At 39.0% G+C, this 144,179-nt stretch overlaps 3 protein-coding genes and 1 long non-coding RNA gene across 7 annotated transcripts in view; 2 read left to right on the forward strand and 2 right to left on the reverse strand.

Annotated features, from left to right (window-relative positions):
- The window catches only part of LOC306875724 (uncharacterized protein), a 5,302-nt gene extending 3,699 nt beyond the window's left edge, over positions 1 to 1,603 (forward strand). The window contains exon 5 of the mRNA XM_079426433.1: positions 1,351 to 1,603. Coding sequence (XP_079282559.1) covers positions 1,351 to 1,399 — 49 coding nt within the window. The 3' untranslated portion in view covers positions 1,400 to 1,603. The remainder of the gene's footprint in view (positions 1 to 1,350) is intronic.
- Positions 1,604 to 8,666: 7,063 nt separating this feature from the next.
- On the reverse strand, positions 8,667 to 9,610 carry LOC306875902. Its single transcript, XR_013784775.1, has 3 exons — positions 9,501 to 9,610; positions 9,312 to 9,402; positions 8,667 to 8,781 (listed from the first exon to the last, which is right to left on the reverse strand). It is a non-coding gene; the product is annotated as an uncharacterized lncRNA (long non-coding RNA).
- Positions 9,611 to 29,647: 20,037 nt separating this feature from the next.
- On the reverse strand, positions 29,648 to 32,844 carry LOC306876328 (uncharacterized protein C3orf38-like). Its single transcript, XM_079427412.1, has 3 exons — positions 32,614 to 32,844; positions 32,261 to 32,436; positions 29,648 to 30,664 (listed from the first exon to the last, which is right to left on the reverse strand). The coding sequence occupies exons 1-3, from the start codon at positions 32,738 to 32,740 to the stop codon at positions 30,110 to 30,112; spliced, it is 858 nt and encodes a 285-aa protein (XP_079283538.1). The 5' UTR covers positions 32,741 to 32,844; the 3' UTR covers positions 29,648 to 30,109.
- A 6,554-nt stretch (positions 32,845 to 39,398) lies between these two features.
- On the forward strand, positions 39,399 to 114,906 carry LOC306876108 (unconventional myosin-Ib-like). Of its 4 annotated transcripts, XM_079427033.1 has the most exons (32): positions 39,419 to 39,590; positions 49,087 to 49,227; positions 54,730 to 54,845; positions 73,001 to 73,095; positions 74,944 to 75,048; positions 76,991 to 77,037; positions 80,007 to 80,070; positions 85,383 to 85,481; positions 86,185 to 86,288; positions 89,635 to 89,782; positions 91,063 to 91,181; positions 92,151 to 92,237; positions 92,443 to 92,508; positions 96,318 to 96,422; positions 97,830 to 97,892; positions 98,105 to 98,305; positions 98,798 to 99,024; positions 99,335 to 99,535; positions 100,371 to 100,464; positions 102,260 to 102,409; positions 102,515 to 102,583; positions 102,662 to 102,748; positions 102,973 to 103,059; positions 104,245 to 104,331; positions 107,283 to 107,369; positions 110,244 to 110,318; positions 111,405 to 111,539; positions 111,648 to 111,754; positions 111,846 to 111,978; positions 112,402 to 112,554; positions 112,630 to 112,763; positions 112,840 to 114,902. In XM_079427033.1, exons 2-32 carry the CDS (start codon positions 49,102 to 49,104, stop codon positions 112,967 to 112,969), a joined length of 3,501 nt encoding a protein of 1,166 aa, XP_079283159.1. In that variant the 5' UTR covers positions 39,419 to 39,590; positions 49,087 to 49,101; the 3' UTR covers positions 112,970 to 114,902. The 4 variants fall into 4 exon arrangements, with proteins under 4 accessions (XP_079283162.1, XP_079283159.1, XP_079283160.1 ...); XM_079427034.1 differs by lacking the exon at positions 104,245 to 104,331; XM_079427035.1 differs by lacking the exon at positions 102,973 to 103,059.
- The last annotated feature ends 29,273 nt before the right edge of the window (positions 114,907 to 144,179 follow it).

The following is a 144,179-nucleotide window of genomic DNA, read 5'->3' on the forward strand; positions in this document are numbered from 1 at the left end:
AAAATCTGAAGCTGTTATGTTGGATCTTGGTGGCCCAACACCTTACTAAGACTTGTTGTTTTTTCCCTTAATTTGTCAGTCTGCAGTGTATCTTATTTGCCACTAACACCTACTACAATTGCATGCACACCGAAAATACAGTTATGGACAATAATGATTAAGTTATAATTGCCAAACTACATAGCCTGCATTATGTGAAAGCCATAGGTCTGATTTTACAGATTTAAAATGGTCTTCATTGCAAAACCCCTGAGCTTTCAAAGGCAACAAGATAGAAAACCTCTAGGTATTTATAAATAAATAAGTGTGGCTGTGTGTGTGTGTGTACATATGGAGCTTACCCTGTTGAAAAAACCAGCATATGCTGGTTAGGTATGTTTTGAAGTATGGCTGCTGGTTTAAGCTGGTCCTTAGCTGGTCATGTGCTGGTCCTAAGCAACTAGCTCCTGCTCAGGACCAGCACATGACCATCTTAAAAGAGCTAAGGACCAGCTCAAACCAGCTGCCATGCTTCAAAACATACCTAACCAGCATGTGCTGGTTTTTTCAACACAGTAAACAGAGACATAACAAGAAGAGGGAAGCAGAGGAGACATGACCTGTTGCCTTGAGGCTAATGCACTTCAAGGCTCAATTCTTTGAATTCACTGTTACCTTTCAGATGCCTTACATGCCCCATGTAGTTAAATTGGAGCTCTTTTTAATTGAGTTTCTCAAAACTAATGTAATCTGTGACATTTTTTTATTTTATTTTTGGACACCATTGTTATAAATCTAGACTTGCTTCAAAAATACAGAAACGGTCTGTTACTGCAGTACTGCCTTCCTTTCTTAACAACTGGATCAGTATATTTATTGTCAGCTTGTGATCTTCTTTTATGACAGATGTTGTCTCAAAGTGAAATATGACTTCACATTCCTCATTTTTGAGTTGCTAGAACAAAATGCAGTCAATTGATGAATGCTTTAAAATAAAATTGTCTCAAAGAAATGACAGACTGAGTAGCTGGCTTAACAGAAAGGAAGATAAACCTACCAAAAATGTAAAACACTTTGAAGTATTGTGCATACCAAATAGTGATTCATGTAAGAAACATAACGGATTATAGTACACAATAACAACACAAGACATCCACCTTGTGTTCTTCTCTATTTTTCTTGACTTAAACAATTAAGGATTTTCTTCTTCTGCATTGTTGACTAACATTAGCCTACTGTGATGTAATGAAACCCCTCTAAAACATAGCTATTGGAAAACAGTTACAGGAGTCTTAATATGTACATTAATGTGTCTACAGTTTGTCTGCATAAACAAAACATCTAATTGCATCCTTCCTTTTTGTGTTACAGTGGAAAGAAGTGGCCATTGGAGTGGGTGGCAGATATAGACACCGTTTAGTTTCCAATTTCTACAGGTGCCCAATGTGCTGGATTCCTCTTTATTTAATTTATTTTTGGCATTCATTCTTTCTTCTATTGTAATAATAAATAATATATTTGTTTGTTTGTTTCGCACATCAATTGTTAACACTTTTGAGTGAGTTTATTTATGAGTTGTCATTATACTTTTTCTGTACTTTCTTCAATAAAAAACTGAGGAATTAATTTGTTTTTTCTTTATTTTCAGACACACATTTATTTTATAGGCTACTTCATTCTATGAGCATCCAAGACAACATAAAATGTATCTGGGTGTTTGTTCAGAGAATAGTGGCATTAAAAAAAATAAAAATAAATAACATATTCATGGTTGATCCTTAACTTGTCTTTATTTATCACATATTTTGCATACACATTTAATCTGTATCAGGAAATGCCTTGGCATATAGCTCCTTCATTTCTAAATGGCAACCTGTTAGACAACTTTATGCAAAGCTTTTTTGCATGGGAAATAATCAAGTAAATGTTTTAAATATATATAAAACTATTGTACAGTGTCAAATAATCACACCATCATTTAAAATAATTTGATTGACCAATAAAAATGTTTTTAAAAGCTGTTGTAAGTGACCTCATAAAATATTGTACATATGTGTCTTGTGTCATTATGACATACAGTTTGTGACTTTACTTTGTCCTGGATGGAGCTGTCCCTGGATCCCCATTCCTTTTCAGATGGCACTGTTATTACCAACAGTGTGTAGATTACTTTTACTAAGATTACTGCAAACAGATGTCTTTCCATTAACAAGGTAATGTACTTGATTATATTTATATTCTTAGCACTCACATTACAGGTACACTGCCTACATTTAGCAGATGCTTTTATCCAAAGCGACTTAAAAATTATAATGGCATCTGTAAAGTAAATTATATGATTGTGCATATAGCCAATTAGCCAGATGACCACAGCATATATAGTAATCTGGCATATATAACTGTTGCTGCTTTGAGGGCACCTCATATCTGTAATGATACTGTGATTTATTTTTAATGCAATTTACCCCCGTACTTAAAGCCATAAATACCATTCATTTGAGAAAACTCTAAAACTTTTTTCTGGAGATACAAGTCGTGAAAGTCGTGACGTATTGTCAAGTATGGTGACCCATACTCGAAATTGGTGCTCTGCGTTTAACCCATCCAAGTGCACACACACAGCAGTGAGTAGTGAACAAATGCACACACACACACACACACACACCCGGAGCAGTGGCGCCCGGGGAGCAATTGGGGGTTCGGTGCCTTGCTCAAGGGCACCTCAGTCGTGGTATTGAGGGTGGAGAGAGCGCTGGACATTCACTCCCCCCACCTACAATTCCTGCCGGCCGGGGACTCGAACCCACAACCTTTGGATTACGAGTCCGACTCTCCAACCATTAGGCCACGACTTCCCCACAGTGCAACCGATTACAATTTTTATTGGGTTAGGGCAGGGGTGTCCAAGCCTGCTCCTGGAGGGCCACTGTCCTACAGAGTTTAGCTCCAACCCCATTTAATCACACTTGAACCAGTTAAACAAGGTCTGATTAGGCATGCTAGAAACTTCTGGGCAGGTCTGTTGAGGCAACTTGGAACTAAACTCCAGCGGACATCTGCCCTTCAGGCTAGAGTTTGGAGACCCCTGGGTCAGGGTTTGTGAAAAAGAATAAACAAACAACAACAACAAAAAAACACGCTGACATCTGTGATTCTGATAATTCAAAATAAATTTGTCATTAAAGAATTTTTCTTTTATGTCCAATAATAACATTTTAATGCATGTCTCGTTGAAATGTATGCATGACACAAGGGCTGAGTGGACAGAGTGAAAATTAAAATTTTGTCATAGGACTAAACCAAATGCATCATTGGAAAGGTCTTGATCAGCAGAGTAACGGCATGCCAATCTGAAGGCTATACATGGCTCCTACTTTGAAATATTGACCTCTGAACTTTGACATTGATGCATGTTGTGAGTCTTATAATTCAGCAACTGAAGAGGCTACAATGATGAGACCAACTGTTATACAAAGCTCTTGAACTGTTCCATTATGAGGGCTACCTTTTGGTGTGATCATCAATAAGGGCCATCACCAAAAATGGTCAAATTTGAATTTCACCTAGTTATCATTTACAATTTCAAATTCTGTACAGACTAATGTGTTTCACATCCACCCATACCCCTGAGTGCACTCTCAGTTTTATATTCCAGACATCCAGTTATGAGAAACAAACAAACAAACCAAAAAAACTACAATTCCCAGTTGCAGCAGATTACAAAGCGATAGACAGCCCGTTAATTATGTAGTTCTTCCGGTTTGCAAACTAGGGTTGTAAGGAAGTAGGGTTTCAAAAATAACTATAGTATAAAATAACTTTCTAACAGACTTTGCTAAAAAAAAAAATGAATAAAACGTGTTGTATGAATTCATACCCAAAAAAAAAAAACATCGTCATTATTAGGTAAAAATGCTTTTCTTTGCGAGGTTCATGTTCGTTGCTAGGTAACCGTGTTAAAGACTCCCATTCACACCTTGGGCAATTTTAGAGTCTCCAATTAAATTGTTATATTCGTTTTCTTTAGGTTAAATATGATAACTTATAGGTTTTTATACAAAAAAACACAAAAAAATAACTTTATTTACTTATCACTTTTCAATGTAAAAAACAAAGTGGCATGCATTAAAACGTAGACGACAAGGACATTCATACATAAAATGGTAGACATAACTTAAAGCAAACAGCCTATGATTGTCAGCTGATATTTACAATAGCAGTTGTCTAGTATTAATTATTGTATCCAGAGAAAAGTTATGCAGCAGGATAATGAAGAGCTTGTCTTATTTATGGCTATAATTTACTAATTAATTAATACAACACATAACTGTATACCTACTTGACAATTAACATGTAAAAATGTTATTTTGTGTGATTACATTTATTTATATACCCTGTATACAACTGGCATACGTTAAGATAAAAATGAAAAATCAGTAATTTCATGTTTTATTATTTTATTTTATGAAGACAGAAAAACTAAACAACACCTCAGCATGAAGTAGTCTGCATACATGTACAACATAGTTTTATAGTTACCTGAAGTAAAAGGCATGGTAATATAGCAAGGAAAAAGCAGTAATAACTAGGAAACACTACAAACAAAACTCAACTATGGGAAATGTTCAGTCATTTCTGGAAAGTATTTCATGTAGTGACATGTACAGTAAATGGTTCACTCCAAAAGTAACCACAATACCTGTGAATAACATTATACAGGAGTGTACAGTATAAAACAATCTAACAGTATTACATTAGTGAAAGAGTAATGTATGTAATGTAGGCAGAATGGATTTTGAACATTAAAGGTGATTATGTTGACAAGATGGCTGCAGTGACGCCTCCAGGATTTTTTTTATGGGGTGGCCGAAAGGGGCCAGTAAAAATGTTAGGGTGGCACTGGCACAATAATCCAATGGCAGACAATATTTTTTTGGCGTTGGTTGGGGGGGCCAATGGGGTGGCCAGTGTCATTTTAGGGGTAGCCGTGGCCCCCCCTGGCGGTGCCACTGGATGGCTGGTGTCATTTGCAAGCTGTAGCACCACAGTGGACTGTAGAAATAGTCTGTGAAACACTGGAGGTGGAGGGGAACTTAACCGACCTGCTGTTTGTAAGCTGACTTTTGGAGAATCAAAAAATCATAAAAAAAAAAAAGAAAAACCACTGTATCAGACATCCATTACAATTCAAAATAAAAAAAAATATTTTTCTTGAAACACACCTGCAATCCACTCACAACAGACACGCAGTCTAAACACATCCCACCAGTTAAGAACCACTAATTTCCAATGCTTCAAAGTCACTGTCATCTGAACTCTCAAATTCTTCATGGTCCTCCAGTATCTCCTCGGGCCCATCCTCCAGCAGAGAAGCAGCATTTGGTCCTAAAGCCTGGCTGTAACTTGAGCATACGACTTGGAACTCCTCCTCCACATCTGCAAGCCTTTTCTGAAGATGACACAGTAGTCCGCGATGACCCTCTTCACTTAAACTACCTGGAAGGAAAAATGAAAGCGAGGCATGTCAATACTTTCATTGAGTTAGTATTGTTGAGCTATTCATTAACTGACTTTAATGAAAAACTACAGACCATTTTAAGATCCAGCCACAAGGAATCCACAGTGTAAAAAGTGGATCCGCAGTGGATCTCAAAGTGAGTGTGGTTTTATTGTCATATTTGCTATTCAATACGTCTGATCATTCGGATGATCCATGACTTTTAATCACCAAAGGAAACTAATATGGAGACTTTTGTAGCCCTAATTATAGAAACCAATTCCAAGTCTCTATGCCCAGCCATTTTGCTGTTTTCCACAATTTTTTCTCTCTTTGTCAAATTCTGACCCAGAATGTAGCTCAACCCATCCCTCCCCAAAAAGTACAAAACCAGTAAAAAGCAAAAAAAAAAAAATATATATATATACACGTTATTACTACGTTCATAAAAAGGATATGTAACAGTGGTTGGGTACGAACCCAGTATCCCCAAAAGCTTCACACAACAAGGTAACAAAAGTTAGTTTCTTACCACAGTTTCTGCCAGAAGACATTTCTGATTTCATTGTCCTGATGTTCCCAGCCAGCTTTCTAAGGTAGGTGCAGTGCTGTCTCATCTCCCTCATCACAATTATCCTTTCCTCTTGAAGCCGCACTTTTGACATGTACGCATCATAAATCTTCTTCTTGGTGAGGATGTTGCTGGATTCTGAAATCACATAAATAACATCTCTTCAATACAAATTTGACCTGTACATTCTAAACAGCAGGCAAAACAGAAGTAGTGTATGTACCTCCCAAAACCTAGTGTTGGGTGCAAAAATTGAGATTCAGAAAGTCGGCTTATGAAGGTACAGTATAAGATGTTAGGAAGACACCCACACACAAAAGATTGTCTCCCTTGTTCTTTATTTCAAGAACTCCTACTCAGCTGCTTAAGAGCCTTTAAATACATCACCCTGTCTCACAAGTGGTGTAGGCTTGATGAAGACCTAAAGGTCAAAATGACTTGTCCTAATAAAGAATAAGGGAGTAAATCCTCAGTGTAGCAGTCAGCAAGAGAAATTGAGAAATTAAAATAAACATTGTATTTTTTTATAATTTGATTATTTGAAAGTGCAGACCCAAACAGCAACAGATATGGGACAATTTTTATATTTTCTCTCAAAAGAATCATCGCTGCACAAAAATTGTAGAATAAACAGTAAAATGATTCTGATAAATTGTGTGACGTGTTTACAGCAGCATATACAACATATTAGTTTGCTTAATCATGCTCGCACATGCACACACATAACAGCCTTAGAGAGAAACTGTTGCATACCACTGCTGTGCACTTCCCACGGCCATATTACACTGTCTGCCCCACTGTCTCCTCCCTCCACAGAGAGTCCGCTCACCACCTTCTCCTCAGCAATGCGCTCCTCATCTGGCACCTGTTCATTGTAAAGCTTGATTGCTTCCAAAAGTTTTCTCTTCTCTTCCCACAATTTCCTTCGACGCAAATGTCGAATTTTGTTGCTGTCTATAAGAATTACAAACCACAGAAAACACGATGCACAAGCATGTGTATGCAGATATCAGAAAGTAATATGAAATAGTGATACTTATAACTAACTTAGGAATTAATATATCAAAATGTAAAACAACTGAATAACTTAAAAGGCATAATAGGCTTAATATCTGTCAAATTAAGAGGAAGAAAATATGTTAATTCCAAAACAATCCAGATAATACATCTGCAAGTCATACAAATTACAAATATATTAGATTAGTTATTAACATACCAGTCTGATTATAAAGGTTGGCTTTTTTTTGATGAACACCAAGAAACATTTGTTCAATTGATTTCTGAAGGTTATGTTGGTCATCATATCTGGTACCTGCAGAATCTTACAGCAACAATAATACAAGTAAATTATTATGATGTCTTTTAGGCTGTACATTAAAAGAGTTTCAATATCAATTTTAAAATAATTTATAGCCCCAAATTAGTGTTTACAGTCTCAAAGGAGTTTACAAGCCAACAAGTTAATAGCAAACAAAACAGGATGACATGTCCTTACTTAATTCTCATGCATGGCAAAGATTCTCACTTATACACGATTACCACACTGCAATATTAAGCTACTTAGATGACCGTCCATAAAATACTGTACCCTCAGTAGCCCATTGTCTGACATCATGTACCCACTGAAGCACAATGTTCTGAGGACACCCTAGTTCACTGCTCAAATCCTCCAGTCTCTGAGACTCAGCCTCAGCCTTTTTGAAAGTCTGGTGTAAAAAATATAAAATAAAAGTTGAACAAGGTTTTTGCCTTTGTAATCTTAAAAACTGAGGAAAAATCATGAAAAACCTTGTATTCATAACTTAAGGCATAGCATCATACCTTGATGTATCTGCTGGATAATGCAAGATGAAGGCCTTCCTGCTTCCGTCGGTTCCACCCAATAGCATGGACAGTCAGCATGTCATTCCTGGCTTTTAACAACAAAATTATGTGATGGAGGATAGTATTAATTAAAGCTCATGGTATTTCAGTTCATCCACACATTGACCATTGAGTTTTAATTTAAGAGAGATGTAATGCATTTTTATTAATGTACTGTCATATAAGAATATTTACAGCTTTCTCTTATGCGATCTCAGACAAAGTTTTTGACAGAAAGAATAACAATAATAAAAAGATGAATAAAGGAAAGGTTTTCAAAAATAATATTAATAACCAACAATTACCAGATTTTGTCATGTACTTGGTTGTGAGGGCACAACGAGACAGGTAGCTGTTTACCATTTCAACCTCCTCCCCTGCAGTTGTGCCAGCACCTTCCTGATTTTTGCCACTCCAGATTATCTAATAAATCAGTGAGGCACTTATATTTTAATCTTATACAGTGCATTATATAAGTAATAAAAATACAATTTCAAACGGTATGATTAAGAATATGAAGTACCTCACACTTGGTTGAATGAGCCTTGGCATGCATGACAGAAAGGAATGGTCTCATCTGCAGTAAAGGTCTGAGTTCCAACATGGAGACTGCCAACTTCTCTAGGTAGGGCCAATACTTGCATGCAATATCCGTGCAATAGAACTGTCCATTTGTGGCTGCTTGGAGCTCCTTCTGCAGGTACAGTGGATAGGCGAATATTTCCCCCCTGTACATGTTAAGAGCCTTGAGTAGTAGTCCGTGTCTGCAGACAACCACCTCAAGACCCTCTTCATCCAGTTTGCTTGCTCTTCTGGCAGTTTCACGTGCAGCAGACCACTGACTGGCTCCACAGATCCCTCTGCCAGCAGTCTGCATGACAAAACAATTCTGGTTAAAACTAAAAGTTGTGATTTTTTTCTAACTAGTTAGTTCATCTATCATCTATCACACCAATACACACCATCACTGTAATTATTTGAAACAATGAAGGTTTACTTTCAAACTACTACTAAAGGTTATTATATTCAGTCAGTGCTCAGGGAGCTTCAGAAAATGCATCTTCCCCTTTCTCTACTCCATCTACACAAGCTAGATGAAAGGCAAGGTAACAAACTGCATGCACAGTCACTATCTATTAGAGATCTGCTATTATAAGATGAATGACCAAGTTACTAAACTAATTGCTTTGAGTGCCACCACACATACCATGTATCTAATTTCAAACCTCAACACAAGATTGGTCGGAAGACTGCAACATATTGCTCAGAATTTTCGTAACAAACTAAGATGCTATTCTGTATTATATAAGCTTACACCAACTGGTCTTGAAGGATACATTAACTATTTAATAAAGCAACAATCATACTTTTATCAAAATCAAAATTATATATTTTACTAACACTTTTCATTTTACTCCTGATCTCATCAACAAAATGGTGTACATCAGTGTCCTTGGCAATGAAGGTACCATCAAAATATAGTTCTTCTGACCTTAATAGAATAAGAAAAAGATTATGTTGAGTGTCAGACATTATTTGTTCTGTTAATTTTACATTAAGTAAAATAATTACAAGTGTAAAACTACTAACCCTTTTGACTGACGAAATCGGTATAGTTTTCTGTTGCCATCTGCACAAAGAGCAAGGGTGTTGGGTGTACATGCTGGGCAGGTGAAGTGCTCTACACTGGCCATTTTCTCACACTGGTACTGGCAGAATGTATATTCCATAAAGCTTCTTTGGAATACATCTCCATGTATTTTCCCAGCCTGTACATTAGATTAGTGAAGAGTAAAATGAAATAGCTACACTAATATTCTTCCATCTCTACTTAAGGCAACTTTGATCCACACTGATCTTACCCTTCCAAAGTGACAAGTCCTTCTCTCCAACATCTTCAAAAAACCTTGTCTTGATAAACTGGGTGCAATAGTTTTCATTTCTTCAAATGTACTGAAGACATCCACTGAAAACAGCGTGTCAGCATTCACAGATGCTGGCCAATACCCACTTCTTATTAGGTCACTCATGTCAGGTGTCCACTGTGCCAGACATACTTTGCACAACAAATTTGGCAAATGCAAATCATACCGACCTAAAATTAAAATATAGAACAATATTCGGTTATTTTTTAACAAACAATGGAACAAGAATTAATTAAAATATAAAACCATAGGTTCCTACCATTTATGCAAACCGAAATGATTGCTCTGCCAGCTGATTCAGTGATGTTTACAGGGTCACAAGTACATATATGGACAGGTCTCACTGTAGGTAATAAACGCACTGAAAAGAAAAGTTCAATAATTGAAAATATGTCCAATTATGATTGTAATTTAAATAAAAGTAAAAAAAAACAACAACATACATTTATCCACCAAAAAGGTTCAAAACACTACCTTGATTGACCAGTGTATATTTGCCATCTTTTTTTACACAGCACACTGTTGGCTCAATGGGCTTGTAAACTCCCTCAATGCAGGACTCCCTGTTATGAAGGGTGAGTTTTTTGTGTATGTGTATGTCACAATCCATACACAGCCACTCTTCTGGCATGCAGTCTTTGCAGCGAATGATGGCAGGAGATGTGCAGTGGCTGCAGTTCTGTTCTGGAACCACATTGCAGGACAGCAAGCAGTTTATGTGATAGGACCTTGCTTTCCGCCACTCCTCTTGGGCTACAGATTGGCGCAAGCACCATGATTTGGATGTTGAAGGATACTTGTTTGTGCCTTGAACATTTGCTGAGGTCAGAATGTCCTGCAATTTCTGCATCTCACTGTCTGCAAGACAGAAACAAACAAATAAAATAATTCCTTTCAGGCTTATTGCTAATTTGCTTAATTACAGTAAGCTGACACTTTACCAAATAAGTGTTCAGAGCAGTTTGATTGGGTAACTGTGGGAACCTCCGTAGCTGACTCAAAAGGAGTAACGTCCTCACTGCCAACTACAGATACTGCGACAAAATTAGTTAGAAAAGAAAGAGATAACACTTTTTGTCTTATTAACATATAATACAGCAGGGGTTCTCAACTCTGGCCCTTGAGATCCACTTTACTGCAGAGTTTAGCTCCAACCTTGATCAAATTCACCTCCATATAACTCTCTAGTAATCCTGAAAACCTTGATTATCTTATTCAGGTGTGTTTGATCATGTTTGGAGCTAAAGTGCCAGAGATGCGGAACCCAGTAATACAGTGTTTGTATAGTGATTTAAGGCTATAATAGGCATGACTATTTAGCATGTCTGACAATTCCATTGCTCTCTAAAAGTTTTTTTTCCCCCTCATAGTCTGCACATAATCTGGAATTGTTAGCAGCATTTAACTTACTACCACAAAAGTGAGAGAAAACTTACAGTACTGGAATATTCTTAATGCGTGTTTAATGGATCAACAAAGTGAAATGGAGGTTATTCTTCAATCCACTTAACAGAAGAACAGGAAAACATTGGGGAACAAAATTCCTGCTTCAAATTCTGTATAAACCTGACACTGATTGTTTCACTTCCATTTGATATCTTTGGATTTGCTTAGCATTACAGTAGTTGCGCTGAAGTTAACATCTCAGGATGTGTTTCCAGTCGTAGTTTGATAACAAATACACATTTAAAAATAGATGAAGCCAATAACATAAGTAACAGATCCACCATGTCATGTTTCTGATGGCACAGTTTAACATGCAGTATTTAAATGACAAATTTATTAAAAAGAACACCCTATTGAGTTAACAAGCTTCAATCTATATACAATAGGCACAGTTAAACTCTGTTAAGAAAGATAGTTTGGTGGGTAATCATAAATAATCTTGGAAGACATGGACTACCTGTAGCCGACGCTCGTTTCCGTGTCTCTCCACTTCTGCTTCTTTTAAGCAGTGGACGTCCTTCAGCATCTTTCTCCACCCATCGGACATTAAATTTATTACAAGCGGACGTTGCTTTGCCCTTGGCTTCCTTTGCCTTGCATGACAGAAAGTGAGCATTGTATGATAACACTGAAATATGGCCAACTCTTGAGCAGTTCATACAAATTTTGTGCTCTAATTCCCACAATTTAGTATTACCACCAAAACTGCAAGATCACTGTCTCAATAAATATACTCACTTTATTTTGAGCAAGAAGCATGTCTGCGATGAAAATAGCATCCTCTGCTCTCCCTCTGTCTTGCTGAGCAGCCATTTCAACAATACTATATTGCAAAGGAAGATAAAAACATGTTTAGACAAAAAGAAGGATTGAGGACGGGGTGTAGGGAGGCTATAGGGAGAGTCAGGAAAAACAAAAAGGCCGGCTAAGTGTTTTGGACAGTGAGAGAGAGTAAGGTGAAAGAAAAATAAAGAATAAAAAAGTGCTTACTTGAAGACAGTGAAGCTTTAGAAGAAGCTCTTAAAAGAGCTGTTGTTTTTCATACAAATACACTAGGTGGAGGTAGGTAACACTAACAGGGAAGGGTGGTGTGTAAGAACAGGAGCTGTTGGACAAAGGAAAACCAAATCAGTTAACTCTCTTGCAGCAAGGCTTGCTGGATTAGTCATATTATGCAACCCGGTTGTATTATACATGCAGAACTGCAACAAAATAAAGAAGGTAATTGCGATGCTGTTATTGCACAATGCATATTCAGCATGTAAACTGCATGAATGAACTACTGTGCTACTGTTCCAATGTATCTTACATGTTAAGGTAAATTGGGACAGTAAGAAAACTTGACATTGAAAAAACAAATAGAACTGAGAAAAAACAAAAACAATACTTACTTGAAGACACTGGGGCTTCTGGAAGAGAGAGAAGGGGGGGGGGGGGGGGGGGGTGCAGTAAGGTAGTTGATCAGAATTCATAGAAATGAGTGACATATATTGTTTAGCCTATAGAATAATTCTCTAGTTACTGCAAGTTTATGACAATTTTAAGCAGGACTGCATAACAGAACAGAAAGTACACTGGACGCAGAGACAAAGGATGTAACTTTAATGCAAGTGCGCATAATATCAACAAGCAGGGGGGTTTACAAAATAAATAAAAAAATGCGCTGGGCATATAAATAACTGTAATACTGTATAAGATTTCGATTATAGGGCAAAACATAAAAAAAAAAACTGACAATTCATTCACTGACGCTCGAAGAAAAAATATGGCTTAAAATATGACCGGGCCGTGGCCGGCTGGTGTTACGTCCAGGCACTGACCTGTCTGTGGCCTAATATGGTGATGTTATATTGCTAAAGTTACAATAAAGACCTAATATCAACACAGAATTCATAAGCTTACCTTGCGCGGGGATTTTGGAGAATGCACTAAATCGCTTCTATTTGGACCGTAGGGAGTTGTTGGCCTTGAGAAAATTATCGCCCCTGGTGGTACTCTATTAGTAACTTCACCTTCATGCATGCGTGTGATTTTCACGCCTAGAGGAGGCAAAGCGTGACACTTACACGCATCCTCGTGTGGACCAGCGTGTCTTCCACACGCTTTGGCGTGATACCGGGTTGTGGCATAAGATGCATTAAAGGACACAAATACACAGCATATTTCATATTTACATATTTCCATAATAGTACTCTATTTAAATGTATTCTTCTCACTTTGCTAAAGTGTCATCTTGAGGTGTGGATTTTTCCCCCCTTTCCATTTCTTCCAGAACAATTCCTTGATCTCTGAACATGACATGCAGGCTGGCTGAACATGGACAAATGACTGTCAGACATACATGACACATTACCGTTGATCACAAATAACACAGAGGGATAAACAGACAGAGAGTAATACAGAGTGAACACGAGAGCACACAATAACAAGCAATTTCATCATAAATTTACAGAAGAACCCATCGAAGCAAACCGGGTATGAACAGCAGTTACTGATAATAATAATAGAGAGAAGCCTCAAGCTCAAATTTAAAAATGAACAACTAAAGCAAATGCACAGTTTTTAGTACTAAATCTGAACATGGTGTTTTACAAGAATAATTCCCTTGAGAATGGCTGCAGCCAATAGCTACTCTGATAAATGATAGAACTAGTGAACCCACCTGTTACAGATATAACAGTATAACCATCTGTTCTACTGAAGAGAGATAAATTGGAACAAAATCAGCACATGAATAGGCATAACACAAACAAAAATCTTTTTTTTTCCTCTTATTCTCCTGACTACCAGCTATGGAGTTTTGTCCTCTGTAGAGGACATTATGTTTTAGCGATTTATCTGAGATGTTACAAATCACAGTTTTAAAGCTGCATTCACGTGCTATCGGAATGATCATAAATACGAGTTTCCTAGTTGGAAATTGGGCCTATAAGGCCTCTCTAGGCCATTCATGTCCAATTTCCGACTAGGAAGCTCGTATTTACGATAATTCTGATAGCACGTGAATGAGGCATAAGTCTGGATGTCCTGTACAGAGCACATTCAGGGCTTTTCAGAGATACCAAATGATTGGCTGTTTCACCATGACCACTCCCTCTACTTGGTCTTTAAAAATGGATGACATTAATTTAGTGATCCAGTGTAAAAAGTTACAATGACTGTATGATTTTGAGATTCATCTTTCCACACTGAGGACAACTGAGGGACTCATTTGCAACTATTACAGAAAGTTCAAACGCTCACTGATGCTCCAGAAGGAAAAACCATGCATTAAGAGCCGGGGCATGAAAACTTTTTGAATTTGAAGATCAAGGCAAATTTAACTTAATTTGTCTTCTGGAAAATAAAATTAATTTATCTTCCGTAAGCAGGATTACTAAATGAAAAAATATGATATTTAGGCAAAACAAGAAAAATGTACTCATCTTCATTCTTTTCAAAAGTTTTCACGCCCTTAATGCATGGCTTTTCCTTCTGGAGCATCCTTCTGAACTTTCTGTAATAGTTGCAAATGAGTCCCTCAGTTGTCCTCAGTGTAAAAAGATGGATCTCGAAATTATACAGTCATTGTTGGAAAGTTCAAACACACAAAAATGCTGGAAAACCAAAGAATTTGTGGGACCTGAAGAATTTTTCTGAAGAACAGCAGGCAGTTTAACTGTTCACGACAAACAAGGGACTCATGAACAACTATCACTAAACAAAAAAAAAAAAAACACAGCTTTGGATCGTTCAGGTAACAACACAGTATTAAGAATCAAGTGTATGTAAACTTTTGAATGAGGTCATTTTTTATAAATTCAACTATTATTTTCTCTTGTGGACTATATGTAAACATCTTTTATGTGAAATATCTTATTCAGGTCAGTACTAAATAAACAATAACATGCATTTTGTATGATCCCTCTTATTTTGGTAAAATAATTCACATTTTGCAGATTCTGAAAGGTGTATGTAAGCTTTTGACTTCAACTATATATATTACTTGTTTTAGAATGTTCAGTTCAAAACTAACATTCCCATGTTTACAAAAATGATAAAGGGAATATTCCATTAACATACAGTACACATAACCAAGAAAAAAAAAACATTGGATGTTATGAACATTTATAGAACATTCATAGCAAATTAATTACTCAATTGGAACACTAGCAAAACATTCTCAGAACGTATTTTTGTTAGCTGAGTCACTTTTGTTTTAGAACAAAGGCACCAAGTCATCTCAGATTCAAAATAAATGTTGCTGAACCCACTAACAGGTCACATCCATCTTGACTGCTATCAGAAAAAAATCAAAAAGATATCATGTGAGAATATGGCATGAATAATTGAATCCATATAGATGAGCACCTCAGCTGAGACCTTGTGGAAAACAATCTTTTTATTTATTCCAGCTGGTTCATTTTCAGAACGAAGGCAGAAAAAGCAGTAGGAGAGCATACACCCGGAGGGTGAACTTGAAAGAGATTAGACTAATTTCAAGCAAACAGAGCGACGAGGGAGCGCGGGTGTTATCTGGCTCTGAAGAGAGAACTTAAAACAGTCTGTGATACGGGGCAGAATTAAAGCATTATTAATTGCATAGGCGTATTAAACAGTCCCCAGCAAGTGACCTCTTCTAATATGAGGGAAGCATGAGAACAAAATATGTCTTAATCTGCTCAGCAGTGCTTAGATAAATGTCAAGAGTATCTATCACCTCAATTAACCAAGCAGAGAAAGTTGTCAGAGTCTAATTCTCCTTGTGACAAGAGCCTGGCGTTAAGAGGCTCCCACTTCACTGAGCTTCACCGTTCCTGCTGTAGATTAATGCCCCTTCAGACAGCACAGCCAATAGCGTTTAGCATCTCTGCCCGAGTGTACAGCTCACTCCCAAACACATATTCCACCTCCACCGTCCAATACCTGCCTCTCTCCAGCTGTCTCTTTCTCTTAATTTCCAAGTGCAGAGGCAATATGCTTGTAACGATTGTTGGTTTTAACCAGTTACAGGAGCACCTGGAGAAAGCTGTCTGTTAGCTTTACATCTGGCGCATTTAGCCCTGGAAGTGTGCAGTCTGTAAAATGTACTTCATGGGTGCATGGGTAAATTATTGAACGGAGTAATGATTTGGATGTAACTGTTTTGTAATCTGGTATGCTTTTTTGTTTTTATCATAAAATATGCATTTTATCAGTAATATTTCTAATTAGCTATTAGCTATCTTAGTATTACAAGGTTAGAATTAAAAATTTAAAAAATAAAAAATTTAAAAAGGAGATATGCTTATTTATTATGTATCAACACTTGTATTTTAGTTACTGTACCATAAAAACAATTAAAACAAATGTATTTTAAAAAACTTGTTTCAGAGAATACATCTTTTAAAATCATTCTGCTTACTACACAGACCAATAATTAGTTTGTTTGTTTAGGCATAAACCTTTATGCTGAAACGGATAGTTCACCCAAAACTGAAAATTCTGTCATTAATTACTGACCCCTCCTTCCGACAAGCACAGTCTGCTCTGATTGGCCAATTGACCCAGTGCATTGTGATTGGCCGAACACCACAAGCATGCATCGGAAATGTAATGCACCTTACAATAATCGCAAGCTTCAGCTTTCAAAGTAAATATAAAGACAGTTAATAATGTCCTTAGTTTTACCATCAGTTCAAGCTCGAAAGGGGAACAGAGTCTCGTGACAGACACAGTGATGATGCTCGTATGTGTTTGCACACAAGCCACGATTAAGACAGCCGACTCCACTGTGATGTGACCCTGTCTCCCTCTCTCAAACATGCGCGCACACACACACACGACATGCAAAACTCCGCATTTGAACAGTCAACAGCAAATACTTGAACTAATAACAAAACATACTTACAGTCGCTGATTCAGAAGTGCCATATTGTCATAGCAATGTCAGAATTACCTCCTCTCCTAGGTTCACGAAACGGTCATCCATAAATTGCGTAGCACAAATTCGAACATCTGGGTTGTGCTGTTCTGTTGCAAGTAATCTTTATGATTCCTAAATGCATCTACTTGCGGAAGGCCAAAGAAAGTGCTTTTGCTTTCGCCTAGAAACACACAGCGTCTCTCTGACATGGCTGCATCAACGCTACTGCCGTTACTTCTTTGCTTGGGCATTATGCAAATATTGCCACATCGTGACGTAGACATGTGGTGGCGTGTTTGAATGAGCCGTTTTAGGGGCGTGGCAGTGTCTTAACTTTTATAAAGAATATCTCTTTGGTTTTGAGACTTTAGTCTTTGCAACTTCAGGGATCTTAGCATGAACAGCTTGTAACACTCCAAAGAGAAAGGAAAACTTGAAATCGCATCAAATGACCCCTTTAAGAAAATAATTATTTTTAAAGGATCGTGTGACACTGAAGACTGGAGTAATGATGCTGAAAATTTAGCTTTGCATCACATGAATAAATGTTTTTACATAATTTTATATAGTTTTAAATATTTAAAAATATATTCAAATATAAAACAGTTATTGTAATATTTCACAATATTACCATTTGTATTGTATTGTTAATTAAATAAATGCAGCCTTTCGAGCATAAAAAAACGAATTGTACAAACTTTCTTATAGTAGTATATTTAATTACTTTTGCAACAAGCCAATAATTTTTCTTTTTTTTTGAAGCCCCTGGTTTATTTATTTATTTATTGGCAATATATTCCATGCTCTGCCTTTCCTTTGTAGATGAATATGTTATGCACAGCCTCACCCATGAAGGCTTTCGCTCAGCTCTCCGTGGCCAGCATGTGCACCATATGCATTTCTATTCCCCCATTTAAGTACACACAAACAGATGGCAACCTTCTTTTACTAGAACCAGCATCGCCATGTGTGGCCGACAGTCTAGACCGTGCAGAGTTTGATAATGCCACCTGCACGGTTGCCCTCAGCCAGGCAAAAAAAAAAATGGCATAGTCAGGTCCAGATTTACTTCAAACGCAGCTGCCAATCTCATGCCAGAGGGGCCGGACACTGTCACCAAGCCATCATTTTCCAGAATAGCACAGCAAAACCCAAAAGAAGGTCAAAGCTGTTTTAAAAAAAACCCACTGTACTCACCGCCTGGTAAGAGCGGTCTCAAGCGTAAAAAAAGAAAGTACTAATTCATTTCCATCTCAAAATTGCAATTAAAACTCAATTTGGTCACTTTGTAATGAGCACAAAAGTGGGGGGAAGAAACAGGAAGTGCAGTTAATACAATTTAGCTGCACATAAAGAGGCCATACAAGTGGCCTAGTTTTTAAGAGAGAGGATAGATTAATAAATCATGCTTTGTAATGGATTTGACTCCCACAGCATTGTCATAACAACACTGTTTTGCATCCGAGGAGCCGCCTATCCATGCCCTCGACCGCTGACCCACCTGCATGCAATTTCTGCCCCGGCTGACCGCAGCAAATTGAAGCGGCTGCGACATGACACTGCAAACAGTGACTGACACCAAGGCCGGCCTGATTTATCAGACTCTTGTAACAATACCAGATACAACCTTCGTTTCTCCGCCCGATGGCATGTGAAGATTTATAACCAGGGGAGAGAAACGTGGAAAAGTGTGTCTGAGAAAAAAAGTCAATATGATTCTTTGGGGCATGAATAACGATTTGTACAACACTGATCTGGCTGCAATGGATCAGTGTCTGGATATCATTCTCCACCTTAAAGGAAGCATCACCTGAGGCGTATTGGAAAATTTCCCCGTCGTTTTGAACCACTCACCTCATTTATAATCAGATTACGAGCTCTGGGAGTGGAAACGTAGAGTGAGGCGCTTACAGAAAATCTCTTGTATCACTTGCGTTCTTTAAAAGCACTTAGGAGACGTCAGGTAGCTGTCACGTCTTTAGTTTGTTTTCAAATTAAAACGTCTTTTTGCAGTGTCTTCACTAAATGCCCTGAAGGTTTGATTCGAGCATAAAGCCAATATTGTATTTACTCTCACTTCGTTAATGTCTCTAGATTTATAGTCCTACTAACAGTCGCCTTTATATCACAATGATTTAAAGCAGCTACAAATTACATTGTCAACCGAGGCAGTAAATTTAAACGCTACATCCTTATTTGTAAGTTAGGCTATCTATTTTTGTAACATCACCTGGATGAGTCCCAGATTCATCCGGTGTCCACCTTGAAGCTCCTTGAAAGATCGGCCCACCGTTTGACAGCTCACTTTGACTTGTTAGTATTTCCTGAAATAAAATCAATGTTATTTTTGAACCTAAATGAAGCTGATAGAACTCTGTCTGGAATTGACAGTAATGGTGTTTGAACACCCGGAAACCTCATAGATGATTGAGTGCATGATTGATAGACAACATTTCTAGAATCGCTCAAGTTCACAAAGTTAACAAAATACTCCAAGCTATTTGAAATGGAATTACAGAAAAATGAAGATAAATTAGCTTCATCTGAGGAAAGAAGTTCCATAACAAAAAGGATCATTTAAATGACAGCTACGATTATACTGTAATCCACCCTGATGCACAACCCTCACTCACAGATGAATGCAGTGCTTTCAGTCTTCAGATTCACTCGTACAGTAGCTAACATCCAAAGTCAGCGTTAATTGCTATCATCTGATTTGCTTAATGTAAACCGTTTTGCCTGTGAATTATCATTCAGTTCCAATCATGGAGTCTGCATGACATTAAAAGGACCCAAACCCATTCTGAACTATCTGAAATCACTCTTGGGCGAGTCGCAGTGTAAACCTTGAAAACATTTTCTTAATTATGATATAGTAATATCTAATTTCCTTAATCGCCTTGCTCCTTTATCATTGTCTTTACGCAGCTTAATTTACTGGTTTCTCCATTAAAAGTGCATTGCCACACATTAAGTCTGGCAACATGTGTTTCTTCATCTGGGTTCCCTCTTAAGTGCACAGTGTAATTCAGGAGTATGGTAGCTAAGTTACAATTTCCTGTAATTTAAGAGAAATGGCCTTTTCATTTTATCAGATCTTTATTTCCTGAGCAGGCAGGTCTTTTCTCTAAAACTAAGAAAGACATTTGGTGGCAGGGGGAGAAGAAAAAAAGAGCTACACCGAAAACAGCTCAGTAGCAACTCATCTTACTTCGCATATATTCTTAGTTTTAATTAATTTTTATTTCAGTAATTTTAGTATTTTTAGTACTTCATCTTTAACTTATTTTATTTCAATTAGTTGCCAAGTTTAGTTAGCTAGGGTTAGTTTCTTTAAGTTAAAGTTTTTCATCTAATATTTAATAAAAACAATTCTTTAATTATTCAATTAACAATTACGTTTGATAGCATAAGGTTACAATTATACAACACTGACTCTAATATCAGACTGAGCTTTGTACACCTGTCTTTTGTTAAATTCTGTATGCTGTATTGTCAGTTTTATGTTTAAATGAAGTAATATCGCATTGAATATCAGAAGGGCTATGACTCAAGCACAAGTATTCACAGCCGGTCTGATATTCAAACCAAAAGCATGATTGCAATATATTGTGTTTATAAAACAATTTGAATGGGAAGTTAATGTTGAGTAAATTACTTACGACAAGCTTTTACTCTAGCTTCACTCATCTACTTTTATTTTAATATTTATGCTGTTTTACAACCCAAAGCATGATACTTTTGTCTTTTTTCGGTGGAGACAAAACATAAAAACTTACAAGAAAAATGTATTTGCATGAATGTAAGAAATTTACTAACTTTGTCTTGTTAATGGAAACTTTTGAATAAAAGCCTACAATTAATGATCAACATTAGTGGTTAAAGAGTGGTTCCTGTAATAGCACTGCTTTTGATCATGTTGTTGCTTCTCATGCCTTATTGCTTTATATCGCAAGAACATTTTTTATGCATACGTTGATACTTGCATTTTGAAATATTTAAAAATTATGAGATTTTTCTATTTTCTCTTCTCTCTCTTTTTTAAAAATTATTTGGGTTTTACATTTAATAAAGAGTTCTAATCCCGTTGGTGGCTTTTTATTTATTTTTCAGCACACAATAATAATGCTATAGCAGTTTCAGAGTCTTTTCAGGTAATACACAACTGCTGTGTCAACAAAACTAAACAGGGATAATAACTCAATATCACAAAATAACTACTACATCTGAGGGGGAAAAAAAGGTTTACTCTTGAGTTATTTTTCTTTGTTCGGTACGTGGCATAACAGTTTATGAAGGCATTGGGGTGAACCCTAGACTGAATCAGGAGGAAAAAACAAACATGCTGACACTCACTTGCTGATCTGTGCTGTGTGTGCTGCCAACTGGCTCTCATGATGATGTATTGACAGATGCAGTTCTCTCCAATGCTTCTCTGGGCCTGAGAATTTGGTTTACAGCAGCACCATGGGAAATAAAAAAGGGGGATGCCCAAGGGCCTGGCTAGATGAGGATGAATGGAGACATTCCTGAATGTCAGCAACGAAACTATCGGGCCAAGCTGAGACACGCACCTTACAGCTGGAGCTAAACAAACTGAGCTTGGTTTCCATAACTTTCCTCTGCATTCCTTTCAAATGATCAAAGGCGGCAGAGCACATTTTACTAACTAACCTCAGCATGAGAAAATTACTTCCATCAAAAACACAAAGGAACCTGCAGCACAGAAAGATAAATGAAGTGACACAAAACAAGCTAAATGATGGCTTAACTTCAACAAAAGTGGCCAGAGTTTCAGTTTCTATGAAGCCCCTTTCAGTATATCAAAGGGGCCAAGATTGGTCATATAATTTTATTATATTAAAGGAGTTTTTTTTTATTTTTTATAAATAAATAAAAAATAAAGAAGTTATTTTCACAAACATTGTTACAATAAATAAATAAATAAATAAAATAAAATAAACTATTTCAAATGTTGTTGCTGTTCATTTGAAGGGTTAAGACTTTATTATTATTATTTTTAAATTAAATAATATGTGCACAATATTAAATTTTATGTCTGCAGCAGAATGTTTTCTAAAGGATCATGTGACACTGAAGACTGGAGTAATGATGCTGAAAATTCTGCTTTACCATCAATGGAATAAATTACATTTAAAAATATATTAAAATAGAAAACTTCACAATATATTTTTTTGTTGTTGTATTTTTGACCAAATTATTGCAGCGTTAGTGAGCATAAGACTCTTCTTTCTTATATTTTCAATCAACAAATGAGTAAACAAACAAACAAATAAATAAATCTTACTAACCTCAAATATTAGAATGCTATTACATCTATTTTTCCCTGTCTGGTGCAGTTTTGGGGCTGTGGTGTCATGGTGCAGCCAATCAGTGTTGTCATGATGTCATTTCCTGTGACTCCAGAGTGATTAGTCACATGGCATTTATAGCTCAGGTGGATGTCTAAAGAAACGTGCTTGAAACTCAGGTTGTATAATTCTGGCCGGAGGTACCACCTGAGAAACTGCCATGGAGATGAATGGGAATGCCATCGGATACTTTCTCCAGGAATTACAGACCTCCATGGGTAAATAAACTACTACAGGACATCATAGCGAAACTTCCTTCTCTGAGAAAAAGGTTGTTCTGCAGTAAAACGGACCTCAGTTGGCAAATTAACTTTTGACATTTTCATTCCTCCGTAAAAATACTGTTCTCTAATTGGATTAGGTCTTTGATCGGAAGTGGAGCTTCAGCGGGTGGGAGTGTTTTTCTCTACCGAGAGCCAAAAAAGCACTGACCCCAGAAGTGTCACCCTCATGAGGCCGGTAACAGTACTGCTGTAAAATGAATCATTCCTTACACTCACTTTCCCAGAATGGCCATGGACTGAGGTGACAAACACGGAGCAGGAGTTTGCCGTGTAAAGCCTGCAAGAAAAACAATGAGCGAGAATAAAATATGAATTTAAACAGTGTTTTATGAGTTCTGACTTAATGATGACCACCTCAGAGAGAGTTATATAAGCTGACCTCCACGACCACATCATCGAAATTAACACCGGATGAATATGAAATATCACAGATTTCAAAGATTTGTTTAACCCTGGAAGTAAATGTGTATCAAAATATTATGAAAATCAATACTAAATTGGTAATACTTTACAATAATGGGGCATTCAAAACCTCCTGGGAAGTTTGTACACTGTAAAAAAAAAAAATTGTTTCAACTTAAAATAATTGGTTACCCCGCTGACTTAAAAGTTTTAGTTTAGTCAACTAAAATATTCCAGTTGTCCCTTAAATTAACATTGAGTAACTTAAAATTTCAAGTTGACTAAACTAAAAAATTTAAGTCAGCGGGGGGTAACAAATTATTTTAAATTGAAACAACTTATTTTCTTTTTTTACAGTGTATATACCAGTTTAAATGTACACTCAAAAAAAATGCTGGGTTAAATACAACCCAGTGCTGGGTAAATATTGGACAGAACACATGCTGGGTTGTTTTCAACCAACAGCTGGGTTAAATGTTTAATCCAACCTTCTGGGCAGTAACCCAACCGCTGGGTAAAAACAACCCAATCGCTGGATTCATCCATATTTTACCCAGCATTTTTAGAGTGTAGTAATTCCAAATTAGGTGTGTTCCAGTCATTTGGTCAGAGCAATAATAATGAATAATAATAAATACTTAAACAAAATGATGAATAAAAATGTCCATCAGAGTGTTTTACTTTTTGTATGTCTTTTTTAATTTATGAAGGTGCTGTAAATTGAACCGTACAATTGTATATTAATATTGTAATTTGTGCATTCAACAGCTGAATATTGAAATAGTTTTACTGTAATAATAATGAAACTTTCATTCGTTATCCTCAATACAGTAGCATCCATTGCATCCAATGTCTTTTCTCACTGAAACTCTGTCTCTCAGTTGCTTTAACTGAGATTAACAAATGCTGTGGAAGAATGTTGATGTTAACAAATGAAACATTATAAAGTGTTACCACTAAATCCTTTGTATTATGAAAACAGGAATTTTTAGACACATGAACGCTGTCTCCATTAACAGCCACTAACTGCATCCAAATGTCTGTCTGCTGATGTCATGGAGAGGGGGGGGGGGGGTCATGGGGAATTGAAATTAATGAGAGTAATCAGTGGCAAACAGCGAAGGAGGCAAGGGCAATTAATATAAACAGGCTACCAGCAGGCCGGAGATCAGTATTGAGATGCAGCATGGCCGCACCGCGCAGCAGATGTCCTGGAAGAGCCAGAGGAAAGCAGCACAGACAGACAGCCAGCCAAAGCCAACCTGACAGTCTGCTGGCACTCCCAGATAACATGATCATTTCCCCATCAGCAGCCACGCTCTCAAGCCTCTTTAACACCCGCTGCTTGCTCCCCGTCCGCATATTCCAGAGCCGCGAGGAGTTTGTCCACAAATTCTCTTCCAAAAGGACGGTCTAACAGAGCACCTTCAGCTGTTAGAGGACTGTTTTGCTGTGCTGTAAACGTTTAAGTTGAATGTAAATGTCATGGATTTCTTTTTATTCCGTTAAACTTGTGTGTCAATATTTTTACTTGAACAGCTCTGTGCACTGCATTGCACTCATTCATTGTTTAAGTGAAATGCACAATGTGTTTACAGCATAAAATGAATGGTGCAGTGCTGCCTCATCTGTAGAGAGCTCTCTGGAAAAGCTCCACAATGAAATGAAGTGTTAATCTACAGCACGCTCCATGAATAGACAACACAGTGTTTAGTGCTTTAAAAAAGTGAAAAAAATGAGGCACAAATCCAATGTCCCCCTTTTTTTTTTTTTACTTGTATTTGTTAGGAAATCATGTTAGGAACTATGGTACAAAATTTGAAATAACATACATAAATAGATCATATAAAAATAGTTACCACCTTCCATCAACTATACAACAATATCATTACATATAATCCATTGCTAATTGTATTAAAACTTTTAATGTAAGTAAGGTCCGTTAGTTAACATTAATTAATGCATTAACTAATATTAACGGACAATAATGAGCAACACATTTATTGCAGTATTTATTAATCTTTGTTAACATTTATAAAGGTACAACTGTTTATTTTTAGTTCATGTTAGCACAGGTCCATTAAATAATATTAACAGATGCAACAATGAACTGAAATTAATAAAATGCTTTATAATAATTTTTCATTGTTAGGTAATGTTGATTAATATTAACAGATGGAACCATATTGTAGTGTTAGGTTTAATTATTATTGACTCTTTTTCCCTCACAAAATTACATTTAGCCAGGTTCTAAATTTCTTACACAACCCTACTACTGCATAATTCCCCTCTATTACAGAAAATGTTAAATTTAAACATTTACAACCATGACATCTAGTAAATATTAATGTGACCCTTTCTACAGTACAGCATGGCAAGAAACTAAATCTTATTTTTTCTACATTTATGAGAGTTATAGTGTTCACTACATTTGATAAACTTAATTCAATCTTGTTTTCAAAGTGAGAAGTCCCCCCCCCCCCCCACCCACACTCATTTTGAGAAAAAAACTAATATTTTGCTTAATTTATGGGAAGATTATATTAGTTTATGATAAATTTTAAATGTAGTTTATCAATAAATGTACTGTAATAAAGTCATCTTATTGCGAGAAAATTTAATCCCACAAATCTAAATGTTGTTAAAGTATAATATACGGTGGCATGCGAAAGTTTGGGAACCCCTTGCAGAATCTGTGAAAATGTGGATAATTTTACCAAAATAAGAGAGATCATACAAAATGCATGTTATTTTTTATTTAGTACTGTCCTGAGTAAGATGTTTTCCATAAAAGATGTTTACATATAGTCCACAAGACAAAAAAATAGCTGAAATTATTAAAATAACCACATTCAAAAGTTTGGGAACCCTTGGTTCTTAATACTGTGTGTGGTTACCTGGATGATCTACGACTGTTTTTTTGTTTTGTGATGGTTGTTCATGAGTCCCTTGTTTGTTCTGAACAGTTCAACTGAGCACTGTTCTTCAGAAAAATCCTCCAGGTCCTGCAGATTCTTCAGTTTTCCAGCATCTTTTGCATATTTGAACCCTTTCCAGCAGTAACTGTATGATTTTGAGATCCACCTTTTCACGCTGAGGATGATTGAGGGACTCAAACACAACAATTAAAAAAGGTTCAAACATTCACTGATGCTCCTGAAGAAAACACGATGCATTAAGAGCCGGGGGGTGAAAACTTTTTGAATTTGAAGATCAAGGTAAATTGTACTTCATTTGTCTTCCAGGAAACATGCAAGTATCTTCTGTCGCGTCAGAAGGGCAGTACTAAATGGAAAAATATGATATTTCAACAAAATAAGAAAAATTTGGACATCTTCATCCTGTTCAAAAGTTTTCACCCCCCGGCTCTTAATGCATCGTGTTTCCTTCAGGAGCATCAGTGAATGTTTGAACCTTTTTTAATTGTTGTGTTTGAGTCCCTCAATCATCCTCAGCGTGAAAAGGTGGATCTCAAAATCATACAGTTACTGCTGGAAAGGGTTCAAATATGCAAAAGATGCTGGAAAACTGAAGAATCTGCAGGACCTGGAGGATTTTTCTGAAGAACAGTGCTCAGTTGAACTGTTCAGAACAAACAAGGGACTCATAAACAACCATCACAAAACAAAAAAAAAAAACAGTCGTAGATCATCCAGGTAACCACACACAGTATTAAGAACCAAGGGTTCCCAAACTTTTGAATGTGGTTATTTTAATAATTTCAGCTATTTTTTTGTCTTGTGGACTATATGTAAACATCTTTTATGGAAAATATCTTACTCAGGACAGTACTAAATAAAAACTAACATGCATTTTGTATGATCTCTCTTATTTTGGTAAAATTATCCACATTTTCACAGATTCTGCAAGGGGTTCCCAAACTTTCGATCCCCACTGTATAATAATATAATATAATAACAAGTGTGAAAACATTATATAGGACATTTAAGTCTACCTCCTCAAATGAACCACTTACTGAGAAAGTTTGAGGTCCTATATTTGTTTAAAGCGTACACTGAGAAAATTTAATTTTGAAAGAACAACTTTTTTGGAAAACAATGAAAAGAAATGTTTAAAACTGTCAATGATGGCAAAAGCAAAATAAGCTCATTCACATTTACATCAATCAGCCTGTACTTCACACGAGGGAGTTTGTTTTGATCACTGCTGCTGTAGAGGGCAACATTCCACAGACTAATGTACGAGCGTGCTCAGATGTTACAGGGTGAACAGAGGTCAGATGAGAAATGGTGATCACGTCTTTAGGTTCTGTCCTTCCCACATGCATAAACACAGCACAGTACACTGATGCACTACGGCGTACCGTCTGTTTGCTTTGCAGCTCTAATTCTTATGGATGAGGGTCTTTCAGACTTCAGACAATAACTCATTTAATTAAGCAATTGATTTGTCTGGGCTGTCAAAGGTTTAATAGATGGATTACTTGGCTCAAGGAGTTTTTTTTCTCTTTCTTTTTGTTTTACTAAAGACATTGTCACATCACATCAATAAATAACGTTCACTTTTAATATACTTTATCATAGTTTCCAAAAGCAATAATTTAGGTATTTGCAATACACTCAGGAAGAGATAGATTTAAAGCCAAGCAATCAGCAATAAAGTAAAAAAAAAATTACACTTTGGTACATGAACAGCTCTATAAAACATTGGGGTTGCATAAAACAAATTGATTTTCTAAAATAATTGGTTTTCATTTTGATTTTGACACAAATAATGGGTCAATTGTGCCCCCATGTGGACATTTCATTGATTTTTTTTGACAAATGCGCATTATGGGCCAGCAAGTGTAGCAAGTTGATATACTATAGAATATAGATTATATGAAATACCACAGGAATTAAAAAAAAAAAAAGCTATATAGTTTGTTTAAATTGGTTTCTATGCAGCAAAACTCTTTTTAGTTCCACAATGAAACAGAATCATATGTAGACGAAAAGACTTATGTGCTATTAAGACTAGCCAATTAAAAAAAGTTCATTGTTCACCCCTCCAAAACATATCTGAGAGATTTACCATCAAAATGTTAACATGGGCTTTATGAGAAACACACGTCGCCATTAAAGACAATCTGAAGGCGCAATGATCCGCAGACGCCAGTGAACTGTATTTTTGAACCTGGACGTCATAACTGTGAGCTCGGCCAAACCACTTATTAAAAAGAAAGAGGCCACGGCTATAAAGACAGAAGGCGAGGAGCTTGTTATTTTTCTTTCGGGGAGGTGAACAGGAAAAAGATCAATGGTTGTGGTGTCTTTTGCCACAACTATGGCACTCTGTGGCATTAAAAAAACTGCTCGAGAAAAGATATTATCGAAGCGTCAGCCTTTGAAGCGAACGCCAAGAATAATTTCCCACATATAACATTCCCCACTGAAACCACACATTGCTGTGGTACTAAACACCCCTCCCTGTCCGGCTCACACTCGCTGCATATTCCTCCAGAGAGAAGTGCTGCTTCATCTACTGCCCAATTAGAGACTGATGAGTCAAAGAACTTGCTTCTGGCCTCTCAAGAACCACAAAAGGTACTTTATTCCCGTAAGGCGTGAATACTGTAAAACATTCCTTCCGCAATAAAGCTAGAGCTGATGAGCATGAACCATAATTATGGGAATGAGGGAATATGACACCGCTGCTGAACAAAAGTGTTATGTGGAAATAATTTGGAGGTAACTTCACCACGGCGATGAAAAAATTAATAATAATAATGAAAAAGCTTAGAGGTTCTTGCCAAGATCCCTAAATGTCGGCAACACTTTACAGTAAAGTTCCATTAGTTAACACTGGTTAATGCACTAACAATGAGAATTACATTTGTTACAGTCTTTATTAATGTTTGTTAATAAAAATACAACTGATCATTGTAAGTTCATGTTAACTCAGGTTCATTAAATAATATGTTTAATAATGTATTAGTAGGCTAAATTAAATTACCATTGTCTAATTTTAATAAATGCTTTTTAGATGTATTTTTCATCATTAGTTCATGTTAACTAATGCATTTACTTATTGTTAACAACTGGAACCTTATGGTGTTACCAATATGTGTTTGAACAAAATAAGACAAAATGAAACAAAAAAATTTAATTAAAATAAATAAATACATCAATTCATGAGGCACAGAGATGTTAACAGATATTTTACTGTAAAATGAGCCAAGTATTGATAAAAGTACTTACAAATAACCAGAAGGAATAAACAGATTTGAGATATTTTAAGGAAGAGCTACGGAGCTAAATATGACTTTAATTTTCCAGAGAGTTTGAATTCTAGCCAACCCCCAAAAAATAAAAAATAAAAATCAATTCAAGTACTCAAAACAAATCAGTTAAATCTTGGAAGTGAAAAAAAAAAAAAAAAAAAAATTATATATATATATATATATTCAACCAATTAGATTTTTGTAAACAAAAATAAAACAAGAAATAAAGGTATAACTGCCACCTTACAGTGATAATATGGTTTTGTGTATTTCACATATAAACTAAAAAAAAACTACATTTGTATATGTATATATATATAAAAACCTTTTGTTAGGCCAATTTTCAGAAAACTACTTTATAAATGCAACTTTCAATCCATATCAATAAACATTCATTTAGATTTTCTATTTAAAACAACAATAATAATAATACTAATAGCGATAATAAATCAATAAAATACATTTTAAAGAAAGAATTTTGCTAGGGTTCAAACTGACTGGAAACTGTTCCTTCAAGTCAAAAACCCCACAAACTAAGATCTTACAAATGAATATCTATCCCTCAATAAACATGTTTACACAATAGTACATCATCCGTGTTAAGACATTGCGTGCACCTCTTCACTGCTGAGTCCAAACAAACCTGGTGTAGATCTCTGACTCTCAGTCGCAAAGGCTCAGCAACTCTTTTGTGTCATATGTAATAACTGGTAACTGTCTGTCTGTGATGGCACTTTGTGCTTCCACTTTCATATTCACAAACTTTACTTTCCAGCGATTATGGTCCATTGGTGAGCGAATGAGGCCAAACACTTTCTCAAAAATCCCAAGGCAGGCATTGTCACGGTGGATGGTCCCAGCTATGGCCACTAACACCAGTCCATGAGCTGAAGATATACACTTTAACCCTTGACCCTCCAAGTTCGGGCAGAACAACAGATGCTCTTGTCCTGCAAAAGCATGAAGCCGCTGGCTGACCACCTCTGCCCCGTTGAACTCATCTACACGCCGCTCTCCAGAACATAAGAGAAGCCGAAGTCTCACATCCTGCCAGAAATGCTGAGGACCCCAATCTTGAGCCGGTTGCCCTTGAGCGGGGTTTTGAGAGTTCAGAAGAGTGAAGAACCACTGGCAAAACTGTTTTCCCAAAGCTGGAAGGTCTGACAGACCATCTCCAACATCTTCTGAAACCACTGTGTTCTTCTCACGCTTTGAGATCTGTTAGAAATATCGACCAGGTCAAAATACAACCCATAAAACCTTAACTTTATAAGTGATACTCAGTGCAAGGTCCATGTTTTTTTCAGGGTTCAGTTTTTAAATAATTAAATTTAGGCACTTTTTAACATGTTTGAACAGTGCATTACAGAATTGGGAAAGCTTTTTTTCTTTTTTAAGTGAAGTTACACAATTGCCATGATATTTACTACAGTTCAAATGTTTTGGGGTTGAGGGTAAGATTTAAAAAAAATTTATTCTTGAAGAAATTGTTACTTTTATTCAGCAAGGTAAAAATAAATAGAATATTAGATATGAGCATATAAGAATAATTTCTTTAGGATCATGTGACACATGTGAAACAGGGTAATGGCTGATGAAAATTCAGCTCTGCCATCAGGAATAAATTACATTTTAAAACATATTAATATAGAAAAGTTATTTTCATCTGTAAAAATTTTTTACATTACTACGGTTTATACAGAATTTTCATCAAGTAAATGAAGCCTTGCTGAACATAAGACGTCTTTTATAAACATCAAAAAGGCTTACCGACCCTAAACTTTTGAAGGCTCCTGTACTTTTAATACCTCTGTGTCTCCTTCCAAGCATTTAGAACACACTATATACAGCAATCTTTTAAAACTACAAGTTCTGTCAATCATATATATCGTGGTTTCATTTTATTGGTCATTCGTTCCAAAGTCCTGCCTATTTAACAGCTCATGCAATGCACAAACAGATCAGCTGGGTATCCAGGCAGGGTAAAATACAGTACGTTACATCAGTGTTTAATATATTATCAGATTCAACCTATATGCAAATGTATTTAAATGGACAGAAGCAAAAATGTCTTTGCCCCATTGAAATCAAGAGTTTAGAGGGTCAGGTAGTGTAGAACACGATGGGTGGGGTGTAAAAAATGTATAAATGAAATTTAAAATAGAAATTCTATAATAAGAAGCAGAAAAGAAATCAACGATTTAACTAACTCCCATAAACCTCTACTGAAGCTCAGATTTAGTGGCGCTCTATAAGATGTGATATTATTTAGCCTAACCTTCATTCATTAAAAAAATTAAAATGCACAAAGAGTGATACATTATACTTGCAAAAGGACTTCAATAGCATATTTGTAACCTAAAGCCTTAAGGTTCAAATTTATAATCATAACATATACATAAAAAGACAAATTATTTAAATGTTTAATAATCTTTTAGTTTTTCGTCAGAATTTGGATTTTTCATTTTTAATCACTTTCACCTTCTTGCCTTCACTGGTTTCTTCACTTTAATGTCAACACATTATTATATTATAACAAACAAACAAATTAAATTAAATCTGTAATATAATTAAACTTGTTTTAATTGCTACTGTGACACAAAGTAATATATCATTTTTATTAAAGTAACTTAAATTAAATTGTTGTACATTAACAATGGGGGAGAAATATGCTTAACTGCCATGAAAATATGAAAATAATTCCTTAATGCTCCTTAAAATAGGCTTAATTTGTCCTTTTGTCTGACTGTGGTGCATAATACCACCAAAACATGTTTTTGACTTTGTGTTTAGAGATTCACTCTCCATACCTACCTCACCAGATGACCAGTACTCAATGGTTCTCCGGATCAGCTGTTGTTTATCACTGTTAGGGAGAATGGCAACTCCTTCATTGGCAAGATACTTAAAAATGACATCCCGGTGCACCTTCTTTCTCTTGAGGAGCTCCTCAGCATCTTGTGAGTAAGTTATGATGGCCTCAATGGCCTCTGTTGATCAGGAAATAAGACTCTGATAGACTGACAAATACATAGCTCATAAAAAGATATTTATTATAACCTGACACAATACAGAAAAGTAACAATTGCTCAGTGTCGCTGCCATCAGACACGGGTAATGTTTACAGAAAAGTCTGGAAAATAGTTAGCTTTACATTACTGTCTTACCTTGCGTGCTCTCTACAGCGATCAGTCGATTCGTTACTGTATCTTTAAGAGCGAACAAGTCGTCCAGGGGTAATAATCTTAACAGTTTTCGACAGCCACTTTTCTCTTTCATTGACAACGTTGACATGCTTAACGTTACACAATTTATGTCAAGCTACACATCTTACATACTTCTAGCGTGGATCTGCGCTGTAGAAATGTAGAACAAGCAGTTGCTTCCGTTGTTGTGATGCACCACAGCGCCTCCACAGTCCAGAGAAAGGTGGTGCACCAACCGTCCCGTCAAAATAAAAGTTCAAGGAGTCATTATTCACAAATGCAACCAAAAACGTCGGGACTCAAGACAAGATCAAGATCCAGTTACAGCTCCAAGGATTCTTACTAGCCGGTATTTTATTGGGTAAAAAAAAACCAATATGAATAACTTACATTTTTAACACTACTAACTTGTTAACATTGCTGAGTGGCACTGAGGGCACATTTGTCATCTTTCTCTCTTCTGACCACCACAATCAATTTCATAGATTTTTGCTCCTCCTTTGGAGAGTCATAGAAACATGGCTTTTTATTTGTTTTTTTAATTTATTTTCTTGATGTTGGAGCAAATGGTAACACAAATGTGTGTGTAAAATGTGTGGAGAGGTGTTCAAATAAAAAAGGCGTCCCTTTCATAATTATTTATAAAAAAAATAAACTCTTATTGAACACTATACAGCTGTTCCAATCAAATTAAATCAGTATCAACAAAATGCAACTTCACTATTTATCAATCTATTTACACTGTAATTTATAATTGCATAAATAATGTCACAAGATTTGTTTTAAAATTAATATTTTTATTCTAGAAACATAGAAAATATTTACTACTACCTTATTCAATTTCTGCAGTAATTCCTACCTGAATACTGTTACTGTGACTATGCAAAAAATGTTGGTTTAGTTTTTGACTTTGAGTTTAACTGTATATGTTAATATTATATAGTATGACTGCCAAAGTCATGTGGTCTAACCAACAATCAGAAATATGAATTACTGATTTTGTTCAATTCAATCCGCTGTGGGTTGATCTGCTGACAAGAGGAAATAAAATCTCAGCATTCTGTGCAGAAGGAAGGAAGATACCTCTTATTATTACCTTAAAATTCACACCTGGGGCCCGTTTCAGAAAGGAGGTTAAGTGAAAACTCTGAGTATGTTTACCCTGAAATGAGGGAAACTCTGGGTTTTCTGTTTCAAAATGGGAGGTTTGTCAAACCCGAGAAAGCAGGGTAAGTCAAGCCCGTTTCTGAAAGAGAGGTAACTTATGCTCAGAGTCAGTTACCGTGGTAACTTACTCTGTGAACCTAACCTGGTCAGGAGCATGTTTTCTTCGGTAAACCCGGAGTTTCTTTCGGTCTTCTCCCCCTTTTTAAAGTGTTAGCGAAGTCTAAATACCTTATTCATTCATTCACTCTGCAAAATTGCTTTTCTTGAGTTGCTTTTTACTTTTGTCTTATTTCAAGTCCAAATATCTGGACTGATCTGGATTGGCGCACAGAGACTGTAACTTCATATATCAAAGTTTCTGTGAGGATATGTGCATTCCTTCCAGGACTCATTTAACCTACAAAAAGGACAAACCATGGTTCACTGCAAAAGTCAGACAGCTCCGTCAGGCCAAAGAAGATGCTTACAGAAAGAGGGATAAAGTCTTGTATAAACAGGCCAAATACACACTGGTAAAGGAGATCAGAGGAATTATTCTGACAAGCTAAGTAACAAATTCTCTTCCAGTGATTCTGCTTCAGTGTGGAAAGGTAGGAAAGATATCACCAGTTACAAGTCACCATCTCCCAGTTTTATTGCCGGTTTGAAAAATCACCCCACACCCGCCCTGAACACCTCTCCACACAACCATTCACACCTCCAGCAACCCTCCTCTCCCCCACACCTACAATTCAGATAAGCGAAGAAGATGTGCGCCAGGTCTTCAGAAAGAACAAAAGAAGTAAAGCACCAAGCCCAGAATGTGTGTCCGCAGCCTGCCTAAAAACCTGTGCTGACCAGCTGGCCCCCATCTTCACACAGATCTTCAACAGATTACTGGAGCTTGTGTGAAGTCCCCTCATGCTTCAAACGTTCCACCATCATCCCCGTCCCCCAAAAAAAACAAAATTACTGGACTTAATGACTACAGACCTGTGGCCCTAATGTCTGTGGCCATGAAATCATTTGAAAGACTGGTTTTGGCTTATCTGAAGGACATCACTGGACCCCCTGCCATTTGCCTAAAGAGCAAACAGGTCTGTGGATGATGCAGTCAACATGGGACTGCACTTCATCCTGCAGCATCTGGACAGACCAGGGACTTATGTGAGGATCCTGTTTGTGGATTTCAGCTCCGTTTTTAACACCATCATCATGGACACCCTTCAGAATAAACTGACACAGCTCTCCGTCCCCTCCTCCATCTGTCAGTGGATCAACAGCTTCCTGACAGACAGGCAGCAGTTGATAAAGCTTGGTAAATTCACATCCAACACCCGCACCATCAGCACTGGAGCTCCTCAGGGCTGCGTTCTCTCCCCACTGCTCTTCTCCCCGTACACCAATGACTGCACATCTAAAGACCCCTCTGTCAAGCTCCTGAAGTTTGCAGATGACACCACACTGATCGGCCTCATTCAGGATGGTGACGAGTCTGTTTACAGACAGGAGGTCAAGGAGCTGGCTATATGGTGCAGTCTTAACAACCTGGAGCTTAACACGCTCAAAACTGTGGAGATGATTGTAGACTTCTGGAGAAACCCCCCTGCTCTCCCTCCACTCACCATCATGAACAGCACTGTAACAACAGTGGAGTCATTCAGATTCCTGGGTACCACATTTTCTCAGGACCTGAAGTGGGACATTCACATTGACTCTATTGTGAAAAAGGCCCAGCAGAGGTTGTACTTCCTTCGCTGAGGAAGCAGATTGAACTTCCTCAGTTCAATCCTGTGGCAGATTGAATTGAGGAAGTTCAATTGAAATTCCTCAGTTCAATCTGCCACAGGAGCTGCTGAAACAGTTCTACTCTGCCATCATTGAATCCATCCTCTGCACCTCAATAACTGTCTGGTTCAGCTCAGCTACCAAATCTGACCTCAGAAGACTACAGAGGGTAGTCTAGACTGCTGAGCGAATCATTGGTACAACCCTCCCCACTCCCCAATAACTGTACTTATCCAGAGTGAGCAAAAGGGCTGGTAAAATCACTCTGGACCCCTCACATCAAGCACACTCCCTCTTTGAACTGTTACCGTCTGGTCGACGCTACAGAGCTCTGAGCACCAGAACGACCAGACACAGAAACAGTTTCTTCCCTCAGGCAATCCATCTCATGAACACTTGACAATAAAACGCGGAACACACAACTCTATTATTTATTCACCACACTTATTATTATTATTATTTTTTTTTCATTTCAAAGTTGCACATATCAGACCTGTACACACATAATTGTCTATATTATACATTGTGTTTTTGCTGTTGTACATTGCCTATTTGTATATTTGTATATTATTCTTTTATTATCTGTGTCCTGTCCTGTTGCTGTCTTTCTGTTGCACTGTGGAGCTTCTGTCACTACAACAAATTCCTCGTATGTGTAAACATACTTGGCCAATAAAGCTCATTCTGATTCTGATATCTAAAAATTCTTAATATGCATTGTATATATGAAAAATGGTTTATATTTAGTCTTGTTTCCTAGGGGATTTTCCTTTTAAGTGCATTTTACATAAAACAAGTAAAATTGTCCGACATATAGGGTAAGAAAAATAATCTTAATGCAAATTTCTTACCCTATTGGAAGAGAATTTGCAAGAAAAATGCACTTTAAAACATCAGAGATGCAGAGCACATAAGTCCGCTGTATGCAGATTTTAAGGAAAGTGTGCATCGCTCTCATGCTCTTTCGGATAATTTTTTTCCTGGGCACAAATCCGTCAAAGAGGAGTATCACAGGACTGTAGGTCAGTGGTGTAGAAATCCGTTTAAATGAGGCTAATCTGATAAATGATGTTCACTTGATAACATCTTTCTGTGACCTGGAAGTAACCCAATAATCAGAATTTCCTTCAGGATTTCCACTGTGGTTGGATGCATTGATGACAAGCATATCCTTACCATCGCCCCTTCTGAAAATGAAACTGATTACTTTATGGAATGGAAGGATGCCAGATGGAGGGGTAGTACGAGCCGTAACCACCACCACAGCTGTTAAATAAACAAATTATTCACAATTTTTTGGTCATCTTTATTTCCTAATACAAAAGCAAAAGTTATTATTTTTTACTATTGGATTTTTAGAAAACTTTCAATACTCGACACATCTCCTCTTCATCTGTCAGTGGTGCTGGTGCTTGCTGTCGACAAGTCAGTAGTTAGTTAATATTATTACTCTAATTAAGATATGCAACAGGTTGGATTAGAGCATATTTAATTATGTGAAAAGAGTGTTAGACTATGTGGGAAAAGCTGCATCGCATTGAAATAGACACTGAATGATATTTAATGTCAAATGTTTGTAAAGTCATTTAGCCCACACCCATGAACCTTTCATGTTTAAAGCTTTACCTGGATTGAATTGTGTTTTTATACTTCATTTTTAGCTGCTGCCACGTTCTTGTTTCTTTTTTCTGTCTTTTTCCTTTTTGTGGCCATGGAATACCATTAAAATTAATATTTGTTCAATAATTTACAGTTTTCACTTCTGATATTATAACAGTTATTACGTTTTTTTTTCACACGCTAGGGGTGTGCTATCGATCCGATACCGAGTAAATACAGGGCCATTATCGCCGATACCGATACCAATACCAATTGTCATTTAAAAAAAAACATACATTTAAATGATCAACAACAATTAAAAAAATGTTTATGCATAATACATAATGTTGATACGACTAATATTATATTCACCCTAAAGCTACGTGGATATTATTTGCCTTTTTAAAAGAACTTTGCAGGCAGAGGAGCCCAGAACATGAAAGCAATAAACAGTTTCTTGTTAACAACTTATATTTTAGTAAATTTCTCAAATTTTTGTTGTATAAACTTAATAAGTTGAGAAAACTCAAAAATCTGCTGAAGCTGGTTACCTTAAACTTTTATGTTGCCCAATTTTTTTTTTTTTTTACAGTGCATGAACATTTCCATTTCTCCACTGCTACGAACTGAAACAAAGGACAAATAAACTTAATGTCAAAATACTCCAGAGTCTACTATGTGTATGTTTTTTTTGTATCGTCACAAGCCTTAGGGTTTAATTTGATTTTGCCTGTGTATGTTTTTTTGTTTCTCGAAGCCGTGGGTCCCATTGACTGCCATTATATGACTGACATATTGCAACAGTTTGAGTTAAAAATCTTTGTTTGTGTTCTACTGAAGAAACAAAGTCACCTACATCTTGGATGCCCTAACCTAACCCTGGGGGTAAGCAGATAAACATCAAATTTTCATTTTTAGGTGAACTATCCCTTTAACCTCAACATGGTTCCTGACATAAGGGAAGTCGTGGCCTAATGGTTACAGAGTCGGACTCGTAATCCAAAGGTTGCGGGTTCGAGTCTTGGGCTGGCAGGGATTGTAGGTGGGGGGTGGGATAAGGTGATTATCACAGTGGGACTCCAGTCACCACTCCCCGTGTTCATGGAGCAGTAGTCTCAGTCAGAATGACCAGCGCTCTCTCCACCCTCAATACCACGACTGAGGTGCCCTTGAGCAAGGCACCGAACCCCCAACTGCTCCCCAGGTGCTGCAGCATAAATGGCTGCCCACTGCTCCGGGTGTGTGTTCACGGTGTGTGTGTGTGCACTTTGGATTGGTTAGATGCAGAGCACGAATTCCGAGTATGGGTCACCATACATACGTATTGTCACTTCACTTCACATAACACATACCCCTCCACATGTCATCTTTCGACGTAATCTACTCTCACCCTCCCGGCTATCTGCTATGGTTTCATCTTTGCTTCCTCCCCCTAAACCGTTCTCATCTCTTGATGCTAACAGTGCTACCGATACTTTCTGCTCCACTCTTACATCTTGACACTGTCTGCCCCCTGTCTTCCAGGTCAGCCAATACCTACCTACTGCCCTTTTGGCTGTCTGATGGGCAACAGTTCCACACAGAGTCCAGAACACAACTCTACAGCACAAATGGTTTGCTAACACCTTTTTCCATTGTTGAGAAACAGGAAGAATGTCCCCACAATGACTGAACTTATGGTCAATACACTATAATTTCTCTCTCTCTCTCCTCTCCACCTGTAGGTGGTGTGTGGTGAGCGCACTGGCGCTGTTGTCCTGTGGCTGCCGTCGCATCATCCAAGTGGATGCTGCACACTGGTGGTGGTTTGAGGAGAGACCCCCCCACATGATTGTAAAGCGCTTTGGGTGTACAACAATACACAATAAAGCGTTATATAAATGCATCATTCATTCATTCATTCATTCATTCATTCATTCATTCATTCATTCATTCATAATTTGCATAATTCCATTTGTTTTATTACCGTATATATTTTTGTTTAATTAACTTACTTTTACCCTACAATGGAGAAAATATTAATCTAATAATAAACTAGTAGTTGTATCCAAACTTTTTAACTTGCTAATAAGCTCCTGAATCAATGTTGATGCAATTTCATCAAGACGACGCATGATGGCAGTATATAGCAATTCATTTTATACTTACTGATAGTTGTGTCAGTTCAGTTCAATGGGTTGGAGAAGATGGGCGTTTTATTTCTGGGATAAGGTGATTATCACAGTGGGACTCCAGTCACCACTCCCCGTGTTCATGGAGCAGTAGTCTCAGTCAGTCTCTCTCTGCGTCCCTACACTGTTTACGGGACACGCACAGACAAAAGCGTTCACCTCTTCCAGTTTATCTAGAGCGGGATATTTGCCTTCAGGAGTGGATTAAAAGGGACATTTTACTCAAGAACTGAGGCAAGTTGCGTTTTCATTCATTTTAAAGTTTTTTTCTTTCTTTCTGGATGAAAGTCTTTTGAGTTGCCAATAAACTGTTAACTTCGATTCGTTGCACATTTATTCATTCATTCATTCATTCGTTTAGTGAAATAATCCGAGAGTCTGAATGGGACCTTCTGAACATTTTTGTTTTTAGTTATTGTTGCACAAAAGTGTGGCTCTAAATTTAAACAAACAAACAGGCTGAAACGCATTAACTCTCAGTCGCATTAATGCACAGGAAAACAGGATTGAAGTTTCATTTAGAGTGCAAACCGGCTAAATGAGCTAAAGAAGAAGAGGTAGCGTATCCGAAGAAGATAGTGAAGAAAAAAAAAAGATATGACCCTCGATTAATAAAACGTTTCATGTTTGGTTCAATCGCTAAGCAACGTGCGCATAAACCGGAGACTTTAATGATAAGAAGTTTAAAGAGCGCAACAGTGTTTGCATGGATGGTGAAGATGGCAACACACACACGCACACGGGGCGGTGAACGTCTTAAAGTTAAGTGGCAGAGACAAAGAAGACTGAAGCCTGCTGAGTTTGAGCTGAATCTAACAAAACCCAGTGTCCTTACGCCACATTTTTGTTCATTGTCTCTCACTTATATGTAAGTGTAAGTGCTAAGGCAAACTAACTGGGCTTAAAGTATTGTTCATCTCCAAAACTTGGACACGAAACTTGCCCCTCTCAGTTTGGGCTACAGACATGAGTCACACATGATACCTTAAATTTGTTGGGAAGGGTGTCCTGTTACTTTTCTAAGTGATCAGATTTTATTGTTCATTTTTCTTGGTCAATCCTAAAATTGGCAATAAAATCCCATAGATTTACATTAAAGTGACTAGAATATCATAGGGACTTATGGGTGGGCTGATCAGTAGGCAACCACTTTGAACACTTTAGAAAATGTATGGCAACATAAGTTAATTGAGGTATATAGAGACCACAGCAACACCTTGACATCCAGTGTTGGGGAACGTTAATTTTAAAAGTAATGCGTTACCAAATTGTGTTATTCCATAAAAAAAAGAAACTAATTGCAATACGTAGTTACTTTTTTGGAAAGTAATGCATTACGTTACTTTTGGCTTTACGTTACTATGTTACTTTTGCTTTACAACTGTAAGGGCCCTTTAACACCAAAAGTGAAATGAATAAGCCTCAGCCTGAAGAAAGTGCCAGTGCCTCCTGGACTGAAAGTGCACCTCACTTCCAATTTCTCTCAACACAAGTACAGGAGATGTGTCAGTAAATAAATGGGGAAACAACGTAACTTGTTTGAAAAAGTAACTCCGATATTTTATTGTAATTTTAAAAGTAATGCATTATTTTATTAGTTACTTGATAAAGTAATCTTATTACGTAACTCATGTTACTTGTAAGGCGTTACCCTCAGCAGTTGGCAACTACAGTATGCAGAATACCCTAGCACAGGGGTCGCCAAACTCGCCCGTGGAGGGCCACTGTCCTGCAGATTTTAGCTCCAACTTGCCTCAACACACCTGCATGGAAGCTTAAAATATACCTCGTAAGACCTTGATTAGCTGGTTCAGGTGTGTTTGATTAGGATTTGAGTTTATTCTGCAGTACACTGGTCCTCCAGGAACGAGTTTGGTAACCACTGCCCTAGCAACTGTATAGCAACATGCTAAGATGACGCTAAATAGCAAAGCCTTGAACACAGAGAACATCATTGTGGCAGTGCGAAACAGGCAGTTACATTTTCTTCGTAAAATATCATTGTTCCCTTTCATCTAACATGATTTTTACTAGGACACTAAAAGCTTGATTTTATTGGTTTGATTAATAAGTAGCCTATACTGTGGAAACTTCCTTATTGCAGCTATTGTTAGTGCTGTTTTAAGGATTGATAATAAAGATAATGGGATAGATCAGGTGGAGGGAGTCATTTAGTTTTCTTCACGTAAAGCACACAAAAAGTAAAAAACATATTCGTTAGTGTAAAATTAAATTGTCTCCTGTCATGTTAGAGCCTCATTGCTGCCTGTGGAACGTACACACTCTCAGTGAACCAAGTTTATGGTCTATGGAAACCACTCATGGCCAACAGTCAGTGCCAAAAAACTGCTCATATTGGGTTTGGTGTAATGTATTTAATCAGTGTAACTGGAAACCGTGGGCTTTATGTGCTGGCTGACTGTAGTTTTCTATAACTTTGTATAATACCCTTAACATTAGTGTGCAGCAGGTATTTCTCAAAATCAGATTTATCTGTTGTCATAAAACAAGGAGTTCACAAAGTCTTGCTGTCTTTTTTCTAGCATTAAATTATGTAATGCATCTTTCTTTGCACCTTTCTCACCTCACTTGGAGCTTATGTATCAGTCCACCCACCAAACGCCTACAAGTACAGCGCTCTTCTCTGGAAAGGTGCTTTGCAAACCACAATCAACAGATGTGAGAGGCTGAAGAGAATTGTTGACTTTTCGAGGGGGTTGGGTCTCACAGGCTTCATACAGTACAGTCACTTTCTCGAAAGCCATGCCCCTTTTTATCAAGGTCTCTGTGTTTAGTTTTACAGATAGGGATGATTAACGTTTGTTACTTGAGAACTCTTCACAGATAAGTAAAGTCCTTATGCCTACTACTACTTGCCACAGTGTAAATAAAGTAACGGCATTGCACAATTTCCAAATCTAATTACTATTACAAGTCAGTTTCCCCACACTCTCCAAATTTTAGAGTCAAATGCAATTGTGCAATTGTAACGAAGGACTTTTAATTAATATGGCCTATTAATTGGCTACCTTTGTTTTAGATTCGATTACATCATTCGCAGTGCTTAACGAGATAAATAGCTCATTCCCTCGTAAAAGTGCAAATCTTGTATGTTTTGTCATGTCTTGTACACAATTTTCAGTTACTTAATGCCTTTAATCTTACGTTGAAATTCATGTCGGAGCTGGTTGGTTCAATTCTCTTTATTGAAGAGTTTTTTTTAAATGTCCTTGAAGAATATTATGTTGTAGGTGAAAAACAATAGTTTAGCATTTCCAAATTCATAGTATTCACAGAGTTGACCCAAAACATTAGTGAAAAGTATCCAGATGACCTACTGTTTCCACTGAGTGTTTGAAGTGCACATCCAATGGACAATTTACTCTACTATGGGACCATGGGTGAATGGCAGTGAAGCCATGCAACTATCGCTGTAGGTCACATGACAATGATGACATGCTACTACAAACCCCCCCCCCCCCCCCAAAAAAAAACGGGGTAAGGGTGTCTTACGGCAGTGGTTCGCAACTCTTTTTCTGGGGAGCCACTGCTCTGGACATTTTGTTTGCGATTTTTCTCTCCTAAAGAGATTATGATCTGAATCAGGTTCATTATTAAATAAGGAAGACCTGCAAAATGTGCAGAACAATGGGACTGGAGTTGAGAACCACTGTCTTATTGGATGGGGGAAATCTAGGGCTGTGCAATTAAATCGTATTCGATTATCATGCACATCTCGTCAGTAAAACCGGTTTCTTGATTAGTAGTTAATCACCATCACCTGCTTTCAAATGGAGCAGGAATTACTACACAGAGCCGTAGTTCACCGACAAGACGAATCGTCTTCGATTATGAACACGAAATTGCCTAGCTTAGGGTTCCTCAAATCTTACCCTGGAGGTCGAATCTGCCGCAGAGTTTAGCTCCAACCCTGATTAAACTCACCTACCTGTGATTTTTCTAATGATCTTGAAGACTCTGATTAGTATGCTCAGGTGTTTTTGATTAGGGTTAGAGCTAAACTCTACAGGAATGGTCCAGATTTGAGGATCCCTGGCCTAGCTTGTCAGTGAATTACGGTTCTGTGTAGTAATTCCCGCTCCATTTGAAAGCAGGTGATGGCGATTAACTACTAATCAAGAAACCGGTTTTACTGACTAGATGCGCATGACCATCGAATTTGATTAATTGCACAGCCCTAGTGAAAACTAAAGCAGGACTCTTCAAATCTGCCCCACAACGGCTACTATTCAGGTGGAATTTATTTCGTCCTTTCTTCCATAGCCTGTGTGAACAGTAGAGAAAACATTGCCTTGCATGCACAAAGTATCAACTTATTTATTATTATTGTTGTTTTTTTTTTGTTTTTTTTTGATGACTTCACTGTCCCAGTGCCTCATAGGACAATACTGGAAGATGTTTGTGTGTGTGTATGCAGCAGAGTGTTGAATGTATAGCCATCATACTGAGCACCACGATCTCTCTCATTCTATCTTGACATTCTTTGAAAGCTCTTTATCGTCATAGGCTTATTTTGGACATATATGAGCTTTTATGCTGTCTTAGCAGAAATTCATAGTATGTTAGTCACTGAGGCGATATACTTGGAGTTATGAACCAGCAATGAGCCTGTCTCACAAATTTTAGTTTTATTACTTTATTACTAGTTATAATTATTTTAAATGATAAAGATCCTAGCGATGGGATTCAGAGATGTGTTCAAGTCTGCCAAGCCTGGCTCCCGTGGGATTGTGGAAAGTCAATCTGAGGGTTTACTCTGGAAACGGTGCAAACTCACATTGCAGCGTTTCAGGTCAGTGAGCAATGAACATGCTTGCAAGTACTCCCAAATAGCCACAATGGCTTTGCCCCATCGCTTCATTTGGAGCCCGTCTGTAGTTGCCATCACCAGACATGTGTCTGGCCCTTTATTCAGCGGTCTGTACTTGATTAAACCCTATTATATTGTTAACTTGTTCCACTGGCATCACTAACTGTGAGGTTAATGTTTTACTTTTACATTTGCAGATTTTTTTAGCTCGAGTAAGGGCATGGGGTTTGAAACTGAGCTGAATTGTCCTTAAATATGTGTTACAAAATGTAAATGGAGGGTCTGTTTGATCTGAGTTGTTTTAATGCATGTCTCTAAGGGGGTTTCAGGAGGAAGGTAGAAAAGAGGGACTTTCTGCTCTACCTTGTCCGTGAGTGGAAAATCACACATGGCTCACATCCAGGAATTTTAAATGATATATTATTGGCATTGCACTTAGAAATGTAGGGCAGATGCAGAGTTCTGGGTGTGGGCCAGTTTTGAAAGGTGACAGCCGGTCAGTACAGAGAAATACTAATGCTGATGCTGCACATGGTGGCTTCATTTTTTTAGGGCAGTCGTGTAACTAAAAATACTATGCGGCTTAATCTGATGGATTTGTGCAGAGTTGTGGGGAGCTCAGTGCAGTGAATGTGAAATCTGGCTTCAAAAATGATGCCTTTATTTGCTAATGCACATCAACTGCATTCAATTATGAGCAGGCAAGCATGTCTGACCTGATGCACTGTATATGGAAACATTGCGTGACCCGCTTGTTTAAAGCAGCAATTCCTTTGCAATAGTGAAAATAGAAAGTAGTTTGTAGCGGGGCAGTATAGCTAAAAATGTTTATCACAATGTTTTTTCATTGTCTTGATGATGTTCAGTACATATCGTTTATGAATTTGCTCAAAAAGGAAGGAGAACCATCATTCAAACAAATAGCCGTTGTAGCCTATAGATTCTTTCTTTCTTTCTTTCGAAATAAGTTTAAATGTAGTTAAAATAATGAAGACATGACCTGTTTGGGTGCTTACTGCACCTACATGAACACAACAAAGAATATTTCATTTTTATCCATGGGCACATAATACTTACACACACTTACAACGTTTTTGAAATGTAGGCCTAACATTGAAAAATCATTGAATCTGAGTTTTGAATTGACTTATTAAAACAGCCAGTTTGAACTGATTCACAGAAATTAATCAAACTTAACATTTTAATAGGTTTTTGCTAATGAAATTTAAATCAGACAAGCTAGATCGTGAGACATGAAAAAATTGTAAAAATAGAATACGTTAAAAATGAATATCGGCATTATCTGGAGTGTTTGCTCTTGGCAGAAATATCATGGCACATAGTTATATTTATTCATTTTGCATGGAAATTTAGAAGTTGAAATCTGAGCATTTGATTTACAACTATTATCAAACCTTTTTTTTTTTTTTTTGCATCCATCCTGAATCCAGTCTGTTTTACAGGTGTGATTTGTTTTTGTTTTTATCAATTGTGCATATTCATCATTCAAAATTATTATAAACATTGTCAAATATCCTTGCTTGCTTTTTGGATTAAATGCCATGCTTTGTCTCAAACTATGAAAATAGCTTTTCAATAGTTTTAGAAAATGTGGCGATGCTTTAAAAACAATCCACATGATGTTCTGTCCTTGTCGGGAAAAATAATCTTTCCTCTCTTGATCTGTAGATTGATACTAAAGGATTTAATATATGGTCCACGTGCTCCAGTGCTGTTTCAGATGTAGTTATGTCAGTGGGGAAATCTGGGATACTAGGCTACCAGCACACATTCACATGCAGTTATAGTTGCTGAGGATCACACTGAGCTTTTGGAAATTCTAATAGAACACCAGTTTCCAAGTTTCCACTTTTGCTGGGACTCACATTCTGGTGTTTTTTTTTTTTTTTTTTTCCTGACTGTAGTTTTTCCTGCTACAAAATGTGTTTTTGAAATAAATGTTATGTTCCGAGACATACAACCCCCATCACTTGCAGATTTAATACCACATATTTGGTGGGGCCTGTTTATTACCTGGTTTCCTCCCTGGCCTGTATTGTGGTCTTCCTGTATAAAGTCCACAATATAAACTGTCCATTTGTGCCATGTGGCAAGCGTGCAACATAAAACATCTAGATCTCCCTTAACTGTTCAGCAAACATCACATGCAGAACACCATGCTTATTTTTTTTAAAACCTTTTCTTGAAAAAAAATCTGTCTATGTGAAACCAAATTTTTACCCACAAGTCTGGTAATCATGAATTAAAGAAAACACAAACCTGATCAGATGTTTAAAAAACTGGAGAAGGTTTATTGGCTAATAATTTGTCCTCCCAGAGCAGCTGGTATTCAGTTAGACTAGTAGATTTTGCCTGGAGTTACTATGCAGCGGGAGAGCGAGCCCTGGAATTATTCTCTTTACTCTGGAATCGCTGGATGCATCCAGGCTTTCTTCATGTCTTGTCTGACCTTTAGTCCGTGGTCTTCTCCTTTGTCCCGTTTCACAGGTAACTGATCATATCCTCGGCTGCCAGGTTACAGCTGTTGCCAAGACACAAATCGAGCTAGACATAGAGATAAGTGGTTTTTCCCCACTATTACTCGAAAGCAAAGATAATGCAAAACAGAAAAAGGAGGTTTTATAAAGAACTTCATTGTTCTGTTCTTAGCAGTTGGTTTGGGATAGCTGTGATTTATTAGCAGGCGGGATCATAGAAGTAAATGTATCATAGGTAAAACTAAATATTAAGTAAATGTGGCTCTTTGATAATGTATGTAAGTGTTTAGAGTGCAGAAATTAATCAAATGTGGTAGCAAAGTATGATCTGTAGTATACAAACCTCGCATTTTTCAACATGTACTGTATTTTGTTTTACAAAAAATTAAAAGGAATTGTTAAATTTGCATTTGATTGCATTTTAAAAGATTAATTAAATTCTTAGTGTTTTATGCCTTCATTTGATTACCATCATTTTTGATAATAAATTTGTGTAAGTCATAAAGACAAATCATGGATAAAGAAATTATTTTATAGAGCCCTAAATATTTGATGACATTTCCTAAAAGTCTATGAATATCTTATCCCTTACATCCCTTTTTAAATGGTTAGTAGTTCAGCTGTGAGCTATATTTTAATACTATATATTGCTAGTTGCTGGCAACTGTTAATAGGGGAGGGACATTCTCAATCTGGAGAGGATATTTGATTGGACCGATTTAAATTTATTGTGCTTTTTAATTTCTGACATCAAGGCTGAAAGCTGATGACTAACCCTGCCCTAAACTGCAGGTAAAATAGATTAGTTTTATCAAACTGCACAGCAGCAATCTGAGGCACTTGTAGGAGACTTGAGGCAGACACATCCTGGCAACCTTATCAGTCCAATCTGCCGTTAGCTTTCATCTCTTAATCCTTAGTTTACATTCAACCTTTTTTTTTATTATGCCTTGCGTGGTGAACACAAATGATGCATGTTTATGTTATCAACAAACCACATATTGTTATACTGTCTGCCCCTTATTTAAGACTTGTTTCTTTGCCCATGTTTGTATTTTGACTACAACTGGTGATGCTGGGTGCTTTGTTTCTTTACGCCGGGTGAGCTGGGAGTGAAAACACAGTCTGTTTTGAAGGAGCTTTTTGCTGAGCACCACACGTTGCCATTGCCTGTTTGTTTGAACAGTGCATAGGGGGTTTAGGGGCTCAGTAGAGCCTCATATGAAGGCCCTGAATGCAATTGGCACTTGGATTAGTCACCAGAGAAGGGAAAAATTGCCACCCGTAGCAGTTTAACTGTTTAGCTGTTAACTGTGAAATCATAATTCAGTGACGGGTTTGCTTGAAGTAAACATTTACATCTACGTTAACTATAGTTTATTTTTGCTGTCCATTTGTTTAGTGAGAAAGTAGCTACATTTTGATGACTCCATAACATCTTGAGTATCTATGGGTCATCAGCTGGGACAAGGGTCTTTCGTTACATAATTCCCGGTGGAATATCTTGTGTCCGTAGTGTCCTGAACAGAACTGAACATGCCGGTCCAGTCAAGTGCTGCTTTGCAAATACTTCTAAAATAATGCAAATAAATTTAGATTAGAAAAGCAAGAAGTTCATATCTTTTCATATGAACAGACATCAGCATTAATGCACTGTAGAAGGACATTGCACAGAATTCTGGGATAGATGGGTCAATGACCAAGAGGGACTTGTACAAAAAAAAAGTGGACAGTCTTTAAAACTCAATTGAAAAAGCATGTGCCAAATTCTTAGAAACGTCATGCTTTAATCCTGTTTTCTTTTTTCTTTGGTGCAACCAAGAATGAGCTTATGACATGAGTAATAAGGCTTGCAGTTTTTTTCCCAAATAGTTTGCTTTTAGAAAGTGATAACAATAAAATAAAGTCCTTATTGTAGAATAATTCATTTAGTGTTTAATATTTTGAGTTTTTATTTGTATGTTTTCTGTTTTTATTTCAAATTAATTTAAAGTTTTAGTTATTTCGCTTTTGTGTGAAATTGTTATAATTTTGTGTGTTTTTGTTGTTTTTATGCTTTAGGACTTAAAATAACAAATTATAAATGTTCTTGAGGTGAAATGTTTGTTTTTTTTACATTATTTCATGACATGATATTTATTTATTTGCTTATTTAGTTAGTTACCGTTAATAATCCTGCTCCACAGAAATATCGAAATTAATTGAAATTCTGAAATTGAAAACATGTTAATCATCGAAGAGTATTATTCAAGCCATGTCAGTATGAATTGGCTACATTTTTAATGTGTTTTGTATGAATTAATAAACGCACAGACACACACGTTAACCCCACTGGCCTAGATACATGTCTAGGCCTACAGAACTGTTGATGTGATATGTGATTGTCTTGCTTTCTCTATAGGGGGTGTTGTCCAAAATGGAGGTCAAGACATCACTTCTCGACAATATGATAGGGGTGGGCGATATGGTCCTCATTGAGCCCCTGTCAGAAGACACCTTCATTGAGAATCTAAAGAAGCGATTCGATCACAACGAGATCTATGTAAGTAATGCTTAAACTAATGCTGAGAACATCATGCAACAATTGTTGTTTCTTTTTTTTTGGTCGTCTTCTCATTTTAGGCTTTCACTACTCCAGACAGTCACATCACATCAAGAGTGTCTAAGTTTAGTCTGAGTGTGTTCCCACTTCACAGATAAATAGGAGTGTAGACATGAACACAGTGTAAATCATAGCCCTCTCATTATTCTGTCCCTGCTCTCATGTCTTTCCCATTCATTTGGGATCGGTTTTGAAAACTGTTGCATATCAAACACCAAATGGGTTCATTTGATGTGTAAATAGTTGTTTAATGAATCAGAATATGCAAAAGTGAATGCGTATCTAGGAGAATTGAGGATTTTCTACTTTTCTTTGGGTATAAATAAGCACTACAGCTCTGTTGTGCTATTGAAACTAATAAATGTTAATGTTAAGTTTAATGTTAAATGTTTAACTTTGTCTGACACCAATTGGCTCTCTTCTACCAGTAGCAGACAGGGTGAGTGTTCAGGAAACCTATGTGAAAATTATGTTATTTTTGAAAAACAATTTAGTGACATTACCACTGCAGAACTTTCTTCACACTTAAGATGCGGTCATATACAGCAGTACAGTAAATTTATGCAAGGAAATCCAGTCATCCAGAATTTCTAGTGAGGGTAAAAGCTTTCTCCACACAGATTTGACAATATGGTCGCACAAATTCACTGTGATGACTAACAGAAAGCTGATTAGTTTGAAAGTGACGTCTGTGTGATCTGCTTCATACATTGCTACACTATTGGAAATATAACTGCCTTTTTTGCTAGTGAATTTTTGCTAATAGATAGACAGCACCTTTAGTACTTAAAAGTGCTTTTTTTTCATTAATCAAACTGTTTTTTTCCTGCTGGAATTGGAACAAAGCTCTAGCATGTTCAGATTTACACACTGTATGTGTGGACCAATAAATTAAATGAAACAAATCACAAATATATCGCTGCATTAGTTGCCATGCTTAATGAGAAATTGTATTTAGTGTCAGGAAATATTAAGGTTTAATGACCCCTTCGAATGGCTGATTCACATTTTGTGTGGCACCATAAAAATGGACTCTTAAAGATGTGTATTTATATTTTGCAGAGCTGTAATCTGACCAGTTATAAAAGACTAAAATCATGTAGTTGGTCACAAACAGGTTGTGTGTTTACTCTGTAATTAAGAGTGTAACTACCCACAGTCCTCAATGTCCAGTAACTGCAAGGTGGTAAGGCAACCTCTAGCCTTGTATTTAATGCAAATCCCCAAATTACGCAGAAGAGTGTGCTGACAAAAGCAAATTTGTTGACCACAGTATATTTATTTTCACTTTGTGCAAACTGGTCACTTAATTTTCTTGTTATTAAGTTATAGTCACAGCAACCATAAATTAAAAGTATGTCATTATTTACTCACTCGTATGTTTTCTGCCAAAGTAGACCTCTCCTTTTTTGTTCAATAGAACAAATAAGTTTGGAATGATATGAAGGTGGTTAAATACTGCTGAATTATCCCTTTAAGCTTATATTTTAAAAGGGCTTAATGGAGAATATTCTAGGTAGTGCTGTCAAACAATTACTTGATTAATCGCATCCAAAATAAAAGTTTGTTTATATAAAGTATAAAAAGAATATTTATGTATATAAATACAAACACATGCATGTATATATTTAAGAACAATTTTGTTTATATATTAAATATATTTATATATAATATAAAATTTAAGAATATGAATACTTAAATGTATAGACATGTACATATTTTCAAAATGTATACTCTGTGTGTGTATTTATATGCACATAATAAATATACACAGTACACATACATGTATATTGTAAACCAAAGCTTTTTTGGATGTGATTAATCACTATTATTCATTTGACAGCACTAATTCTAGTACTCCACCCTCAGTATCATCCATTTAAATACATCAGTCATCATATCTCTTACGTTTCACCAACTTTACAATGAATATCAAAGAGAATTATATGCCTTATCTAATCCATGCCCTTTCAAAAACCGTTATAATGGGTTCAATTTTCAGATACAGCAGGCAATAAGAGCTGTGAAATTATGAAACAAATGTCCTTGTATTTATCACTAGCTTTAAACTTTGCTCAGTATTATTGACTGCAAGAAAGAACAAATGTGTTTTACTTGTATGTGTGTGTGTGTGTGTATGCACATTCAGTAGTAAGGAACAGATGTCATTGTGTAGCTCACTCTTTTAGTGATGCTCTTTATCGATCCACAGTTGCTCGTTCTTCCAAAATGTATGTTCCCCAGGTCTCATTTAGATGCATTTAAGGGCCAATTTAATTATTTACACAGGCCTAGTCCTGCTCTAATGCACCAATATCCATCACATCTCTAGTGCCCCAGATGTCACCATTGTGAACAGCATTTAAATCCATCTGGGATTGGGAGGATTCTAGTATATTCCTAATAGAATGAAGAAATACCAATTCTGTTCTTTTTGTGTGAAATAAAAATTAAGCCACTGGTTCAGAAAGCTTTTAAGATAAATTGATTTGTTGCAAATGTGTCCAAACTCCAACCATTTGACTTGTAGCATATGTCTTGGGTGTTGTCTGTGCTTTTATTGATATATTTATGTTTTTCTTTAATTTTTTTCATCACATCTAATGGATTCATTATGCCTCCTGTGAACACTTGACAATAGGTTGTTGGCTGTGTTGCCATTGGAGAGGCCTGATCCTCCGGCTGCAAGCCTTATGCAACACTCACTGTAATGAAAGGTAGAAGACGGCTGCAAGAATGAATCATTGTTCTGAGGTCCCAGAGACATTGAGATAGATTTGCTTTTAACGCCATAGATTGAAAATTGGTGTAGGAAAGAATGAAAGAAAGATTTGAAAAGCAAGAAAAGCTGGAATAAATTAGTCAGGATATCTGAGTCATCTGAAATGGATTACTTTAGACACCGTTGACATCGCTGGCCACTTTTGACCACCCTGCGTTGTTGATGCTTTCTGGGATTCCGAACATTTTTGTTTGTGTTCTCTTGTTCTGTTGTTTGCGGGGCTCCCCGCCTGTCTGAACAATACCCAGGAATTCCCATCTGGATCGTGCAGACGGAGGCATATTGTAGCTCAACTCCCCTACACTGCTCCCGCCACTGTTTCTACAACTGAATGAGGCAGAGAATGTGCTTGATGTCTGGGCCTCACAGCAGGGGAGTATGATTACAGTGCAGTGTCCTTTAGGGATGTCACGATAATTATGACTGGCTTGATGATGCATATACAGTCTGCGGTGACAACACTTGACTCGGGTACCAAAATTAGTTGGTATGCTCAGTATTATCAATACTGTTGATTAGAGGTGCCCAATCCTGGTCCTGGAGAACCCCCAACACAGCTTGTTTCTGATGTTTCTCTTATCGGACTCACATCTGAGGTCTTGGAGGCTTTATTAATAAGCTGATGAGTTGAATCAGGTGTGTGTGTGTGTTTAAGAAGACATCTAAAGGACGGGACACACCAAGCCGACGGTCGAGCTAGTTTGTTTGGTGTGTTCCACTCATTGGCTCTCGTCGGGCTCAACTCGGCGACAGTTTGCCCGATTCAACATGTTGAATTGGTGTCGGGGACATCGGCAAGGGTGAGAACTCTGATTGCATGTTCAGTTTAGCGAACGAGTCAGTGCCCGAGAATTAAAGCGAAAGTGATGAAAACGAGCGTGTAAATGAAGGCGGTACAGACAGAAGGCTGTTTAAATGTTGCGTGATCTTTCCCAATCATTCTAATACACTAAGGTTTTCCTAACAACATGATCATATTCATAACATAACATATTCAAAATGGTTAGCCGCTAGTTCGTTGAAGTCGGCTTGGTGTGTCCCGGCCTGAAAAAGTGCAGTTTTGGGTTTCTCAAGGACCAGGATTGGGAACCACTGGTGTAGACTGAATATACACTGAAGATCAAAATTAGAGAACTGGTCATTGCTTAGTCCTATTTCAAGTTCTCCTAAAGTAGAAGGGCAGTTTTTAAGCATATTTCATAAATTAAATGTATTGAAGCACAGTATAAAAACTTGAATTGGAAGATTAAAAAAGAAGTCTGAACAAAATTAGAGAACACTTAATTTTCTTAATTATGACACAACCTATTTAAATGGCAACATTCCTCTAATTTTGACTGGAATTGCAAGATGGTTGGTGACTGAAACCCTTTTATAGGAGGTGGTCCAGATAAAGGCCAAAAGGATGACCCGTTCAAGAGAAGCAGGCCATTCCAAATCTGTTTTTGTTTTTTTTTTAATTGCAGTTTTACAATGACTAAATCATTCAAGTCACAAAACGCTGGTCATCCGCGTAAGACAATTGCATGAGAAGACAGGATAATGAGGAGACTCTTAATGGGGAATTGGTTCAACACTGCAGATGGAATTGCTTGTCAGTTCAGTGCTGAACAGGGTCTGTCTCGGCATGTTTAAGAGAAGTCAGACTGAAAGTGCACTCTGCAGTGACAACCTCTCATCAGCAAAAATAATCTAAAGGCTAGGCTCACCTTTGCTGAGGAGCAGGTTGTGTGGAGAGAGGAGAACTGGTCCAAAGTTCACTTTAGTGATGAGAGCAAGTTTAATTTATTTGGGTCAGATGGGAAACATTGTTCAGCGTCAAACTGGAGAAAGACTGAAGCCCAAGTGCATAAAGAAGTCAGTGAAAAGTGGAGGAGGATGTGCCGTGGTTTGGGGGGTGTTTTCTACAGCAAACTTTTGGGCACTTGTACAGCTAAATGGCAGAGACGTGAATGCAAATGTTTATTCAGAACCCCCTTAAGCAACATGCAGTTCCTTCCCTGCAAGCATCTCCCAATAAGCCTGCAATTTTCATGCAAGACAATGCCCTTGTCACACTGAAAAACAAGTAAAGGAGTTCCTTTAGGCTGAAAGCATTGAAATAATGAAATGGCAGGCAAGAGTCCTGATCTAAACCCAACTGAAAATCTCTATGAAAGCGAGTGGACCAAGATCACACCAGACTGAGAGATAAGGGGTGTCCTGTGGCTGCAGATGTGTGAAGTCATTTTAAAGCTAGAACCTCTACACGTCCTACTAATTTTTGGCAGCTGTAACCCTCCAAAGTTGTAATTTTAGTTGTAATCTTCTTAAATGCTACAGTGGTTACTGTTCTCTAATTTTGATCACTGTGTTTTCCACAAAATAAAGGTTTTTTTTTTAAATGCTTTGGTTGTTTTGTCAAACATGTTAGTAGAACAGTGATATACTGTACCAACAGCTAATGTTCCTTCAAATTTTGAGTGATGAAGATGAATGATATTTCAGTATTTATAGATTGTTGTCTAAATTTGATTTCCATCGTGTGACTGGTTATGTTGTTTCTTCTTATCTCATGTGTTTTCACAAATCTGTTCTTATGTTTTATTTGTATTTATTCATGTATTTATTTTGTTGTTGTTTGATCGGTGGTTTATTGCGTCTATCACTCTCCTCCACAGACATACATTGGCAGTGTGGTGATCTCCATGAACCCCTACAAGTCCCTGCCCATCTACACAGCAGAAAAGGTGGAGGAGTATCGCAACAGGAACTTCTATGAGCTCAGTCCACACATGTGAGTTTAAAAAGCTTGTTTGGAAGCACTATACAACAAAGTCACCGTCTAGTTTATTCCTAGGCTTCCTGGTCGGCAGAGCACAAACTTAAATTGTTTCACACGAATGTGCAGGGTCGAAAAAGCCTTGCAGCTTTTTTTTTAATCAGTAATAATGTGAAGGTCCCCGAGTGGTGTCATGTTTGCAGAAGTGAATTTGCAGAGTAGGTGTGCATAAACATGGTGTGCTCTGTCCACTCGACCCCTGAAACGTGATGTCCAGCCCTTTCGGGGGAGGGGCGGCTCACTGTCCTGTCCTGCTCCAGCTAATGACCATCTGTCTTTTTAGAGGACTGCCAGCCACCTGACCAGACTGCCAAATCAAAACAAAGCAGTCTACTTTGTTTGATTGCCAGACGCACACTTACCCTCTGAAGAAAAAAGAAAAAAATGCCATGACCTGATCTAACTCTTAAAACCCAGCTCTAAAAAAGAGCCATTGAGAATGGGATGGCTGTACCAATAACTTTTCCCATTCATTCTACACACTCTCCCCTGGAAAAGGAGAAGTTTAAATAAACAGCCGTGTACAGCTGTACCCCCTCCCCCCAAATTATCCTTTTGATACTTTCGCCTGTGGGTTCATAGTTTGTTCTCCTCATGTTTCTAAGTTGATCCTTTGCTTCTGGGCCTATCCTGTTCATTTGATCTGCTTTAAGTGAATTTTTGCTCTGGTATGCAAGTTCTCCTTCAGTCTTGGACCCTTCTATATACATATGTTTTAGTCTAAGCACTGTTTCAGTGATGTCAGGGTCGATGCTCCTCTGATCTGAAGCCAGGCTCTGAGCTCATTCCAAGGCAGCTGCTTTTCTTGTCATGCCTGAGAAACAGACCTCTTAGATGGCTCTGGGTGTACTGGCCTCTGGGGCTCGTACATTTTGGCATCCTGGGACAATGGGCTGTAACTGGTCCTGTTAACCGCACAAACTGTTGAATAGTATTTATAGGGAAGCCGTGGTCTAATGGTTAGAGAGTCGGCCTTGTAATCCAAAGGTTGCGGGTTCGAGTCTCCGGCCGGCAGGGATTGTAGGTGGGGGGAGTGAATGTACAGCGCTCTCTCCACCCTCAATACCACGACTGAGGTGCCCTTGAGCAAGGCACCGAACTCCCAACTGCTCCCCGGGCGCTGCAGCATAAAATGGCTGCCCACTGCTCCGGGTGTGTGATCACGGTGTGTGTGTGTTCACTGCTGTGTGTGTGCACGTTGGATGGGTTAAATGCAGAGCACGAATTCCGAGTATGGGTCACCATACTTGGCTGAATGTCACTTCACTTATGATCCTCACCTCATCACCTCAGTAAACACAGCAGTCAGCAGCAAAATGGCCCAAAGCATCTGTGCTCAAACTGCTGTCAAGCTTTTGGGTGAGTTTTAGTCAAGTCTGTTCTTGTTTTATCATTTTCAGAAATATTGGAAGAGCCTAGTCTCATATAACCTTATGGCTTAAAGGTGTATAAAGGTAATACTTGAAGAAAGCTATGTGTTGGCATTTTCATTGATCTCAATTACAGTCACTCACCTGATGCAGTTTGAAATCAGTCATCTTTCCTCATGAGTGCTCAATTTTGCATTTAGATGGAAAACTGAAGATTACTCTTTTGCAACAATGCTTGGAATGCAATGCGTCCTTGGTTGCATCGTAAACTTCATACAAACGCAGTTACAGCCCATCGGAACACAACAGTGTTCAAACATAAGTTGAAGCACGTCAAGGTGTGTCCACTCCTGCACTTGGTGGGCAACCGTCCTGCACAGTTTTACTGTAATCCTAATAAAATATACCAGATGCAACTAATCAGTCTTCCGGAATACTAGGCTGTGTATGAAATCACCCCCTATACATTTATATAATGCACTGTTTTAGGTGACCATTTGTAGTGGTGTCCGACATTGTAGTGGACATTATGGAGGGAACTCCAAAAATTTGCTTCAATAGTGTAACCGATGTACACTCAATGGCTAGCCACTAGAATACCCATATACTGTGATTGCTGCACTGAATGAATTTCTACATATAGCTAGTGGTGTTTCGCAGCACTTCTGGTGAGCTCATGTGAATTTGCTCACTGGTTTTTATTTGGCGCATAATATTAGTAGAGTAATGTAGGGAATAATAAATTATGGTAAAGGGGCAATTTGCGATGCAGCTCTGGAAACCTACAGGCAAGTATGTTGGCAAGTTGGAGCTAAATTTAATAGGATATTGGCCCTCCAAAAGCAGGACTAGACACACTTGTGCAGTGTGTGTTTAGGCATAAGACTTTTTCTTGTCTTTTGAGAGGCTTGGATTTAGGTCTCTTTTAATTAAGTCCTCCTTAAAGACTGTGAGTTTCTTCTTTAAGTGAGGTCTTTGTAAAAGACTCCATAATTTGATCTTCAATTCAGGCAATCTGCTTAGGCTTTTGTGTGGTACATCTTCTGTAAAATGAGACTATGACAGGGTTTGGAAGTTGTCCTTTCCTAATAATCTTTTTCCTATCCATGGCGAGGTCAGGCAAGCCTTATTGAATTTAACAGATGTTCGTTAACTTTGGGATTTATAATGGCAGTTTTGAGTGTGCCTTCTTTACATTGAGACCACGTGTGAAATGATTGTTCTTCTCAGCTACAGGGTTAAGTAAATTCGTCATCTAAACCTGCACAAACAAGCGAATTGCACTGATAGCTCAAAGTTATCACTGACTGTCATAGAGGTCAAAGGGGAATGGCCTTTTGCAAGGGCAAGTGCAGAATTGGCAGCTTGGAGGGTCATTCTGTCAGCTGAGGAACCTAATGAAATGAAAGAAACACAAGATCAAAACATCCCTTGAAGCTGATCCACTAGTCCACATTGACGCCTAAAAAAAACCAAAACATTTGCTTAGGCACCAAAGATCTGATATTCAGCGTTAAGTGTGTACTTTCTCCTCCACTTTTGTCATCAAGCTTAAACAAGACTTACACCAAGCATGAATCTGTTTGGTGGTTCGATGTTTCTAGTGGTCCAAGCCTACAAATGTATAAAAACTGATTATGTCGGTCTGGTTGGCATTTGTTTTGCGTTAAGATGGGTGCTTTAAGTAGAGCAGTAATTAAAGTAGCCAAAGTCTGCTTATTCTGCTAAGCACTCATACATGTTTCTGACTTCAAATTTTCAAGCTATCCATAGATTATACACCACCTCAACGGAGCCATGCAATGACTCCCCTTCATTAAGACTAGGTTATTATTGCTGTTTTTGATTCATATAATACTACAGTGTGTTTTTGGTTTCCATTAAAGACAGAAAGAATATAGAGTGCAGATTGCATTGAGAGCTCCTATGCCCACCTGCTTTTAAGAGGCCTGTGTCCAGACGCAATAAACCTCTTAAGTTAAATAATCAATTGTAAAGGTGTTATAACTGAGCTTTCTTAACATTTAAGAGTTTGTTGCAACTGGCAGCTGAGCTTCAGAGGTGGTCAACGCCATGGAGACAAAGTGGCTGAGACCACCATGATAGCTAATCACTACAAATGGTGGTGTGTATAAAGACACTCACCGGAGGTGACAAACTGTATGCAAATACATGTATATCCTAACGAGAACTATGTACCCTCAGATGTCTGTTATCAGGACAATCTGACAGCTCAGACAGAAGAATGCAGCAGAACTTGGAATTGTAAGATATTAGTTTGTGTTAATTCACTTCAGATTTGGGTTGGGTTATGACTTTTATAATGGAGTCTATTGTTAGCATGCTGCTAAGCTAACTGCCTTGGTACAGCATAAAAACACACAAATATTAGGTGAAGTAGTTACTCAAAACCCTAAATACTTCTGTAGATTTGGAACAGAGAACATAAATATCGCTGTAATGGCTATTCATTGTGTTCCTCTCTAATCAAACACAATTAGTGCTAATAGCCTGGAACACAGCTGCAAAATCTCACTACAGCTTCTTTGGGATGAGCAGTATCGGGTAGCAGGTGCGAGCAGGCCCACAGTACACCGAAGACCTCAGAGGAAAGAAAGGGGCCGTCCAGTCACTACATGTGCACAATGAGAGTGTTTCAAAGATGTCTGGACAGACAATGGTTGTCTAAAGTGTTTGACAAAGCTCATCCATTTAATTAAGACGGTGTGTGCGCTGTGGTTAAAGCTCAGGTAATGAATCATCAAGCCTGCTGTGGGATTTTGTCTAAATGTCTGCTCATTAAAGGAGCAGTTCATCCATAAATGAAAATCGTGTCGATGTTTATTGACCTTTGTTGTTCCAAATCCTAACAAAAGGAGAAAACACAAAGATATTTTCTTGGCCTCGCTGTAAACCATATAGTACAGTATGTGCTTCTGAGAACGCTTTCAGGCCTGAACTATAAACAGTTGTGTTTAGAGAAGCTAAAAAGCACAATCTGTTCAACACATGGGATCATGTTCTTGCATGAACCTCAGACAGAGATGTCATAAGGACCATTAAAGAGACAGTTCACCCTCTGAGAGAAAAAAAAAAGAAACCTTCCACACACAAACAACCTCATTCACAATCTGACTCCACTGAAGCACTCTTACCACACACAGATGGCCACTAAGCCAAAGACAGCAGAGCAGTGTGAAACTCAGTTGTTTGGAAGGGAGAGGTGCCACCGGGGTTCTTGAACCATGTGCGGCTGCCAGAATGAGGCGTTTCACACTTATCCTGGGTCATTTACTAAAACAACCTCAACAACAAAGTTCAAGCTCACATTTCAGCGGTCAGAGAAGATCCAATGCAGAGCATTTCCAAACAGCCTTCTGATGACATGCTCTATTTATCTCCACATGCACGTATTTGTTTTAATGACACTTCTGTGAACATTTTTGAATGACGACAAATTAATCGTATTTTGAATAAAGTAGGACTTTGTATGAGGATCACTGTTTGAATGATGCACAGAGCTGTTGCCTATGTAGTGTGTTCCAAACCTGCAGAACACATTTTAAAATGTTTCAATCCATTCCACTGAATTACACTGTTTTCCCTCAAAATTTTCATGGAAAAACAGGGGTAGGGGTTCAATTCAATTGTCCTATCGGTAAGCCCCACCCCCCCTTAGTTACTGTTGCTTCCATGGACAAACAAAAGGAGTTGGGTAATATTTGGGTAAAATACGGTGGGTAACTCAAAGTGAGCGTTTATAGATCGCAATGCAATCAGGAGAAGCCTCATGTTACAGTTGTCACGATCGCGGATGACAACATCCCGGATCAACACTGTTCATGTACCGCAGAGTACGATTAAATTAATGTACATTTAACCAATTTAATATGAAGAGGCACTGAAATGTATACCTTCGTTTATGTGTTTTTGACTGCAATTGGCTCATCTGTGTTCGAGGAGAGGGGTTTACCGATAGGTCAATTAGGCTGGATTTAGGACAGGGCCATAATTTTGCCCTGCCTTGGACAGTAGCCAGCATTCATCACATTAAACACTGACATTAAACATCATATAAGCCACGTGTGGCTTTGAAGGTCTTTTCAGTAATCTGCATGACAAAGTTGGTGGCAGGTGCTTATCCTCATGACAGTTCTGGAAGATGGGGGTCTTGGGTGGTGTTGCAGATGGGGACTTTGGTCAGTGTGTCATGGCCAGATTGAGCTGCTGCGTCTCAGGGGGAGAATTGTATTACATTGTGTGTAGTGATGTAATGGGACCTCTCAGCACTCTGCTACTGAGCAGCACCAGGGCATTGTTTGCAGAGAGAATGTACCCTGCTGATAGTGCAGCCCGGCCCACAAAATAGCAGCTCATGGGGATTCATTTTTTTTTTTTTTTTTTTGGACTTGACAATTGGAAGCCATGCAATGGACTACTAATGCATCTAGGGTGTTTCCCTGTTCGTGACCCCAAGATGCTGCACTCTCGGGAAAAGAAAAAAAAAGTCTGGGGTGGTACCATAAGGTCTTTATATGCCCCTAAATGTTTGGTCTTTATATGCCCCTAAATGTTACACATTAGTAACTTAAATGTACATATTAGTACTTAAAGTATTAGTACCCTTGGAAAGGGTACCAGTCACAGTCTTGTACCTTTTTGTGTGAAATGGACTCCAGCATCATAGCAACCCTACATAGGATAAGTGGTTTGGAAAATGGAAAGACAAATCATTTTCTTTTTTGTTTTGTTTTTTTCCCGTTATTTTTGTCTAGGAATTATTTAACACAGTGCACAATTATTTTTTTTTAAACAAATACCCCTAAACTGTAGTACTTTATTAAAGTGTTTTTGTTTTTTTGCATTATTGTACTTTGCAAAGCATTTTTTGCAGCCTCTGTGTGTTCTGAGGGATCCTTATGAAAACAACAGTAAACCTTCATGTTCCATGACCAGTGGATTATGGACTTACACTCAACACAGGAACTGAGTGAAAGCATTTGAGTCCTGCTGAAGGATTCTGAGCAGACATTTAAAAGGCCTGGAGGTCATGCAGCAATGTTCCCCTCTCCGTCTCATGGTTTTGTCTTGCTGAGCCATGGATCCTTCTTTTGGCTTGAGTTTGGGTACATGTACTTTAGCCTGACTGAATTAAGCTCCAAACACCTGGGGATTTTTTGATAGGGACAGATTTTCTCTATTCATCCATGCAGGGCACTCAGCCATCAGTCTCATCTCAGAAGCTTTTGTCTTTTAGATTTCTGTAAATATTTATTAAAGGAACCGCCTGGTCACGGTTTAAGTTTTAGTCAATTATGATTTGGAGGATGTCACAGCCTATAGGTCCCAGTTTGACATAGTTTCAGATTTGCATGCATGACCCTGCAAATGAATGGTGTTCCCAAAAATATCACTTAAACTTTTTGCCTAAAATATTGTGCCTGAAGTACAGGGTTGGAACAACATGGGGTAAATAAAAGGTGAACCAGTGTTTATCTTTGGGTGAACTAGCCAACCCTCTAATGTTTTGAAGTCCATTTTAGAATACTTTTCTTGAAAATGAATCATGTTTGGGTTGTGCCATGTGTGGCACTTTTTGGTTAAGGCGGTTTGGCCTTCATTGAGGTTGAAAACAAGCATTCAGGCTGATATTATCCAGGCACTTTAACTCCTACTTGTAGGCCAGGCCGGGTACTGTAACATTAGCCTTTACTACTGTAGTGTAGGGTGTGTCTCTTTATAGGCAGAGAAAGAGATGCACAGATTACAGGACTGATAGGCCTATATCTTTACCAATAGCAGATCCTCATCGCAAAATCCCTTTGCAGAAGAGTAAATTTGTTGAGTGCTGTATTTGTGGGAGACTTCTTTATTTGACTTGGTCTCTCACTGCCACATCTCACACACATTTGGGAAGCAGGAGGCAGGTTTCATCCAGGGTGTGGGCCAGATGTCTGCTTCTCTCATCACACCTATGCCTAAACTCCAGACTGGCACAAACTTGCTGAAACTGCTGGTTAAAAGGGTCATATAAAGAGGAATTGAGTAGATCTAATAAGAGTTTAATGCAAGTTTACCAAATTAGAGAGTTAGGAGTTCACCAAGCGTTGTTTTTGGCTTTGTGTAGCACCTACTAACTTTGCAGATTCTTCTGAAGTGTCCCAAGGTTAGAAATGAGCAACTGTAGTTTATTTTCAACATTAACAGCCATGCATTACATTTTAGATTAAAAGATTAATTTATTCAAATGCAGTTTTGCAAAGATGTAATTATTGGAGCAATTAAAACATAAGAGTAAACCGAAAGATGGCATTCAAAAGCAGTTTTTAAAATTGTTTTAAAATATTAATAAAATAAATAAATAAAGCAGGCTATCTCACCTACCAAAGCCTGACCCAACCCCCCTGTAGTTTGACAAGACAAAACCTAAAGTTATTTTCCGTTGACAGACCATATGGAGAAAAAAACATGGTGTATCTAAAAAGGTTAATTGGTGGTAAGAGGGGATGTGGTATCTGCTTTTTAAAACATATAACAGACATTAGTTGCATATGTGCATTATCACCACCAAGGTTCAAAGTGCATTAGCCTCAACAGCATTGAAAACATTTTTTGTAAATTTTATATAATATGGATAATATTTCATTTTATTAGAACGGCTGCATGACAATGCATGTGTAAAACCTACAGTACCACATTTTGTCTGCTGCAGTACAGATGTTGGCAATAAGGAAATGTTGAGCTACCTTTGCTGTTTACAGAGTCACTACAGTTGTTTGCTTTCCCACAATCCCTTTACGATTCGGGGTTTTACAGGGGGAAAAAAAGCAAAAAACATTACTTTCTCCCTACGCTGTTAAATTTAAAATTGCTTGGGTTTGTGCGGGGTACCATTTCAGTTTGTTGTCAGAACATGACGACATTATTGATCGCCCAATCAATCAAAGGCAAAGTCCTAAGACTGTGCATAAGTTGTCTTACAATCTGCCTTTGCTTTTACCCAAGACCTCACTAAGGTCACATTTTACAATCTGATAGGCAGCATTTGTATAGGACATAAAGCTTATATTCAGCACAGTTTTATAAGCTGCAAATGACTCAAGTTCATCATGTTGCTCATCCCACACATGCCTACAGGTAATATTGTATAACAAGTGTCGGCAAATAGCTTTTAACATTCACATGGATATTTAAGTGAGTGTGTCATCCTGGTTATTTGTTATCAGCAGTGGCTTTTAGCACAGAGAGAGGAACTCTGGACTTTGCGTTGGTGGACATGCTCATTGGTAGAGAGCTAAGCTTCTCTGCTCATGTAATTGTGGCCACCCACCCTCATCCTTTGCCAGTGAAACACAAAGCAAACTGCCTTTGTCCCTACAGTATTCACTGCCTACAATTCAAAGCTGTGCAAGTCCAGAAAAAAAAAAAAAGTCTGAAGCATTATGGGGCCATTGGGATGTAGTGGGGGAAAATGCTCACTTCCCAACTGGAAAGTCCCTTCTGTGGGATTGCATGAGAGTTGCATGAGGGCTTTAATATGTCCACACTGTTTGTTAAGGCTCAGGTTGTGTAATAACTTAATCGCCATCTCTACATCATCAATATGGCTCTGAATGAACATAAAATGTTTAACTTTTAGTTTGTTACTTTTTCTTATTTGTAAGTCGCTTTGGATAAAAGCGTCTGCTAAATGACTAAAAGTAAAAAGTAAAGTTTACACGTCCTTTGTTTGTCAGATAAGTCAGTTAATATAGTTAAACATCAGTTGATATTATATTTGCTATTGTCAGTTTTTAATTTGGAAAACCTTTAACTCTTAATATAATTTAGAAACGCATAAATGTTTAATTAACTTAAAGCTTGGTGTCTTTGGGAATCCTGTCCAGTATTTAAACAAAACACACAGGAATTTAACTGTGTGCAGTTTCCTTAGCAACAAATGTCCACTTTTTCAATGTAAAAAAAAATAATATAAAATTACAGCATAATTCGTTGACTAATCAGACTGAAGTATTCCAGACAGTCATGTAGTAATTGTCTGTTCACTACAACATATCCATGAAAGCTGAATATGATTGCTTAACTGCTTTCCAAATATTAAAGTAGCATGATGTGTGGATTTATGATCTGTAATGGATTTATGATCTGTAATGGTCACATGTTGAAAACTATAGTATGTCATGAACTTGGCCTCAGCCAGTGTTTGCATTTCTCATTGTTTATATTCCTGCTTTGACTTTCCTTGGTTTCTCAGGGTTTCAGCAGTGACTTCACAACTTATTTAAACACTTGACTTTCACTCATGGTATCAGACAAACTCTTGCATTTGAAAGAATCTATCTAGCCATGTTTAATTGCTAGTTGTTATAATTATTTAATGAACCCTTCTCTAAAACATTACTGTTCAGTTTTACCTTACCAACTGTTGCCGTCTGCCATGTCACTGTGAAGAGCATGCTTTATTCACATTTTGTTTGTGTAATAATCTAACAGTTTCTTCAAAGAAACCTTGGCTTTCTTCATAAGAATAATGTCAACTTTGAAAACATTTCATTAAATCATGCTGTTCTATGTTCTATGAAGTTAGCAGAAGCAAGCAACCTTTGAGGTAGTCAGCCATGCTATACTGTTAAGTTATGACCATTATATAATCACCATATTGCACCCCATATTTATATTTATTTTGGCTCTCCAAATGTGAAGGTGACCCCTCTCCCAGCATGTTCACAATCCCTCTCCCTTATTTCCTGCCACGGGGTTGGATAAATGAGCTTTGGCTCGTGTAGAACGGCCTCCCCTTGGCCACAGCTAAATTGTGCCACAATAGCATGATTTGTCATTTCGTGGAGACCGCTTCCCTCCCTGACAGCTCTTCATCCATTGAGGGTCACATTTAGGTCACGTTCCCCCCATTGAGACATGTCAAGTCATGTGTTTTATGTGGCATGTGCTCTCTATATTGGTGAATGCCATTTCTAGTTTGGATTGTGGTTAGCTTTGAATATTGGAAAGCCATATTCTCTCCCTGAGGAGTGAGGGTGAATGAATGAGAGAGGATGTGCTCTCTGTAGGGCATCAGGACACCAGAACACATGAAGGTTTGTGCTAGACCTCTAAAACACTGTTGTTTTGAATGGAATAGATTTTAGTTCATCCGTTTTCCTGTGCATTGCCAAAAGCTTTCTTATAACTGCATAGACAGCATATTAAGGTATCATAATAGGCTATTCCAAAATATATCTAAAGTAACTTGCATTGGCCAAAATCCAAGGTAGAATCATGTGCGTCTTTTACGGAGAACACAATCCCAGAATGCATTGTGAGCTCTAAAAAAAAATTCACAGAAGTCTGCAGATAAACAAAATAAATATCAATTATACTTATTTACTTCATTTTGAACGCATTGGTGGGGGAAATCCATTATATTTGAACTGCACAGGTAACTAGACATGCATTTGATTTCAATACCTTCTGCTATTAGCATGTTGCTAAGCTAAATTCCATTGAGTTGGTATAAAATAAATCCAGCCAGCCTATTTTATAAATGCATGTTATAGATCTTTCTTTAAATAATTCATTTGTACATATGACCGTAACATTTAATCAAAATGTCACGTACATCACAATACAGGGGAAAAAGTCTGTCACTTCTTTAATTTCATCATGACTTCAATAAGTGTACTAAGTGTTGTTGTTATTATTATTATTATTATTATTATTATTATTATTATTTGTTTTTTTTTGTTTTTTTTCTTACATTTTGGTATTGTCATTCAACTAGTGTAAGTAAATTGTAATTAGCATTTTTTTCCTTTGTCTGCCATCTTGGATTGATTTTCTTTAGCTACATCTAAAACCAAACTCTGAGTGAATAAATAAATAAATTTGCTTATTACATTTGTCCTATTGTCAATGTCATGTGACTTAAGACCTCAGATGCTCTGTTGCTGTCATTCATAACTTATCTTGGCCTCATTGGATAGAAGTATCCATCAGATGTGCACTTCAGATTCTCGGTGAAAGGAGTACGTCTTCCGGATACTTTTCACCTACCCTTTTATGAATACTTGATGAATATTTCAGACATGCTATTTTTTTTTTTACTACCATACAGTAGGAAAGTATGCAAATTTGGATGCAGTGTTTATTTTCCACTGGATTTTCCATCTACCCGAAGGATGCATGCAATGCTGGCTATGTCAGTCTCTATAGGTCTCCTCAAAGGACAGATTTGGGACATGTGACAGAACATACAGAGCACAGACATTAGGAAAGCTGAGTCAGTGCAGACAGAGGGAAGCAGTAAAGTCATCCGGTTTTGGGTGACTAAAAACAGACCAACTCCCGTGTTCTACTTCCTGAGGGTGTGAAGGGGCCAATGGAAGGGGGATCCCAACTATAGGCCTCTCACTCTCTATTGTTTAAACAATTGTAAAAAAACAACACGTGCAAGTACCCTTGTTAAAACACTCCGCAAATTAAAGATAAAAGGTTTTTTTATAACCCATGGAATCTTCTTCCTGAAAAATTAGATGTTTCAGAAGAGTCTGAGTTGTCCGTTGAGTTAATTTTATTCAGTGAATGTCCTTTGATCATACTCCTAATATTTCTGACTGTTTTCAATTTAGGTTTGGTTGGAAAAGGTTTGCTGGCAAATGCGCTTAAGGCCTGTTCACACCAAAGACAATAACTGTAAAGATAACGATATTAGCGTGCACACCAGCAAACGATATCGTCTGTTTATTCTAAGCACATGCTCGTCTGCCGCTTTAAATTCTTGAGCTCCTTGTAGCAGGATTGATTCTGATTGTATGTCAGTGTTTCGTTCATCAGCTGGAAAAAGTAGTTCTGAAAGGGATTCCAATGATATCGTTTCTCTGTGCCTTTATCGTTATAGTTGTGGTGTGGACTCTGCTATTCTTTAATATTGAGAATGATTTTTAGAACTATATATTTATCGTTATCTTTATAGTTATCTTCCTTTGTGTGAACTGGGCTTTATACTGAACTTTTAAGAATCACATTGTCTTATTTCACAGCTTCCAAATGGAAAAGCATCACATCCGGTGGCTGTTTACTCCTGCAGGCTCTGCAATAGCTTCTCCATGTGCATGTAAATCCAGACACACCAAAGTCTATAAGTCAAAAGCATTGTGCGAGAAGCAGCTGAGGTGTTTGTGGCCACCTGGTTGAATGCACTTGTTTTTCAGCCTTCTCCAGAGCTTCCGTGGTCCATTGTTTGTTTCAGCGGAGTCCGTGATCACTCCACCACAAGCAGGAAAACATTACTTCCACTGTGGCTCATTCAGAAACACATACGGATATCCTATCCCAGTGTAGCGAGGTGTCCAGCCTGCTGAGGCATGATTCATTATTTGGCTACTGTGTATTTTGTCCTGCCTCCAGCTCTGTACATTAACAGCATTGATGCTGGTTGTATTTTGGGTGTTCCTGGCCTTGTGATTTTAGTTTTCCCTATTAAACAGGACTATCGGTGGTAGCAACATACTATTTTTTGCCATGTGCCTCATGTTGCGGCTTTGGGCCTTACCACGGCCTTAAAGCAAGCTGAAATTACAGTTCAATCTCCTGTAGGCCGTGTGCTAAAGGACATCCCTCCTCCATTCATCAAGAAGCTTCCTGGTCATATGTGGCTCTTCAGGCCAACAGCTCATGGACTCCCTACTTTGATGTTCCCATTGGTTCTTTATGATTTCATCTCACAAAATCTTATATTACTCAGTGACATTTGTATACTGTAGAAATGACTCCCTCTTATAGGGTAGACTTGGCAAACTGATCCCTCTGTCCTATCCTTGTGACAATTGCACCGAGCAGATGTTCTCACTTTACTCTCAATTTCCTCTCCCTACACATGGTGTGGCTCCAGGCGGGGCATGAAGACGAACATCTAATGATTCCCTGGCCTTTTAGTGCAAACCAAAGCTCAGTTTTAGCTCAAAGTTGGATCGGGACAAATACCACACACGCGTCTCCTCCCTTTTGTCATTGGGCGAGTTCTTGTCTTTTTTGTTGCTCTGCTTGCAGAGGTCTAAGCATCCATTCATATTTAAGCTATTCATTTTCATGTGAACCCTTCGCTAGATCAACACACAAAAAAAAGGTTTTGCAATGCATGCTGGGACTGCCTGAAGCATCACGATGGTTTAGATTTGCCACTTTGGCAAATTTCCTTCAGTGGGACCCCTCCCATAGACTGCTGTCAGAGTTTGGATAATTGTATTATGCCTCTCTTTTGTTTGGGTCATGTCGAGCGGTTTTGCCACCTCACAAAGCTCAAACATCTGCTATCTAGGACGTGCACGTTTCTGTGTTGATGTAATGCTGCATGCCCTCTCTGGCTCTCCTACTCTTCTCTTTTCCTCAAGTCTCTCCCTGGTCTCCTCCCAGACCCCAAACCTCCATCAGATGGACTCTATATATTTTGGGTTTCGCTCTCAGTGCAATTTTTGGTGCGTCAGTCTGTTCCATTCAAGATTTTGTTTGGAGTGTTAATAGCAATACTTATGGGTTAGTATATTATCTTTGTAATATTAAAATAAAATAAAGACTCTGTTCCCAATCTAGTGAGCTGCTTTGACAGCAAGAAAATTGACTGAATTTTATTCATTTTCAATGAGAGTATAATATTTATTTAGAGTGAAAGCAGCTGTTAAGAGTCCTGTACACAGTTTTTGCAAATTAGAAGTGACATGTGCCAGCTACCAATAGGAGTTTGTCTGATACAGCTGGTTGTTGCAGTTGAGTAAAAACAGTTTCAAGATTCAACATTTTTATTTGTCACATACACAATTATACAGAGTATAACCAGCAGTGAAATGTAGGTCAGGTCTGCTCCAAGGACAGTGCAATTATATAAATACAAATATTAAGAAAAAGAAAAGTAGAAAAAAATAAAAGAATAAAATAAAGGACAAAAAATATAAATATAAATGTGCAGGTCAGTATGTTGTTGACTTAAATAGTAATATAACAGGAATGTGCAAAAAAATGTGTGTAAAAGTTTTTAAATAGCAGCAATATGAGGTAGAGAAAAATTATGAATAGCTTGTGATTATTTACATGCAGTCAAGTGATGTTATGACACAGAGTTAGAGTTTAGGAGCCTGATGGCCTGGGGGAAGAAGCTCCTCCTAAGTCTCTCAGTTTTTGCCATCAGGCTATGGAAGCGCTTACCAGATGGAAGCAAAGTGAATAGACAGTTACCAGGGTGATTAGAGTCCTTGATGATTTTGACAGCTCTATTTTTGCAGCGTTTGAGGTAGATGTCCTGCAGAGAGGGGAGAGCAGACCCTGAGATGCTCTCAGCTAAGCGCACAACTCTCTATAGTGCTTTGCAGTCCTGATTGGAGCTGTTTCCATACCACACTGAGATGCACTGAGTCAATACACTTTCTATGGTCCCTGAATAGAAAGTTTTCAGGATTGCTGGTGAGACCCTGAATTTCCTCAGCTGTCGCAGATGGTACAGTCTTTGCCTGGCTTTCTTAACCTGTGTTTGGATGCGTGTAGTCCAAGTCAGGTTCTCGAAGATGTTTACACCGAGGTACTTGAAGCTACTCACCCTCTCCACAGGGGTCCCACTGATCATAAGAGGAGTGTAGGGCTGCTGCTGTCTCTTCCTAAAGTCCATGATCAGCTCTTTAGTTTTGCTCACATTCAGAGAGAGACAGTTGTCCTGGCACCATGATGTGAGTCTCTTTACCTCATCCAGGTATGCGGTCTCATCGTTGTTGGAGATGAGGCCCAGAACCACAGTATCATCAGCGAATTTGATAATAGATGTGGAGCTGTGAGAGGACACGCAGTCATGCGTGTAGAGAGAGTAGAGCAGGAGACTCAGGACACAGCCCTGTGGGGCTCCTATGTTCAGAGTGATGGAGTTTGAGGTGAACTGGCCAACTTTCACCACTTGAGGTCTGCCGGTGAGGAAGTCTTGAAACCAGTCACAGAGTGAGGATTTTAGGCCGAGGTCTGTGAGTTTAGAAGCCAGCTTGATGGGGACTATAGTGTTGAAAGCTGAGCTATAGTCAATGAATAGCAGCCTTACATAATTCCCATTGTTGCTGTCCAAGTGTGTTTCCGAAGGCACAGATGGTACTCAGTCCCTGCCACATCCGTCGAGAGTCATTGAGCTTTTTTACTTTGTTACTGATTTGAAACACTCTACATAGGCAGCTTTGTGTGCCATACAAGTATCCCTATTTATACAAACCTCAGAGGAAACTCATCAGCTAACAATGCAGCTAACAATGCAGTTCTCCAAGCATAAAAATAAACTTGTGTATAATAATTGATAGAACTATTTTTAACCTGTACTTTTGAGTTTTTCCTCCATATTAAATGGATGTTTTTTTCATTGAGTTTTGTTGTAGTGCCTTCTGATTACCTACTGCAAAGGACACATGCCATTCCACTTTAAGGTGTGGTCACTTTTATGCTTGTACACCATCTCAATAGGGAGCCTCATGGTCTGGAATTTTGTGAGTAGAAAGGTTTGCCAAAATGGATATAGTTTATCAGATCCGATTCAAATTTGTTAAACTTTTAAAATGCATTACATTGACCAATGTAAAGCTGCTTAGCTTGGAAGTGGCATTAAAATAAGCGATGCTTCATACATCGCTATACTATTGATAATGGACAATGGACTTTCCTTTGGCAGTTTTTTTCAATGTGACCACACCTTTAGGATTTAACCAAAAGGCAGCATTTTAGAATGCAGCATAATCATCTACACACTTTTGGAACAGCCTACAATGTCTTAAAATGCTTTCTACGTAGGCAGCTTGCAAGATTTTGGAGCCAATACGGTCTTTCATTTGTGCTATTTACCCATTTCGTAAGCTGAAAAAGTCCTGGCATGCCTTTGACCCATTTTAGAGTTTAAGTATCCAAATGTGTGCATGCCACATCAGAGATGGCTTTTGTCATGGTCATTAAGAACATGCAATCAATAAAGTATTACAGTAATTCAATTCAACCTTGGATCTGCTTATTGTTCTGGAGATTTTGTTTTGCCATACACATGTATACCACTAGCTCGCTGTAAACCTGATGAATCCAGGCTTTTATACATCTTAGAGGAGGGGAACTACATGCAACATTTCCCTCACAATCAGACCTATTATTAGTGGTGGTTTTGGAAAAATTCCTCAGTAATGATTGTAGAAAAGTACAGACTGTGAGGAAACTGGGAGGTGGAATAAAATGGGTTGAAATTAGCACTGTTTTTAGGCAGTGTGTAGTCCAATTTATTTAGAGCTGATCACTCGCCCTGGAAGAGTGTCAGTCAATACAGCAACATTTACTGACACAGCCTACAATCTGCCCTACAAACATGAAGTGAGACTGCTGCTCTTTTTTTTTTTTCCCTCAAATGAATCATTTACAATTACATCATTGTTACAGTGCCCCACTGGGTTATAGAATCATATGACCCACTTTTCTTTTGTTTACTGTCCTGGAATTTGTGGAGAATGAATCTAATTACTTTTTTCATTCAGAAGCTATATCCTGTTTGTTTTCTATCAAGAATCAAAACACAAATGTAATGGTCCCCAGTATAGACTCTTAACTCTGAGGAATTTCTTCTGTCGACAACTGATACCTCCATCAATAAATTAATTTGCTGCAAAGCAGAATGATTCAACTGACTATGTGCTGGTGGGGTGTGACTCTAATATGGATCTTAGGTTTGTTATGAAAGTTCTGCACTGTAAGGAAAAACAATGGTACATTCAACTATATGCTCATGCATGGTTAAACCTAACCTTTTTAAGTCTGTTTTAATCTTGTGCATGTGAATTAGTAGTGATATTAATATTAAGACACCTCAAAGTTTAATTGTATGAACATTTTCGTTTACTTGTGTTTGAATAGCAAGTTTGGGACTGTGCTGGGTCAAAAAAATCTGTGTCCTAAAGCAATACCAGTGGAGGAAACGTGTTTTTATATTTATATACACTATATTGCCAAAAGTATTGGTCACCCCCTTCTAATGAACAGGTTTGACTACCTTAGTAATTTCCATGAGTACAATGTTTAATGTTTAAGCATATAATGATATTCTAGGGAATTGCGTGCTTCTAATTTTATAGCAACAGTTTGGACAGGACCCTTTTCTAGTCTAACATGACAGTGCCTCTGTGTATAAGGCACGGTTCAAAAAGACATGATTGATTCAGTCAGTGTGGAAGAACTTGACTGGTCTGCAGAAAGCCAAGTCCCGATCCCAGCTGAACACCTCTGGTGTGACTTTATATGCAGACCTTGAGCCAAAAACTCATCACCAAACACCAATGACTTGTATATAAATAGAAATAGAAAAGGGTCCTGTCCAAACTGTTGCTATAAAATTAGAAGCGTGCAATTCCGTAGAATATCATTATATGCTTAAACATTAAATACTGTACTTATGGAAATGACTAAAGTAGTCAAACCTGTTCATTAGAAGGGGGTGACCCAATACTTTTGGCTATAGATAGATAGATAGATAGATAGATAGATATTAATTTAGCAATACAATATGAACGCTAAGTATAATTTACTTATTTTTTGATGCAAGTACATAGTCGTTAAGGCCACTTAATATAAAGTGGGACCCAGTTTTTAGACCCAAGGACTAGATGGTTGAAGTAAGTTGCTCATACAGATGCAGTGAAGCTTTGCTTTGTTAAACTTTTAAAACCTGAATACGCTCTCTCTCTCTCTTCTCAGTTATGCTCTGGCAGATGAGGCCTACCGGTCCCTGCGGGATCAAGATAAAGACCAGTGCATTCTCATCACTGGAGAGAGTGGGGCAGGAAAGACAGGTAAGACCACTTAAAAATACTTAAACACGAGTCAAGCTAATCAGTAACTAATTAACATTAGTGATGCTTCAACTTTGATAATTTTTCGGTATTGTGACACTAGCTGCTTTCTCGATGGTGAAACAGTTTTTGTAACTTATTTCTCATTCTCTTGCACTCATTAATTTTATCCACTCATTCCTCCAATTAATATCTTTAACAATGTTGTTAACGAATGCTTCGCCGATGATGCTGAATTGCTCCGGTTACATTCTACAGTAGTTCTGCTGCATTATGGTATGGTATGGCAGTATGTCATAGACTCTGAATAGACTGACTTTGGTGTGGTTATGCAAGTTGGATCAATCTGCAATCTAAAGTAAAGATTTAGATTAAATTAGTTTTGCGGACTAACATACCTCTTTAAAGTGTGCTGTCAATCTGTATTGGAGCTTTTTCAAAAATGCATTTAGATTCTTCATGTGTCAAGCTGTTCATCTGCTGTTGGGACTCAGAAAAATCCACAATTGGGGAACAGGTGCTGTGTTTCTGATAATGTATGAGCCGATCATTACTGTATTCAGTATTTGCATTCAGCTCACATCCAGTGTTTACATATGGATATGGATCTCATATTCTCCCTTTTGAGACCCATTCCTTTGTGTTTTAATAGCAAATTGCTAATTGTTTAGAAAATTGCTCATCTAACAAGCAAGTATAATATTGTGATTTTCTGACTGAAAATTTGTTCAAGTTTGTTCATGTCAGCTCAGCTCTGTTATGTTCTTTTGGAAGAAGCCGTTTTATTACTTTACGAATGCTGAAGTTTAACCACAGCCATTTAGCAGTACAAAAGTGGACTCCTCTTGGTTTAAAATGGGCATCTTACTGTGCCAACCATTCAAATCCAGGACATCCAACAGTCAAGGCAATGAGATAAATGGGGATTGTGGTAATCCACACATTGCAGACTACAGAGCAAGGGCTGATGAAAATCATGGACTGTTAGTCAAGGTCACTGTGTTAATTTCAAAATGCTCTTCTGCACTAATGAAAATCTAACCTAGCTCAGCAATAAATTAAATTGTGATCTCTTATTCAGTGTTCAGGTCATATGCTTAAAGCTATATGAAATGGAGTTATAGCATTATTTTCTATCTGCTTGATTATTGCTCTGCCATCGCTTCATGTATAAGGTTTGATCAAAATGTTTCATAATTCGCAGTCCTGTGAATTGAGCAGAATCCAAAAATAGCCATAAATCTCTAAAACATAAGTGGGCGTCCTTCCCTTCAGAAAACATTTCATATCTGCACTTCTGTGCAGTCACTGCTCTCATAGGTCCAGACATGGGAAAGTCATTAAGCGTCAAACAAGATAAATCTTGTTCGTGCCAAGTAGATTAAAATCATTCCATGTAAAAACTAAAACACAGTTTGAACAGTAATAAAAAATAATAACGATAATCACTAGTTTAACATAATTAGGGCAGGCTTTTACACTATTCCACTTATTATTTATTTATTTATTTATTTACTAAATTAACTAAAAGAAGAAAGTTTAAAAATCGTTTTATTACTATTTTTTTCTTCACTACAAGTTATATTTGCCAAACTGGACATTGATACACAGGCTTTCCCCTATATTTGAGTTGTTCTGTCATCTCTTCATAATTAATAGTATCAGCTCTTTAAACAGCTGATCTCATAGTTGGCTTTGGAAGAATGAGGGAGTTTGGGTTTTCATGTGAGGTGGGAAAGGCGTTTGCTCCCTGAAGGATGGGCAGAGTTGATGTAAAGGGGATTTTTGGGGTGAGGTCTCATCTAGAAGATGACCCCTGACCTCATTCTTCTGTGGTCTGTTTTTCAGAGGCTAGTAAGTTTGTGATGTCATATGTGGCGGCAGTGTGTGGGAAGGGCCAGGAGGTGAACAAAGTGAAGGAGCAGCTGCTTCAGTCCAATCCCGTGCTTGAGGGTGAGTCTTCCACATCTTCTGTTTTTTCCAATTACTTTGTCTATATGTCATTTCACACGTTTAATACATCAGGTCCCCTGTCTTGCCTTAAAACTGATGTGACATCCGATGTACCTGGAGGTCAATTAATAGAAAATTGGGTGGCAGATCATTTCACATTCTTTAAGGCACGTTTGGAAGCAGATGATTCGAGACCTACATCGTATGTGTGTTCCCGTAATCTTGCCCCACTTTCAGTTAAAGGGCCAAAAGCTTCTTGGTCCCTGTTGGCAATCACACAGTTGTGTTTTTATGTGGGGCCATGAGCAGGAAATGCCCATAAGCGATGAGATGGAGTAGGAATGCCCAGTGCTTCTTGGCAGCAGGACTCAGAGCAGAGTGAAATCCCACATCTGTGAGAGTTTAGCTGCTGGAAGTAATGAGCCCCATACTGGGGGTCCTGCACATTTCCTGCTGGATGTTTCTCTACCATAAACTCTCTGTATATATGCAGCTCATATATGGGGAGATTTGAGTTCATAAGGAAAATATGAAAATTTGGTATATTTAATGTTGTAATAATTAATAATAAAGATTCTTTATTGCCGTTTTTGGTTCCATGAAGAACCTTTAATAAACTTTCTGCACAGAAGGTTCTTTATAATGGAAAAGGGTTCTTTAGAATTTAATACAATATATGTATATGTTAATCCTCACTCTAAGAAAAAAAGATATATGGTTCTTTTTAAGCACTCTTCACTTAAAGATTCTTTGGGGAACCAAAATCGGTATTTCTATGGCATCATGAGAAACCCCATTGCTGTGAAACTGTGAAAACCCCATTATAAAACCTTTATTTTTAAGTACGGTTAATGGTAATTTCAGTAGAAGCTTGTTCAAACAAAAAACACAGAAACAAAAAGTGTTTCACTGGAGAACAAAATGGGATCTGAAAAAAAATGTCTGTCGAACTAAATATGGCTTTTTTGTATGCAGATTTCCCATGCATGATCATTGAAAACTTCCGGGAAATTTTTAAATTCCCTGAAGAAAATCATGAAAATTCCCTGAAAAAAAAATAAAATAATGACAATTAACAAATCCTAAAAAGGTTACAGACTATACAATAGTTTCTATACCAATGAGATTTATAATAGAACTTATAATTAGAACTTTTATATAATTAGAACTTATTAATAGTTAGTTGTTAAGTTTCGGTATGAGGTCATGTTAAGGGATCTAAAATATAGTCATGCAGAATAAGGCACTAATATGTGCTTTATAAGTACTAATAAACAGCCAATATGCTAGTGCTAATAAGCAACTAGTTAATAGTGAGAATTAGTCCTTAAAATAAAGTGGAAGGTTGGATTGTGGGATACATTATTCTGTTTTTTTTTGTTTTTTTTTTATACTGCAAATGTATTAGGTCATCTGGATATTTCATGCATGCAGAACATTTGCCTTATGAACGCAGTATTATATACCATGTATTAGAGTAATATTTTTTTTGGAATGTATAGCCTTTGTTTGAAAACAAACATATGTTCTGAAAGCACATTGAAATATTAATTTGTTTTGTCATCTTGTAGCTCAAACAGTCAAGCATGGCACTAGCAATGCCAAGGTCATGGGTTCAGCTGATAAAATGTAAACCTTAAATGCAAATTAAACTGCTTAGGATAAATTTATCTACCAAATCTATAAATGTAAATTTCATTCAGTGTCCATCCGAGTTAACTAAGATACTCGTTAATGTTTCAAATGGATGCATTATTGAAGGACATATGGATTTTTTTTTTATTTAAATTTTAGGCCATCTAAGTATCTTAGGCACCATGAATATGATGGAAGGTAGCTGAGAGGATTCAGGATCATTTTTCCACCATATGGCATCAGGCAAAGTAGAAATGTGCTCAGTGAATCTGGCTTGACTAACTTAAAACATGTTATTCCACTGCAGCTTTTGGGAACGCCAAAACCGTGAGGAATGACAACTCTTCTCGATTTGTGAGTATCTCTTTCTTTTTCCAGACAGAATATTTTACGAGTGTTTTGATGCTGCTCCTCCCTCTAGAGTGTGTTTGTTTTAGATTAGATCAACATGGACTTTTGATCCGTATAATGTGAACACAGACAAATTATTCTATTACTTTCTGTCAGCCCACCCCTAAAGTGGTGCAATGCTTTTCTTGGGAGTTTGATTTTGCAAAAATTATACTGCAACATTCCCGGTTTGCTTTGGGTTCTACTGCTTATGGACCAGCCCTGAGCACATCTGGCCCTGTTCTGACACAGCAACACTAGAGCGATTGCTGTTCATGCATATAGCGGATTCAAACAGAAGTCTGTGTAACCTCTCTGGCAACCACCTCCAGATGCCTTTGAGTCTGTTCTTTTTTTCCCTGTTGTCCATGAGGACAGACTCCCACGATGCCATTCAGCACAGTTAAATATCTCTGTTTATGCAAATGTGTTTAATGCCGCTGTTTTTTGACAGTCTGGCCCTTTTCCAGCTGTCTGTCACAGCCTGACCACACAAAGTAAACGCATACTGAGCTATAAAGTGTGTACTTACAGAGGTCAGACCACACAGCATTGTCCAGCGTGTGCTTTCAGAGGTTCAACGGAGGTGCTGTTCAGTTTACATAACAGGGGAAAACAGAACAGCATTGAGTTAATGTTGCTGTTGACATTTATCCTCAGGAAACTTACCAGATCTAAATTTTAGTAACTCGTGGGTCAAAAATGAGTTTGTTGAGCACTCTTACTAGCTCTTGCATCACCCACATGAGACCATCAGTGTGTTACATAGTGTAACAATCTTTAACCAGGAACCATTTATTTCTGTGGCTTTGTTTTAAAACAGTGCCTATATAGGTAGCATTTTGAGGCATCGTCGGCAATCTCAAAACAAAGTTGTCTTATTTTGGATTATAAAGCAGCATTGTTTCCTCTGTGGCAAAGGCCATCCTGTAACGCATATTGGCAAACTATGCATGTTTGTGAAAAGTAATATACTTAGCATACTTTTTAATAAAATGCACTTATTATAGAAACAATATACTTTACATTTAAGCTCACACAAGTATATTCTTTGAATATTTTCGGACACTTAATAGCTTCTAAATTGCATTTTAATTTATTTTACATTTATAATAAATGCAATTAGTTATGAGTTCTGAGTGTTCATGAGTTATGAGTGAAATATTGATAAAGTATACTGATATGACTAGTGTTATTTCTATTAAAACTTGTATGTCATGTATTTAATTATTTGTAATTACACATTAAAAATTGTTAGCCAATGCATCAAATAAGTATATTTTAAAGCACAAGAAAAGATTGGTTATACCTTATTTTAAGGTGTCCCTGTGTAATTAAACATTTAAGTGCTGAGTAATGATTAACTACATATAATACATAAATATATATAATAAAATACATACAATTATGCAGAATTTATTGTTATAATAGTAAGTAGATGTCACATGTGTAACAAGTACATCTTACAATAAAGTGTTACCAAAAGATTATTAAAACACAATTTACTTCAAATGTAAAAATTTTAATTTCACAAGTAATTACCAAGTGTATACCTACAGTACTTAAGTGTATTAATAAAATAAAGTGTTCTTGGTTACACTTTATTTTAAGGTGTCCTTGTTACAGTGTAATTACATTAAAAGTATGAAGTAATATTAATTTACTACATGTACTTACTGTATGTTTAGCGTTTGGCTTAGGGTTACTTGCATTGTAGTTATGCATAATTTATTGTTATTATAATAGTAAGTGCATCTAACATGCAACAAGGACAACTTAAAATAAAAAGTATAATTAAATGACCTTATTTCATTAATGTTATATTAACTGCAAGTACAGATTTTTTTTTAAGTGCACTTAAGATATGAAGTAAACTACAAGTATACATTTAGTGTCAACTAATTGTATTAATTTTTCACATTTATTTGTGTCATTTATTTATGCAAATTAAAGTATCATATTAACCTAGATACATGCTAATAACAAGCTCTACTGAAATCAATTGTGAATAGTTTCCATTTTTGTGGTGTAAACAGCAATGGACTGTGCAGAACATTTTACTCGTCAGCACTTTGGTTAGGATGCAGTCTTCGAAGGCTGCTGCCTGTGTAGGCAGAAGGCAGCAAACCAGCTGGACAGATTTTGGTACAGAAACATCTCTGATTTCAAAGTTTATGGCATGTTAACACCATGAGATTTGGAATTTTGTAATAATGTTTTGCATCTTAAGCACCATTTTATCATATAGATGTCAACCGCTATACTGTTACAACTTTTCTCAAAGTAATTTTAAGCTGTTTCTTCCTGTGTTGGCTGAGGATTTTAGAGTTCTAGGAGTTTATTCAGCAGCCTCTCAGGCAGTTTCCTTTTTGAAGTGCTGTTGGATATAAATAAAGAGGGAAAATTTTAACTGGCTCCAGAGACACTGGGCTTACTGTTCCTTTCCCAAATAGTGTGCTGGGACAGAAAGACAAAAAAAGTTTATTTTACCATTTACAGCAGTTAAAAAAACTCTTCTTCCACAGTAGTCCATTACTCCATTGCAAATCTATGTATGATTGGCAGTGCGTGTTATGGTTATGAACAGGCCTGTGCTTGGAGAATTGAGGGAATTTTTTTTTTTTCTCCCATTTGCCTCATGGAAGGCTCAAATTTCAGCCCTATTTGCAGTGATCGCTTCCCTCAATGTCATGCGTCTTTTCCTACCATCAAGAACCACAAAAGAGCCACGTGGTTCTCCGCAGCAAGCCTGCCATTAGTACCAAAGGCCTTGATGCAATGTCACCATTGCTTCTTAGACCTTAGCTTCTTAGCCATATCTTATTTTGACTGCACAGGAAGGCCATGTTGAACAACAATAAAGAGCCATGTCATCATCTAACCCACCATGCACTTTTTATGGGATGTGCTAACAATTTCTTCTCTTTCTACAGGGGAAGTACATGGATATCGAGTTTGACTTCAAAGGAGACCCCATTGGTGGAGTCATCAGTAATTGTGAGTATAGTTACAAGGTGGAAACCAAGGAGTATCCCTGTAATAGTGCCCAAGTAGAAATAAAGGAATAGTTCACCCCATATCTGTCATTATTTATTCACCCTCATGTTGTTCCAAGCCCATATATGGCTAAAATACAAAATACATGTCAGCCTCCCAAAACAACCATTATAAAAGTAGTCAAAATGACTATAGTTTGAAGTCAGTAAGATTTTTTTTTATTTATTTTTTGGGGATACTATTATTCTTTAAGGATACAGTAAATTGATCAAGAGTGACAGTAAAGGAAACAAAACAAACAAACAATGGATCACGGTTTCTATTGGATAAGAACTACATAAACATTCTTTAGAAATTCTCTTTTTGTGTTTTCTGGGGAAAAAAGGTAATTTTAGTGCAAAGATAGCATGCAAGGGAGAATAAATGATGACAGAAGCTTCACTTTGGGCAACTTTTTTTTTATTCGCGTCTCTAAGATTTTTATACAAGTGGCTGTGTCCTTTCTCTTGCTCCCAGCTGTGTGCTCTCAAAGAGGGTTTGGGAAACTGTGCTACATTTATACACACACAAACCATCCAGAGCATGTCCTTATTTTGTAGCACCATAGCAATGGTTCCTGTAATATGCCCCTGAGCCTGTCTTTCTGCAAATTCAAAGCCAGACCAGCAGTCTAGTTGGCTTGGCACACATGCACTTGACTGTTGAAGCCAGTGGTCCATTTAGTCCTAAATGTTTTCTCATGCATTTGGTTCATGTATAGTTGAATTAATGGGTAGTTGAAATGATGAGGAATGGTGACTTAAAATATGTATCTCTAATATATTACTATAAATTTAAACATCGAATAATGATATTGACAATGTTGACAACATTGAGTACATTTTTTACATGTGAGCTAACCTATTAAATAATTGCTGAAATAGCAGGCAATTTCTAAACTGTAGAAACATTTATCTAGTCAAAAATGTGATTATGCCACTGACAAGTGACCTTAAAGGCCCGGTTTCATAGACAGGGTTTAGCCTAAGCCAGGATTAGGCCATAGTTCAATTAGGACATTTAAGTATTTTTTTATAAACGTGCCTTAGAAAAAACATTACTGGTGTGCATCTTGAGACAAAACAAAGGCACTGATATATTTTAATTTCAGTCAGTGCAAGTTTCTTTCATTTGAAACAGCTCAGACTTACATTTTAGTCTAGGACTAGGCTTAAGCCTTGTCTGTGAAACCGGGGGAAAAACTTTAAATGAAAACAAAAGTGCTACCACTTCAAGTAGTTATAATTAGCAATTTAGTCGTGCCAAATCTTGGCATGGAGAGATAATTGAGAGAGAATTAATCCCACAGCAACTTCCTCTAGCAGTTAACACAGTTTGTCCATTTGCTCATTGATTTGAGGAGAGTTTGTAACCTATATAGTACAGCGGTTTGAGTAAATAGCCAGTCAGATGGTGTGCCACTATCCACGTGAGAGAATCAATCAGTCTCCCACTCTAAATGATGCTGATGTGATTTATCTACGGTACTCCATCACATGCAGGGGACTCACTAGAGCTAATTGACAACATAATGACATTTCTTTTGTGCTTCTATTTGGATCAACACAAAATTACTTCACTCGACAGTTACCCCTTCAGCTCAGATCTAGAAACGCCTCTGCTCGGGTATATGAACACCGTGACTTTGCTTGAGGACGGCAAGACCTTCACCTGTTTCCAGTTATCTCTTATTTTGACTCCACAAACATATACAGCAAAAGACACAGGAAGTGGGAGCAAAATGTTTTTTTTTTTTCGATATGTGATTGGAAGAACTTTTAACAGACCCACAGTTTTTACTGAAGTCTGGGTAGAGTTGCACTGGCTGTTCGTAAGTTCTGGAACGTAAAGTAGTTGTAACTCTATATTTTATTCAGTTGCACTATTTGTTGTTAAGACCGATCGGAGCTATTCATAGTTGCATAATATAACATTACCGTTAATGATCCAATAGCAAACTAACTTCTTTTGCCTCACATAACTAATGGTACAAATATTAATTTGAATTAATATACTATATATTTATTAAATATTTACATAAACCTCCGATCAGGGGTAACAGTTAGCAGATTGGCTGATTTGCATCAATAAGCTCTTGTTTTACCTGACAAACTTCAATCCTTTAGACTAGGTTAAGTTTAACTTATGCACAGCTGGTGCAGTTGGCCTCTGCTGTCTAAAATCAGTCTAGTTTAAACTGTTGCAGCTTCATGTAGTCTGCACAATAGAATCTATTGTGTGAGTGCTTCAAAACAACCAAGTTGCATGTCTGCAGACAGGCTATAACAGGATGCTACAGACTGCTTTGAAGCCTGAGGGCTTTCCTCTAAAGTAAGAGACAATCTTAGAGTCATCTGATACATCATTTTCCCCACTAGAAACTGTTTTAGATGATTTGAACAAACGGACTTCATGTCCCAGAACTCTATTCTTAAAACCTACTGAGCAGCATCATAGGCATGCTTCCAACATGAACGTTATTGCTAATGATAAGTCGAAACTTTATGCTGAGATATTTCAGTTTAGCCTTATTCTAAGTCAAAAAATTCTGTGCAGAAAAAGGCAATCCCAGAATGCATTGCACCAAGCTGAGAGGAAAAAAAGACATTCAAGATAGCAGATGAAGCAGGATAAATGTTGTCATGTGGTAGACAGATGTGTTTAGCTGTTACAGTGCATCTTACTGTTTTTAAGACACCATCAAGTTAACCCTGTAAAGCCTGACCTATGAAATAAGTCTATGCCTCAGATTGTATGATATAGTGAGAATATGGAGTGTATACTTGAGGAGAAAACATCTCAGTTTATCCAGAGGCCCAAAACGGAGCAAAAATATGAAATTTGGTGTAGTTTTTGATATTTATATACCCAAAAAGTAAAATGAAAGTCTGGTAGCTTATAATGTAAATCGCTACTTGCAAAAATGTTTATATCAATAATATAAAAAATATATCTTATGTTTATAAAAAGTCAGTAAAGGTCTCACAGCAAAAAGACACATGGACCACAGCCTGAAGTGGGCCTTTTTTCAATTCTACTAAGAGGCCTTTTACTTGATTTAAAAAAACAAACCAAAAAAAAACAATGAATAAGATGACAAAAGACATGTAGCAGATTACCCACTGCGCAATGTGACGTCGTAGTGACATCTTTTCCATGTCATTTTGGACGTCCAATTTCCGTCCATTGATGGGGTTGTTTTGTAACGCCAGGCGACGTCTTTTTTCGACGTCTACCGCACGTCTAATGTGTATATCACAACTGCCATAGACGTCCAAATGACGTCCAAAAAAAATAAACCAGATTAGGTCAAATGTTGAACGTCAAAATGACGTCCAAGTTGGGTCATGGTTGGACGTCCAAATAGTGGACCTAGTTTGGACGTCGAATAGATGTCCAGAATTGGTCATGGACCGACGGACCCAATATAGACATGATCTGCACGTCTATCCGACGTCCAATGTTTAGAGGGTATGTACAACAGGTTTTTAGCAAATTTGCGAATCAAATATGATTCAAAACAGTTTGGTCACAAAATGATGTTGGATTAAAAACAGTGGACCAAACAATAGACCAGATGGAGAATATGTATTATAATATCATTGATTCAATATTTCAATATCAAACTTACTGAGTGATTTATATTTGCAACTATGTATGGGAGAAAATCCCCCTATACTGGCATTATTCTGTTCAGTTGTCTTGCGTTTGTATGCAAGAATTTCTCCTGTGTGAACGGGCACTTAGAAGGCAGCTGTCTAACCAGGCATCTCAAAACAAGACAGCTTGCTAGGTTTTTACGTCAATTCAAAGCATTGCAGAGAAGAACAACTTCTGATTTTTGAGTGGAGGACAGAAGTTGCTGGCCATTACTGGAGTTGTGTGAAAGCAATAACAAAGGTCTGCGAGTGTACAGAAGGTGGAAGGTCAGAGTGGAGTCCCCTCAGGGCTGAAGTTTTCCTGCATTCCTCAGACTCATCCTGCTTCAGACGCTACTCTTACACCAGACAGCATGATTTATCTCTGGAAGTTAAAGGAGAGGATGGGGGAGAAGAGAGACAAAGGATACTCCTTATTGTTTGATTATTGTTGAGGTAGATTCCACAACAGGGGTCTTTAATGGGGCTATAAACTATTCATGAGCTTGTGGCCCACAGCCACTAAGCCACTGCTGTGACAGGCATCAGATAAAACAGGAAGTGACAACTGCTCATTGCCATCTTGCTTTTATAAATTAACCAAAAAACTTAAAGTAACATGGACATTTTAGTTTCCTCCAATACAGAAGTAAAATTGAATGATTTGATGATAAATTGTCATTTAGGGACTCATACTATAGCAGTAGACTTTTGATGGTTATATTTTGAATATTCATACATTTACGCTAAAAGGTTGACTATTGAATCATTTTCATTTATATGAGCCAGTATACCAATACACAGTAATAAAAAACATTATTTACCTCTATGCAAGCACTACCATTCAAACGTTTAGGGATTATTATTATTTTGAAAGAAATTAATACTTTTATTCAGCAAGTATGCTCACACACACAAACACACACAATATGCTTAATTTTATATTAGTCTCCCTGCTTGTCTTAGTGCAACTGTCAGTGAGTTTGAACTGTCAAAAAAGGTTTATTGGTGCTTTGTCAAGCGTTATCAGAATGATCAGTAATTCATAGATAATACTGCTGCATAATTTTTGTAGTTGCTCATATAAACAGTACTTCATGTCTTATCTCATATCAAGCTAATAAATGTTGTTGATAAGGTAATCAAGGCTTTAGGCTGATGCTGCTGTTTTCTAATGGGTACACATCTGGATGGAGCGTGGGTGGTGTGACACATTCCTCTCCCTATAGATGAATATCTCCTGTGAGACTTCCTGTCTCAATCTGAATACAATGAACAATGAAAACTTCACCATGGATACCTAAATATTTATTCTGATATAAACAGGAAAGCACCTTTGTTTTTCTCTGAAATGGCTGTTCAGAGTAGGAATAGGAGAGAATTGTCTATAGCCAAGTTTCATCTGTGTGTAGCTCTTCTCTGGGAATTCCACAATTAGCACTTATTTATGAAGTGGAAAACAAATTGTGTGCGTGACAGCCTTGTAGCTCATGTTAGGCCTGTATTTTAGGTTTAAACATAATCTTAACTTTCTCTCTGTGGATAAAATGAGTTAAATTTTTACCTCCTAAACCCTTCTGAGTCAGCTGTGTATGCTCATGAAATGTTTTGTGCTTTGATATTTCCCTTTCACAGATCTCTTGGAGAAATCACGTGTGGTAAAGCAGCCCAGGGGCGAGAGGAATTTCCACATCTTCTACCAGCTGCTTTCTGGAGCATCAGATGACACGCTCAGTAAGAGACCACTTACACAGTTTTTATGATTGCATGTGTATTCCCGACACACAATCCATTCAGTAGCTTTCAGAACATAGTGTGGAAAAGATTACTGGATCACACTGAAACATACTGGATAGTAACTACATCGGATTGCACTGAAACATACTACATAGTTTACATCGTAAACATAGGAGTTAAAGACTCTGGGAACATAATTTATGGTTCATTCGTGGTTTATTTGCATACCGTTGGACCATGTTCATTGTTTGACATTTTTAATGAAAGAGAACACAATAAAAGGCTTTGCTTTCAAGACTCAAAGGGGTGATCTGAGCAGAATACCACATAGATGTTACGTAATCTGATAGCAACTGGGTTTTATGGAATGGCCGATACATCGAAACTAAGGACAGTATAAAGCAGAGGTGTCCCATCCTGCTCATGGAGGGCCAACGTCCTGCAAAGTTTAGTTCCAACCCTAATTATACACACCTGAACCAGCTAATCAAGGTCTTCAGACTCAATAGAAACTTCCAGGCGAGTGTGTTGGAGCTAAAATCTGCAGGACGTTGCCCACCAGGAGCAGGATGAGACACCCATGGTATAAAGGGAAAGTACAAAGAGTTGGCCACTCATAGAAAAACAAATCTGAGAACTTGCATCAAAGATGGTTGTCAAGTGAATGGCCTTTAATGCTCTAATTGTGTTTTTCTTTCAGAAAAACTGAAGCTGGACCGAGACTTCAGCAAATACAACTACCTTAGCCTGGATTCAGCTACAGTCAATGGACTGGATGATGCTGCCAGTTTCAGAACAGTCAGAGTAAGTTTTCTTTCAGGCCTACCGTAACCGTACACTACATATACAGTAGCTGGTTCCTGACACATTATAGCATGTCATTGGTTCAGAATGTCTTGGGATTAGCTCCGATCCATGGCACCCTGTGTGATGACAAGTTAGCAAATTACCTTATCGCCCTGGCTTAACTGGATAAGATCACCCTTTACCTCACTGAGGTGGAGTTTGATATGAACAAAACAATTTGCCTTGTGTCATTATGTAATTTGAGCTTCATTCAAGCCTCTACTTGAAGACAGGGAAGTTCATTTAAAGGGGAATTCCACCTGCTCACAGCTGACTTGTGTAAGTAGAATCAGTGCTTCTGTTTTTTTCATGCACACTTATTGTTATTGTGAAAACGGGTCATGCTGAGGATGGACCGTCATCGCAGGGTTTAACCATAAGGATTGATTTCTGCAGGCCTGGTTGAGCCAGTAGTTTTGCTTCCTTTGGACTCTTGCCTCACTGGCCTGGAGACAAAAAATAAAAATACAATATTATATATATATTTTTTTAAATAGTTTGCTTCTGACTCATTTCAAAAATGTTTTACTATATATTATATTTTATTATTATTATTATTATTATTATTATTTATTTATTTATTTATTATTATTTTTTAATTATTATTTTACACCAGGCACATTTAATACATATGACATGTATTTTTGGAAGTTAGCTTTCATAAGGGTTTATAATTTGTAATAATAGCTGTAAATTATGTAAAATAAACAAGGTGACTGCCATTTAGAAACATCTGGAATGTATTGACAAAATACTTTATTTTTTAATGATTATCATCATTTAATATTAAGCCATTAAGGGTTGGTAAGATTCTTAAATATTTTTAAATTAGGTCTCTTATGCTCAACCAAAGCTGCATTTATTTGATCAAACATACAGTAAAACAGTAATATTGTGAAAAAGTATTACAATTTAAAATAATTTGTTTATTTTAATATATTTTAAAATGTAATTTATTCCTGTGATGCAAAGCTGAATTTTCAGCACCATTACTCCAGTCTTCAGAGTCACATGATCCTACATTTATTCTTATTATCAATGTTGAAAATAGTTGTGCTGCAATAGTTGTGCTTTTATAGCATTACAAATTTATTTACTGTCACTTTTGATCAATTTAATGCAACTTTACTGACCCCAAACTTGAAAAGTAGTGTATTTGCACTGGGAAAACACCGGTAGCAACGCATAATCTATAATGCACAGTGTTGTACAATATGGAATATATGCATGGTATAGCTGTCTCTCTGTTCAACTCAAATCTCGACTGGCGAGATTGATATCTAACTGTTCTAAGATTGTGAGTCAAATGCTTGAGCCAAATTTTCATGAGTTGTACAAAAAGAAAATGTTGTCCCTGACAGGTAAAATTATGATTCTTCCCATATTCTGTATGAGAAGACTGAGAGTACCATATGCCAGAATGAACAGATTACGGAAATCTTTTGTTCATCAGTCAGTAAAATTAATTAATCAGAATAAGGGGTCTAAATAGGCAGCACGATTCTGAGGAATGGAAGGTACTTAAGCATTTGCACTGCAGATGGATGAGTACCAATGTGTACTTTGTGTGCGTGTGTGTGTGTGTTGTGTAATGTGTATTGCTGTGAATTAATGTTAAACCATAAACGCTATGGGATGCAAGACAATTTTTGGAACAAATTCCAACAATAAAGTGGACTTGACTTGACTTGAATAATGTGCTTGAATATTACATTTTTGACAGTGTTGTTGCCTGTGACTTTTCTATCAACTAACCCAAACCTTTCTTGTTGGGCCTGGGCCTTTGGGCCATCCTTATTTTGAAACCCCATTTTTTGCTTGTCTTCTGGAAATGAGTGCAGAATGTCTGTGTCCAAGCAAACAATGCAGCCCACGTTAAACTGATCAGAATTCAGCACCGTATCAGACAATACAGTGCAGTTCTGATGAACAATAGGCCTAAGCAAAGCTCCATGCTGACATCAGAACACCCTAACTCAGCATGTGCTGAGCCTCTGGCTCGGTCTTTTAACCCCTTGCCTGGGGAGTCAAATGTAATTCATTAGAAACATGGTTTATAAGGTTAAGCATAAATAAGGCTCTGTGTGTAAGAGACGGTAAACATTTCAACGAGGGAGGATGGTTGCTATTTATGCTAGGCTGTAAATAATGTACAAAACTCAGCAGAACGTGCATCCTTTGAGCCACAACATGCTTGTCTTGTTAACATGAAAACAAATATTGAAAAGTGGTTACACTCTGGATGGATTATATTGTGTTACCGTTTATTCAGAGATAAAGTTATTGGTTTGTCATTCACTGTCATTAGCTGTGTCACATACAGCCCTTTACAGTTCACTCACTGTTATCTCCGGCCTTTAGACCATTGACTTTGCCAATGAACTGCTTGCACGTTTATTATCAGCGATTTCATGACATTTTGAACACAATTTATGGCTTCACAAGAACAAATATTAACAAGCTATTGTGGAAGCACAAAGAACATGATGAATCATCAAAGCTGCTGATGACTCTATTGGCTAAATCTACTGTAAAAATTTAAATATCTGTTACTTATTTCCCTGTACACCCATAAATTAACAGTATTAAAGGAATGGTTCATACAAAAATTAAAATTCTGTCATCATTTGCTCACCCTAAAGCTGTTCCAAACTTTTACAGCTGTTGAACACAAAATAAGTTATTTCGAAAACAAGGTTGATAACTAAGCACTCATAAGTAGTGGTAGCCACTGACTTGACTAATAGTATGGAAAAAAACTACTATGGATCTCAGTGGATTCCAGCAACTGTTTGGTTACCACCATTCTTCAAAATATCTTTGTGTTCAACAGAACAAAGAAATTCATACAGGTTTGCAATAACATGGGCGTGAGTAAATGATGACAAATTTTTCACTTTTGGGTCAATTATCCCTTTAAGGTGAATCTCAGGTCATAATTTACTCCAAAATAAAAATATATAAATAAAGAAATAAAAGATGTGTTTTGAGTCAAGAACATGATTGAAGAGATCATGAGACAATGTCCACAAAAAACATAAAATATTTTATTCCTTATTTCTTTCCTTGATTTTTAAAGCTGTCAAATACAAATTATTCTTAAGACCAGCTGCAATCCTTAATATTTTCTCTTTAACAGACTGTGGTGTGATGGAAATTTCTGTTCAACACCCTCAGGCTGTCCATTAGTGCTGTGGTTACGGGCCAGTTGATCACTTTACAGGCGCCACATATGTACTGCCATGTTAAATGTCCATCAGCAGACCACTATTGACTAAATGTATTCTCTCTTCTGTTTTCCCAGAATGCCATGCAAATTGTGGGCTTCATGGAGGATGAGGTCCAGTCAATACTGGAGCTGGTGGCTGCTGTTCTCAAACTGGGAAACATCGAGTTCAAACCAGAGTCTCGTTGCAACGGCTTCGATGAGAGTCGAATCAAGGACAAGAACGGTGAGTGCTAGGCTTTTCCAAAAAGCATTGCTGATGCAAACCTTATATTAGTTTTTTTAAACTTTTGGTTTGTAAAGGAAAGTACACTTCCCAAGAAACTTTCAAGTGTGAATGATCAGACATCACAATCAGTATTAATGATACAAATACATAAACATTTGGAAGCACTGAAAACCAAATTAATATTAATTGTGAAATAGTAGGTGCTGTGGTCTTGTACAGTATATAACAGTGCCTTCAACTGCTCACCAGGTTGGTCACTACTGCCATCTATTGATATGTCAAGAGTCATTTACAGTATTAGCTTGCAGTTGGTTGTATGCAGTCAATCAACACCACACTGGTACCAGATAACCCTTGCATCCTTTACCATGAATGCATAAGATAATGATAAAAAAATTGTATGTATTTGTAAAGCCAGATAAATGCCTTCTTGACTAACAGGAAAAGGATATAATATTTTACGCAGCGACAAATGTGTTCTGTTATGTGCTAGAAATAATCTAAAATTATTTAAACTATTTTCAAATTCTCCTATAAGTTTACCACACTTTAATGAACAAATGAAGGCATTCAAAATAATGCAGACACATTTGCAGGCCTGAAACGGCTCCAAATAATTTTCATGGGAAACCAAAAACTTTAACCTGAAATTTTAATGCTAAATAAATAAGTTATGTCAACTACCCAAATATGTGTGCTGCAAATGAGCATTGCTCAATACTGCTTGTTCTAGTAGTTCTGTAGCCAGGGCAGTGGCCGGCCCAGACTAAACATCACAATCCATTTCAACACCTCCATTTATATATACTACAGCGTCTGGTTTGTCTCCTGTGCTTAAACCCATTAGCAAAAATGTGCTTTCCTCTGCCCTTTTGACCTGATAGCTATGGCCTGAAATGACACAGATTGAACTGCTGTGGGATGAGGGGGTTGTATACCTGATGTCCAGATCCTCTCAAACCCCCTAGACAAGAAGCACTTTTAAAATACTCTTCAGCTTAAACTCCTTGAAAGGGGCTTAACGTGTATCAGTCTTAACCTTGACCTCTAGATTCTGAGAGACAGGCCTTTGATCAGAATTATTGTTGGTTTTAATTTGAAAGACACTAAATATGTTTTAGAGTTTTATTTTTCCCCTCAACTTGAGAGTCGGAGGGTTTATGTTTATCTTTGGCAATTGGCAAATTTGTTTAAATTACATAACACACTGTCTAGTCTATCCATAAATAATTCTTTAATCTGATCTGCCTGGGTTTGTTTTGCATTTCCTGTCCTAGACCTGAAAGAGATGTGTGAGCTGCTGGGCATTGAGCAGTCTGTGCTGGAGAGAGCATTCAGCTTCCGTACCGTGGAAGCCAAGATGGAGAAGGTGTCCACCTCACTCAACGTGGCTCAGGTCAGCACACACACCCTCCTTGTTTGCAGGACAAACTCTTTTGAAATGGGGAAAAAATATAATTCTCAATTTCTCTAAATATTTTTGTTTAAACATTATTCAGTCATTGTGAATGACTGGTGTTTCATTGATCAAAAAGTATTGGAAAGATTAAAATAGAATGATGTCTTCTGATAGGACAATTCATGCAATATCAGTAGTTCTTCTTTTTCTTTTTAAACTAACAAGAAGTGCAATCACTTATGAATGAAATATCATCTTGTCCTAGTCCATAATAACTATCATCATCCCAAATGTGACAGTTTCAACTGTCACTGTGAAGATATTCCTTTGTTTTATGTTCGGTGGAGATGAATGGGAGACATTCCAGAAAACCAAGGTCCCCAGAGTTCACAAAAACAACTAGGAAAGAAAAGTTTGTCTAGACAAAAATTGAATGCCATTATAAAGCCTTGTGTGAGGACCAAAAAAAAAACATCCTCACGACTTAAGGATTAAGCCATGTGTAGTTTGCACTGTAACACTTTGATTATTAATATTAAATAATAATAAATTAAAAGTTCTGATTTCAAGCTCTGGAGGGGCCATACATTGTAGAAATTTAGGTTTTGGGGTATATATATATTTTGCTGCTGGAATGCATTTGAATCCAAAGGCTTGATTACTGCAATACTAACATCTGAGCGAGGGGTCCAGTTAACAAATTGTGACGTGTCCTTGGCATAGAATCATGTTATTAAGAGTTTAGCCACTAACTCTTGATAGACGACAGGCCTCAGAGCATTTGGATCCAGGCCACATGATGAGTTTGAAAGACAATTTTGTCTTTGCATGTGGGATAATTTTGTTACAGCCATGAGACATGGAGGACATAGGAACTAGAGATTAATCAATATTTTGCTTATATAGATAATGTGTAAATCAGATGTTCTGGACATTGATTGTAATTTGAGGTCTCTCCCATTTCAGGCCTATTACGCTCGTGATGCTCTTGCCAAAAACCTCTACAGCCGACTGTTCAGCTGGCTGGTGAACCGAATCAATGAAAGCATCAAGGTATGTCTCTGGATTTTCACTGAATCTTTGTTGTTCGCTGAAAAATCACAGTCACAGTAATAAAATTTATGCACCTTTATGAGCAAAAAAAGGACTATTGTCAATAGTGTAGCAAAGTATGAAGTACAACTTGCACAAGTCATTTTCAATCCAAGCATTTTACAAGTTTCCGCCTTGTAACTCACTTTCTTCTTTTTTTGATCAGGCACAAACCAAAACAAGCAAGAAAGTAATGGGAGTCCTGGATATTTATGGTTTTGAAATCTTTGAGGTGAGTGATTTGGTCTGGAATTTTGAAAATTATTTTTCATAAAATTCACATCACAGGGCTCTCAAGTTATAGCAAAAGTTTGGAGTGAGATTAGGGGAGGGGCCACTAAAAGCGAAGGAGCCATTCAAATATTTGCAGCACCCAATTCTCTTAAGTTTTCTCTAGGAGTTCAATTTTACCTATTGTTCATAATTGACCTGAACAAATAGAAATGATAACAACGGGTGAATCTTATAAAAAAAAAAAAAGACAAGTTCATCCAAATAAAATAAATAGATTTATGTATTTCAAAAATACAAATGTATCAAAAATAAAAGGAAATTTGGCCACAAACGAGCCAACTGAAGAGCAGTGCTCAATGTACGTACTGTACACATGCAGTACATTGCAGAACTCTCCCTGCAGATGTATGTCAAGCTGTGTGTGTGTGTAAAATAAAACAACTAAAACATAATAAAATACCGAACTACATAATACTATTATTGCTAGAAATTGCAACAATATAAAAATAGAAATATAATACATTTATACATTTCAAATTTTAATTAAAACAATAAATAAACAACAATATCCTGGCCAGAGGAGAACCCCCTGAAAATTGAATGTTTAATCTTATTATTATACATTACTGACACTCTATCCTCCAATTTGATACTGTTAAGTGCTTTGACACAATCTGTATTGTTTAAAGCACTATATAAATAAAGGTGACTTGACTTGACTGTGTGTGTGTGTGTGTGTGTGAGAGAGAGAGAGAGAGAGAGAGAGAGAGAGCACATTTCAGTTTGATTTTTTGTTTTTGTTTTGTTGTTGTTGTTGTAAGTGTTTGTTGCACATTTTAATGCCTTGATGACAGGGGTAGGGGGCTCCCACTGAAAGCACTGTGGCTCAAGGCCAGACATTATCACTGTCATGATAGATGATAGCGTTCTGTCCAGAGCCAAACTGTTCTTAGTTTTGGTTTTGTTCAAACCCACCATGGAGAACACTGCATCTGCATTTGAGTGGGGAAGCCACAGAGCTTTCAGTGGGAGCCCCCTACCCCTTTCATCCAGGCATCAAAATGTGCAACAAACACATATAACAGACAAAAAATAAAAGAGAAATTAATACGCTGAAATGTGTTCACTGTCACTCTCACTCTCTCTCTCTCTCACACACACACACACACACACACACACACAGCTTGACATGCTCAGGGCAAATTCTGGAATCCTGCTGTATGTGTACAGTATGTTCATGGAGCACTAATGTTCAGTTGGCTCATTTGGGGCTCGTCTTTTATCAGATTTACCCATAGTTATACCATCTTTCCTTAGTTTCTGGTAGACAAAGCTAAGTTAAAGGTTCTGGTTGCAAAGCAGCTGGAGAGTTTTTGACTAGTTCAAAGTCTAGTGTGACTGCAGCTTTACACTCCGTGTGCGCGCATCCATGTTGCTTAGTAACGAACGTGCTTGCAGTGGGATCACGTCATTTACACGAAAACAACAACATTCTAATTTCTGATTGGCTGATAGGTGTCATTTAACTCTGTATAAGTCAAGACTGAGACGGCTATGAACTCAACAGAGAGCTCCGTATTTGTCCATTAATTATAGCAGGACAAGTTAGCCCTTATTTATCAGTGTGAGAAATACAAGGTGTGGCGTGAGAACATGTGAACGTGTTGAAATGCATGTGTCTCACAGTGAATATGTGAGACTTGAGAGCCCTGCGTCATCACCACCTGTTGATCTATATCAGATGCGTGCACAGTGCGTGCAAAGGCAGGTTTCCAGACTGAACACACCCATACAATAAACACAATTTTTGGATGTTGGTGAAAAGTATCCTGCATTTATGGACTGACACACTTACAATGCACCTCCAGCCACTTAATACCAATGCACAACTTTAAAGTCTGTACATTTTAAATACAGAATTGCACTTGCATGCATTACTTTATTAAAGTTATTTATATTGCTGACTTTATCATTGTTGTCATACTAAATCCCACAAATATAATGCAGAAAACTACTTCTCAGGTCTACTAATTCACCTTTCATTTTGGTTTACATTTGTCCATTGCATGTGTTCTGCTGTCTGACTGTATCACTCTCTCCTGAATGTTGTTTATGTTGTTGTGGCCATGACGACAGAATGGAGTAAGTAGACCTGCAGAGGAAATTCCAAGGCAGTGTGCATGGTGCAATTTTAGCACTTAATCCTAGTCTTAATTCTGCTCTTTTATCTCCGCAGCATAAGCCACTGCTATAGCAAAACCTTGATGTATTTCCTAGTAGTATTAGTATGACCTGTACGCTTGATGTTACAGCATTAGCTTCATTCATCCTAAACTTGGAAGACCTTAAAGGAACCGTTCACCCAGCAAGGGCAATTTTGTCATCATTTATCACCCTCAAGTTGTTCCAAACCCATATCATATGGCTTCAGAAGACTTGAAGAATATAGACTATTTGTATGGTTCTTTTATAGTGTTTTTCGGAGCTTGAGGGTGATTTAGCATGATTTAATTTTCACTTTTGGGTGAAGTATTTCTTTAAGCTTTTCTGAAACCAGCCAGAGATCTGCAGTGATTTTTGAGCTATTGGGGATTCAGAAAATGTAAGAGATGTTGAGGTTATTCTTTGAACAGGATTACCCCTCATTACTTCTAGAACACTGCAGCTCCAGGTTGGCATGCCAGTGTGGCCTCTCCGCAAAGCCTGCCAGAATAAAACTGCCAGTGCCAAGTAAAACAATGAGCTGGTGCTTTTCAGCGTGCCATATGCTACCTTTTGGAAGTGATTTTGGGCTTTTCCTCAAGCCAGGCCCAGTGGAACTGATGAATGCAGTGGCTTTAGTTGCAGAGACTAACATGCAGTAGGATTGCTCTAAAGATTAAAACAAGAAGGGGAATGAATAATTCCTGAACCCCAGTGTCATGGCTAAATAGTACAATCCTAACTGTTTATCATAAGCCAATGAGCATAACATTGAGTATTACTCTTTCTTTAATTCAACAATGGAGTTGGTTCACTGATTGGGGTTTAGCATGAGAAAGGGAAATGGTTAGTTTTTCTAACCCTGCGTTTGTAACCCTGAAAACATTTACTGTGGGTGAAGAGGTTAGACTTCACCTCCATCAAGAGATGCAGATAAGATTATGCAGCCTTGGTGTATATTGTACCATGTTACGCCTTCATTTAATCTTAGCTATAAAGACCTGTTTTGTAAGAGCAGACTTTGTTCAGGGCTATTTTACATGTGTTCTACAAGTGATTTGCTCAGAATTATTTAAGGCAGTGCCCCACAAGACTATTTTAAACAATTCTGTTTTGGTTTAACGGTGGTTTCACACCAACCGTTTTCACCGGAAATATACATTCATCTGTCAGAGTTCCATCAAGAATGAAAGATGGGTGGCGTTAAACAACTGCCTGTGAATTTTCTCCAATTTCCTTATCACAAATTGCAGAGTGCCATTTTGGCATCAAAGCAATGTGAAGCATGCTGAAGAAAGAGCATACGTTGTTGCAGAGCTTCAGTGGGACGACTTCATTTAGAGATGGTATTATATTAGGGGAAATAACAAATATTTGCAGATTTCCTGAAGTAGATATTTTTGTGACATTTCTCCCCAGTCACCAAAATTTCTACTTTATCCAGCTTACAGGGTTACCTAGAGAAAGCATTGTAACACTGAGTGACCGTTGCCATATTAGCGTGCCTGTTTGCAGTGCTGTGTTTTTGTTTGCAGTGTACATTTTAATTATCATGGTTATCATTTGGTCTATGGATTCTCATTCTTTATCTTTTTGTTACTGCAGGACAACAGTTTTGAACAGTTCATCATCAACTACTGCAATGAGAAGCTCCAGCAAATCTTCATCGAGCTTACTCTCCGCGAAGAGCAGGAGGAGTATATCCGTGAGGTAAGCAACACCCAGCACATGAAGACGAATAGGAAATGGTCTTCTCTCAACTTCTGCAACTCTTAACAGTTTTTTAATGAAGTTACCTTGGAAGGAAAGTGCTTTTGGACAGGTACCATAACATCACGTTTACTGATGTAGAACTTTTTTTTAATATACATAATAAAGAAATGTCTTGCTAAAAAATGGAATTTCAATAAAAAGTAATGGGCATTTATGAATTATTTGACTTTTATAAACCACAATCCTGCATACATATGACTATGGGATTTATCGTGGACAGTAACCAGTGCAAAGGCAGCATTCCTACTTTCGGATACATCTATCCACATTTTTTTTTTTAATATACAGTTTATTGCACAGTATTGTGGTTGTAGTAAGCTAGTGTTTTCTTCCAAACAGCCTTTGTCTACAATTTGCTTCCTTCTATCAATCCTAATCCTTTCGTGCTGTGATTGTGGGGACGGAAACAATCCCTCACTCCAGTCAGGGTAAACACAATTGTCCCTGAAGAGCTTGGAGCTCTGTTTGCTTTCAGAGCTCTGAGTATGTGCCCTGACGCTGCCGTGACCCCTGCACTGTGATATTCCACTCTCTGGCTTCACTCCAGTAGAGTGCATGGGAAAATACCGCTGCTATGAAGACCGAGGAGGGACGCAGGGGTCTAGGGACCAGTCTGCCCCAATCCACATTCCCTATTTTTGAACCCTCCTCCCGCATACATCTACATCCTAGTTTGAGGGGCTTTCACATAGTCCGATTAGCCCACAGCTATTTTCCAGCTTGTTACATTCATTGACTTGATTGGCTCTGATTTGTTGTTTAAATCCAGTAGGTTCCATCTGTCTCTAATGGGCCGTAAATGGGTCTGCACTCCAGACCCTAAATATCACACAATGGTCATGACATGGAACAACATGGACATCCAGCCATCTGCAGTGTATTCACTGGTTGAACTGCATAACTGAACTATATACGATTATAGAGATCATTGTCGTGTGTGGCAGTTTGGTTGGTAATTGTAATACAATTAAATGCATTTTAAAGTTGTTTTTTTTCCCCATCTTCAGTGCAAATCATTCATTGTTATTGTAATATATTGCTTTAATAACCTTGCATTCACTTGCATTCTGTTATCTCTAGTGATTGCAAGATAAAATCATTCCACTCAGCCAGTTATGTAATAATCATGACAGGACTACTCCTATGTGTTATTGGATATCTGTTGTGTACCTGTTCAAGTATAGTAAAGCTTGTCTGCATCTTTCCTAAACCACTCAGGTTTGTCTGTTGAATCTACAAGATTAGTCTTAAGACCGTGTTCTAGGAATATCCTTCTGTAGAAAGAGAAAACTGATGGAAAGTAAACAAAACCAATCTGTGATGTGCCTCTGTTTTTGTCTACAGGGTATTGAGTGGACCAATATAGAGTATTTCAACAACGCCATCATATGTGACCTCATTGAAAATGTGAGTGTGTATCTGACAGTAGTATTAAAAGTATTGGCATTAATATTTACTATAAGAATTAAATGGAGATATCTACTAGAAGTTCAGCTTAAAGGAGGAGACTAGCTTAGCGATCATCTCAAAGCTCACAGATATGGTTTAAAACTCACAAATCTAGAATTTCAGGTTTTTAATGTTGTTTTTAATCTGATAACCATAATTCTTGTTTTCAGAATAAGAATGGGATTTTGGCCATGTTGGATGAGGAGTGTTTGAGGCCAGGCACAGTGACAGATGAGACTTTCCTGGACAAATTGAACACCGTTTGTGCTGAACACCAGCATTTTGAGAGCAGACAGAGCAAAAATTCCAAGTATCTCACAGACCACAGCCTACCACACAACTGCTTCCGCATCCAGCACTACGCTGGCAAGGTGAGACCATAAAGCGTTTCAACATCCCTTGAGCTCTTGCTTTTTTCTTTTTTTTTACGTACACTGCCATTTAAACTGTGCATCACATGGTCACAATACTTTTAGATACAATGTTGTATATGAATTACATTTGTGTTCTTCTGACAAATTGTGGAGAAGAAATTGTGGAAGTCCTTTAAAGAATAACCCACATGCAACATTAATGTTTTATTTGTTTTACTTATTTGTTGCAAAAAAATGGCAACAAAATAATTTTACTTTGTTTAAAATAAAATAGTTTTCTTAGTCTGTAAACCGAGTTACAGCTGTTCAAAATGACAAATAATTAATAATGATGATGGGAGAAGCCAGAGGGATCTCACTAATCGGAGAGACTTACTTGTATAAATGCTTTCCAACCCAAATTGTGTGTTTTCAGAAACAAGCACATTGTAAAGATCGGAGTAGTGTGTAAAGAAGAGTTGAATTGAATGTAATATTCTGTATACACAGGTGCTGTATCGGGTGGAGGGATTTATGGACAAAAACAATGACCTGCTCTACAGAGATTTATCCCAGGCCATGTACAAAGCCAATCAAAGCCTGATAAAGATTCTCTTTCCTGAGGGAAACCCAGCTAAAGTTAACCTCAAGCGGCCCCCTACAGCTGGATTCCAGTTCAGAGCCTCAGTTGGAACGCTCATGAAGAACCTGCTGACCAAGAATCCCAACTATATCAGGTAACAATCACAAACCTTCTGACTCCAACACTGACCTCATTGACATAACCATTTTTTAAAAATTAAATAGCAAGCTTAAAATAAATAATTAAAAAATGTGTAGTTTATTTAGAAACATTCAATATTTTCACTTTTACCAAACTTGATTAAAACAATTAATAATTTTTTTTTTTTTAATTGAAATTATTATTTTTAAAAGGTTTAATTATTTATTTAAATATTTTTAGGGGAGATTTATTTTTTTTCCCCCAATCATTTTTTACATTTCTATTCAGGTTTGAGAATGTTGATACATGTCGTTGTTTTTCAGGTGCATCAAACCCAATGACAAGAAAGCAGCCCACATTTTCACAGACTCACTAGTGTGTCACCAGGTGCGCTACTTGGGTCTGATGGAGAATGTACGTGTAAGAAGAGCTGGTTATGCTTTCCGCCAGTCCTACGAGCCCTGTCTGGAACGCTACAAGATGCTCTGCAAGCAGACCTGGCCCCACTGGAAGGGCCCAACCAGGTTAGACCACCAATGATCTAGTGTTTTTGTGTTGTTTAAAAGAACTCTTCTTCTGGCTTCACTGTTTTTCTGAACATGCTGTTCAGCTGATGTCATTATACTGTCATCACATTTGAGATTAAGCAATTCTTTTAGTGACTGTACCTCCACCTGCATGACTTTTTTATACTCATTCGTAGATATTTAAACATGCTGTTTCTTGTCTTAAATCTCCCTCCTTTCCTTTCAGGTTTAACGGTTTCTTTAACACCATTTGGCTACAGAAAACAGGCCTTTTTTTAAATTTACTTCTATCTGATGCCAAACATGCAGAATTGGGCGCCATAACTATGTCATTTCTGGACACTGAGTCATTTCACTAAAAAGATTGATAGGAGAATCTTTAGTGTTCACAGAGATTTGGAGTTGCACATCTTATCATGTTATCTTGCATTGGAATGTTATCATCTCTATGCCGACAGTGGTTAGACTGTTTTACTTTTCATTCAGATCACTCAGACACCGTTTGTTATCACTCACTTGGTGCATGTTTCTGTGCTAAATCATACTTTTGATGCTGTCTGTTCAGTGATGTGGGTTTAGTCAGTCCACAGTCTGAAACTGCACTGAACATAACAGATTTTTTTTAAACCTGGTAATATAAATAAATATTCTGCACTATTTGCAGTCTTTAACATGTGCAGATCTGTCAGAGTGTGGCACTAACAATGCCAAGGTTGTGGGTTCAATTCCCAGAGAATAAGCATATTAGCAAAATATATAACAAAGTTGTTTGCATAAAAGCATCATGGTTGACTGACTGACTTTTCTCTGACATGGGCTGTTTTCTTATCAGGGAGGGTGTCGAGGTTCTCCTGAAAGGTCTGCAGGTTCCTGCTGAGGAATTTGCCTACGGACGTTCAAAGATCTTCATCAGGAACCCAAGAACGGTGAGTGAGTGACTGCCCTAAAGATCATTGAGTGTGATCTTGGTTCCTTGTGAGAAACATGGTGAATACATCACTTGGCTCCTTTCCAGTTCCAGCATGGCGAATGGCTTGTATTTGTAAGTTTGATATGAGGAATCAAAAGGCCAATGCAAGTATTACATATGGTCTCTTAAGGGTTTTTTGCAAGGCTTTTCAAGCAGGAAGTCATGTTCCTTCAGGCTTCTCTTGTATAATTAGTCGCAATCGCCCTCATGAAAGAAAGAAACGCAAACAGGCAGTCACACACATGGTTTTACTTATCCCCCCCTCCACTGTTTGTCAGTTTGCATGGGAAACGAGACTCCAGCTGAGAAATTCCAGAGGACCCCATGAAACCCCTGTATTGAAGCCTGGGCATCAGTCGCCAATCTAGCACTGTTGAGCATTTATCTTATCCTTGTCCATTCCTCCTGCATAATCTCCCATCTCCAGATGTTTGTTCAGAGCCAGTGGATGACCTCTGCCCAGCCTTAATGTAGTCTAGTCATCTTTCACCTCTTTTCCACCGAAGTGTTATTGGTGCTTGGACAAGGGTATTTCCACTGATGTGGGAGATGAACAATGATGTAATAGACTTTGTTTCCACACAACCTGGCCACAGACAAAAAGCACATCACAATATTTTGATACGAGTCTAAAGGTGCAGTCACATTTATCGTTGCTCGGTGAAATTTTGCAGGCATAATCCAGTCATTTCAACAGTAATCTGTGCAATCCTGACAATGAAAAGTTCCCCACACAGATTTTTCTCGTGTTCAAGCTGTTCATGCAAATTTACCGTGTTGACCAACAAAAAGCTGCTTGATTTGAAAGTGGCTTCTTTGTCACCTGTGCTTTATACATCACTACACTGTTGCCAATGGACCTTTTTTGCTGCAAAAAACTTATTTTAACCATTTGTTGAACTTATTTACATCAGTTTATTGATTACAATGTAAGGGAACTAGTTTAGTTTTTTGTTTTGAGTTGTTGCCTCTGACATCAGCAATTCCTGGTTCAAGAAACCCAGCTGCTTTAAAAGGGTAAGAGCCAAGTTTTCTTGCCTAGAACCACCTTTCTGTGCTGAAAACTCCAGATAGGTCTTATGTGTGGAAGGTGGGAAAGGAGTAAACTATAGCTCTATAACTATATAAATTTTGCTCAGACTAATTTGGAAGACACTGTCAACAGCTACTTAATACCAGAGGATGCTGATACCACTATGGCTGGAATGTATTTTGCTGGTCTTGGCGATCATCATCATCAGAATCCTGTGGAATATAAAAAGGACATCATGTGGTCTCACAAAAGTTCTCTATATCAAATTTGTGGCTCTCACGGTTTTATCCTTGGAAATTTGATCATGTATCTTGCTTGCTCACACTGCACACAAATCTGATTTGTTTTTCAAATATAATCTTGTTCAAATCCGAGACTGACTGTCTGCACTATCATTTTGCAAGTGAAACCTGATCCGTTCATTCATACAGTGTTTATCTACATCAGCTGCTAAAGTAATGATGTAGCTATCAGCACAATGCCAACAGCTGAAAGTATGGAAAGAGAAAACGGAAACCCCTTTTTTTAATGTCTTGGCTCGTCTACCACCAGTGTGGTGCTGAGATGCATCAGCAATAAAGGAAGTTTTATACATTAATGCATATGTGGTGTTTGAAACTGAATGGAGATGTGGATATGGGTGTGGATTTATATCAGGTTTGTAAAAGGCTGATTTTGTGTTTGATACTGATTTCTCCAAACCACTTTTTTTCTTCAGCTCTTCTTCTTGGAAGAGAAGAGGAGGCAGTGCCTAGAGGATCTGGCAACACTCATCCAGAAGATCTACCGTGGTTGGAAGTGCCGCGTTCACTTTCTCCTGTTGAAGAAGAGCCAGGTGGTAGTGGCCGCCTGGTACCGAAGATTTGCGGTGAGCACCACTCACTACACCTGCCACAGAAAACATTCATTGTTTCTGGGAACAAGAGGCAGAACATTTTTAAAAGTCAAAATTGCTGGTTGTTTTTGATTGTAGCAACAAAAGAAGTACCAGAACATCAGGTCCTCTGCCTTAGTGGTTCAGTCATTCATCAGAGGATGGAAGGTAGGTTTCAGGTGCACTGCATGTCATTTCCTTTAGCAAACAAAGGGTTTTCCTCATTGTGTAATCCCCTTTTCATAGGCCCGGAAGCTTCTGCGTGAGCTGAAACACAAGAAGCGGTGCGAAGAGGCCGTCACAACTATTTCTGCCTACTGGCATGGAACTCAGGTACTGAACGCAGTTTCTTCTTGAAAAAGGGATATGGTGAATTGTCGGTTAGATTTTCAATGCTGGAGCTTCTCCACTGCTTTTGCTCTGTTTTCTCCTAATTTCACTTCTGCTTTTTATGTGACTTACTCTTTTCAATCACTCTCTTCTTGTCACATTTCTGACTTTAACCTTTGCCATCCTGTCTCTGCTTCCACGTGGCCCTCCTCGGCTAACATCCGCAGGCTCGCTGGGAACTGCGGCGTCTTAAGGAGGAGGCACGGAATAAACACGCCGTGTCTGTCATTTGGGCAGCTTGGCTTGGAACTAAGGTATTTAACAAGCCTGCCAAACGTAGTCATCTCCCATCCCGCCTCACCCAAGCTGTGAATGACATCCCTTTTGTTTGCTTTGACTAACTGTTTTATCATCTTGTAGGTAGCATCTTATGAGAAATAATCGGGAAATACTAATATATTGTTCTTTTGCTGACATGGTGGTGGCAGATGGTGAAACATCTGTACCGAAGTATGAAAACGCGTATGAATTTGAGTGCATGTATGAATCTTATGTTCTTAAAACTAACCCATTTCGATTTCTACTTCATATCCCTTAACAATATTGAAATGCTTTTTTGTGTGCATTTTAGATCGGTGATGTTTCTGCTTTCATGTTTTAAAGTTTCAAGACTATACAGACTTCATTCTACTGCACTTTTTTTTTTACTTTCATGACATTCATTATCTTTGACTTTTATATTAACTTTTTATAACCTCAGGTTCAGTCAGAGCTGATTAGTTTTGAATTTGAATGGTATTTGCCACACCCTAATTGTGATTTATAACAAAAGTTTGAGGAATTTGAGGAATGAGTCACTCGACAGAAATGTAATAAATCCAACAAAATGACACAAGTGCTGAAACAAAACATGGAAAATTACGTCTTCACTTTGGGCCAATAATGCCGATGCAGAATTAATCTAAACCCCAAATTACCTTTTTTTTTTTTTTTTTTTTTTTTGAAATTAAATTGGAAATAGATGTAATATTTTGAGCTGTTTTTTAACAATAAGCATAAATCTGTTGTTTTTTTTTTTTTTTCTCTCCACCATTAATTGAACTGCATTCTCAACTCTGATAAATACACCTACCAGCTGTTACCTCGTAGCAAGCCATTTGTTTTTAAAAAGTGGCTGATGTCTGTCCTGGCTTCCTATGTGGTTATTCTCAGAGTCTCACAATTGAAACGATAAAAGATGTGGCCTATATGCTGATATAAATGTTTACAGGACAAGGACAAGTCATGATGAAGGTCAGTTTAGTCATTTGAATGATACATTAATAGGGCTGATAAGCAAGAATGACAAGTTATTTTAACAAGAATAGTACTTTTAACAGGTTATTGTCTCTGAAAATGTCCTGATTTACAACACTCTTGTCTTGTCTTTAACGTCTGTTCTTAATACCTTTCCACCATCCTCTTTTTCATTTTCTTTACAAAAATGCCACACTGAACAGGCTCGGAGAGAACTGCGGCGCTTAAAGCATGAAGCTCGCAGTAAACAGGCCGTGTCTGTCATTTGGGCCTGCTGGCAAGGAACGAAGGTATTCACCACTACGTCTGTGTGGCATCCCATCCTCCATTTAACCCATCTCACACCTCCATATGTACCTGAGGTGGATCATGACCCATGTTCCCTGAGCTCATCCCATCCGTTGTGCATGCCGACACATTCAGGACCCCACAGCATGAATCATACTTGCATTGTAGCCAATTGTAAAAATAAGGTTAATGGGATGGCAGAGGATGGAAACCGGGAGAGCAGGGTCGGCGTGTGTTGTGTTGGGGGCAGAACTGAATGCGATATTTTAAGCCTCTTTCGTCTGACTGCCGATGGATTAAAGCTCATCCAGACGGGCACCCAGCAGGCCGATTCCCACGCAGCAGGCTGGCATCACAGCCGGTACAACCTCTGTCCATACCAAGTGCCCTATTTTATTAAGCACTCCCTAGGAGTGAGTCTGGACCCCATGTGTTTTGTCATATCTTACAATATTCAGTAAGGGCATAAATCAGGGATATGTAAATTAGGGCTGTGTATTGGCAAGAATCTGGCGATACGATACGTATCACGATACAGGGGTTGCGATACGATATATTGCGATACTGTAAGCAAGGCGATATATTGGGATATTTCTTATTTTAGGAATAGGATATATATTTTTTAGGAAAGCTGTCATTAAGAACACACCACCATCAAGTTCAAGTTGAGCTTTATTGTCATTCTGCTACATGTGTGGACATATAGTGGAACGAAATGTCATGTCTCGCAGGACCACAGTGCTACATACTAGTTAAACATAAGATAAACATACAACAATGCAAGTATAAGAGAAAAAAAACAAAAAAAACATCTGACTATACATATACTATAAATACTATAACTGTATACCTAGTTGCCTAGACATACACAAACTGAGACTGTGCAAGAACTTTACATATATACTGTACATGAAATTATGCAAAAGAATAGAAATGAAAATAAAAATGTTATATATATTTCGTACATTAAATTGTTGTGCAGATTAAAGAGATTTTGTGGTTCAAAAAATGGTTCAATAATGTTGAATGTTATAGGCACTGATTATTGCAAATGCAGATCCCAGTGTGTTCTGGTTAAACTATTTTTATTTATTTATTTTTTGCTAAGGTTTGCATATGGTAGTAGTAACGCACTCATCCCACTATATGCACACTAGACACTTTCTATGAACACTCCCTGCTACAAAGACTCAATAAAAAAAAAAAGTTTACTTGAGCATTGCACTACAAATATTTTTGCACTATGCGCTGCTTCCCACAAAATCTCTTTAATCTGCACAACAATTTAATGTACGAAATATATATACAATTTTTATTTTAATTTATATCCTTTTGCATAATTTCATGTACAGTATATATGTAAAGTTCTTGTACAGTCTCAGTTTGTGCAAAAAGATTTGTAGTGCAATGCTCAAGTAAACTTTTTTTTTTTTTTTATTGAGTCTTTGTAGCAGGGAGTGTTCATAGAAAGTGTCTAGTGTGCATATAGTGGGATGAGTGCGTTACTACTACCATATGCAAACCTTAGCAAAAAATAAATAAATAAAAATAGTTTAACCAGAACACACTGGGATCTGCATTTGCAATAATCAGTCCCTATAACATTGAACATTATTGAACCATTTTTTGTGCAGTACGAGTAAAGGTATTCCGTTTTGGAGAATCGATACAATATCGCCAAACAAAATATTGCGATACTCGCGTGTATTGATATTTTCTTACACCCCTAATGTAAATGTTTGTAGCTAGGTTTTTTGTTAGTTTTACAGAAAACTTTTTGAGATAAAATATATTTATGGTTTTCTTTTTTAGTTTTTTTCCTACATTTTTGCACGTTAAAAAATAAATACGACCTCACATTGTCAATCACGTTTGCACACTGCCTCTGAAACTTTCGTCTGTCAAAAAAAAATCGTATCCGGTTCGATTTTCTGCGTTTTCACATCCGAAGCATGCATTTTGATAGGAAAGGATGGGGAATACGAAAAAAAACGAATGCGAAAATTTCGGACTCAGTGTGCAATGACCTTTACTCTGTAAAAATTTAATTTAAAGTTTTATAATTTACAAAGTCGTAGACTAAAACTATTTTGCATTTTTTTATATATTTTTATTTTGAAAAATTGTAATATGGTTACATAATATAAAATGTGTTACCAAAAACCCCAGATAGTGTTGGACAAGCCTTGTATGTTTATGCCAGTGTCATAATGGACCAGTTAGTGATGAAAATATCCTGATTTGTTCAAAAGGAAATATGGTTTGATGAATTGCAAAACCTAAATTTATCTGATTATCAATTAAATATAAATATACTACGTACATTTTAGACCCTGTCTGAAACAAATGCTGTGACATTAAAACACTACAATGCCTTATAACTGATGCACTTGCCTGTCACCATCTTAGTTCATAATGTGAGCATTTTGATTGCCTGAGTAACCTCATGGCAGGCTGGATTTGGCCTGTGGGCTGCATGTTGAGTATCCCTGGTGTAGATTTTATCCTATAAGTAATCTCATTCCATCTACAAGCCCGTGTGAACTACTCTTTGCATGTTGGGATTGCACTGCACTGCTGTTTCCTCCCACCCCATCTGAGTGGCCTTTGCCTTGAGGTTGACGTGGCTTGTTTTACTGTGTTTTTGTGGTGTGCACATTTAAGAGAGCAGTTGCACTCTTACTTTCTTTTTATTGTTCTTTTTCCCTTCTTCTCATTCATTTCATGGGTTTTGTTAACCCCATGAAAATAAATGTGCTATCCACAGGAAACCCTCAACAATGTTCATCTGTCTTAACCAACAGCAAACACAGAGTTTCTTTACCAGCCGGTAATGGTGTGTGATGTGCACCTATCTGTGGACCTGGTGTTATGCTGCTCCTTCTCATTTCGCTATTTAAAAATATTTTCTCTCCTTTCTGCATTCATCCCCTTCTTCCTCCCTCTTTCACAGGCACGTAGAGAGCTGAGACGCTTGAAGGAGGATGCCAGGCGTAAACACGCCGTTGCTGTCATTTGGGCCTACTGGTTGGGACTACAGGTATCTTCCAACCATTTGCCAGGCATTAGAGTCTTTCGGAAATGAGTAGGAAGCGTGCACATAACCAGCCTCTCTGTCGCATAACCAGCTTCTCTGCTATGAACTAACAATATAATCCAGAGTTCAGTTCCACAGGTCCATTAGCATCCAAGGCAGTGATGCACATTAGTGTTGTCATAAGCAAGGGCAAAGTAAGGCTTTAGATACTGAATGTGTCTCCCATAATGCAGAATCAAATCTGTTCTCATAATCCAGGGCTTTAGAAAAGCTTCCTCTGGAGAGATTGGAGGCAGATGCTTTTCCTTCTTTATTCCTAAAAACTGGCACTGGGCAAAATAGCTGTTTGCATGACACTGCACAGGCTGCCTGATGATAGGTCTGTGTTTGTCAGGGGCTGTTAAGGTCAGTGGGTGTTTTGCGCATGTATAAGACCATTCTTGAACATTTCATTAATAATTTTGTGTGTATATATATATATATATATATATATATATATATATATATATATATATATATATATATATATATATATATATATATATATATATATATATATATATATATATATATATATATATATATACTGAACAAAATTATAAACTCAACACTTTTATTTTTGCCCCCATTTTCCATGAGCTGAACTCAAAGATCTAAGACTTTTTCTATGTACACAAAAGGCCTATTTCTCTCAAATATTGTTCACAATTCTGTCTAAATCTGTGATAGTGAGCACTTCTCCTTTGCCGAGATAATCCATCCACCTCACAGGTGTGGCATATCAAGATGCTGATTAGACAGCATGATTAAAAGGCCACTCTAAAATGTGTAGTTTTATCACACAGCACAATGCCACAGATGTCACAAGTTTTAAGGGAGCGTGCAATTGGAATGCTGACAGCAGGAATGTCCACCAGAGCTATTGCCTGTGAATTGAATGTTCATTTCTCTACCATAAGCCGTCTCCAAAGGCGTTTCAGAGAATTTGGCAGTACATCCAACCGGCCTCACAACCGCAGACCACGTGTAACCACACCAGCCCAGGACCTCCACATCCAGCATCTTCACCTCCACCAAGATTGTCTGAGACCAGCCACCCCGGACAGCTATTGCAAAAATCGGTTTGCATAACCAAACCAAAATTTCTGCACACACTGTCAGAAACCGTCTCAGGGAAGCTCACTGCATGCTCGTCGTCCTCATCGGGGTCTCGACCTGACTGCAGTTCGTCATCGTAACTGACTTGAGTGGGAAAATGCGCACATTCGATGGCCTCTGGCACTTTGGAGAGGTGTTCTCTTCACGGATGTATCCCGGTTTTCACTGTACAGGGCAGATGGTAGACAGGGTGTATGGCGTCGTGTGGGTGAGCGGTTTGCTGATGTCAACGTTGTGGATCGAGTGGCCCATGGTGGCGGTGTGGTTATGGTATGGGTAGGCGTATGTTATGGTCAAGGAACACAGGTGCATTTTATTGATGGCATTTTGAATGCACAGAGATACCGTGACGAGATCCTGAGGCCCATTGTTGTGCCATTCATCCACGACCATCACCTCATGTTGCAGTATGATAATGCACGGCCCCATGTTGCAAGGATCTGTACACAATTCCTGGAAGCTGAAAACATCCCAGTTCTTGCATGGCCAGCATACTCACCGGACATGTCACCCATTGAGCATGTTTGGGATGCTCTGGATCGGCGTATACGACAGCATGTTCCAGTTCCTGCCAATATCCAACAACTTTGCACAGCCATTGAAGAGGAGTAGACAACCTGAAAAACTCTATGCGAAGGAAATGTGTTGAGGAAAATGGTGGTCAACCCCCCCCCCCCAATACAGTAAAACTGCACATTTTTAGAGTGGCCTTTTATTGTGGCCAGCCTAAGGCACACCTGTGCAATAATGTCTAATCAGCATCTTTATATGCCACACCTGTGAGGTGGATGGATTATCTCGGCGAAGAAGTGCTCACTAACACAGATTTAGACAAATTTGTGAACAATATTTGAGAGAAATAGGCCTTTTGTGTTCATAGAAAGTCTTAGATCTTTGAGTTCAGCTCATGAAAAATGGGGGCAAAAACAAGTGTTGCGTTTATAATTTTGTTCAGTGTACAGTATGTGTGTGTATACGCACACACACACACGTATTGATTTTTAGCAGGTTTTAAACCTAGTTTTGTCTTTTAAAAATAACCATCCTAAGTAACTGTTTTAATTGAGTGCTTATTAGGGGGCGAAACTCTTGAAACTCAGAAACTCACAGTTTCTGCATAACAGACCATTATGATGTGATTTAAGTGAGCTGCCACTTGCAAAATGAGATACAGGTTAAGCCAGTCTTTATGCCAAAAGTCTGCCTTTCGAGATGACATCTCAATTACAGAGCAGAATTGCATGAATTTATTAATGACTAAAGCTTTGCCCTAGTAGCCCAGCCCTAGGACAGCCATGTTTTCTGTCCATTTCTGTGTGCCTGTCCTGTCTGCATGCTGCTCCTAACATTCTGTTGGCTTTTACAGAGATTAAAGGTCTTTGTTGTGTTGTCTCCGCTGTTGTTTTTGTTATTGTTGTTTTATATAAGTGTTTTTACTATCATTACTGTTTTTTTTTTTTCATGTAGGGGTCTTACGGGTGACTTCTGACTTTACAGGTTCTGTAAAGATAACGGTGTACTGTATGACTGGATCTCTCCTTGTTTTGATCATCATCAGTTCTCTTTTGTCTTTGCTTTCCAGTGCGCTGCTCTTTAGGTGTTAAGACCCTGTTTGTCACAAATCATTTGTCTGTCCTGACAGTGTCCTGTCCCATTCCTGCTGTCATCACAAAAATCTTTCAGTGCAAAAAGTGACAAATTAAACCCACTTTTTCACAGGTCCGTTGGGAATATAGGAAGTTCTTCAGAGCTAATGCTGGCAAGAAGATCTATGACTTCACCATCCAGAGAATTGTAAGTCACTTAAGTAGCTGATTTGTCTACTAATTTTTGCTAATCACATAGTCATCCAGAAAAGTATTCTTACTTGTTGGTGGGACACTGTTTACCATGTAAATCACAAGCTGTGCAGCATCAGGTCTTTGCCGTTTCTGGCAAGTCCATTTGATGGAGAGCATGGCTTGTTTATTACATACTTTGTAAAGCCAAAAATCTTGCTTCATTTTTTCACTTTCATTTAAAATATGCTTGCCCACAACTTACTATACCAAGCTAATAACGCACTGCTCAGTCCATGTATACAAGTGCAAATTAAAGGGATAGTTCACCCAAAAAAAATTAAAATTCTGTCAGAAATTACTCACCCTCATGTCTTTCCAAACCTGTAAGACATTCGTTCATGTTCGGAACAAAAATTAAGATATTTTTTATGAATTCCGAGAGCTCTATGACCCTCCCATAGACAGCAAGGATCCTAACACGATCAAGGTGCGGAAACGTTGCAAGGACATCATTAAAATAATCCATGTGACATCAGTGGTTCAACCGTAATTTTACGAAGCTACAAGAATACTTTTTGTGTGCAAAGAAAACACAAAATTAGGACTTTATTCAACAATTTGTCTCCTCCGCATCACCCTGGTGCCATTTTGGAGAGTATCACATATGTAAACAACGTATGCTGTTCTGTGTCAGCAGAACCTTACTCGGATACGTTGTTTATGTATGTGATGCTCTCCAAAATGGCGCCAGGGTGGCACGGAAGAGAAGAATTGTTGAGAGAGAGAGCTCTCGGAATTCATAAAAAATATCTTAATTTGTGTTCCGAAGATAAATGAAGGTCTTACAGGTTTGTAAGACATGAGGGTGAGTAATTAATGGCAGAATTTTCATTTTTGGGTGAACTATCATTTTAAGTCACATCTTTTACATCTAGTTCACTTCATGTATCCCAACACAGTAATTAATGCAATAAGAAACCAAGTAGTAGTTGGTACTACCACTAGGAAATGATTTCTGACACATTCTTTACCTTTCATCATTCTCCCGAGAAGAAAGAAAATACTCCCATAAGGGACTAATGTGAGTTTTTGTGTACAGATGCAGAAGTACTTTATGGGCTTAAAGAAAACGATGCCTTCCATGTCACCAGTGGACAAGAGCTGGCCAGCTCGCCCCTACGGTTTCCTGGATGGGACACATCAAGAGCTCAGGAGGATTTTCCATCTGTGGAGGGTTTGTGTCTACATCTATATATATAAATGTATATCTAAAATTGAACTGTTAAGACCTTTGTCATGTCTGGTTTTAAATTAATCTATCCTTGTGGTGTCCTTCAATTAGTGCAAGAAATATCGCAGCCAGTTCACAAAAGAGAAGAAGGCTACCTACGAGGAGAAGCTTGCGGCTAGTGAACTCTTCAAAGATAAGAAGGCATTGTATCCTAGCAGGTAGGGAAAAAACAGTTCACCTAAGTTTATTTTTGTACGTTTACTATATATAAAAAATGTATTGCCATAACACATATCCTCTGCTTTACAGTGTGGGGCAGCCTTTCAAAGGAGACTATGTGGAGATAACCAAAAACCCAAAGTACCAGAAGCTCAACAGCTTGGTAGAGGATAAAGTTCTGCTTGCAGATGTGGTCAGTAAAATCAACCGTGCCAATGGCAAGGTGAGGACAATTAGCTCTGTGTCATTAGAATTTACGGTGTGACAGACATTCCAGTCAGCCAATCAAATCGCTGTACTGATGAGATGTCGTTGTCCGTCATTTTGACCATCAGTCATACTGAACTCTCTGTAACATACAAACGTCTTTTTTTGACAAATTCCCAAAGTTATGGTTAAACAGGTGTTATGGTACATGTAATTTGGATACTAGTCTAGTGAATGGGGTTTTGTTTGTTCCATTCCCTAAACCTGTGAGTAATCATGACAAATACAAGTGCTGGATCAGTCTCTGCAGTAGACAGCATGAACTTGCAAATTTTGAATGTTCTTCCAAGGGCAAAACATGTCTATGTTTGCATTGCAAGGTCAATATAGGTCCTTTCATCCTAAAGGTTACCTTTAAAGACAACTTCTTCATTTTTAGGGAGCTCCAAGAATTTTCCTCCTGACCAAGAAGAGCTTGGTTCTGGCTGATCAGAAGACGGGCCAGGTGAAAGCCAGCGTTCCCTTGCTGGACCTCAGCAGTGTTTCTGTGAGCACACAGAGCGATGGCTTTTTCGCCCTCAAGCTCAAAGAGGTATGACATACAATAATTATTTCATGTAGGGCACCATGTGAGTCAGGACCACTATTGACCATGATCTCTCTTTAGGGTTCTACATCTGCAGCCAAAGGTGACTTCCTGCTGAGCAGTGATCGACTAATTGAGATCATCACCAAACTTCATCGCATTGGTGCTGCTTCTGCTGACAGAGCAAACCAGATCAATATCGATATTTCAGACGAGTAAGTGTCCAACATTTCTGTGTATCTTGTTTCCTCAGTATCACTCTTGTGACTTAACTTACTCTCTCCCTTTCAGGTTCTTAGTGCAGTTCAAGCAGGACAAAGTGTGTGTAAAATTCATCCAGGGTACACCAAAGAACGGCAACGGTGTCGCCTGCAAACGTAAAAACAACCGTCTTCTGGAAGTGTCTGTTCCGTCACCGTAAGGAGAGATCAGCTCAGTACACTGAGGGGTGTCATCTCTGAGATTCTTCACTCTCCCCCAATCCCGTAATGATCGTGCAATTATGTTGATCCTGTCATTTCTGATTCTAAATAGTCAAATCAACAGGTTTTTGGCACCTAAAGATTTTACTGCTTCCCTACTTTTAACAGTGGGGAGAAAGTCCATCATTCTCTCTTCCCAATTTGTGGGACTGATCAGAACTAGTCTTTAATTGAAATAATAATAATAGCCATTATGATTACAGTGAAATGCTTTGAGGCTGGTAATGGCCGAAGATTCACTTAGTGAATGTCACATCATGCTCTGCTCAGCAATAGGCATGTCTCTGAACCATTGTGTTTGCATGAGCCTCTTGCTGGGAGAAACTTTGTAAATAGAGATGCTGAAGTGTATTGTTGGGTTCCTAGAAGGATGCTGAAAAGCTACAAAATTTAAGATTGCACTTTTTCACTAGGGTGGTGGTCAGGAAAGACTGGTTGGTTGGTTTGTTTATTTTTCTGTTCTATACTCATCTTGTGTTTCTAGCGTAGAACAGTCATTTATTGAAAAAAAAAAAATACTCATCTGACTTTTGCCAAATAAGGCATTTTGCGATCCAAACCTTGTGCCATTTAGCTGTTCCTCCCCAGGAGAAAGACATTATCTTGTATACGTTATAGTGCAGACACTTTCTTATTTATAAGCCAAATAATAATGATTCTTTTCAGTTTCATGATAAATGCCAAACCATATCATTTTAAATCCTGCTTTTTCACATGTATTATGTTTATAAATGTTTGCTTAATTCATTACATACATTAAATCAGGGTATTATCATGAAAACCACTTTCCCAGTTTTAGCAAGTCACTGAAGTGCGATGTACTATACCTGCATCATTCATATATATTCATGCAGGGCATCGTTTGAATTCATGGGGCCCAAATACCGATCATGGCCCTGCATTTATGATGGAATCTCTAATGCTGTAAAGATCTTCTCACATCTGGGTTGACTTAGACCAGTAGTCAAGACAACTGGTGAGCACTTGTTTCAGTAGGCCTCACAGAAAAAAAAAACTAACGCTAACAACCTGAACGCTGGTACGATCTTTGCCAAGTCCGCTTCAGTCAGTCCTTTTACTTAAAGCTGCATGTATATGAGCTGTAGAATTTGTGGGGACCTTGTATGGAAGGAGGCTAATAATAGTAGGTGATATGTGTAGTCCTATAGCTGTATCTTGGCAAAATCTATATGCTTTTTTGCTACTGGAATGTGGGCTGCATCATTTTATTTTTGGCTCGCTCACATCTGCTAATAATAAATGCAGTGTTTTTCTTAAGTTCTGACCCACATTTAGTTTTTTTAAAGAGTGCAAACAGCCATGCATCCTTGGAACACAAGGCAAACGATACACTATGCTTATGTTGTTTACCAAGATCGTGGATGATGTCTTTTTTCAGTCGTATTTAATGTGATATTTTCTCACATTGTTTTAGTGGACATTTTGTACTCCTGAACTTCTGAAGACAAGGCCCGCCAAAATAACTTCTCTGCTTCTGTTTCAGTTCCACAATGCTTTTTGATGTGTCTGTAATTTTACAGTAAAAGTATAGCTAGAGTTTAGGGGGAGTGGATTATCATCTTCAGTACAGAACATTTGTGGAAGCTGAATTACTTTATTATCTAGAATTCTGCATAGTGTCCATCTTTCATGCAGTAATCTCTTGGTTCTCCTCTTCCATGTCAGGAGTTTGAATTGAAAGAGAGGGAAATAATTGTCTGCATTGTGTGCCTAAATGTAACCTGTTCTGAAAGACATGAAAACATGGAAATGTTTCATTAACTACTAAGTGTAATAAATGACAAGTAATCTTTCTTTTCTTTTTTTTTTTTCTTTTTTTTAAATTAAAGCAATAAATAAATTACTTTGGATAATCAGTGTGGTTTTTTGATTTGATAGTGTTCTGACAAAGATGAGCGAGTCCATGTAGAATGTATTCAAAATTTTGTTTGTACATCAGTATTAAACGTTTCACATTTCTCAGTGTGAACAGCTGTTCATACAATTATTATAATTATTATTTTTTATATAAAATAGAAATTATATATTTTGTAAAATATAAATTGTTGATTGTAAATTCATTATATATGATCTGTATTAGTAAGAAGATAAGACACAGGAATGCACCAAAGTAGCCATGCAGTATACCTGGATTGGGCAAAGCATTTTGTTTAATTTTTTTTTTCTGCCCTTTCACTTGTTTAAATTTAAATGGAAAGTTAAGTAGTTATTAAGTAAAGGTATAGTTAGGTAGTATACATTTTCAACCATTTAACCTGTTGACAACCTCGTTCCACCAATATAGGAGGTTAAAACACAAGGAAATGTAGTTTCTATAAACACATCTTTTAGCATAAAATTACAAATAACTGCAAAAAAGAGACATCCCCCTTGCCTATGTGCAGCTCAGACCAGATGTTTTCCATCACATCTGGAGAGTTGTCCCGGGTTGAATTCCGTGGTTTGAGGAGACTGCTGGTGGCAGGTCTCTGTGGAGTAGGCCTTGACAGATTGTGGATGTAGTGTTTAAAAATAGCACCCAACTGCAGAGCTACCCTCCTAAAGTTCCCACCATTGTGCAGTCTGGGAACACAGTGGTGGCCAAACCCCCTGCAACAGACCATCCCATAGACACACCCAGAAGAGCTCATCAACTCAGCCCCTAAAAATCCTGTGTTCGAATTGTGCTAAGTTCATTCATTATGCAATAAACCTGCAGTGGTATTGTTTAATTTTAGTAGTTACTAAATATTTTTTGTAAGAGTAGCCCCCAATATTACCAACTCCCAAAGTCCACCCATAGTATTTTTCAGTCTCTGTGAATTCCGTTGATGGCCGTGACCACACCTAAAATAACTGGTGATATAAAGTCATTGCACTGTTTACATGACTAAGCTGGCCTGTGTTCTGTGTTTTTTATTCAACATTTAACAAATAAATTAGAGAAGTTTCAACTAATATCTGTGAATGAAAAGCAGTCAAGATGCTTCAAATCCCAAACCATCAATGTGAGCTGCACTGGCCTTTGGCTCCCTCTTGTGTATAAATAATGCAGATAAAAAGTGAACCTTTTTGATTGTACAGTTTGTTTGGGCTTTTACTATTTTCCATGAACATGGTGTCATTCCCTGGGTAATTTACAGCATTGGAAAAATCAGTCATGACTTTATATATCTATATATCTGAAAACCTGCTGAAATTGTCGTGGGCCCCCAAACAACTGGGGACCCCGAAAGGTCACCAACTCATTCCCATCAACAGCCCTTATTATCAATTCTAAGATCAACAAAAGTCAACAAGAACCTTCTGTTTTGAGTGAATTTGGTTCACAGGTTTTCAGACTACTTTCTTATCAACTAGCATCGCTTTTTAAAAAATAAATAAATCAGTCAGGTGACAGTCTCTGTGTGCACTGGAATCCATTTCACTCCACCGATGATCTTATAGTTATTGATCTTATGTAAATCTAGCATCGCTTTATTAAAATAAATAAATAGTCAAAGGACAGGCGTGTTCACTAGAATCCATTTCACTCCACAGATGATCTTATATTTATTGATCTTATGTAAATCTTGTAGTCAAGTCAAGTCATAGTCAAGTATAGCGCTTTTAACAAAGCAAATTTATATCAGCTTTACAGTATTTAGACGGGGAAATAGTGTGTCGAAATAGTGTCGTTCTCCTCTGGCCAGACAAAATCAGCAGTTTAAATCTAGGATGAAACAGAGTCAGATTGTGCAAAGGACTCATCTGTTTCCTGTGTTCTTGTCCCGATGGCCGTCTAGAACAGTGGTTCTCAAACCTGTCCTGGGGACCCCCAGCCACCACATATTTTGTATGCCTCTCTCATAGGCCACACCCATTTCAAGTTTTGCAGACTCTACTAATGAGCTGATGAGTTGAATCAGGTGTGTTAAATGAGGGAGACATACAAAATATGCTGTGGTTGGGGGTCCCCAGGACAGATTTGAGAACCACTGGTCTAGAAGACAGGGTCTTCACTGGGGATCAGTCTCTGGGGCTCATCTAGTTGTCCTGGTCTCCGCTGACGTTCAGGGCTGTAGAGGTCATCTCTAGGTGCTGATCCACCATCTGATCTTGATACGGAGCAGTGACCATCTGATCTGGATACAGGGTCCCTCTCAATTGTTATTTGTGCACCCTCGTTTCCTTTCCTTGTGTCCTTTTTCCTCGCATCTTAGCTCCACCCCTTCAGGATGCGAGGGAAGGATGCACGGAAAAGATGCGAGGACGGAGGAATTGAATGAAGTGAAATGATATATCCTCGCTCCCTTCAGAGCGTCATCAGCTGTGCAAAATGGATCTGCCCTTATGTTGTTAAAGTTTTTTTTTTAAGACATTCAAAATAAATATTGATAAAGCAAGATGCCCTGTTGAAATATATGACATGGTTTATTTGAATTGCAAAGGTAAAATATAAATTAAAATTATTACAACATATGAGAAGGGGGAGGAGAATTTACAAGTGTCGGGGTTTTTCGATGAAAAAGACTTCCGCATAGGATACACCTGTGTATCCTCTCTCATAGCGCCTCTGGAAGGCTCCTCCCTCCTCTTCCTCGCCTCCTCACAGTGCAATTACTAATTGCCAATTAGAGAATTGAGATGTCCTTCAAGATGGCTGAGCTCGAACGGTTTCCGGGTCATAGGATAGAGAATGGAGGAGCGAGGAAGCGAGGAGGGATATTGAGAAGCACCCACAATCTGGATCTGGGTGGCTATGGTGACTTCGGAATAAGAAAGAAACAGACTAATATTAGCACAGATGCCATTCTTCTAACAATTTAACAAGTACATTGGGTGTTTTGGGAAGTGTTCCTGGTTCCGGTTGACCTAATTAATGCAGCCTAAAAATCCTTTAATGGATTTGAATTATAGAAATGCGATAGTGTATTATGTGTAAACCAGAGTATTATGCAAACGTTAATCTTATCAAATGGCCAGAGTTTTGAAATCGCAGTGGACGTGAAGGACTATTGTGTGATAAGAGCACACTCAAATACTGAGGTGCCAAACCATTCAGGGCCTTATAGGTAATTAGCAAGATCTTAAAATATATACAATGTTTAATAGGGAGCCAGTGCAGTGTTGACAGAACCGGGCTAATGTAGTCATACTTCCTGGTTCTAGTAAGAAGCTGCTGCATTTTGAACCAGCTGGAGTTTGTTTATTAAACGCGCAGAGCAACCACCAAATAAAGCATTACAATAATCTAGCCTCGAGGTCATGAACGCATAGGTCGTAATTTAGATATATTTTTAAGATGGAAAAATGCAGTTTTACAAATGCTAGAAACATGTTTTTTGAAGGAAAGATTGCTATCAAAAAGTACGCCTAGGTTCCTAACTGATGACGAAGAATTTACAGCGCAGCCATCAAGTATTAGATAGTGATCTAGATCACTGGTTCTCAAACTTCTCCATGAAGTACCCCCAGCACTGCACATTTTGTATGTCTCCTTATATCTGACACACCCACTTCAGGTCTTGCAGTCTCCAATAGTGAACTGATGAGGTGAATCAGGTGTGATAGATGAAGGAGACATACAAAATGTGCAGGGCTGGGGGTACTCCAGGACAGGTCTGAGAACCACTGATCTAGATTATTACATGCAAAAGTTTTTGGTCCAATAATTAACACCTCTGTTTTTTCAGAATTTAACAGTAAGAAATTGCTAGTCATCCAGTTTTTGATATCAACTACATTCCTTTAGTTTTGCAAATTGGTATGTTTCATCGGGTTGCGAAGAAATATAGACATGAGTATCATCAGCATAACAGTGAAAGCTAACACTATTTTTCCTATTAATATCTCCTAAGGGTAACATGTAAAGCGTGAGAAGTAAGGGTCCTAGTACTACGCTTTGAGGTACTGCCATGAATTGATGGCGGTCAGATAAGTACGATTTGAACCATGCCACTGCACTTCCTCTAATGCCAACATAATTTTTAAAAGAATATTGTGGTCGATAGTATCAAACGTGGCACTAAGATCCAGTAGCACTAATAGAGAGATACAACCACGATCAGATGATAAGAGCAGGTCATTTGTAACTCTAATGAGAGCAGTCTCACTACTATGATATTGTCTAAAACCTGACTGGAAATCCTCACATATATCATTTGTCTCCAAGAAGGAACATAGTTGTGATGATACTACCTTTTCTAATATCTTTGACAGAAAAGGGAGATTCGAGATCGTCTGTAATTAATTAATTATTTTGGGTCAGGTTGTGTTTTTTTAATGAGAGGCTTAATAACAGTCAGTTTGAAGGTTTTTTTGGGACATATCCTAATGACAATGATGAGTTAATAATATTCAGAAGAGGATCTATTACTTCTGGAAGCACCTCTTTTAGGAGCTTAGATGGAACAGGGTCTAAAATACAGGTTGTTGGTTTAGATGATTTAACAAGTTTATACAATTCTTAATTTCTAATAGAAGAGAATGAGTGAAATTGTTCCTCAGGGGATCTGTAGCGTACTATCTGATGCGATATTGTGGCTGACAGCTGCATGGTTACAATTTTATCTCTAAGAGTTTCGATCTTGGAAGTAAAGTAGTTCATAAAGTCATTACTACTGTGCTGCTGGGTAATGTCTGCACCTGCTGATGTTATATTTTTTTGTTCATTTAGTCACTGTATTGAATAAATACTTGGGGTTGTGTTTGTTTTCTTCTAAAAGAGACGTAAAGTAAGCAGATCTAGCAATTTTTAAGGCTTTTCTGTAGGAGAAAATATTTTCCCGCCAAGCAATACGAAATACCTCTAATTTTGTTTTTCTTCAGCTGCGCTCCATTTTCTGGGCTGCTCTCTTTAGGGCCTGATTGTGCTCATTATACCACGGTGTTGGACTCTTTTCCTTAATCCTCCTTAAGCGTAAAGGAGCAAACTTATCTAAAGTGCTAGAAAAGAGAGAGTCCATAGTTTCTGTTACATCATCAAGTTGTTCTGAGCTATTGGATATGCTGAGGAACTGAGATAAGTCAGGAAGATTATTTATAAAGCAGTCTTTTGTGGTAGAAGTGATGGTTCTACCATATTTGTAACAAGGAGTTGGCTTTACAGCTTTAGCTATATGGAATATACACGAAACTAGATAATGATCTGAGATAACATATCTCTGCTGCAAAATTTCAAAGCCACTGACATCAATTCCATGTGACAGTATGTATGATTTCAACAATGAGTAGGTCCTGACATGTGTTGTTTAACACCAATAGAGTTTAGAGTGTCTATAAATGCTGATCCCAATGAATCTTTTTCATTATCAACATGGATATTAAAATCACCAACAATTAGGACTTTATCTGCAGCAAGCACTAACTCAGATAGAAAATCGGCTAATTCTTTAATAATGTCTGTATGGTGCCCTGGTGGCCTGTATACAGCAGCCAGTACAAACATCACAGGGGATTTATCATTAACACTTGTTTCTGTGGATAACGTTATATAAAGCACCATTACGTCGAACGAATTATACTTGAAACCCGACCTCTGAGAAATATTGAAAATATTGCTAGAAATTGTAGCAACACCTCCCCCTTTACCTTTTGGACGCGGCTCATGTTTGTAACAGTAATCTTGGGGGGTAGACTCGTTTAAAGTAATGTACTCATCTGGTTTTAGCCAGGTTTCTGTCAAACAAAGCACATCTAGTGTTTGGTCAGTGATCATATAATTTACAAAAAGTGCTTTTGTAGAAAGGGATCTAATATTCAATAGGCCAAGCATTATCATTTGTTTATCTGTATTATATCTGTTTTTTTTTTTGTTGAACATAAATTAAATTGTTACTCTTACTTTGGTTTGGATGTTTTTTGTAATTTTTTGTAATCTAGTTTGTGGAACATAAAGCATGAAAATATTTACATGTATTTACATGTATATATTTATATTCAAATAATTTATATCATATATGAATATATTTAATATATAAACGTAACATATTTTTCTTAAATATATACATGCGTGTGTGTATTTATATACATATATTATTTGACACAAAATAAAAATGCAACGTTTTATTATAAATGAATTGTTTTCTTATTACTGCATTTTAAAAGATTGATTGAATTGTTAAAGTTTTACTAATTCAATTTAATAAGACCATTTTTATGATAATTTTTAATGATAAAAATAAAATAAATAAAATTTAAACAAATTTAGGGGAAAATGAAAGATCTCATGGGGCCCTTAATTAAAAACTCTGTGGGGTTTAAAGTGTCATGACACCCTAAAACACATTTTTTGTGATGTTAGCATATGAACAGATTGCACATCAGTGAAAACAACAATAGCACACATTATTTCTATTATTAAGGTAAAAGTGTTTTTTGTTTTTTGTTTTTGTCATTTTTTGGAGCAATTTCATTCTTGCGTTTCAAAAAGCAAAGTTGCACCAACGTCACGAAAAGTTTGGAGTGGTGATTGGCTGCTGTGGCTGGAGAGTACACATTTACGTCATAAGTTTTCTGCTCTGGTCTTTAATAGGGAGTTTTGTTCAGCTCGTCTCTACAGAATCCCCCACAATTGCACAAGAGTGTTAAGATTGAGTGAAATTCATGTCCACTGAAGGATTGTCACCTTGGGAGAATGAAAATCTTCACTGTCATGCTGAAAAATGCCTAACAATGCAGGAAACGAGGAGAGGGTAGCATCTTCTGTTTCAAGTTTTGTATTCATGACAGTGTTGATAAAGGACAACTCCCTCACACCTTCAGCACTCATTCATCCCTATGTAAGAGCTTTACTACCACTTAACATCACTGTGGGTACAAAGCACTTCTCACTGTACTCCTCATCTAGCAACACCAGAACATTTTGGATGCTTTTGGATCCGAAACGTTTGACTTGGTCTCTTGAGACCAGAGTATGGATTCCCAGAAGTCTCTATTTTGTAAATATGGGCCTTGGAAGAGGTTAAATTAGTTTATTTTGCTTTGGCTACAGTAGGTAATTCTAGTGGTGACAACAACCATGCATGTCACTCCTGCTGACTGCATCATACTCTGTGAGATAAAGTGTCACTCTTTTCATAGCTTTTGCTGGCTCTGAGACACTTGCATGTTATTTCTCCTACCTCTTTTTCTAGCAAAAAATCACTCATCACTAAATGAAAACTTAAAGTGAAGACCTGATTATTTCAGGAGACTTGTCACCAGTCCATTGTTTTTGAATGTCGGTGCTACTTCTGCTATATTTTCACACTTAAAACAATCATTTGGTATTCCTCTTGTAATATTGTCCTCTTTTATCCTAAGAAATAAGTCACCTGGCAGTTCTCTCCAAAGTGGTTCCACTGCTGCCAGCATTAAGTCTGAGTATGATTCAGGGAGCTATATAACACTTTTAATTGTCAGGAAATTACTGGTCTTTAAAAGTTTTGGTCCAGTATACTTACCTGTTGATCAAAAATAACCTTAAACCTATACACTTTTTTTTTTTTTTGTAACTTTCAGGTGGGTGTACTCATTTTTGCAACACTACATTTTATCACTTTGATAAGAAAAAATAATTTTGCTGAATAATTTTGACATTCTTCTTTGGTAACTGATAAAGCAGGTGTGTTGGAACATTATATCTCCAAAGAACCCTAAGTAAAGAGTAATTGCTGAATTTGTTACGTTTTAGAGGGAGTGTACTCATTTATGCTGTGCACCGTATCACGTTTTCTTCAAATAAAAGATGCACAAATAAGGGTGCTGATACAATGGTACGTCTGATCATGAACGTGATGACAAAACACATTATTGTGAATCACAGCAAACAGTGATATAGACCGAAAATTCAAAGAAGAGTAAACAGTAAGTAACTATGCCTTTATTCTTTTTAAAATATATTTAAATATTCAATTTTCTACAACCTGAATTCCGGAAATGTTGGGACGTTGTTTTAAATTTGAATTAAATGAAAACTAAAAGAGTTTTAAATCACATGAGCCAATATTTTATTCACAATAGAACATAGATAACATAGCAAATGTTTAAAATTTATTAGTAGAGGATGGTTTCGATCCATCAATCTCTGGGTTATGGGCCCAGCACGCTTCTGGTGCCAGCTACCCCAGATGGGACTTGAACCCAAAATCCCTGACTTAGGAGGTCAGTGCTTTATCCAATGGGCCAGCAGGAATTTTATGTAGTACTTGACATGCCCTATTATTTCTCCCTCTTATTTAGGTGGCCTATAAAATACCGTCAGATAGAGTCTTCTAGATCAGGGTTCATGAAATCTTACCCTGGAGTTCCAATCTTCTGCAGAGTTTAGCTCCAACCCTGATCAAACTTACCTACCTGTGATTTTCTAATGATCTGAAGATCTGATGAAGACTCTGTTTAGCATGCTCAGGTGTGTTTGATTAGGGTTAGAGCTAAACTTTGCAGGAATGGTCCAGATTTGAGGATCCCTGTTCTAGATGAACGCCTGCTAAGACAGCACCAAGTGGCCGTAGGTTTTCACTCCCAGGCTGTGCACATTGCCAGTTGGGAGCTCAGGCATGTATAGAAGTTAAAAGGCTTTAGCAGAGGATGGTTCCGATACATCGACCTCTGGGTTATGGGCGCAGCACGCTTCCGCTACACCACTCCGCTGTCCTCCACCCCAAATGGGACTCAAACCCAAAATCCATGGCTTAGGAAGCAAGTGCCTTATCCATTAGGCGACTAGGGCTTTTGTGGAGTGCTTGACTTGCCCTATTTCTTCTCCCTCTCATTTAGGTGGTCTTTAAAATACAGTCAGATAGAGTCTTCTAGATAAACGCCTGCTAAGACAGCACCAAGTGGCCGTAGGTTTTCACTCACAGGTTGTGAACATTGCCAGTTTTTGGGGAGCTCAGGCATGTATAGAAGTTAAAAGGTTTGAGAAGAAGATGGTTTTGACCCATCGACCTCTGGGTAACAGACCCAGCATTCTTCAGCTTCACAACTCTGCTGTTACCCACCCCAGATGGGACTCGAACCCACAATCCCTGGCTTAGGAGGCCAAGGCCTTATCCATTAGGCCACTGGGGCTGTAGTGGAGTACTTGATTTGCCCTATTTCTTCTTTCTCTCATTTAGGTGACCTTTAAAATACAGTCAGATAGAGTCATCTAGATCAACGCCTGCTAAGACAGCACCAAGTGGCCGTAGGTTTTCACTCCCAGGCTGTGCACATTGCCAGTTTTTGGGGAGCATGTTTAGAAGTTAAAAGGCTTTAGCAGTGGATGGTTTCAATCCATCGACCTCTGGGGTATGGGCCCAGCACGCTTCCGCTGCGCCACTCTGCTGTCCTCCACCCCAAATGGGACTCAAACCCACAATCCCTGGTTTAGGAGGCATGTGCCTTATCCATTAGGCCACTAGGGCTGTTGTTTAGTACTTGACTTGCCCTATTGTTTCTCCCTCTCATTTAGATGGCCTTTAAAATGAAGTCAGATAGAGTCTTCTAGATCAGGGTTCATGAAATCTTACCCTGGAGTTCCAATCTTCTGCAGAGTTTAGCTCCAACCATGATCAAACTCACCTACCTATGATTTTCTAATGATCTTGAAGACTCTGATTAGCATGCTTAGGTGTGTTTGATTAGGGTTAGAGCTAAACTTTGCAGGAATGGTCCAGATTTGAGAATCCCTCTTCTAGATGAATGCTTGCTAAGACAACACCAAGTGGCCGTAGGTTTTCATTCCCAGGCTGTGCACATTGTCAGTTTTTGGGGAGCTCAGGCATGTATAGAAGTTAAAAGGCTTTAGCAAAGGATGGTTTCGATCCATCGACCTCTGGGTTATGGGTCCAGCACGCTTCCGCTGCGCCACTCTGCTGTCCTCCACCCCAAACGGGACTCAAACCCACAATCCCTGGCTTAGGAGGCACGTGCCTTATCCATTAGGCCACTAGGGCTGTTGTTGAGTACTTGACTTGCCCTATTGTTTCTCCCTCTCATTTAGATTGCCTTTAAAATAAAGTCAGATGGAGTCTTCTAGATCAGGATTCATGAAATCTTACCCTGGAGTTCCAATCTTCTGCAGAGTTTAGCTCCAACCCTGATCAAACTCACCTACCTCTGATTTTCTAATGGTCTTGAAGACTCTGATTAGCATGCTCGAGTGTGTTTGATTAGGGTTAGAGCTAAACTTTGCAGAAATGGTGCAGATTTGAGGATCCCTCTTCTAGATGAATGCTTGAATAAAGCAAGTGCCTTATCCATTAGGCCACTAGGGCTTTTGTGGAGTGCTTTACTTGCCCTATTTCTTCTCCCTCTCATTTAGGTGGCCTTTAAAATACAGTCAGATAGAGTCATCTAGATCAACGCCTGCTAAGACAGCACCAAGTGGCCGTAGGTTTTCACTCCCAGGCTGTGCACATTGCCAGTTTTTGGGGAGCATGTTTAGAAGTTAAAAGGCTTTAGCAGTGGATGGTTTCGATCCATCGACCTCTGGGGTATGGGCCCAGCACGCTTCCGCTGCGCCACTCTGCTGTCCTCCACCCCAAATGGGACTCAAACCCACAATCCCTGGTTTAGGAGGCATGTGCCTTATCCATTAGGCCACTAGGGCTGTTGTTTAGTACTTGACTTGCCCTATTGTTTCTCCCTCTCATTTAGATGGCCTTTAAAATGAAGTCAGATAGAGTCTTCTAGATCAGGGTTCATGAAATCTTACCCTGGAGTTCCAATCTTCTGCAGAGTTTAGCTCCAACCATGATCAAACTCACCTACCTATGATTTTCTAATGATCTTGAAGACTCTGATTAGCATGCTTAGGTGTGTTTGATTAGGGTTAGAGCTAAACTTTGCAGGAATGGTCCAGATTTGAGAATCCCTCTTCTAGATGAATGCTTGCTAAGACAACACCAAGTGGCCGTAGGTTTTCATTCCCAGGCTGTGCACATTGTCAGTTTTTGGGGAGCTCAGGCATGTATAGAAGTTAAAAGGCTTTAGCAAAGGATGGTTTCGATCCATCGACCTCTGGGTTATGGGTCCAGCACGCTTCCGCTGCGCCACTCTGCTGTCCTCCACCCCAAATGGGACTCAAACCCACAATCCCTGGCTTAGGAGGCACGTGCCTTATCCATTAGGCCACTAGGGCTGTTGTTGAGTACTTGACTTGCCCTATTGTTTCTCCCTCTCATTTAGATTGCCTTTAAAATAAAGTCAGATGGAGTCTTCTAGATCAGGATTCATGAAATCTTACCCTGGAGTTCCAATCTTCTGCAGAGTTTAGCTCCAACCCTGATCAAACTCACCTACCTCTGATTTTCTAATGGTCTTGAAGACTCTGATTAGCATGCTCAAGTGTGTTTGATTAGGGTTAGAGCTAAACTTTGCAGAAATGGTGCAGATTTGAGGATCCCTCTTCTAGATGAATGCTTGAATAAAGCAAGTGCCTTATCCATTAGGCCACTAGGGCTTTTGTGGAGTGCTTTACTTGCCCTATTTCTTCTCCCTCTCATTTAGGTGGCCTTTAAAATACAGTCAGATAGAGTCTTCTAGATGAACGCCTGCTAAGACAGCACCAAGTGGCCGTAGGTTTTCACTCACAGGTTGTGAACATTGCCAGTTTTTGGGGAGCTCAGGCATGTATAGAAGTTCAAAGGTTTGAGCAGAAGACGGTTTTGACCCATCGACCTCTGGGTAACTGACCCAGCATTCTTCAGCTTCACAACTCTGCTGTTACCCACCCCAGATGGAACTCGAACCCACAATCCCTGGCTTAGGAGGCCAGTGCCTTATCCATTAGGCCACTGGGGCTGTAGCGGACTACTTGATTTGCCCTATTTCTTCTTCCTCTCATTTAGGTGACCTTTAAAATACAGTCAGATAGAGTCATCTAGATCAGGGATGGGCAACTTCGGTCCTGGAGGGCCACTGTCCTACAGAGTTTAGCTCCAACCCTAATCAAGCACACCTGCTTGTAGCTTTCTAGTGATCTTGAAGACCTTGATTAGCTGGTTTAGGTCTGTTTGATTAGGGTTGGAGCTAAACTCTGTAGGACAGTGGCCCTCCAGGACCGAAGTTGCCCATCCCTGACCTAGATCAACGCCTGCTAAGACAGCACCAAGTGGCCGTAGGTTTTCACTCACAGGTTGTGAACATTGCCAGTTTTTGGGGAGCTCAGGCATGTATAGAAGTTAAAAGGTTTGAGAAGAAGATGGTTTTGACCCATCGACCTCTGGGTAACAGACCCAGCATTCTTCAGCTTCACAACTCTGCTGTTACCCACCCCAGATGGGACTCGAACCCACAATCCCTGGCTTAGGAGGCCAAGGCCTTATCCATTAGGCCACTGGGGCTGTAGTGGAGTACTTGATTTGCCCTATTTCTTCTTTCTCTCATTTAGGTGACCTTTAAAATACAGTCAGATAGAGTCATCTAGATCAACGCCTGCTAAGACAGCACCAAGTGGCCGTAGGTTTTCACTCCCAGGCTGTGCACATTGCCAGTTTTTGGGGAGCATGTTTAGAAGTTAAAAGGCTTTAGCAGTGGATGGTTTCAATCCATCGACCTCTGGGGTATGGGCCCAGCACGCTTCCGCTGCGCCACTCTGCTGTCCTCCACCCCAAATGGGACTCAAACCCACAATCCCTGGTTTAGGAGGCATGTGCCTTATCCATTAGGCCACTAGGGCTGTTGTTTAGTACTTGACTTGCCCTATTGTTTCTCCCTCTCATTTAGATGGCCTTTAAAATGAAGTCAGATAGAGTCTTCTAGATCAGGGTTCATGAAATCTTACCCTGGAGTTCCAATCTTCTGCAGAGTTTAGCTCCAACCATGATCAAACTCACCTACCTATGATTTTCTAATGATCTTGAAGACTCTGATTAGCATGCTTAGGTGTGTTTGATTAGGGTTAGAGCTAAACTTTGCAGGAATGGTCCAGATTTGAGAATCCCTCTTCTAGATGAATGCTTGCTAAGACAACACCAAGTGGCCGTAGGTTTTCATTCCCAGGCTGTGCACATTGTCAGTTTTTGGGGAGCTCAGGCATGTATAGAAGTTAAAAGGCTTTAGCAAAGGATGGTTTCGATCCATCGACCTCTGGGTTATGGGTCCAGCACGCTTCCGCTGCGCCACTCTGCTGTCCTCCACCCCAAACGGGACTCAAACCCACAATCCCTGGCTTAGGAGGCACGTGCCTTATCCATTAGGCCACTAGGGCTGTTGTTGAGTACTTGACTTGCCCTATTGTTTCTCCCTCTCATTTAGATTGCCTTTAAAATAAAGTCAGATGGAGTCTTCTAGATCAGGATTCATGAAATCTTACCCTGGAGTTCCAATCTTCTGCAGAGTTTAGCTCCAACCCTGATCAAACTCACCTACCTCTGATTTTCTAATGGTCTTGAAGACTCTGATTAGCATGCTCGAGTGTGTTTGATTAGGGTTAGAGCTAAACTTTGCAGAAATGGTGCAGATTTGAGGATCCCTCTTCTAGATGAATGCTTGAATAAAGCAAGTGCCTTATCCATTAGGCCACTAGGGCTTTTGTGGAGTGCTTTACTTGCCCTATTTCTTCTCCCTCTCATTTAGGTGGCCTTTAAAATACAGTCAGATAGAGTCATCTAGATCAACGCCTGCTAAGACAGCACCAAGTGGCCGTAGGTTTTCACTCCCAGGCTGTGCACATTGCCAGTTTTTGGGGAGCATGTTTAGAAGTTAAAAGGCTTTAGCAGTGGATGGTTTCGATCCATCGACCTCTGGGGTATGGGCCCAGCACGCTTCCGCTGCGCCACTCTGCTGTCCTCCACCCCAAATGGGACTCAAACCCACAATCCCTGGTTTAGGAGGCATGTGCCTTATCCATTAGGCCACTAGGGCTGTTGTTTAGTACTTGACTTGCCCTATTGTTTCTCCCTCTCATTTAGATGGCCTTTAAAATGAAGTCAGATAGAGTCTTCTAGATCAGGGTTCATGAAATCTTACCCTGGAGTTCCAATCTTCTGCAGAGTTTAGCTCCAACCATGATCAAACTCACCTACCTATGATTTTCTAATGATCTTGAAGACTCTGATTAGCATGCTTAGGTGTGTTTGATTAGGGTTAGAGCTAAACTTTGCAGGAATGGTCCAGATTTGAGAATCCCTCTTCTAGATGAATGCTTGCTAAGACAACACCAAGTGGCCGTAGGTTTTCATTCCCAGGCTGTGCACATTGTCAGTTTTTGGGGAGCTCAGGCATGTATAGAAGTTAAAAGGCTTTAGCAAAGGATGGTTTCGATCCATCGACCTCTGGGTTATGGGTCCAGCACGCTTCCGCTGCGCCACTCTGCTGTCCTCCACCCCAAATGGGACTCAAACCCACAATCCCTGGCTTAGGAGGCACGTGCCTTATCCATTAGGCCACTAGGGCTGTTGTTGAGTACTTGACTTGCCCTATTGTTTCTCCCTCTCATTTAGATTGCCTTTAAAATAAAGTCAGATGGAGTCTTCTAGATCAGGATTCATGAAATCTTACCCTGGAGTTCCAATCTTCTGCAGAGTTTAGCTCCAACCCTGATCAAACTCACCTACCTCTGATTTTCTAATGGTCTTGAAGACTCTGATTAGCATGCTCAAGTGTGTTTGATTAGGGTTAGAGCTAAACTTTGCAGAAATGGTGCAGATTTGAGGATCCCTCTTCTAGATGAATGCTTGAATAAAGCAAGTGCCTTATCCATTAGGCCACTAGGGCTTTTGTGGAGTGCTTTACTTGCCCTATTTCTTCTCCCTCTCATTTAGGTGGCCTTTAAAATACAGTCAGATAGAGTCTTCTAGATGAACGCCTGCTAAGACAGCACCAAGTGGCCGTAGGTTTTCACTCACAGGTTGTGAACATTGCCAGTTTTTGGGGAGCTCAGGCATGTATAGAAGTTCAAAGGTTTGAGCAGAAGACGGTTTTGACCCATCGACCTCTGGGTAACTGACCCAGCATTCTTCAGCTTCACAACTCTGCTGTTACCCACCCCAGATGGAACTCGAACCCACAATCCCTGGCTTAGGAGGCCAGTGCCTTATCCATTAGGCCACTGGGGCTGTAGCGGACTACTTGATTTGCCCTATTTCTTCTTCCTCTCATTTAGGTGACCTTTAAAATACAGTCAGATAGAGTCATCTAGATCAGGGATGGGCAACTTCGGTCCTGGAGGGCCACTGTCCTACAGAGTTTAGCTCCAACCCTAATCAAGCACACCTGCTTGTAGCTTTCTAGTGATCTTGAAGACCTTGATTAGCTGGTTTAGGTCTGTTTGATTAGGGTTGGAGCTAAACTCTGTAGGACAGTGGCCCTCCAGGACCGAAGTTGCCCATCCCTGACCTAGATCAACGCCTGCTAAGACAGCACCAAGTGGCCGTAGGTTTTCACTCACAGGTTGTGAACATTGCCAGTTTTTGGGGAGCTCAGGCATGTATAGAAGTTAAAAGGTTTGAGCAGAAGACGGTTTTGACCCATCGACCTCTGGGTAACGGACCCAGCATTCTTCAGCTTCACAACTCTGCTGTTACCCACCCCAGATGGGACTCGAACCCACAATCCCTGGCTTAGGAGGCCAGTGCCTTATCCATTAGGCCACTGGGGCTGTAGCGGAGTACTTGATTTGCCCTATTTCTTCTTCCTCTCGTTTAGGTGACCTTTAAAATACAGTCAGATAGAGTCATCTAGATCAACGCCTGCTAAGACAGCACCAAGTGGCCGTAGGTTTTCACTCCCAGGCTGTGCACATTGCCAGTTTTTGGGGAGCATGTATAGAAGTTAAAAGGCTTTAGCAGAGGATGGTTTCGATCCATCGACCTCTGGATTATGGGCCCAGCACGCTTCCGCTGCGCCACTCTGCTGTCCTCCACCCCAAATGGGACTCAAACCCACAATCCCTGGCTTAGGAGGCACGTGCCTTATCCATTAGGCCACTAGGGCTGTTGTTGAGTACTTGACTTGCCCTATTGTTTCTCCCTCTCATTTAGATGGCCTTTAAAATAAAGTCAGATAGAGTCTTCTAGATCAGGGCTCACGAAATCTTACCCTGGAGTTCCAATCTTCTGCAGAGTTTAGCCCCAACCCTGATCAAACTCACCTACCTATGATTTTCTAACGATGTTGAAGACTCTGATTAGCATGCTCAGGTGTGTTTGATTAGGGTTAGAGCTAAACTTTGCAGGAATGGTCCAGATTTGAGGATCCCTCTTCTAGATGAATGCTTGCTAAGAGAACACCAAGTGGCCGTAGGTTTTCATTCCCAGGCTGTGCACATTGCCAGTTTTTGGGGAGCTCAGGCATGTATAGAAGTTAAAAGGCTTTAGCAGAGGATGGTTTCGATCCATCGACCTCTGGGTTATGGGCCCAGCACACTTCCGCTGCGCCACTCTGCTGTCCTCCACCCCAAATGGGACTCAAACCCACAATCCATGGCTTAGGAGGCCAGTGCCTTATCCATTAGGCCACTGGGGCTGTAGCGGAGTACTTGATTTGCCCTATTTCTTCTTCCTCTCATTTAGGTGACCTTTAAAATACAGTCAGATAGAGTCATCTAGATCAACGCCTGCTAAGACAGCACCAAGTGGCCGTAGGTTTTCACTCCCAGGCTGTGCACATTGCCAGTTTTTGGGGAGCATGTATAGAAGTTAAAAGGCTTTAGCAGAGGATGGTTTCGATCCATCGACCTCTGGGTTATGGGCCCAGCACGCTTCCGCTGCGCCACTCTGCTGTCCTCCACCCCAAATGGGACTCAAACCCACAATCCCTGGCTTAGGAGGCACGTGCCTTATCCATTAGGCAACTAGGGCTGTTGTTGAGTACTTGACTTGCCCTATTGTTTCTCCCTCTCATTTAGATGGCCTTTAAAATAAAGTCAGATAGAGTCTTCTAGATCAGGGCTCATGAAATCTTACCCTGGAGTTCCAATCTTCTGCAGAGTTTAGCTCCAACCCTGATCAAACTCACCTACCTATGATTTTCTAACGATGTTGAAGACTCTGATTAGCATGCTCAGGTGTGTTTGATTAGGGTTAGAGCTAAACTTTGCAGGAATGGTCCAGATTTGAGGATCCCTCTTCTAGATGAATGCTTGCTAAGACAACACCAAGGTTTTCATTCCCAGGCTGTGCACATTGCCAGTTTTTGGGGAGCTCAGGCATGTATTGAAGTTAAAAGGCTTTAGCAGAGGATGGTTTCGATCCATCGACCTCTGGGTTATGGGCCCAGCACGCTTCCGCTGCGCCACTCTGCTGTCCTCCACCCCAAATGGGACTCAAACCCACAATCCCTGGCTTAGGAGGCCAGTGCCTTATCCATTAGGCCACTGGGGCTGTAGCGGAGTACTTGATTTGCCCTATTTCTTCTTCCTCTCGTTTAGGTGACCTTTAAAATACAGTCAGATAGAGTCATCTAGATCAACGCCTGCTAAGACAGCACCAAGTGGCCGTAGGTTTTCACTCACAGGTTGTGAACATTGCCAGTTTTTGGGGAGCTCAGGCATGTATAGAAGCTAAAAGGTTTGAGCAGAAGACGGTTTTGACCCATCAACCTCTGGGTAACGGACCCAGCATTCTTCAGCTTCACAACTCTGCTGTTACCCACCCCATATGGGACTCGAACCCACAATCCATGGCTTAGGAGGCCAGTGCCTTATCCATTAGGCCACTGGGGCTGTAGCGGAGTACTTGATTTGCCCTATTTCTTCTTCCTCTCGTTTAGGTGACCTTTAAAATACAGTCAGATAGAGTCATCTAGATCAACGCCTGCTAAGACAGCACCAAGTGGCCGTAGGTTTTCACTCCCAGGCTGTGCACACTGCCAGTTTTTGGGGAGCATGTATAGAAGTTAAAAGGCTTTAGCAGAGGAAGATTTTGATCCATCGACCTCTGGGTTATGGGCCCAGCACGCTTCCGCTGCGCCACTCTGCTGTCCTCCACCCCAAATGGGACTCAAACCCACAATCTCTGGCTTAGGAGGCACGTGCCTTATCCATTAGGCCACTAGGGCTGTTGTTGAGTACTTGACTTGCCCTATTGTTTCTCCCTCTCATTTAGATTGCCTTTAAAATAAAGTCAGATGGAGTCTTCTAGATCAGGATTCATGAAATCTTACCCTGGAGTTCCAATCTTCTGCAGAGTTTAGCTCCAACCCTGATCAAACTCACCTACCTCTGATTTTCTAATGGTCTTGAAGACTCTGATTAGCATGCTCGAGTGTGTTTGATTAGGGTTAGAGCTAAACTTTGCAGAAATGGTGCAGATTTGAGGATCCCTCTTCTAGATGAATGCTTGAATAAAGCAAGTGCCTTATCCATTAGGCCACTAGGGCTTTTGTGGAGTGCTTTACTTGCCCTATTTCTTCTCCCTCTCATTTAGGTGGCCTTTAAAATACAGTCAGATAGAGTCATCTAGATCAACGCCTGCTAAGACAGCACCAAGTGGCCGTAGGTTTTCACTCCCAGGCTGTGCACATTGCCAGTTTTTGGGGAGCATGTTTAGAAGTTAAAAGGCTTTAGCAGTGGATGGTTTCGATCCATCGACCTCTGGGGTATGGGCCCAGCACGCTTCCGCTGCGCCACTCTGCTGTCCTCCACCCCAAATGGGACTCAAACCCACAATCCCTGGTTTAGGAGGCATGTGCCTTATCCATTAGGCCACTAGGGCTGTTGTTTAGTACTTGACTTGCCCTATTGTTTCTCCCTCTCATTTAGATGGCCTTTAAAATGAAGTCAGATAGAGTCTTCTAGATCAGGGTTCATGAAATCTTACCCTGGAGTTCCAATCTTCTGCAGAGTTTAGCTCCAACCATGATCAAACTCACCTACCTATGATTTTCTAATGATCTTGAAGACTCTGATTAGCATGCTTAGGTGTGTTTGATTAGGGTTAGAGCTAAACTTTGCAGGAATGGTCCAGATTTGAGAATCCCTCTTCTAGATGAATGCTTGCTAAGACAACACCAAGTGGCCGTAGGTTTTCATTCCCAGGCTGTGCACATTGTCAGTTTTTGGGGAGCTCAGGCATGTATAGAAGTTAAAAGGCTTTAGCAAAGGATGGTTTCGATCCATCGACCTCTGGGTTATGGGTCCAGCACGCTTCCGCTGCGCCACTCTGCTGTCCTCCACCCCAAATGGGACTCAAACCCACAATCCCTGGCTTAGGAGGCACGTGCCTTATCCATTAGGCCACTAGGGCTGTTGTTGAGTACTTGACTTGCCCTATTGTTTCTCCCTCTCATTTAGATTGCCTTTAAAATAAAGTCAGATGGAGTCTTCTAGATCAGGATTCATGAAATCTTACCCTGGAGTTCCAATCTTCTGCAGAGTTTAGCTCCAACCCTGATCAAACTCACCTACCTCTGATTTTCTAATGGTCTTGAAGACTCTGATTAGCATGCTCAAGTGTGTTTGATTAGGGTTAGAGCTAAACTTTGCAGAAATGGTGCAGATTTGAGGATCCCTCTTCTAGATGAATGCTTGAATAAAGCAAGTGCCTTATCCATTAGGCCACTAGGGCTTTTGTGGAGTGCTTTACTTGCCCTATTTCTTCTCCCTCTCATTTAGGTGGCCTTTAAAATACAGTCAGATAGAGTCTTCTAGATGAACGCCTGCTAAGACAGCACCAAGTGGCCGTAGGTTTTCACTCACAGGTTGTGAACATTGCCAGTTTTTGGGGAGCTCAGGCATGTATAGAAGTTCAAAGGTTTGAGCAGAAGACGGTTTTGACCCATCGACCTCTGGGTAACTGACCCAGCATTCTTCAGCTTCACAACTCTGCTGTTACCCACCCCAGATGGAACTCGAACCCACAATCCCTGGCTTAGGAGGCCAGTGCCTTATCCATTAGGCCACTGGGGCTGTAGCGGACTACTTGATTTGCCCTATTTCTTCTTCCTCTCATTTAGGTGACCTTTAAAATACAGTCAGATAGAGTCATCTAGATCAGGGATGGGCAACTTCGGTCCTGGAGGGCCACTGTCCTACAGAGTTTAGCTCCAACCCTAATCAAGCACACCTGCTTGTAGCTTTCTAGTGATCTTGAAGACCTTGATTAGCTGGTTTAGGTCTGTTTGATTAGGGTTGGAGCTAAACTCTGTAGGACAGTGGCCCTCCAGGACCGAAGTTGCCCATCCCTGACCTAGATCAACGCCTGCTAAGACAGCACCAAGTGGCCGTAGGTTTTCACTCACAGGTTGTGAACATTGCCAGTTTTTGGGGAGCTCAGGCATGTATAGAAGTTAAAAGGTTTGAGAAGAAGATGGTTTTGACCCATCGACCTCTGGGTAACAGACCCAGCATTCTTCAGCTTCACAACTCTGCTGTTACCCACCCCAGATGGGACTCGAACCCACAATCCCTGGCTTAGGAGGCCAAGGCCTTATCCATTAGGCCACTGGGGCTGTAGTGGAGTACTTGATTTGCCCTATTTCTTCTTTCTCTCATTTAGGTGACCTTTAAAATACAGTCAGATAGAGTCATCTAGATCAACGCCTGCTAAGACAGCACCAAGTGGCCGTAGGTTTTCACTCCCAGGCTGTGCACATTGCCAGTTTTTGGGGAGCATGTTTAGAAGTTAAAAGGCTTTAGCAGTGGATGGTTTCAATCCATCGACCTCTGGGGTATGGGCCCAGCACGCTTCCGCTGCGCCACTCTGCTGTCCTCCACCCCAAATGGGACTCAAACCCACAATCCCTGGTTTAGGAGGCATGTGCCTTATCCATTAGGCCACTAGGGCTGTTGTTTAGTACTTGACTTGCCCTATTGTTTCTCCCTCTCATTTAGATGGCCTTTAAAATGAAGTCAGATAGAGTCTTCTAGATCAGGGTTCATGAAATCTTACCCTGGAGTTCCAATCTTCTGCAGAGTTTAGCTCCAACCATGATCAAACTCACCTACCTATGATTTTCTAATGATCTTGAAGACTCTGATTAGCATGCTTAGGTGTGTTTGATTAGGGTTAGAGCTAAACTTTGCAGGAATGGTCCAGATTTGAGAATCCCTCTTCTAGATGAATGCTTGCTAAGACAACACCAAGTGGCCGTAGGTTTTCATTCCCAGGCTGTGCACATTGTCAGTTTTTGGGGAGCTCAGGCATGTATAGAAGTTAAAAGGCTTTAGCAAAGGATGGTTTCGATCCATCGACCTCTGGGTTATGGGTCCAGCACGCTTCCGCTGCGCCACTCTGCTGTCCTCCACCCCAAACGGGACTCAAACCCACAATCCCTGGCTTAGGAGGCACGTGCCTTATCCATTAGGCCACTAGGGCTGTTGTTGAGTACTTGACTTGCCCTATTGTTTCTCCCTCTCATTTAGATTGCCTTTAAAATAAAGTCAGATGGAGTCTTCTAGATCAGGATTCATGAAATCTTACCCTGGAGTTCCAATCTTCTGCAGAGTTTAGCTCCAACCCTGATCAAACTCACCTACCTCTGATTTTCTAATGGTCTTGAAGACTCTGATTAGCATGCTCGAGTGTGTTTGATTAGGGTTAGAGCTAAACTTTGCAGAAATGGTGCAGATTTGAGGATCCCTCTTCTAGATGAATGCTTGAATAAAGCAAGTGCCTTATCCATTAGGCCACTAGGGCTTTTGTGGAGTGCTTTACTTGCCCTATTTCTTCTCCCTCTCATTTAGGTGGCCTTTAAAATACAGTCAGATAGAGTCATCTAGATCAACGCCTGCTAAGACAGCACCAAGTGGCCGTAGGTTTTCACTCCCAGGCTGTGCACATTGCCAGTTTTTGGGGAGCATGTTTAGAAGTTAAAAGGCTTTAGCAGTGGATGGTTTCGATCCATCGACCTCTGGGGTATGGGCCCAGCACGCTTCCGCTGCGCCACTCTGCTGTCCTCCACCCCAAATGGGACTCAAACCCACAATCCCTGGTTTAGGAGGCATGTGCCTTATCCATTAGGCCACTAGGGCTGTTGTTTAGTACTTGACTTGCCCTATTGTTTCTCCCTCTCATTTAGATGGCCTTTAAAATGAAGTCAGATAGAGTCTTCTAGATCAGGGTTCATGAAATCTTACCCTGGAGTTCCAATCTTCTGCAGAGTTTAGCTCCAACCATGATCAAACTCACCTACCTATGATTTTCTAATGATCTTGAAGACTCTGATTAGCATGCTTAGGTGTGTTTGATTAGGGTTAGAGCTAAACTTTGCAGGAATGGTCCAGATTTGAGAATCCCTCTTCTAGATGAATGCTTGCTAAGACAACACCAAGTGGCCGTAGGTTTTCATTCCCAGGCTGTGCACATTGTCAGTTTTTGGGGAGCTCAGGCATGTATAGAAGTTAAAAGGCTTTAGCAAAGGATGGTTTCGATCCATCGACCTCTGGGTTATGGGTCCAGCACGCTTCCGCTGCGCCACTCTGCTGTCCTCCACCCCAAATGGGACTCAAACCCACAATCCCTGGCTTAGGAGGCACGTGCCTTATCCATTAGGCCACTAGGGCTGTTGTTGAGTACTTGACTTGCCCTATTGTTTCTCCCTCTCATTTAGATTGCCTTTAAAATAAAGTCAGATGGAGTCTTCTAGATCAGGATTCATGAAATCTTACCCTGGAGTTCCAATCTTCTGCAGAGTTTAGCTCCAACCCTGATCAAACTCACCTACCTCTGATTTTCTAATGGTCTTGAAGACTCTGATTAGCATGCTCAAGTGTGTTTGATTAGGGTTAGAGCTAAACTTTGCAGAAATGGTGCAGATTTGAGGATCCCTCTTCTAGATGAATGCTTGAATAAAGCAAGTGCCTTATCCATTAGGCCACTAGGGCTTTTGTGGAGTGCTTTACTTGCCCTATTTCTTCTCCCTCTCATTTAGGTGGCCTTTAAAATACAGTCAGATAGAGTCTTCTAGATGAACGCCTGCTAAGACAGCACCAAGTGGCCGTAGGTTTTCACTCACAGGTTGTGAACATTGCCAGTTTTTGGGGAGCTCAGGCATGTATAGAAGTTCAAAGGTTTGAGCAGAAGACGGTTTTGACCCATCGACCTCTGGGTAACTGACCCAGCATTCTTCAGCTTCACAACTCTGCTGTTACCCACCCCAGATGGAACTCGAACCCACAATCCCTGGCTTAGGAGGCCAGTGCCTTATCCATTAGGCCACTGGGGCTGTAGCGGACTACTTGATTTGCCCTATTTCTTCTTCCTCTCATTTAGGTGACCTTTAAAATACAGTCAGATAGAGTCATCTAGATCAGGGATGGGCAACTTCGGTCCTGGAGGGCCACTGTCCTACAGAGTTTAGCTCCAACCCTAATCAAGCACACCTGCTTGTAGCTTTCTAGTGATCTTGAAGACCTTGATTAGCTGGTTTAGGTCTGTTTGATTAGGGTTGGAGCTAAACTCTGTAGGACAGTGGCCCTCCAGGACCGAAGTTGCCCATCCCTGACCTAGATCAACGCCTGCTAAGACAGCACCAAGTGGCCGTAGGTTTTCACTCACAGGTTGTGAACATTGCCAGTTTTTGGGGAGCTCAGGCATGTATAGAAGTTAAAAGGTTTGAGCAGAAGACGGTTTTGACCCATCGACCTCTGGGTAACGGACCCAGCATTCTTCAGCTTCACAACTCTGCTGTTACCCACCCCAGATGGGACTCGAACCCACAATCCCTGGCTTAGGAGGCCAGTGCCTTATCCATTAGGCCACTGGGGCTGTAGCGGAGTACTTGATTTGCCCTATTTCTTCTTCCTCTCGTTTAGGTGACCTTTAAAATACAGTCAGATAGAGTCATCTAGATCAACGCCTGCTAAGACAGCACCAAGTGGCCGTAGGTTTTCACTCCCAGGCTGTGCACATTGCCAGTTTTTGGGGAGCATGTATAGAAGTTAAAAGGCTTTAGCAGAGGATGGTTTCGATCCATCGACCTCTGGATTATGGGCCCAGCACGCTTCCGCTGCGCCACTCTGCTGTCCTCCACCCCAAATGGGACTCAAACCCACAATCCCTGGCTTAGGAGGCACGTGCCTTATCCATTAGGCCACTAGGGCTGTTGTTGAGTACTTGACTTGCCCTATTGTTTCTCCCTCTCATTTAGATGGCCTTTAAAATAAAGTCAGATAGAGTCTTCTAGATCAGGGCTCACGAAATCTTACCCTGGAGTTCCAATCTTCTGCAGAGTTTAGCCCCAACCCTGATCAAACTCACCTACCTATGATTTTCTAACGATGTTGAAGACTCTGATTAGCATGCTCAGGTGTGTTTGATTAGGGTTAGAGCTAAACTTTGCAGGAATGGTCCAGATTTGAGGATCCCTCTTCTAGATGAATGCTTGCTAAGAGAACACCAAGTGGCCGTAGGTTTTCATTCCCAGGCTGTGCACATTGCCAGTTTTTGGGGAGCTCAGGCATGTATAGAAGTTAAAAGGCTTTAGCAGAGGATGGTTTCGATCCATCGACCTCTGGGTTATGGGCCCAGCACACTTCCGCTGCGCCACTCTGCTGTCCTCCACCCCAAATGGGACTCAAACCCACAATCCATGGCTTAGGAGGCCAGTGCCTTATCCATTAGGCCACTGGGGCTGTAGCGGAGTACTTGATTTGCCCTATTTCTTCTTCCTCTCATTTAGGTGACCTTTAAAATACAGTCAGATAGAGTCATCTAGATCAACGCCTGCTAAGACAGCACCAAGTGGCCGTAGGTTTTCACTCCCAGGCTGTGCACATTGCCAGTTTTTGGGGAGCATGTATAGAAGTTAAAAGGCTTTAGCAGAGGATGGTTTCGATCCATCGACCTCTGGGTTATGGGCCCAGCACGCTTCCGCTGCGCCACTCTGCTGTCCTCCACCCCAAATGGGACTCAAACCCACAATCCCTGGCTTAGGAGGCACGTGCCTTATCCATTAGGCAACTAGGGCTGTTGTTGAGTACTTGACTTGCCCTATTGTTTCTCCCTCTCATTTAGATGGCCTTTAAAATAAAGTCAGATAGAGTCTTCTAGATCAGGGCTCATGAAATCTTACCCTGGAGTTCCAATCTTCTGCAGAGTTTAGCTCCAACCCTGATCAAACTCACCTACCTATGATTTTCTAACGATGTTGAAGACTCTGATTAGCATGCTCAGGTGTGTTTGATTAGGGTTAGAGCTAAACTTTGCAGGAATGGTCCAGATTTGAGGATCCCTCTTCTAGATGAATGCTTGCTAAGACAACACCAAGGTTTTCATTCCCAGGCTGTGCACATTGCCAGTTTTTGGGGAGCTCAGGCATGTATTGAAGTTAAAAGGCTTTAGCAGAGGATGGTTTCGATCCATCGACCTCTGGGTTATGGGCCCAGCACGCTTCCGCTGCGCCACTCTGCTGTCCTCCACCCCAAATGGGACTCAAACCCACAATCCCTGGCTTAGGAGGCCAGTGCCTTATCCATTAGGCCACTGGGGCTGTAGCGGAGTACTTGATTTGCCCTATTTCTTCTTCCTCTCGTTTAGGTGACCTTTAAAATACAGTCAGATAGAGTCATCTAGATCAACGCCTGCTAAGACAGCACCAAGTGGCCGTAGGTTTTCACTCACAGGTTGTGAACATTGCCAGTTTTTGGGGAGCTCAGGCATGTATAGAAGCTAAAAGGTTTGAGCAGAAGACGGTTTTGACCCATCAACCTCTGGGTAACGGACCCAGCATTCTTCAGCTTCACAACTCTGCTGTTACCCACCCCATATGGGACTCGAACCCACAATCCATGGCTTAGGAGGCCAGTGCCTTATCCATTAGGCCACTGGGGCTGTAGCGGAGTACTTGATTTGCCCTATTTCTTCTTCCTCTCGTTTAGGTGACCTTTAAAATACAGTCAGATAGAGTCATCTAGATCAACGCCTGCTAAGACAGCACCAAGTGGCCGTAGGTTTTCACTCCCAGGCTGTGCACACTGCCAGTTTTTGGGGAGCATGTATAGAAGTTAAAAGGCTTTAGCAGAGGAAGATTTTGATCCATCGACCTCTGGGTTATGGGCCCAGCACGCTTCCGCTGCGCCACTCTGCTGTCCTCCACCCCAAATGGGACTCAAACCCACAATCTCTGGCTTAGGAGGCACGTGCCTTATCCATTAGGCCACTAGGGCTGTTGTTGAGTACTTGACTTGCCCTATTGTTTCTCCCTCTCATTTAGATGGCCTTTAAAATAAAGTCAGATAGAGTCTTCTAGATCAGGGCTCATGAAATCTTACCCTGGAGTTCCAATCTTCTGCAGAGTTTAGCTCCAACCCTGATCAAACTCACCTACCTATGATTTTCTAATGATGTTGAAGACTCTTATTAGCATGCTCAGGTGTGTTTGATTAGGGTTAGAACTAAACTTTGCAGGAATGGTCCAGATTTGAGGATCCCTCTTCTAGATGAATGCTTGCTAAGACAACACCAAGTGGCCGTAGGTTTTCATTCCCAGGCTGTGCACATTGCCAGTTTTTGGGGAGCTCAGGCATGTATAGAAGTTAAAAGGCTTTAGCAGAGGATGGTTTCGATCCATCGACCTCTGGGTTATGGGCCCAGCACACTTCCGCTGCGCCACTCTGCTGTCCTCCATCCCAAATGGGACTCAAACCCACAATCCCTGGCTTAGGAGGCCAGTGCCTTATCCATTAGGCCACTGGGGCTGTAGCGGAGTACTTGATTTGCCCTATTTCTTCTTCCTCTCGTTTAGGTGACCTTTAAAATACAGTCAGATAGAGTCATCTAGATCAACGCCTGCTAAGACAGCACCAAGTGGCCGTAGGTTTTCACTCACAGGTTGTGAACATTGCCAGTTTTTGGGGAGCTCAGGCATGTATAGAAGTTAAAAGGTTTGAGCAGAAGACGGTTTTGACCCATCGACCTCTGGGTAACTGACCCAGCATTCTTCAGCTTCACAACTCTGCTGTTACCCACCCCAGATGGGACTCGAACCCACAATCCCTGGCTTAGGAGGCCAGTGCCTTATCCATTAGGCCACTGGGGCTGTAGCGGACTACTTGATTTGCCCTATTTCTTCTTTCTCTCGTTTAGGTGACCTTTAAAATACAGTCAGATAGAGTCATCTAGATCAACGCCTGCTAAGACAGCACCAAGTGGCCGTAGGTTTTCACTCCCAGGCTGTGCACATTGCCAGTTTTTGGGGAGCATGTATAGAAGTTAAAAGGCTTTAGCAGAGGATGGTTTCGATCCATCGACCTCTGGGTTATGGGCCCAGCACGCTTCCGCTGCGCCACTCTGCTGTCCTCCACCCCAAATGGGACTCAAACCCACAATCCCTGGCTTAGGAGGCACGTGCCTTATCCATTAGGCCACTAGGGCTGTTGTTGAGTACTTGACTTGCCCTATTGTTTCTCCCTCTCATTTAGATGGCCTTTAAAATAAAGTCAGATAGAGTCTTCTAGATCAGGGCTCATGAAATCTTACCCTGGAGTTCCAATCTTCTGCAGAGTTTAGCTCCAACCCTGATCAAACTCACCTACCTATGATTTTCTAACGATGTTGAAGACTCTGATTAGCATGCTCAGGTGTGTTTGATTAGGGTTAGAGCTAAACTTTGCAGGAATGGTCCAGATTTGAGGATCCCTCTTCTAGATGAATGCTTGCTAAGACAACACCAAGTGGCCGTAGGTTTTCATTCCCAGGCTGTGCACATTGCCAGTTTTTGGGGAGCTCAGGCATGTATAGAAGTTAAAAGGCTTTAGCAGAGGATGGTTTCGATCCATCGACCTCTGGGTTATGGGCCCAGCACGCTTCCGCTGCGCCACTCTGCTGTCCTCCACCCCAAATGGGACTCAAACCCACAATCCCTGGCTTAGGAGGCCAGTGCCTTATCCATTAGGCCACTGGGGCTGTAGCGGAGTACTTGATTTGCCCTATTTCTTCTTCCTCTCGTTTAGGTGACCTTTAAAATACAGTCAGATAGAGTCATCTAGATCAACGCCTGCTAAGACAGCACCAAGTGGCCGTAGGTTTTCATTCCCAGGCTGTGCACATTGCCAGTTTTTGGGGAGCTCAGGCATGTATAGAAGTTAAAAGGCTTTAGCAGAGGATGGTTTCGATCCATCGACCTCTGGGTTATGGGCCCAGCACGCTTCCGCTGCGCCACTCTGCTCTCCTCCACCCCAAATGTGACTCAAACCCACAATCCATGGCTTAGGAAGCAAGTGCCTTATCCATTAGGCCACTAGGGCTTTTGTGGAGTGCTTGACTTGCCCTATTTCTTCTCCCTCTCATTTAGGTGGCCTTTAAAATACAGTCAGATAGAGTCTTCTAGATGAACGCCTGCTAAGACAGCACCAAGTGGCCGTAGGTTTTCACTCACAGGTTGTGAACATTGCCAGTTTTTGGGGAGCTCAGGCATGTATAGAAGTTAAAAGGTTTGAGCAGAAGACGGTTTTGACCCATCGACCTATGGGTAACGGACCCAGCATTCTTCAGCTTCACAACTCTGCTGTTACCCACCCCAGATGGGACTCGAACCCACAATCCCTGGCTTAGGAGGCCAGTGCCTTATCCATTAGGCCACTGGGGCTGTAGCGGAGTACTTGATTTGCCCTATTTCTTCTTCCTCTCATTTAGGTGACCTTTAAAATACAGTCAGATAGAGTCATCTAGATCAACGCCTGCTAAGACAGCACCAAGTGGCCGTAGGTTTTCACTCCCAGGCTGTGCACACTGCCAGTTTTTGGGGAGCATGTATAGAAGTTAAAAGGCTTTAGCAGAGGATGGTTTCGATCCATCGACCTCTGGGTTATGGGCCCAGGACGCTTCCGCTGCGCCACTCTGCTGTCCTCCACCCCAAATGGGACTCAAACCCACAATCCCTGGCTTAGGAGGCACGTGCCTTATCCATTAGGCCACTAGGGCTGTTGTTGAGTACTTGACTTGCCCTATTGTTTCTCCCTCTCATTTAGATGGCCTTTAAAATAAAGTCAGATAGAGTCTTCTAGATCAGGGCTCATGAAATCTTACCCTGGAGTTCCAATCTTCTGCAGAGTTTAGCTCCAACCCTGATCAAACTCACCTACCTATGATTTTCTAATGATGTTGAAGAGTCTTATTAGCATGCTCAGGTGTGTTTGATTAGGGTTAGAACTAAACTTTGCAGGAATGGTCCAGATTTGAGGATCCCTCTTCTAGATGAATGCTTGCTAAGACAACACCAAGGTTTTCATTCCCAGGCTGTGCACATTGCCAGTTTTTGGGGAGCTCAGGCATGTATTGAAGTTAAAAGGCTTTAGCAGAGGATGGTTTCGATCCATCGACC

This window comes from Barbus barbus (assembly GCF_936440315.1).
Source record: "Barbus barbus genome assembly, chromosome: 10".
Classification (NCBI taxonomy): domain Eukaryota; kingdom Metazoa; phylum Chordata; class Actinopteri; order Cypriniformes; family Cyprinidae; genus Barbus; species Barbus barbus.

Excerpts from the sequence above, each read along its gene's own strand:
- LOC306876328 (XM_079427412.1), bottom strand. The coding sequence starts at position 32,740 with ATGTCAACGTTGTCAATGAAAGAGAAAAGTGGCTGTCGAAAACTGTTA. Across the intron at positions 32,437-32,613 it reads CGCTGTAGAGAGCACGCAAG|AGGCCATTGAGGCCATCATA; the intron begins GTAAGACAGTAA and ends CCTGATCAACAG. Across the intron at positions 30,665-32,260 it reads AGTACTGGTCATCTGGTGAG|ATCTCAAAGCGTGAGAAGAA; the intron begins GTAGGTATGGAG and ends TATTTCTAACAG.
- LOC306876108 (XM_079427033.1), top strand. The coding sequence starts at position 49,102 with ATGGAGGTCAAGACATCACTTCTCGACAATATGATAGGGGTGGGCGAT. Across the intron at positions 99,025-99,334 it reads AAGAATCCCAACTATATCAG|GTGCATCAAACCCAATGACA; the intron begins GTAACAATCACA and ends GTTGTTTTTCAG. Across the intron at positions 110,319-111,404 it reads ACTTCACCATCCAGAGAATT|ATGCAGAAGTACTTTATGGG; the intron begins GTAAGTCACTTA and ends TTTTGTGTACAG.